The sequence below is a fragment of the Bufo gargarizans genome, chromosome 7, assembly GCF_014858855.1.
Source record: "Bufo gargarizans isolate SCDJY-AF-19 chromosome 7, ASM1485885v1, whole genome shotgun sequence".
NCBI lineage: Eukaryota > Metazoa > Chordata > Amphibia > Anura > Bufonidae > Bufo > Bufo gargarizans.
The window spans coordinates 14,527,522-14,671,700 of NC_058086.1; the positions used below are offsets into that span (position 1 = coordinate 14,527,522).

Genomic DNA, 144,179 nt, shown 5'->3' on the forward strand with positions numbered 1-144,179 from the left:
TTTTGGCGAATCCGGTTCTTCAGATGTATTGCCTGATACTATTTTTTAGGACTTATGTTTCTATTGTGCTTCCTGTGCTGCAACTTCCTTGATATTTACGTCACAACCTTAAGACCATTTTTTTCCATTTCAACACCATGATGGCACACATGAGAGATTGACCCCCTGACCTCTGTAGGGGCAGGAACAGAGAGAGGTTAAATTGACCCCTCTCACCACCATACACCAGTGTGTTCCTGCCCCTACAGTGGCCAGGATGAAGAAAGTCCTCTCTGCTAGTCAGGGAGGTGAAACATATTGTGTACCCCTTATTTTTTATTTTCAGTGTACCTGGGAGCTACATCGGGAGCTCGGAGCTTCCCTTGCGGTCATCTTGTTCCGGGTCCGTCCCCTGCTCTCCGGAGGCGCATGCTGAAGCTGACGGGGAGACGGCAGGGTCACGCTCCCTGTTAATGAGGAGCCTGCCCTGCGGCTGCCACGGGCCTCCTATCTCCTAGTGAGATCAGCTGGCCAAGACGTCACTTCTGGGTCAAGGAGTATACCTGGAAGTGACTTTCTCAGGCGGGGGATTTAAAATAAGCTCTGTTCCTTGCCACCACAGCCGCATCATGTCGGACCAGCAGCTCAAAGAGCATGACGCTCCAACGCTACAAACTGTGAGTGTACACTTTTGTGTAGTGGCAGCAGACCCACCAAGGGAAAAGGTCTATAGTGGGGATTATAGGAGGTGGTTTAGTTAACTCCTATGGAATGCCTCCCCTTGGGCTGGTACCCCACATTTCAACGTATACCACACTTTCTGTTTATGTACTATACATTGAATCCTGCATTAATACAGCTGCTCTCTCATAGGTCTCTAAACAAACATTGAAGAAACCCAGGAAGACTATGAGATGCATCCAATGCTGTGCTAAATTTTCCCCGTCGCCTCCACAACGGCATTCACAGGAGGGTGTCCCCGCCTCCAGGACAGGAAACAACGAGGAAGCACAGGATTTAAGGAGCCTCCTCCCCTTACCTTACCAGTCGTTGTTTCCTGTCCTCGGACGTGCGTGGAAGCCGCTCCTCGGGTTATCCAGGAAATTGGATACCGCACCGGCCTGGTCCTTTCCCTGTCGTTCAGGAGGGTCGGTGCAGGGATTGGGGGACTCCGGGGACGCATTGCCTCCCTTCCTCGATCCTGCGGAGTAAGCCCTGTCTTCAGGCATCCCCGGGCTTGCGAGTCCGTCGGAACTCGCGCGGAATCTGGCGTGGTGACGTCAGCGGAGCGAGATCTCCTTGGGCAAGAGGTTCTCGCGGGACGCTCCTGCGCGCGGCGGGAGATTTAAAAAGGAAGCATTACATCCACCTACGCCGGTGATCTGCAGAGATGCCTTCCAGCGACAGAGAGTCGTCCAAGCGCTCCGGTGATCCCGCTGTCTCAGCCCGGTAAGCCTTCTCCCGGGGGGGGGGGGGGAGTAATCCCTATTCCTTATGTCTTTCCTCATAGGTATATACAGGTTATGGGATCCCGTACCTCCCCCCCCCCCCCCCCCCCCCTACACGCTGGGTGTCCGTAATTTTACTATACTGACCCCTCACCACCCTTACTCCGGGTCCCTCTTTGGCCTATACAAAGTTTGTTTTATTCCCTTTAGGACAGTGAGTCCAGGAAGCCTAAAGCCAAAGGGGATTCGGGGCGCAGGAAGTGTGGTGGTTGCCGTAAGGGCCTGGTGTCGGACCCAAAAAAGTCCCTCTGCCCTAGATGTATTGAAAGGGTTATCGCTGAAGAATCCCCTTCCTTTGTGGAGTCCATGCGAACCCTCATTAGAGAGGAGATTAAGGCTGCAGCTGACTCTAGACAACTGGCGCCTTCCCCGGGGCCCTTCCGTTTCCTAAATCTGGAAATATCAGAACAAGTGGATCTGGATGAAGGGGAGTTGCAGGATGATCAGGTCTCCTTATCCTCTGAGGAGGCCGCAGGGAGGCCTATGTGCTTTCCCGAGGAAACACAGTCCCTACTGAAGGATATTAAATCTACCCTGGGATTGGAAGATGTTAAAGAGACTCAGTCCCTTCACGATCAAATCTTTCAGGGCTTGGGGGAGAAAAAGAAGAGATCCTTCCCCATCCACAATAACATCAAAGCCCTTATTTCCAGGGAATGGAGGGATCCTGATAAAAGGTGGACTGTATCGGCCGCCTTTAAGCACAAGTACCCCTTTTCGGAAACTGACTCTGATTTGTGGGACAAAACTCCCAGAATAGATGCGCCAGTGGCCCGTATTTCAAAAAAATCCTCGCTGCCCTTTGAGGATATGGGTCTCCTGAAAGACCCAATGGACAAAAAATGTGAAAACCTATTAAAGAAATCCTGGGAGACAAATACAGCGATGTTGCTCCCCAGCATAGCGTCCACTTGTACGGCCAGAACCCTCTCGGTATGGCTAGACCAGCTTGAGAGCAATCTGTCGGGGGGTACGTCCAGAGAATAGATCTTAAACTCCCTTCCCTCCCTGAAAAGAGCATCCAATTTTCTAGCAGACGCCTCGGCCGACTTGGTTAGACTCTCTGCAAGAAGCAGTGCTCTAGCCAATGCGACCCGTATGGCTCCGTTCATGGACGGGGGACGCAGGTTCTAAAAACCGCCTGTGCTCCATCCCATGTGAGGGGGATAGATTGTTTGGCTCCGCTCTTGACGACATTCTGGAGAAGGCCTCCGATAGGAAAAAAGGTTTCCCCTCTGATAACCGTTATTACCAACAGAGACGCTCCTTTTAAAGTCAAAAAAGGGCAAGATCAGATCAAAGTAAAAGGGGCGGCTCAAAAAGATGGCAACCTTCTAGGGGTAGAGGAAGAGGATACCTTTCTAAGCCAGAAGCCTCTACCCGCCCTACCCAGTGACATGCTAACCCAGGTAGGAGGCAGACTAAAGCAATTCTCCTCCGCCTGGCAAGAAATTCACGCCTCCCCTTGGTTCACTCGTACCATAAAAGAAGGCCTAAAGTTAGAGTTTGTTTCCCCACCCCCAAGTCTTTTTTGTATCAACCAAAGGCAACAGCCCGACAAACAGGCATCCCTAGAGTCAGAAATAACTACATTAATCCTCAAAGGAGTGCTCATCCCTGTTCCGGAAGAACAACACGGCAAAGGCTTTTATTCCCCTATATTTTTGATAAAAAAAACAACGGCTCCTTTCGCCTAATAATAAATTTGAAGTCCTTAAACAAGTCCATCGTTTACAAAAGATTCAAAATGGAGACCATAAAATCTACCACTCAGATCCGTCCGCAGGACTGCTTTATGGCTACCGTCAACCTTCAGGACGCCTACTACCACGTCCCAATATACCACAGGCACCAGTGTTTTCTGAGGATCGCAATTTATTATCAAGGAAGATTGTCCCATTTTCAGTTCACAGCCCTTCCTTTCGGCCTATCCTCTGCCCCCAGAGTTTTTTCAAAAATAATGTCAGATGTCATGAAGTTTCTTCACCTTCAGGGGGTACAGATCGTCCCATACCTGGATGACTTTCTGGTGTTTGCGGAGTCGCGCCAACTTCTACATTCACGCCTCAAGCAAATCCAGGACTGTCTTACAACTCTAGGGTGGATAATAAATCCTGAAAAATCAGACCTTATCCCCAGTCAGGAAAAAGTGTTTTTAGGGGTGCTGTTGGACTCAAGGCGTCTAATGTCTTTTCTTCCTCAAGACAAACAGTCTCACTTAATCCAGACAGTGTCTCTTTTTTCCAGCAAAGATCAGGTCCTCGATAAGAGACATCATGGCGGTGCTGGGACTGCTAACAGCCGCAATCCCGTCAGTAAGGTGGGCCCAGAGTCACACAAGAGTCCTTCAGGCCTTTCTCCTATCTTCATGGGACGGAAAGAACTCATCTCTAGACAGAAAGGTTCACGTTCCCAGACAGGTAAAACAGTCACTAACTTGGTGGAGAGTAAAAGGGAACCTGAGCGTAGGGGTTCACTGGCGCCCAAGAGATGTCATGGTCATTACAACAGACGCCAGCAACTCAGGGTGGGGAGGTCATTCTTCAGGAGCGGTAGTTCAGGGATCCTGGGGAAAAAACATGCAGGACGCCTCCTCAAATTTGAAAGAGCTGTCAGCTGTCCACAGAGTTCTCCTTTCCCTTTACAAAGTTCCCTCTCCAAGACACGTAAAAATATTAACAGACAACACTACAGTCATGGCGTAGCATAAACAAACAAGGGGGAACCAGAAGTCGCTCACTGGCGGAAGTATCAAAAGGCATTTTTTGTTGGGCAGAAAGAAGCCTTCTGTCCCTTTCGGCGGTACATATCAAGGGGGAAAAAAATGTGGTGGCCGATTATCTCAGTCGACACCTCTTAAGGGAGGCCGAATGGTCCTTAAATCACCACGTCTTCAGCCAGATCTGCCAAATGTGGGGGACCCCAGTGTTAGATCTGTTCGCCACCAAAAGCAACAGGCAGGTCAGAAAGTTCTGTTCCCTCTCGCAAATGGATCATCCGGTATGGCTAGACGCCCTCTCCAGGCCGTGGCCAAAACAGCTCCTTTATGCCTTCCCTCCATTCAGCCTCATTTCAAGAGTCCTGGTAAAGGCTCAGGAAGAAGGGGTCCATGTAATTATGGTGGCCCCCTTCTGGCCAAGAAGGGCTTGGTTTCCACTCCTACTCAGACTGTCAGCCGGTGTTTATTGGACACTGCCATCAATCCCCGACCTACTCCACCAGGGACCAATAAATCACCCCAGTGTAAATCAACTCAGTTTGACGGCCTGGAATCTGAACGTCTCCTGCTAAAACGGAAGGGCCTGTCGGATGCAGTTATCTCCACGATGCTCAAAAGCCGGAAACCCGTAACTTCCCGGATCTACCTGAGAACCTGGAATGCTTTTTTGTCCTTCTTGGGAAGTGTAGATTTTCCTGATGTTCCTCAGGTCCTCCAGTTCCTGCAAGCGGGGCTAGAAAAAGGCCTCCGCCCATCAACTCTAAAGGTTCAGATCTCCGCGCTCAGCGCCTTCCTGGACGTAAAACTAGCAGATTCCCCTCTGATCAAACGTTTTTTGAGGGGAGCAGGAAGAACTTCGATCCTCCCTCGTCCGGTGATTCCTCCCTGGGATTTGGGCCTGGTTCTTTCTGCTCTCACTACTCCTCCGTTTGAGCCAATTGATGATATCCCTCTAAGGCTCCTCACCATGAAGACTGTTTTTTTTAGTTGCCATAACCTCTGCCAGAAGAAGGGGGAAATTCAAGCATTCTCTTGCAAGCCTCCCTATCTTACTATCTTACAATTCTGGATGATCGTATAATCCTCAGGCACTGTCCGGCCTTTCTCCCAAAGGTGGTATCCAGATTTCATCGTGAGCAGGAAGTCTCCCTACCTTCGTTTTTCCAGTCTCCTTCTAATGATTCGGAGGGAACTCTCCATAATCTGGACGTCAGGAGATCAGTCCTTTCTTACCTTCAAGCCACTAAACCGCTTAGAAAATCGGACCACCTCTTTTTGCAATTTCAGGGCCCTAATAAGGGGCAAGCGGCTAGCAAGTCAACCTATAGCTAGGTGGATTAGGAACATAATATCCTCTGCCTATGTTACCAAGAACTGTCAGCCACCAGAGGTACTAAGGGCTCATTCTACAAGGGCAGTAGCCTCATCCTGGGCAGAAACGAAAGCAGTCCCTCTGGAACAGATCTGCAAAGCCGCCACATGGGCCAACCCTATGACTTTTTTTCGGCACTATAAGCTAGATGTAGTAAGGGATCAGGACTTGTCCTTTGGTCGTGAGGTCCTATCTATTGTGGCCCCCCCCTAATATTGATTACTCTGTTAATCCTCCTGTGAATGCCGTTGTGGAGGCACCGGGGAAAAGGGTAAATTACTCTTACCGGTAATTGGATTTTCCAATAGCCTCCACAACGGCATTGGGTTCCCTCCCAAGCTTTAAATGTAGACGAATGATGTAAATTGTTTACTATAATATATAATTTGTTATGCATCACTTCTGTGTCCTCTCTTATTGACTGGTAAGGTAAGGGGAGGAGGCTCCTTAAATCCTGTGCTTCCTCGTTGTTTCCTGTCCTGGAGGCGGGGACACCCTCCTGTGAATGCCGTTGTGGAGGCTATTGGAAAATCCAATTACCGGTAAGAGTAATTTACCCTTTCCTGATAAATATACTAAAAAGCTCTGTAAGGAGTGCATTACAAAAATTGTGAGAGATGAACAGCCGTCTATCATGCAGGAATTCAAGTCTATGATCCTTTTGCGAAGAAGCCCTTGCAGCGCCTCCGCCAAAAATGTATAGATATATCCTCCTCAGACTCTGACGGGTTGAAGGACGAGGCTTCCTCATCTAAAAGAGATAAAGATGAGCATCCCTTATCGGAAGGGGAAATAACAGATGAATCAAAAAAATTCTCCATAGCGGAGATGAATGACCTTTTTAAAAGCGGTTAGAGACACTATTGGGAGTAGAGGATGTCCAAAAACCTCACTCAGTTCAGGAGGAGATGTTTGGGGGATTAAAAACTAAACGTGATAAACTATTATGGACGAGTGGTCATCCCCTGAGGAAAAGATTTGTCATTTCTAAAGAATTCAAAAATGGGTTATTATTTGATCCCACTGAATGTAAGGTGTTTGACGAAATACCTAGAATTGACATCCAGGTAGCAAAGGTAAATTAAAAAAAACCTTGCTACCTTTTTGAAGAGTCTTCCCAATTAAAAGATACCATGGAAAGAAAAGCGGATAGCATCCTGAGGAAGTTTTGGGAAGCGGCAATGTATTGCCTCAAAACGAATATCACCGCAACCTCAGTGGCTAGGTCGATGTATCTCTGGTTGAATGAACTAGAGAGACATCTAATTAATAAAACATCACGAGAACAGATATTAGATTCAATACCATTATTGAAATCGGCGACAGGCTTCCTAGATGGTGCTTCAGCAGAAACGATTCGTTTTTCAGCTAAAGACACGGCTTTATCCAATGCTGCCAAAAGAGCTCTTTGGATGAAATCCGGGGGGGGGGGGGGTAGGTAGAGAGATATAGCATCCAAAATGACGTTATGCTCGATACCTTTTTCTGGGGAGTGGCAGAAAACACCAGCTATAATTATCCAGACCGACGCAAGCGGCACGGGATGGGGAGCGAAAGTCAACACAGACCTCTATCAGGGAATCTGGTCTACGGAGATAGTTTGAGGGTCGCACTGGGAGCAGTATGGGAGACCGTGAAGGTGGCCTCGGCAGAAATGGTAAACAACCACATAAAAATCTTCTCAGACAATGTGACAACAGTATCCTACCTAAAACATCAGGGGGGTACAAGATCAGTAAAACTACAGAATTTATCCACAAAAAAATTCTCCTGGGCAGAGGGAAAAGTAAAATACACTACGTGCAGAATTATTAGGCAAATTAGTATTTTGACCACATCATCCTCTTTATGCATGTTGTCTTACTCCAAGCTGTATAGGCTCGAAAGCCTACTACCAATTAAGCATATTAGGTGATGTGCATCTCTGTAATGAGAAGGGGTGTGGTCTAATGACCTCAACACCCTATATCAGGTGTGCATAATTATTAGGCAACTTCCTTTCCTTTGGCAAAATGGGTCAAAATAAGGACTTGACAGGCTCAGAAAAAGTCAAAAATAGTGAGATATCTTGCAGAGGGATGCAGCACTCTTAAAATTGCAAAGCTTCTGAAGCGTGATCATCGAACAATCAAGCGTTTCATTCAAAATAGTCAACAGGGTCGCAAGAAGCATGTGGAAAAACCAAGGCGCAAAATAACTGCCCATGAACTGAGAAAAGTCAAGCGTGCAGCTGCCAAGATGCCACTTGCCACCAGTTTGGCCATATTTCAAGAGCTGCAACATCACTGGAGTGCCCAAAAGCACAAGGTGTGCAATACTCAGAGACATGGCCAAGGTAAGAAAGGCTGAAAGACGACCACCACTGAACAAGACACACAAGCTGAAACGTCAAGACTGGGCCAAGAAATATCTCAAGACTGATTTTTCTAAGGTTTTATGGACTGATGAAATGAGAGTGAGTCTTGATGGGCCAGATGGCTGGATTGGTAAAGGGCAGAGAGCTCCAGTCCGACTCAGACGCCAGCAAGGTGGAGGTGGAGTACTGGTTTGGGCTGGTATCATCAAAGATGAGCTTGTGGGGCCTTTTTGGGTTGAGGATGGAGTCAAGCTCAACTCCCAGTCCTACTGCCAGTTTCTGGAAGACACCTTCTTCAAGCAGTGGTACAGGAGGAAGTCTGCATCCTTCAAGAAAAACATGATTTTCATGCAGGACAATGCTCCATCACACGCGTCCAAGTACTCCACAGCGTGGCTGGCAAGAAAGGGTATAAAAGAAGAAAATCTAATGACATGGCCTCCTTGTTCACCTGATCTGAACCCCATTGAGAACCTGTGGTCCATCATCAAATGTGAGATTTACAAGGAGGGAAAACAGTACACCTCTCTGAACAGTGTCTGGGAGGCTGTGGTTGCTGCTGCACGCAATGTTGATGGTGAACAGATCAAAACACTGACAGAATCCATGGATGGCAGGCTTTTGAGTGTCCTTGCAAAGAAATGTGGCTATATTGGTCACTGATTTGTTTTTGTTTTGTTTTTGAATGTCAGAAATGTATATTTGTGAATGTTGAGATGTTATATTGGTCTCACTGGTAAAAATAAATAATTGAAATGGGTATATATTTGTTTTTTGTTAAGTTGCCTAATAATTATGCACAGTAATAGTCACCTGCACACACAGATATCCCCCTAAAATAGCTAAAACTAAAAACAAACTAAAAACTACTTCCAAAAATATTCAGCTTTGATATTAATGAGTTTTTTGGGTTCATTTGAGAACATGGTTGTTGTTCAATAATAAAATTAATCCTCAAAAATACAACTTGCCTAATAATTCTGCACTCCCTGTATATCTCAGCTATTCACCTAAAAGGAGAACAAAACTTAATAGCAGATTTTCTGAGCAGGACCACCATAGATCAGGGAGAATGGTCCTTAAACAGCAAAATATTCGACCTGGTGGTAGAAAAGTGGGGTATGGGATACATGGAAACTGAATTACCGGTAAGTCTAATTCCGGTTTTCTGAAGTTCTTGAGAATTTTGTCAACCTCCTGAATTACATCACATAGCCCTTAAGTTAGGGGGCATTCACACGTCTGTAACTGTTTTGCAGACCTCAAAAAAATCCGCAAAGAACTGACACTGGCCATGTGCGTTCCGCATTTTGGACTATGTTGCACTGTAAAGCCATCTCTGAGACCCAAATATATTTACAAAATGGGGATCTTCAGGTCTCTGCATGGCTCCAGTAAGAATTAAATCCTCCCATTGAGTGTGAATCAAATACTGACCTGGTCGTTCAGTTGCACCGATAGTGTCTCTACCAAGGGTGTGGACCCTCTCATGGGTTCCATCCCCTCCCATTTTATTGTTCACCTCACAAGGGCTGGCAACCCATCCAAGTGAGGACCAGACGACACTGGCAGCACCGACCTCCCACTATCACCGACGTACACTAGTGTTGTGCCTACGATAGCACAACCACACAAGGTGAGCCTGAATTTCTCCAAAACGACCCTCTCAATCACGTACATACCACCCTATGAGCGCCTTTCCCCCTCTTCTTGCTTTTTTTTCTTGGCTGTATTTCATCACCATAAGGCCTCCTGCACACGACCGTTGTGTGCACCCGTGGCCGTTGTGCCGTTTTCCGTTTTTTTTGCGGACCCATTGACTTTCAATGGGTCCGTGGAAAAATCGGAAACTGCACCGTTTGGCAGCCGCATCCGTGAGCCGTGTTTCCTGGCCGTGAAAAAAATATGACCTGTCCTATTTTTTTCACGGCCAACGGTTCACGGGCCCATTCAAGTCAATGGGTCCGTGAAAATCACGGATGCACACAAGATTGTCATCCGTGTCCGTGATCCGTGTCCGTGATCCGTGTCCGTTTTTTCCTATCATTTCAATGGCAAACTTGACTTAGATTTTTTTTTCATTTTTCATGTCCGTGGATCCTCCAAAAATCACGGAAGACCCACGGAAGAAAAAACGGGCACGGATCACGGACCTACGGACCCCGTTTTTGCGGACCGTGTAAAAAAACGTTCGTGTGCAGGAGGCCTAATTGTGTCACAAGAAGACATTGACCCCTGACTTCTGTAGGTGCAGAAACAAAACAAAAAACACCCCATCCCTCAACCATACACCAGTGTTTCCCGTCCCTACAGAGGCCAGGGCAGAGAAAGGTCTCCCTGTACGTCAGGGAGATGAAGGTTGAAGATGTTATTGTTTTACATTGTGCTTAAGTGCTCCCTGCGGGGAGGTGTCATGTTGTGGGGACACTTATCTTTCATGGCTAGCTCCCCTGCGCGCCGGTGGTCTGGTACCAATGCTGAGCAGGGGAGAGACGGAAGGGCTCGCTCTGGTAGATCCAGGGTCTGTTCCCGGGGTAGCGTCCTCCTTGCCCCATGTGGTTTAAAGCTGGAGTGAGCGCTCAGGATTATCGTCCCTTCCAGCGCGTCCAGGAAGTGACTCAGGATGAGGTGTCCAGCATTCAGAATGCCGGCTGGATAAAGCGGAGGAGCCACGAGTCGGGACTGATTTGAGGTCTGGTGATCAAGATGTCAGGTCCTGAGCCGCATTCGCCGAGCGAGCTTGATGCTCCTTCTCTACCTCCTGTATGTTCCCTGCGGGGATTGCCTTTACCAAATAGCTATTTATTAGGCACTGGGAGAAGTGTTTTTTTTGGGTGGTTTCTTTCCCTCTGACTGATGGAGCATGGTGGTGATTTGCACCAGGTCGCAAGGTCTATATATCGTTGGAGTACCACCCACTTCTGATTCCGAATTTTTAGGGTGACGATACCTCTTCCTCTAGACAATGGGAAGAGGCAGACCCCCTTTTCGGAAGGATACATTTCGGAAGGAAGTAAAAAGTTCTACTTTGCGGCAGATAAAATTTTTGACCTTTTTTAAAACCAGTAAGAACCTTCATGGGGTTGGAAGAGGTTCAAAAAGCGCATTCCAACCAGGAGGAGATGTTTGGGGGGTTAAGAGTTAAACGAGCCGGAGTTTCCCATTAACGAAAATATCCATGACACAAATATTTTACGAAATTCCCAAAATAGACTTTCAGGTAGCCAAGGTGAACAAAAAAACTTCATTACTCTTTGAGGACGTGTCTCAGCTGAGAGTCCCCATGGAAAGGAAACGGTTTTACGTAAATCCTGGGAGACTGCTATGTTTAGCAGTCTCCCAGGATTGCGGCAACCTTGGTCGCAAGGTCTATGTACAGTGGATATAAAAAGTCTACACACCCCTGTTAAAATGTCAGGTTTCTGTGATGTAAAAAAATGAGACAAAGATAAATAATTTCAGAACTTTTTCCACCTTTTAATGTGACCGATAAACTGTACCACTCAATTAAAAAACAAACTGAAATCTTTTAGGTAGAGGGAAGAAAAACTATAAAAATAAAATAATAAGGTTGCATAAGTGTACACACCCTTAAACTAATACTTTGTTAAAGCATCTTTTGATTTTATTACAGCACTCAGTCTTTTTGGGTATGAGTCTATCAGCATGGCACATTATGACTTGGCAAGATTTGCCCACTCTTTGCAGAAACACTCCAAATCTGTCAGATTGCAAGGGCATCTCCTGTGCACATCCCTCTTCAGATCACCCCACAGATTTTCAATCGGATTCAGGTCTGGGCTCTGGCTGGCTCATTCCAAAACCTTAATCTTCTTCTGGTGAAGCCATTCCTTTGTTGATTTGGATGTATGCTTTGGGTCGTTGTCATACTGAAAGATGACGAAGTTCCTCTTCATGTTCAGCTTTCTAGCAGAAGCCTGAAGGTTTTTGATTGGTATTTGGAACTGTTCATAAGTCCCTCTAGCTTAACTAAGGCCCCAGTTCCAGCTGAAGAAAAACAGACCCAAAGCATGATGCTGCCACCACCATGCTTCATTGTGGGTATGGTGTTCTTTTGGTGATGTGCAGTGTTTTTTGGGCCAAACATATCTTTTGGAATTATGGCCAGAAAGTTTAACCTTGGTTTCATCAGACCATAACACCTTTTCCCACATACTGTAAGGAGACTTCTGATACTTGCCAGATATTCCTACAGCTCCTTTAATGTTGCTGCAGGCCTCTTGGTAGCCTCCCAGACCATTTTTCTTCTCGTCTTTTCATCAATTTTGGAGGGACGTCCAGTTCTTGGTAATGTGACAGCTGTGCCATATTTTCTCCACTTGATGTGTTCCATGGTATATCTAATGCCTTGGAAATTCTTTTGTACCGTTCTCCTGACCTTTTAACAATGAGATCCCTCTGATGCTTTGGAAGCTCTCTGTGGACCATGGCTTTTGCTGTGGGATGTGACTTGGAACATTTCAGGAAAGACCAACTAGAGCAGCAGAACTTTATTTGTGGTTAATCAGAGGCACTTTAAATGATGGCAGGTGTATGCTGACTCCTATTTAACATGATTTATGAATGTGATTGCTTAATTGTGAACACAGCTACATCCCCAGTTATGAGGGTGTGCACACTTATGCACCCACATTATATAATATATATATATATTTTTTTTTTTTTCTTCCCTCTACCTAAAAGATTTCAGTTTGTTTTTCAATTGAGTGGTACAGTTTATAGGTCACATTAAAGGTGTAAAAAATTCTTCATAAAATGTGGACCACGGACCCATTGAAGTCACACATTCGTATTTTGCAAATCCACAATTTGCGGACTTCAGAACGGATGTGGTTGTGTGTGTGTGGCCTAAACGTGGTTTACAGCATGCCAAAATGTAAGGTCTGGGCAGTGCTCACATGACCATCTGCAGGCTCTTCGACTGATTTTTTGACTGTATCTGCTTTTGTGTCCTCCTATTCAGCTGCATGATGTACATGCAGCTGAACACAAAGATGCAGGAGCAGGTCCAGTTTAGTCAAAGGCCTGGAGAACACCTTTAAAAGTAAAGTTTACACATGGACGAATTTTGTCAGTGAGTTTTGAATGCAAAGGGTGAAATCGCGTTCAAATTGTTACAAAAACACTTCACATAGCGCACATTGTGCAGATGTAAAAGTCCACATGTCCTAAAATTTGTTCAGGTTTTTATGCACAGAGTGTGAATGAGGCATCATACTTTTATAAAGAAAAAAAAATTCTCTTTTTTTACATATGGAACTCTGTACCTAGAACAACTGCATTGTGTAAGCTTAGCACCAATGCCCTTAATTTTTTTATTTTTTAATGTCTGTATGTAACCTAGAAATGTAGTACAGTCTGCAATACTGGACAAACCTATAAAAGGAAACATTTAACATCCAGGAAAAACCTAAGGAATTTGCCATAAAACCTGCAGATAAAGGTGGCGCTATAGTCCTTTTGAACACTTTGGACCATGTAGAAGAAGCACACTGACAACTCAGACACACAATACTTTATCCAAATGGAGGGAGACCCAATTTAGAAATGTCTCTACCTGAAGCTTGCTGTACTAAGTAGGCTGCTGAACAAGTCGAGTTAAAGAACCGTAGTGCTGAGTGTGATTTCGTGGGGGTGATTTGAAGGTGGCTGAGAGTGGCTTGTGCTTCCAGGTGCTATTAATAACACCACTGAACTCTCCAGAGCTTGCTCTACCTGAAGCTTGCTGTACTAAGTGGGCTTCTGACTAAGTGGAGTTGAAGAACTGGAGTTTAAGACAAGGAGCAATAAACTAAGGTTTGATAGATTTTTCTTGTGTGTTGTTGGCTTGATTCTAGCTAGCCCTCCAACTGCAGCAGACAGGGTCTAAATCTTAACTCCTATTTACTGTTTCCCTTCTTTACTGTTCATCCCCATTTAAACATGTGCTCCATGAACAATGCTACTAAGTGTGTGTCCTGTGCATTGTATGGGTGCCTTGAATAGCCTTTCGAGGGTGAGTACATTTGCACATGAATTCTACTTCCGGCGGCTGCTTCATGAATTATTATCACAGGGATTGCAGGTCAGTGAATGTGACGGAGCATTAGATTGCATAGAAAGGGGAAATATAAATGTAATTTTAACTCCTAAGACTCCTGTGCCCAGCCTTCTGTCTCCCAGGGAAGCACAGCGTCTGCATAGCCCGTCTCCCCTTTTCTAATAGGAGACGCATGGCCCTTGGCAACGCTCATTTGAAGAGTGCTGCTAAGGGCCATTTCAGCCCCAGTTTTCTACCAAAAATAAACGTTTTGGCTAAATAAAGTCTATTGCAAAATTGTTGCCTATCACTTTCCCTACACTTTAGCAAAAAAATAAAAAATATGACAGTTATCCTTTAACCACTTCAACCCCGCTAGCTGAAACCCCCTTAATGACCAGGCCACTTTTTACACTTCTGCACTACACTACTTTCACCGTTTATTGCTCGGTCATGCAACTTACCACCCAAATGAATTTTACCTCCTTTTATTCTCACTAATAGAGATTTCATTTGGTGGTATTTCATTCCTGCTGACATTTTACTTTTTTTGTTATTAATCGAAATTTAACTTTTTTTGCAAAAAAATGACATTTTTCACTTTCAGCTGTAAAATTTTGCAAAAAAAAAACGACATCCATATATACATTTTTCGCTAAATTTATTGTTCTACATGTCTTTGATAAAAAAAAAAATGTTTGGGCAAAAAATAAATAGTTTGGGTAAAAGTTATAGTGTTTACAAACTATGGTACAAAAATGTGAATTTCCGCTTTTTGAAGCAGCTCTGACTTTCTGAGCACCTGTCATGTTTCCTGAGGTTCTACAATGCCCAGACAGTAGAAAACCCCCACAAATGACCCCATTTCGGAAAGTAGACACCCTAAGGTATACTCTGATGGGCATAGTGAGTTCATAGAACTTTTTATTTTGTCACAAGTTAGTAGAAAATGATGATTTTTTTTATTTTATTTTTCTTACAAAGTCTCATATTCCACTAACTTGCGACAAAAATAAAAAATTCTAGGAACTTGCCATGCCCCTCACGGAATACCTTGGGGTGTATTCTTTCCAAAATGGGGTCACTTGTGGCGTAGTTATACTGCCCTGGAAATTTAGGGGCCCATATGTGTGAGAAGTAGTTTGCAATCAAAATCTGTAAAAAATGACCGGTGAAATCCGAAAGGTGCACTTTGGAATGTGGGTCCCTTTGCCCACCTAGGCTGCAAAAAAGTGTCACACATCTGGTATCGCCGTACTCAGGAGAAGTTGGGGAATGTGTTTTGGGGAATGTGTTCTGGGTGAGAGAAATATCTTGGCAAAAGTCAACTTTTCCAATTTTTTTATACAAAGTTGGCATTTGACCAAGATATTTATCTTACCCAGCATGGGTATATGTAAAATGACACCCCAAAACACATTCCCCAACTTCTCCTGAGTTCGGCGATACCAGATGTGTGACACTTTTTTGCAGCCAAGGTGGGCAAAGGGGCACATATTCCAAAGTGCACCTTTCGGATTTCGCAGGCCATTTTTTACACATTTTGATTGCAAAGTACTTCTCACACATTTGGGCCCCTAAATTGCCAGGGCAGTATAACTACGCCACAAGTGACCCCATTTTGGAAAGAAGACACCCCAAGGTATTCCGTGAGGGGAATGGGGAGTTCCTAGAATTTTTTTTTTGTCACAAGTTAGTGGAATATGAGACTTTGTAAGAAAAAAATAAAAATAAAATAAATCATCATTTTCCGCTAACTTGTGACAGAAAATAAAAAATTCTAGGAACTCGCCATGCCCCTCACGGAATACCTTGGGGTGTCTTCTTTCCAAAATGGGGTCACTTGTGGGGTAGTTATACTGCCCTGGCATTCTAGGGGCCCTAATGTGTGGTAAGTAGTTTGAAATCAAAATGTGTAAAAAATGCCCTGTGGAATCCGAAAGGTGCTCTTTGGAATGTGTGCCCCTTTGCCCATCTAGGCAGCAAAAAGACAACTTTTCCCATTTTTTTTTTTTTTTATACAAAGTTGGCATTTGACCAAGATATTTATCTTACCCAGCATGGGTATATGTAAAATGACACCCCAAAACACATTGCCCAACTTCTCCTGAGTACGGCGATACCAGATGTGTGACACTTTTTTGCAGCCTAGATGCGCAAAGCGGCCCAAATTCCTTTTAGGAGGGCATTTTTAGACATTTGGATCCCAGACTTCTTCTCACGCTTTCGGGCCCCTAAAAAGCCAGGGCAGTATAAATACCCCACAGTGTGACCCCATTTTGGAAAGAAGACACCCCAAGGTATTCAATGAGGGGCATGGCGAGTTCATAGAATTTTTTTATTTTTTTTTGGCACAAGTTAGCGGAAATTTATTTTTTTTGGGGTATTTTCTCACAAAGTCTCCCTTTCCGCTAACTTGGGACAAAAATTTCAATCTTTCATGGACTCAATATGCCCCTCACGGAATACCTTGGGGTGTCTTCTTTCCGAAATGGGGTCACATGTGGGTATTTATACTGCCCTGGCATTTTAGGGGCCCTAAAGCGTGAGAAGAAGTCTGGAATATAAATGTCTAAAAAATGTTACGCATTTGGATTCCGTGAGGGGTATGGTGAGTTCATGTGAGATTTTATTTTTTGAGACAAGTTAGTGGAATATGAGACTTGGTAAGAAAAAACAAAAACAAAAAATTTCCGCTAACTTGGGCCAAAAAAAATGTCTGAATGGAATGGATCAATGACAGGGGGGTGATCAGGGAGTCTATATGGGGTCGGATCCGCAAAACGCATACGGACGTCTGAATGGAGCCTTACAGGGGGGTGATCAATGACAGGGGGTGATCAGGGAGTGTATATGAGGTGATCACCCCCCTGTCATTGATCACCCCCCTGTAAGGCTGCATTCAGACGTCCGTATGCGTTTTGCGGATCCGATCCATGTATCCGTAAAAATCATACGGACGTCTGAATGGAGCCTTACAGGGGGGTGATCAATGACAGGGGGGTGATCAATGACAGGGGGGTGATCAATGACAGGGAAGTGATCAGGAAGTCTATATGCGTGATCACCCCCTTGTCATTGATCACCCCCCTTGTAAGGCTGCATTCAGACGTCCGTATGTGTTTTGCGGATCCGATCCATGTATCCGTGGATCTGTAAAAATCATACGGACATCTGAATGGAGCCTGACAGGGGGGTGATTAATGACAGGGGGGTGATCAGGGAATCTATATGGGTGATCACCCCCCTGTAAGGCTCCATTCAGACGTCCGTATGTGTTTTGCGGATCCAATCCATGTATCCGTGGATCCGTAAAAATCATACGGACGTCTGAACGGAGCCTGACAGGGGGGTGATCAATGACAGGGGGGTGATCAGGGAGTCTATATGGGGTGATCATGGGTGATCAGGGGTTCATAAGGGGTTAATAAGTTACAGGGGGGGGGTGTAGTGTAGTGTTTTGTGGTACTTTACACAGCTACCTGTGTCCTCTGGTGGTCGATCCAAACAAAAGGGACCACCAGAGGACCAGGTAGCAGGTATATTAGACGCTGTTATCAAAACAGTGTCTAATATACCTGTTAGGGGTTAAAAAAATCACATCTCCAGCCTGCCAGCGAGCGATCGCCGCTGGCAGGCTGGAGATCCACTCGCTTACCTTCAGTTTCTGTGAACGCGCGCGCATTCACAGGAAATCTCGGCCCTCGCGAGATGACGCGTATATGCGTCACTCTGCGCAGGGCTGCCGCCTCCGGACCGCACATCTGCGTTAGGCGGTCCGGAGGCGGTTAAATTACAGCATACAATGTCAAGCAGCTGCTTCTAAGGCCACCAGGATATTGTCATGCATTGAACGAGGCATGGACTCGTGGGGCAGGGATGTTACTACTACCACTTTACAAAGCGTTGGTGCGGCCTCATCTGGAATATACCGTTCAGTTCTGGGCACCAGTCCTTCGAAAGGACGCACTACAGCTGGAAAAAGTACAGAGGAGAGCATGAAGGGCCTTAGTTATGAAGAAAGATTAAAATAATTGAATGTAGTTAGTCGTGAAGAGACATCTAAGGGGGGGCATGATTAACCTATCCAAATATATAAATGAGCCATACAAAAAATACAGTGAAAAACTGCTCCATGTAAAATGCGCTCAAAAGACAAGGGGGCGCTGCCTCCGATTGGAGAGGAAAAAGTTCAGTCTCCAGAAGTGTCAAAGCTTCTTTACTGTAAGAACTGTGAAGCTGTGGACTTCCTTAGGACGTGGTCATAGCAGGAACAGTGGACAGTTTTAAAAAGGGTTTAGATGAATTCTTAAAAGTAAACAACATTAAAGGGATTCTGTCACCTCCCCTAACCCAAAAAACGATTTTAAAGCAGCCATGAAGCACAGCTTACCTCGATTAGGCTGTGCTCTTTTATCTTGTAATCCGTCCAGCAGTTTCTGCAAAAAACGACTTTTATTGATATGCAAATGAGTCCTGAATGTGCCCAGAGGGGCGTTTTGTTCCTCTTAGAGAGCCCAGTACCGCCCCTCTTACAGTGCCCAGCCCGCCTTCCTTGCACTGTCTAACCGCCCCCAGCCTCTCCTCCCCCTCCCTCACGCCAAACGAACTCTCGCACAGGCGCAGTACCCACTGAGTGCTGCGCCTGTGCGATCAGCAGGAGACTGAGGGCAGGAGCTTCATCCTCGTCACTGGGCCTGCTGACTGAGGGCAGGAGCTTCATCCTCATCACTGGGCATGCGCCGAGCCCAGTGACGTCCGATGCTCGCTCTTCCCTCAGTCAGCAGGCCCAGTGACGAGGATGAAGCTCCTGCCCTCAGTCTCCTGCTGATCGCACAGGCGCAGCCCTCAGTGGGTACTGCGCCTGTGCGAGAGTTCGTTCGGCGTGAGGGAGAGGGAGGAGAGGTTTGTGGCAGGCTGGGGGCGGTTAGACAGTGCAAGGAAGGCGGGCTGGGCACTGTAAGAGGGGCGGTACTGGGCTCTCTAAGAGGAACAAAACGCCCCTCTGGGCACATTCAGGACTCATTTGCATATCAATAAAAGTCGTTTTTTGCAGAAACTGCTGGACGGATTACAAGATAAAAGAGCACAGCCTAATCGAGGTAAGCTGTGCTTCATGGCTGCTTTAAAATCGTTTTTTGGGTTAGGGGAGGTGACAGAATCCCTTTAATGCTTATGAAAACGTGTAGAAATTTGAGTCTCAATTCCTTCTGGGATTCGCATCCCCACCTATCCCTTGGTTGAACTTGATGGACTTGTGTCTTTTTTCAAAGGTATTAACTATGTATGTAACTATACATTTGAGAGAGTTAAAAAAGGTAATCCGGAGTCTTCCTGCAGGATTCATGTAACTTTTAGACTTGGAACCTGAGAACGGAGTATTCTACATGCTTCCCAAAGTACACAAAGCAGGGAATCCAGGGCGGCCGATCATTTCAGGTGTGGGAACCCTCACTGGGAAAAAAAAAATCTCAGGTTGGATAGAGGGCATCCTCAAACCATTAGTGATGAACACAACAAGTTATCTACAGGACACCACTGACTTACTGAGCAAACTGTCAACCATAGGTCCCCTCCCTAAATGCACAATCTTGGCCACCATGGATGTGGAATCCTCGTATTCAAATATCCCACGCTATGATCAATTAACTGCTTGCTGAGTATACCTGGAGGCAAATTGGATTGTCTTAGAGTCTGTACTACAACTGTCCAAATTCATACTCGCCCATAACTATTTCTTCTGACAAGGAGGAATATTTACAGTGCATTGGGACTGCCATGGGCAGTAAAATGGCACAGCAATATGCAAATCTCTTTATGGCAAAACTGGGAAAATGACTTTTTGGTACCCTGCTTCAAAAAACCCTTGGCCTACTTCCGTTTCATTGATGACATCCTAATAATCTGGACCAACTCTGAACATGAACTAATAAAATTTAATGAACAATTCAACAAATTCCATCCCACGATACACCTGACCCTCAACTATTCACACACAGAAGTCAGCTTTCTAGACACCACCCTAAAACTTAAAGACTGCTCAATACAGACATCTCTGTATTAAAAACCTACTGATCAGCCTATATACCTCAAATGGTACAGCTTCCACCCCAAACAAAAAGTCCATCTATAGTCAAGCCATCAGATATAACTGAATCTGTTCCAGCCCATCAGACAGGGATCAGCATTTACAATATCTGAAAAGGACATTTTTACACCAGGGCTATCATCCTGCTTCAATTGAAGATCAGATCACAACAGCCACCAAGATCCCCAGAAGTCAACTTCTCCAATACAATGAAAAGAAACAGAACGCGTTCTTCTGCTTGTGACCTACATCTAGAGGTTCTGTGGAAAACTGCCATGTCCTATGTAAGGATGATCGACTAAAAATAATCTTCCCAAATCCCGCCCTTACTAGCTTACCGACAACCTCCAAATCTAAAGAATATTCTGATCAGATCAAGTTCAAGGCTCTGTACCACAGAAAAAGGAATCCATCCTTGTAATATAAGAAGCTGCAAAACCTGTTCCCATATAATGACAACAGATAAGATCCGGATCCCCAACACACAGCAGGACTATAAGATCCCTGGGACATTCACATGTTCTACATCTAATGTTGTTTATCTGATTCTCTGCACTAAATGTCCTGTTGCAGGCCTCTACGTTGGAGAAACAGGACAGAAACTCAATGCAAGGATGAGGTCCCACCGCCACACAATTAAAGAGAAGAAACTGCACTTTCCTGTGGCTAAGCATTTCTGTAGCCCAGGACACAATGAAGAACACATGAAAGTTCTCATATTAAAAGGTAACTTCAAATCCCAAAGAGCTAGAAGAATGTGGGAATACAAATTAATAATACTGCTTGACACTTTGAATACTGGACTGAATTTGGGATTTATGACACACTAAAATAGGCATCCTCAAACTGCGGCCCTCCAGGTGTTGCAAAACTACAACTCCCAGAAAGCCTGAACTAGCCTACAACAGGGCATTGTGGGAGTTGTAGTTTTACAACAGCTGGAGGGCCGCAGTTTGAGGATGCCTGCACTAAAAGATCTTGAGTCTTCTATAGACAGACATAGTCGGGTCACCAGGTCTCTGAGATAACATCAATTTAGAGACCACAAAACTTTCACACCCCTTATCTGTAAGATAATTAAGGACTCATTCTCAAGATCTTTGATATGTTGTTCTGTTATTTTTCAAATGTCCATTATTCCCTATATCTCTGTTCTTATTGTATATATTGTAAGGAATCGCTTTCTCTCAGGGGGTCGCAATCACAGACTTCTCTGACAACAGGGTTCAAGTCCAAAAGGTGCTTTATTTTGGCACTTCAGCACCATCACACACAAACGTTGTGCTTTTTCATAAGTTTAAACAGTTATATCTACTTATTTTAGTTATAATGGGTATTCATTGCCTTTAAGAGCAATGTTGATTTATATTCACTGTTTTGTATGAAGTTTCATGTAGGCCAAAGTAAGTCCATGAGAAGAATACTGTGCTGTTCAAAAGCTAGTGTTATATTAACAATATATTATACATTTAGAAAGTTAGAAGATACACCGCACCTGCAGATTCTGAGGCTTCATTGTTTTTCCTATCTGAACATGAATTCCACAGTGTGAGAATTGTCTAGATGTTCCTCAAAGTATATATTCATGTATCAAAGTTTGTCCCTTGGCCCTGAGACAAGGCCTCCAGATGTCAGAGGTGTGAAGTATTGAAAATATCAGGCATGTATGAGTTAACCCTTAATGGTATGATGCTTATTGCTTATACAACAGTGCCACCTAGATATGAGCAGTTAATACTACATCAGTAGCAAAATTGCATTCTGGGTAGTAGTATGACGTCATGTTCCTTATCAATGCACATACCCAGAGGAAAAAAATGGAGAAAGAGAAAAAAAAACATTTGGATTATAGGTCTTTGGAGAATCATTTGGATTATCGGGATCATTTGGATTATCGGGAAAAACTCTTGAGAGCTGGCTGCCCCAAGACTCTGCGCATCACTTGACCCTTGGGTAATGTATATTTTTGTTTTATGTAGTATTGATCTAAATTAATTGGCTTGATACTTAGCCAAATACCCGCTCATTTGCGGACGTGTAACGTTGGTTGCTACATCAGTATTTTCTCTGATTTTCAGTTTTGATGCATATAACTGAATAAAGGGGACCATATTGGAGAAACTCTCTGTTGGGAATCGTTTTATTCCCTAGTTTGATATAAACACGATAATTTATAAGTTTTGTTGCAATACTACCATTATCTGAGAGAGTGGTCATTTTTGGGAGGAGCAAGGGCTCGTATCTGTCATCTTCTTGATGTTTTCCGCATAATCCATTGATTGTATATCTCTCACAAATTTAAAGCTAATATTCTTCTGTTGGTTGAGTAGTGTTTTGTTGGTATCATATAGTGGTGAATTCTGGGTACTGCATATCATTGTATATTATTGAAATTTATGTTGAATAATTTTTGATTTGTATTTTAAACTATTGTATAATAAACCATTTATATTTTTGCATAGACGCTTGTACCCTGTTTTACTGATTGCACAAAATAATCAGGTTCTCGATTGAACTTTTTTTTAGATGTTTATGTCCATCTCACGGGTCAATATAGTTTGCATAATTTTTCTTTTGACCCGATAACGTTGAGAATAAACACCTGTCCGTCTGGGCTCCACTTAAAGGATAACTGTCGTATTTTTTTTTTGGGGGGGGGGGGGGAGTATTGTATTGTGGTGATTAATATCGCCTTGGTGGCCCTATTTCAACTTTTCACTGTGTATTCAATTACCCCTTAATTCCACATTGTTGTTCCCTGTACTGCCTACTTTTACCTGTACTTAAAATAGGGTTGCTAGGCATGGTCTCTCTATCTGTTGAAGGACAGAACACTCAGAAGCAGGCTGCGTGCAAGTTCACATTACTGACAGCCAGGGACTGTAAGTAAATGATTAAAGCCAGGTCCTCCTCAGCAGCTGATAACAGTGCCTGAGCTGTGTGCACTTCTCCCTGTCCCTGCGCTTGGCAGACGCTCCCTCACTCAGCAGAGCTGGAGAATGCAGAGTTGGTGCAGCACAAACCAGGGAAGGGAGATCTGCCGTCTGCTCAGTGTATAAATGAAAGCAACATGTGGTAAGGGGACCCTTTTGTGCTGCAGGAGATTAACCCTTTAGGGGGAGGGCTCTGGTTACTGACACTTTTGGGGGGCTTTTGTTACTGGCTAGTGAGGGCAGGCAGGATTAGCCTCAGGATGAGGTCAGTGGCGGCCATCTTAACTGAATAGTAAAATTGCAGTTTTATGCAGACTCAAACTAAGGGCTGAATCTTATTAAATATGGGGTAAGTCGGTCTAATAGTAACTGATTCTGGAATATCATGTTATTAGTAACTACATACATGAAAATTGAAATTAGGGTCTAAATGTGACAGTTATTAATATACGTGTTGTCTCTACCTCACCTATAGAGCACCGTTCACACACGGGATTAGATCCAGCTTCCTTAGCCATATACGGTCCAGCAGCCTCCAGGCTATGACCACACCAGCACCCTTGGGGGGAGATGGTCCAGAAGTCTTCCTGACCCTGACCGTGTGACCCTCTTTCCGTAGGCATCGCTAGACCCCCCAAACGTCAGGCTTCTTCAAAGCCTTGTGGCTCTTCAGCCCATCTGGCTGAGACCACACAGAGCCTCTCAGGGTTCCTCAGCCTTTCTCCCTCCCAAGTCATACACAGGGGTTGTTTTTATCCCTCCTTGATTATAGCAGCAGGCCTCACCTGCGATCACCTCCAGCAAAAGAGGGGGGGGGGTTGGCAGTACGCATGAACTACTATGTGCTCAGGTGTGGTGTTTGGGAGGGGAACATGAATGGTGATGCCTTCCATACCCGCCAGGTTTTCTCGTATTTCACCGTGTTGCAGTTGTTATTCAAGGTTGCAGAGGCCATTATTTGCTCAAAGAGGCAAGTTTTGTTAACCCTTTGGATTACATCCTCTATCTTAGGAGGGAGTTCAGATTTCCATCTAGAGGTGATAGCTAATTTGGCAGAGAGGAAGATATGGCAGGCCAAGCCTCTATATGCAATGGGCACCTCTGTGATACCAATCAATAGTAATGCTAAGGAGGGGGAGGGGGGGTCCAAAGAATACCTCGGGTCAGTGATGTTGGAGATTAGAGAGAAAACCTCTTTCCAAAATGACTGAATCACTGGACAGGTCCACAATATGTGATATAACGTACCCTTACTACCACAACTCCGCCAGCACAGGGGAGAGACAGATGGATATATCAGATGTAGCCTTTCAGGGGTAAAGTACCATCTCAAGGAGGTCTTTACAAAAGACTCGTATTGGGTCACACAAGTGATATTGCTTGAAACGTATTTAAAAGCTAATTGCCATTGTGCAGGCGTGAACTTAGTCTCTAAATCCCGTTCCCAGGAAATGAGAAGTGCAGTCATAGTAAAGCTGACTTTACCACTAAGCTGAGAGTATAAAGGGCGAAGAATTTTTTGTTTCGGATTAGGTAGAGACCATAGCTCCAGAACCCGCGTATTGGCCATTGACAGAGAAGGGTTATCTGCTAGAAAATGTCTGATTCTGAGAAATTTGTAGAACTCTACATTGGGAACCTGGAAGGTATTATGAAGACTTTCAAAGGAAGAAAGTCCAACTGTCTGGAACAACTGCAGGGTCTCAGTTATGCCATATTTATACCAGGCATTCACCCCTAGATCTGGGATAAGGTAATCTAATACCCCTAGTGGAAGAGGGCTTGAGACAGGACGGGACCCTTTGGATGTGAGGATGTGGTAGCGGATCCAGCTGTCTACCGCATTGGAAGCGAGAAAGGACAGATCGGGTTTTTTGAAGGAGTCGTTCAAAGAAGCTATCAACAAAGCTTTCAGGTCTCCTCTGGGGGCTTCCGTGGAGTCAATATGAACCCACTGTTTGGACAAATCTGATTTCCACCAGCTCTCAAGTTGGGCAATTTGTGTCGCTAAATAGTAGTCATGTATATTAGGAAGACTAATACCGCCCAGTTGTTTCCTAATCTGTAGGATTTTAGATACTATTCTGGGTTTTCTGTCATGCCAGAGGAACTTATTTAGCAGCTTATTACATTGGGAAAAATAGGATAAAGGAAGTTTTATGGGGAGGACCCGAAATAAATAGAGAAATTTAGGTAAGGCAAACATTTGAAAGGTAGCTAACCTACCTAGCCAGGAGATTTCTAATTTATCATAGTGTTCAAGGTCTTTCTTGAGATTAGCTAAGAGGGGAGGGTAGTTGGCTGAATATAAACTCTGAGTTGAGGAGGTGAGGTGGATGCCTAAATATTGAATTTGGGTTGGTTGCCAATCCAGGTCATATTTCTCTTTCAGGGATGCCACTGTTCGGGGGTCTAAGTTAAGGGGTAGGGCCTGGGATTTAGTGGTGTTTAGTTTATAATAGGAGAGTTGACCGAAATATGAGATTATATCTAAGGCTGAGGATAAAGAAGAGGCAGGGTCGATAAGCGTGAGTATCACATCATCTGCATAAAGACTCAATGTATGATTGCGATCAGCGATCTTGACGCCCGACACTCCCTTTTCCAATCGTAAGGCCTGGGCAAGGGGTTCTATAGATAATATGAACATGAGAGGGGAAAAGGGGCACCCTTGCCTGGTTCCATTGGAGATAGTGAAAGGACTGGAGAGGGACCCATTTACCCACACTCTAGCTGAGGGATCTTTGTACAAGGCTCGGATCGAGGTGAGTATAGGACCAGCTATGCCCATTTTGTCCAATACTGCAAAAGAGAAGGACCAGCAAATGCGGTCAAACGCTTTTTCAGCGTCCAGCGTTACGAACAGAGCAGGAGTCTTTTTCCTATGTAAATGAGCGAGGATATTTAGGACTCTCCTGGAGTTCTCCTGAATTTGACGGCCTTTGACGAATCCGACCTGATCAGAATGGACGAGTAGAGGGATAAGAGGGGCAAATCTAGACGACAGGATTCTGGCAAATATTTTAATATCAGTGTTTAGGAGGGATATGGGGCGAAAGTTTTTAGGGTCATCAGTTGGTTTGTTGGGTTTGGGAATGGTCACTATTAATGCTTCAAGCATTTCTTTAGGGAAGGAACCTGTGTCTCTGGCTGATTGAAAGGATTGTAGCATATATTTAGAGAGTTGGTTGAAGAACACCTTATAATAGGAGTTAGATAAGCCGTCTGGGCCTGGGACTTTATGAGAAGGCAGTTTCTTAACAATGGCTTGAAGTTCTTCAACAGTCAAGGGGACATTGAGGGTATCTAACTGGGCAGGGGTCAGTTTTGTAAGGCCCAATTTATCAAGAAACTTCTCTATAAGTTCCACTCGTGGAGGCGTGACCAGACTACGGGGAGATAAGTTATAAAGGGAGGCGTAAAAATCTCCAAAAGCGTCAGCTATTCCCGTCGGGGATACAATTTTTTTCCCTGAGGAGGGATCTAAGAGATAAGGGATCTTGGACTTAGCAGCTCTATGTTTTAGCCGGTTAGCCAATAGGCGTCCTGCTTTATTATCCTGGGAATAGAAGGTAGCCTGGGTCCTTTTTAAGCGTAGCTCATGTCTGTAAAGAAGACAAGCAGATAGCTGAGTTCTAAGTGATTTTAGAGTTTCTGAGTGAGTAGAAGAGATAGAGGATTTGTTGAGTGCTTCTACGGATTTAATCTCCTTTAATAACTTATCTATCTTCTCCCTGCGTTCTCTCTGCAGCCTGCTACCAATCTTAATAAAAACGCCTCTAATGAATGCCTTATGGGCACACCACAAGGTGGAAGGGTTAGAAACAGAGCCGTCGTTCAAGTTAAAGAACTCAGACAGCGCAGAGTCAAGCTCTTTGGAGAAAACAGGGTGGTTGATTACATAGGTGTAACAGTCCTACAGGCTCACCTGAGTCAGAGGACAGCTGGCTGGAGGTAGGAGTGGAGCCCAGTGGCAAGGACCGCAGGCAGGTAGTAGGTGCAGGAAGTCTGGCAGAGGCGTAGTCGGTAGGCAGGCGGTGGGTCAGGGCAGGCGGCAGTAAGCGTGGTCAGACAATCCGGATGGCAACGGTGGTAGCAGTTCAGTAGGTAGGGACAAAGCAGAAGAGTAGTCGGTAGGCAGGCGGTGGGTCAGGGCAGGCGGCAGTAAGCGTGGTCAGACAATCCGGATGGCAACGGTGGTAGCAGTTCAGTAGGTAGTAGCAAGAGCAGCAGATGAGGAGAAGCTTGATCAAGGCTCAGGAGCTCAATAATCAGCAAGCTAGAGTGCAAGGGGCTGGACTTATATAGGGAAGTACCAGGTGTGGGGAATCAAGGGTGATGAGCAAGGCTTGGCAAGACTGAGGTTACATAATAGGTTTCAGGGAGGAATGTCCAGAGAGGATGGTAGCCTAGTAAGCAGGGCTACTGCCTGGGATGTGGCTGGTCACGGGTTCGAATCCCGACAGTACTCCCCCCCCTTCCAAGGTGACCTCCGGGCACCGCAGGGGCAGGCTTACCGGGGTGCCGTTGGTGGAACTCTTTTACCAGTCTGGGGGCGTGGACATTTTCTTCTCGCTCCCAGGAGTTATCCTCGGGAGGGTAACCCTCCCACCCAATTAGGTATTGTAGTCTTCCCCGGTGGATCCTGGAGTCGAGGAATCTTTGCGACAACGTATTCTTCTTCACCCTGTACCCTCACAGGTGGTGGAGGGGGCGAGTGGCGGCCTGTGAAGGTGTTCTCCACGTATGGCTTGAGGAGTGAGCAATGGAAGACAGGGTGCACCCTAATGGAGTCCGGAAGGTCGAGCCGGAACGTGACCTCGTTGATTTGTGCGGTGATCCGGAACGGACCCATGTATCTTTGGGCCAACTTTTTGGAGGGGACCTTCAATCTGAGGTTCCTGGTGGACAGCCATACCTTGTCTCCCACATGGAAGCCCGGGGTGGGTTTGCGACGTCTGTCTGCTCCCTGTTTAAAGCGCCTCTGGGCAAGCTGGAGGTTGTCTATAATGTTCTTTTGTGCCTCCTGTAGGGTTGTTAGGCGTTCGGCCACTGCTGGGAGGGTGGAGGCGACGGGTAGGTGGGGAATGAACACCGGGTGCGAGCCTGTGTTAGCAAAGAAGGGGCTGTGCTTGGTTGAGCTGTGCTCAGCATTGTTGTAGGCGAACTCGGCCGTGGGGAGATGATCAAGCCAGTCATCCTGCAGGTGGGAGCTGAAACAGCGTAGGTACTGCTCTAGGGTCTGATTAGTTCTCTCCGTCTGCCCGTTTGACTGAGGGTGGAAAGCAGAGGACAGGTTCACTTTAACCCCGAGCGCCAGGCAGAAGTTCTTCCAGAACTTTGAGGCAAATTGTACGCCTCGGTCGGAGACCACGTCGTCCGGGATCCCATGCAGCCTGAAGACCTCTCTGAGAATAAGATCGGCCGTCTGTTTGGCGGTGGGTAGGCCTTTGTAGGGGATGAAATGGGCCATCTTGGTGAGACGGTCGACCACGACCAGGATGGTGTTCATCCCTTTTGAAGGAGGAAGGTCTACCACAAAGTCCATGGAGATCGAGCCCCAGGGGCGGGAGGGAATCGGGAGGGGTTGTAACAGACCCACGGGAGAGGAACGAGGAGTCTTATTGCGGGCACAGACCGTGCACGAGGAGATGTACCTCTTGATGTCCTCCTTGTATGTTGGCCACCAGAAGGAGCGGGAGAGAAGCTCCTGGGTCTTTCTTGTGCCAAAATGGCCGGCCACCTTGGAGTCATGGTTGAGTTTGAGCACTTCGAGCCGTGCGATTTCTGGTACATATAGTTGTAGGTCCTGATGAAACCAATGACCGTTCTTAAACGTAAGGCTGACATTCCCTGTGGGGTGGGCGAGGAAGGGGTCATTTTCATATCCTTCTTTGATTGTGCCCAGGAGTTCTTTAGAGTAGGTGGCCCCTACGACCCTTCTCTCGGGTAGGATGTTATTTTGGCCCTTGTTACACTGTGAGGGCTCGGAAAACATTCTGGAGAGGGCGTCAGCCTTGCCGTTTTTTGATCCGGGGCGATAGGTGATGAGAAAGTTGAAGCGGGAAAAGAATAGGCTCCATCTGGCCTGTCTGGCTGAGAGTCTCTTAGCGCTGCGGATGAACTCGAGGTTCTTGTGGTCAGTTAGTACGATTATGGGGTTGGTGGCTCCCTCCAGCAGGTGTCTCCACTCAGAGAAGGCATCCTTGATCGCCAGTAGTTCTTTGTTCCCGATGTCATAGTTCTTCTCAGAGGGGGACATCTGGCGGGAGAAATATGCGCACGGGTGTAATAGCATCCTCTCCCCTGTCCGTTGTGACAAAACTGCCCCCACCGCGGAGTCTGATGCATCCACTTCGACTGTAAATGGGAGCTCGGGGTTCGGGTGGATTAGGATTGGGGCAGAAGTGAAGAGGAGTTTCAACTTGGTGAAGGCCTCCTGGGCCTCGGGTGTCCAGGAGAAGGGGACTGCCTTCTTGGTGAGTTGGGTGATTGGTGCTATGACCTTGGAGAAGTTCCGGATAAACTTCCGATAGAAGTTGGCGAAGCCAATGAATCTTTGTATCTCCTTCTCGTTTTTCGGAACGGGCCAGTTCATCACAGCTTGGACCTTCCCCGGGTCCATACTTAGGCCCTCTGGGGAGATGATGTATCCGAGGAACTGAGTGGTGGTTCGCTCAAACTCGCATTTCTCTAGCTTGATATAGAGAGAGTTCTGTCGGAGTCTCTGCAGTACCCTGCGGACGTGTTCGCGGTGCTGCTCGAGGTCTTCAGAGAAGATCAAGATGTCGTCCAGGTAAACGACTACAAACAGATCCAGCATGTCCCTGAGGACGTCGTTAATGAAGTGCTGGAAGGTGGCGGGAGCATTGCAGAGTCCGAAAGGCATGACCAGGTACTCGAAATGACCATAACGTGTCCGGAAGGCGGTCTTCCATTCGTCCCCAGGGCGGATTCGGACGAGGTTGTAGGCCCCTCGAAGGTCGAGTTTAGTGAAGATCTTCGCTGCCCGGAGTCTCTCAAGGAGTTCTGAAATCAGTGGGAGCGGGTACCGGTTTTTTACGGTTATGTCGTTAAGCTTTCTGTAGTCTATGCAGGGACGCAGGGAGGAGTCTTTTTTCTCTACGAAGAAAAAGGGGGCTCCCGCGGGGGAGGTGGAGGGCCGGATGAACCCCTTCCTCAGGTCCTCGTCCAGGTACTCTTTCAGAGCCTTGAGTTCAGGCTCTGAGAGGGAGTAGATACTGCCAAAGGGTATTTCGGCCCCGGGCAACAGTTCTATAGGGCAGTCGTAGGGTCGGTGTGGTGGCAGCTTGTCTGCGTTTTTCTTGTCGCAGACATCCTGGAACTCGCGGTATTGAGAGGGTAGCAGATCCTTGACGGATAGTTTTGAGATGGTGGTGTCTTCGGGTGGAAGGACGGGTTTGTGGGAGCAATTTAGCGAGCAGAACTCGGACGGGAATCGTATGCAGCGGGTTTCCCAGTCCACCGAGGGGTTGTGGGTGGCCAACCATGGGATGCCCAAGATCACTGGGAACTTCGGGGAGGCGATCAGAGAGAAGTGGATCTTTTCACGGTGATCTGGTTCTATGAGGAGTTGTAGTTCGGTGGTCTCGTGAGTGGCCGGCCCCGAGGAGAGTGGGGATCCGTCGACGGTTTCCAGGTCAACGGGGGCTGCCTTGATTGTCAGTGGAATATTCTTTTCGCGGGCGAAGGTTAGGTCCATGAAGTTGCCTCCCGCCCCGGAGTCTAACATCGCTGAACAGGGGAGTTGTCGCCCCTCAATCTCGATGAGGATGGGGACGATGAAGTGGGATCCATGAGCCGCCGTGTTGTTATTTTCAGGGGCTGCTGGTGGGGTTGGAGTCTGTGGTTGCTCCTTTAGTTCCGTGACGGCAATAGTCTTTCGGATCTTATGAGGACATTTGATGGCAAAATGACCCGGCTCCCCACAGTAGAGGCAGAGGTTTTCGGCCAGCCGTCTCTCCTTCTCAGCTGTGGATAGAGACCTACGTAGAGCGTCGACCTGCATAGGTTCAGTTGCTGACTGGGGGTCGCGCTGGGCGGTGGAAGAGAAGGAATAAGTGGGTCTGTGGTCCAAGGACCAGAGTCTTTCTTTCTTCCTCTCGGAGAGTCTTTGATCTATCCGGATGCATAACTGAATGAAGTCATCCAGATCGTCCGGGGCCTCAACTCTGGCGAGTTCGTCCTTTATTAATTCGGACAGGCCTCGCCGGAATTGGCTCCTCTGTGCCGCTGGGTTCCAGGTGGTGTCCGTGACCCAACGGCGAAACTCAGCGGTGTATTCGGCGACGGAGCGTCTCCCTTGCCGCAGACTATGTAGTCGCGCCTCGGCTGTCGCACAGCGGTTGGGGTCGTCGAAGACTTGGCTCATTGCGGTGATGAAGTTGTTTAGGTTGTTCAGGAGCTGACTGTTAGTCTCCACGTATGGTGATGCCCATGCTAATGCTTCATCCGTCAGGAGATTGACCATGAATAGCACCTTCTTTTTCTCGGTGGTGAAGGGGGCCGGGTACATCTGAAAATAGATGCGGCATTGGTTTAGAAACCCCCGATACTGGCGTCTGTCACCGCCGAATCTTGATGGGAGTGGCATGCGGGTGTCTGCAGCCGTGCCGCGGACGTCCAGGAGTTGCCTCTGTAGTTCAATAATCTCGCTCTGTTGGCTTTGGACTACGACTTGGAGCTGGGCAAATTTCTCCTGATATGTAGTACCAAATTCTTGAAGTTCAGAGACCTGCTAACGCAGAGTGGCCATTGCGGACTCCATAGTGTGGCTGATTATTCTGTAACAGTCCTACTGGCTCACCTGAGTCAGAGGACAGCTGGCTGGAGGTAGGAGTGGAGCCCAGTGGCAAGGACCGCAGGCAGGTAGTAGGTGCAGGAAGTCTGGCAGAGGCGTAGTCGGTAGGCAGGAGGTGGGTCAGGGCAGGTGGCAGGAAGCGTGGTCAGACAATCCGGATGGCAACGGTGGTAGCAGTTCAGTAGGTAGGGACAAAGCAGAAGAGTACTCGGTAGGCAGGCGGTGGGTCAGGGCAGGCGGCAGTAAGCGTGGTCAGACAATCCGGATGGCAACGGTGGTAGCAGTTCAGTAGGTAGTAGCAAGAGCAGCAGATGAGGAGAAGCTTGATCAAGGCTCAGGAGCTCAATAATCAGCAAGCTAGAGTGCAAGGGGCTGGACTTATATAGGGAAGTACCAGGTGTGGGGAATCAAGGGTGATGAGCAAGGCTTGGCAAGACTGAGGTTACATAATAGGTTTTAGGGAGGAATGTCCAGAGAGGATGGTAGCCTAGTAAGCAGGGCTACTGCCTGGGATGTGGCTGGTCACGGGTTCGAATCCCGACAATAGGTATTATTTCGCCAGGGGGAGTAGGGTTTGGATAAGTGGGATTCTTTGAGCGTTATAGTAACCGGGGCGTGGTCTGACCATGTGATCGAGCGGATGGATGATGAGATCACATTGGCGATCACTGATCTTCCTGTCAGAAACAAATCTATTCTAGAATATGACTGGCCGGCTGCTGAGAAAAAGGAGTAATCCCTTTCGGATCCATGCTGGAGTCTCCAGACATCATACAGATCCTCTTGTAGAAAGAGGGACCTTATAGCTCTAGGGGTATCTCTGGAGATAGTCGTGGAGTCAACTTCTGGGTCTAAAACAGAGTTAAAGTCTCCTCCCCAGATCACATGGCCAGACCTCAACCGTCGGACCTTAGAAGCTAGGCGGCGGAGGAAGGAAACTTGATGTCTATTAGGTGCATATACAAAAACTAATGTGTAATCCACATTATTGATGGAGCATAACAGGATAATAAATCTACCGTTAGGGTCCAGAACTGAGGACTTCAAGGAGAAGGCCACAGAATTACTTATGACCACCATAACCCCTCTCTGTTTTTTAATATAATGTGACTGATAAATATGCGTGAATTTAGGATGATGAATCCTATGGCCATCTGATTTCAGCAGGTGGGTTTCAGTGGCACAGAAAATGTCACTTCAGTTCTCTTATTTCCCTCCACAACATAGATCTTTTGAAAGGGCTGTTTAATCTTTTAACATTCAAAGCAGCAATCTTGAGAACCATGATGAGGGAGGGAAAGAGAGATTATCCCAGATGAACTTACATGTGAGTAGGACAAATAGGACTGATCCCAATATACAGGAGCTCAGTTTTGGACCCGACAGCATTCCGACCACTGGCACTTGAGGAGGGTACAAAGAGAAAACATTAAAATAACAATGACTTGGTGTAGGGAAAGAAAACATCAAAAGGAATAAGACAAAAGTTCTGAACAAACACCTGATAATCATCAGGCACTATGGTGAGGGCTTGAGGGCGGTTTTTAACCGGATCAGCCGCACCGAGCCCAAACACTGAGAAAACAGCTCTATCTGGAGTTGGAAGGTCACTATTCAGCGATGTGGCCTGCGCCTGGAAGATGCGGTCTGCCAGTGGTTGGTATTGGTCTAAGACCTCTTGATTGGAGATCGGGAGGTTCTGGCATGGGAATGTTCCAATCCGCTAAGATTTTCCGTCCCAGGTCCAGAGAGTGTACCGCATGCAGAGTGCCTTGATGTTGGATCAAAACCTTGGTAGGAAAGCCCCAACGGTAAGGTATGTTATGGTCCCGTAAGGCAGCAGTGAAGGGGGCCAGGGCTCTTCTTTGCTGAAGAGTAGGTGCTGATAAATCGGCAAAGATTTGAACTCCTTCATACGGGGCTGGTAGAGATCCTTTTTTCCTCGCGGCGTTCATGATGAGCTCTTTAACCTGGAAGAAGTGGACCCGAGCCAGGGTATCCCTAGGAACAGAGTCTGGCAGGTGTTTCGGTCGGGCCACTCTGTGGGCTCTGTCTATAGTAAGGTCTTTGTCTCCCATGTTAGGCAGCAGAAATTTCATTAGGCCTAATATGTAGGTCTCCAGCTCCTTTGGCGGTATGTCTTCTGGAATACCTCTCAATTTAATATTATTGCGGTGGGACCTATCCTCTAGGTCTACCACCTTATTTTTAAGTCTCTCAACTTCAGCGGAGAGTTCTTCATGCGCATCTACCAGATGATTATGTGAAGCCGCGAAATCTCCCATCTTGGATTCCACATGTGTGAGGCGCTTATCCGCTTCTGCTATGGAGGCCTGCAGGGGCTTCAACAGGGCCGCAAGCTCGCAGTGCATGGAGCGGCTAAAGACAACTAGCATGTCCTTAATCATGCTGCCGGTGGCTACATCGTCAGTCGTAGGATAGTCTATTAGGGACGGGGTATCCCGTTCACTCACCCCCGCTGGTGGTACCGCTTCCCCTTGTAGCCGCGGCTTCTGCTTCGGTGGGCTCTGGCAGGGGGATCCGTCCCCCTCTCGGGGACTGGAGATGCTGTGCCGGGCAGAGGAGCTAGTTTCTGGCGGAGTCAGGGAGGACTCAGTCCTAGGAGGTAGATGCATCGGAGAGGGTTTAGTCGGACTCCTTTGCTGGGGTGGAGTGACCGCCGGTGAAGCAGGGTCCGCTGAGCCTTAGGGTCGCGTGGTGGCCAGGGAGCCCGCGCCATCTTGATCCCTCGTCATCATGGGAGCCAGGAGGGAGGTTAATGCTATATGGTCAGCGATAAAATGCAAGTGCCAACTCGTTGTAGCTATGCAGTCGGTAGCTAGGGCTCGGGAGCTCACAGCTCAGGCAGCCATTCCTCTCGGCCGGCAAACCACTCCCCCGCGTGACACTTTTTAGCTGTGCATGCTTGTTGCCTGTTGCAACGTGCAGTTTTTAGCATGTTTACACACTACCCCTTTAAGGTTGTCCCTTCCCATTCTGGTGGGTATGGGGTTAAAGTGTGAGCAAGGCGGAGCTGGGTGTGGGCTCTTGTAGTACTTGGGCTTGGAGCCTGAGATGAGTGGGACTTCAGCTTCTTTTGGAACTGGAGTTATGCTGCCATCCTGGACTTTACCATCTGTCCAGTTTGAGGGCCACCTTGTTAAACATAGATTGTCATCCCTTACAGTATGTGTCCTCCATGTTCCCTACCTTACTTGTGTTTATGTTTGGGGTGGGTGAGTTTATGTTCAGGGTGTGGTGTACGTCTTGTAGTTTCATGTATGGTGTTTTGGTGTTGTTCATCCAGCATGTATGCAAGGCATTTCCCTGTGTGTTGTGCCTCTGGTGAGGGGGCTCCTGGGTTCCACGGAGGGAGAACCGCATTGACCACCTGCCCGCGGAAGTGGGCTCCAGGGTTTCCCGGACGGGGAACCACTAGTCAGTAGCAGTTGTTGTTTCTTCCAGTTGTGGCAGGTAAGTGCTGCTGTTCCAGTGTGTGCTTGTGCTGGGTGCTTAACTGCCAGTCTGATTTATGCTACTGTCTGCTCCTTTCTTGTTGCTAGGCCTGCTAGAGACTCTGGTTCATCCATGTCATGGATGAACAGGTTGTCTCCTAGCCCTGACATTATTACCATGGATCTCTAGAGTTAGTAGGGCCCGAGGTTACAGGTATGAGCCGCCCACCATGAGGGTTAGCTCATACAGTTAGGAAGTCAGGGCTAGGATTTAGGGATGTGTTAGAAGGTGACCTGCTCCCTTTTTTCCTGTTTCCAGTCCACGTGGCATATTCCACCAACCTACATAGTACGGTGTGGAGTTTCCCCCACTCCCCACCGTGACAACCCGTTCCCATAATTCCGGAACGGATCTGGACCCATTCAACGGACGTCTGACTGGACCCTAAGATTGAAATTTCTGCAGAATCATGCTCTGTGCACACAATACAGATATCAAGACTTATTCGGGGGCGGATTTCCACATTTCCTATGCCACAGTTTTAATCCAAATTACGCTAGAATAAATGCACAGGCCTCATAATAAATGTTACATCTTTGTCTGTCCCTGTGCCAGGGAGTGGCAATAGTAGCATAAAGCTCCAAAAAGTCAGAAAATATTTGTGCGATATATATTTTTAACAAACCAACCTTATATGCTGCACTTATCTCATAGTATTATATATTCCGACAGTGAATTTTTCAAACAAGAACAGGGTGACCAATGGTAGCTGGGTTGATTTTAGATATTGCCAATCTCCAGGTCTCCCTATGGGCAGTTTAAGGAGCTGACAGGTCTGCTTTGCATGCAGCAATTTATTTTTTTTCCCCAATCCTGACGAAATGTGCACAAAACGGACAAGAATTGGACATGTTGTAATTTATTTTTTTGCGGGGCCATGGGATGGACATTTGTGGATGCGGACCCATTCACTCAAATGGGTTCCGTGATCGATAACATATGTTCCGCACCATAAAAAATAGAACAATTATTTTGTCGTGCAGGAGCGTAAACCAAAATCCAGTGGAAGCGCTTAATAGAGCTTCGGATCTGTACCTATGCTCTGTATCTTGCTGATTGCGGACCCATTCAAGTAAGTGGGTCCACATCCACGATACAGAGTGCACATAACTGGTGCCCTATATTGTGGACCCGCTGTTTGCAGGTGTCTGGCAAGGCAGGTATTTTCCTCCCAGCATGTGCGGCTGAGCTGGTTTCCAGTGAGGTAAGGTCAAATAACGGACCAGAGTGTAAGTGCCGATTCGAGTTTTGGCAGCACCTGGCTGTCCTTAAATAGATAGCTGGGCTCAGCAGAGATGTCTCTGTTTTGGGGGATCTGAGGCTTTGTGCCATGCTGGAGGGATAAGAGCCGCACGCTGGGGAAACAGGCCCCCTAAAGCCTGCTGTAGACTACTGGAGGCAGAACTGCCAGCAAGGCAAATTGTGTTATATGAACTTTCTATTGTGTGTGTTTTGTGCAATTTTTGTGCTGTTTTGTGCAATTGCCTCAAATGTGAATAAACACTGACGTTTTGAGTTAAGAACTTTTTATATTGGTGTACTGCGCCCGCTTACCCTATCTACTGTAGCGAAACCCAGTGGTGTATCTTGGTTTTGTGCTGCCCTAGGCGAGACTAAACTCGGGCACCCCCCTAACGCGCGGACGCAAAAGGCAGGGGAGGTCGGGAGGAAGTCAGGAGGAGGAGGAAGTAAGTCTTTCAACACCTTCACTATGTGGCGCCGGCGATGCCGCTCGCATAGTGAAGAATCGGATCGGACAAGGGGCAGAAAAAAAATATTTAGCATATTGTGTAACTATCACTAAGCAAACAAGGCATTTTGCCGCCCCATTGGCAAGTGCCGCCCTAGGCAAATGCCTTGTTTGCCTTGTGATAGATACACCCCTGGCGAAACCCCACAATTCATGGAGAATGCGCGCAAGAGCAGTGAGGCTGGCGTGAACACCAATATTTTTGGTTTCAGCATTTTTTAGACACGGTTGTATGTTGTACGTTGTACATTAAACCAGCTGTATTACAACCAGTGCCCCATGACAACATGGAGAATGTTGTGAAGGCCCTCATGGAGGCTAATCTGCAGCAGCGAGAGACCAACCTGCAGCAATGCGAGGTTAATAAGCATCAGCAGGGGACTGACCAGTTAGTGCTACAACACGTGATGGCTTTGCAGACAGCAGGAGCAACCCCGAGCGTCCACGATGCCCGGAAAGCAGTCTGTGCCGCGATTCCTAAGATGACCGCCACAGACGACATTGAAACCTAGCGATGTATGAGAAAGTGGCCATCGAGGAAAAGCTACCTCGTGACCAATTGGCTCTATTCCTGGCATCCAATTCCCAGCGGATGTATTTTGACTTGCCGGACAATCAAGCAGCCGACTACCAACAAGTAAATGGTTAAATTTTGGCAAGACTGGGGCTGAATGTGTTGGTGCGGGCCCAGCGGTTAAATCAGTGGGAGTTTAAGCCGTGAGCCTGCGATGACCCAGTATTATGACTTGCTCCACCTCTTGCAAAAGTGGCTACAGCCTGATGTGCTGAGTCCCATGGCTATGCTGGATAGACTATTGGCTGATATGTTCTGGAGGGCTCTGCCACCCCCTCTCCAGCACTGGATCGGCCAGGGTTCTCCTTGCAACGCCCTAGAAATGGTGGAGCTCTACGAGGCTACCAAGACTGTTACAGGGGGTTATTTTGGGAGGGGGCAGTCAAACCCCGTAAATCTCCATCCCAGACCCGGCTGATTGTACCAACAAAACCCACCCGGGGTGTACCCTCTACAGACCTGGCTTCGATAGTCTGCTGGTGGTGGCAGGAGGCAGGCCATGTAAGAGCTGACTGTCCCCATCAGGTGGAACCCATGGATACTACCTATGGCTACCGTCAGTCGCTATATGCCAGGAAGCTGTGTACAGCAGTTACCCCAATAACTCTAAACCACCTGTGCCAGGTGGAGGTAGGAGACACTCCAGCGCAGTCTGGTGTACCTAGTAAGGGCTCCCCTGGTATGGTCAGCGGAGTATAGAAGCAGGAAAGTCTGGATCATGTGCATCCATGGAGAAGTAAGACTATCCCACCGCCCTGGTGTCTCTAACCACAGGGGCTGGCAGATGGACTCGCGCAGTGCAGTTGCCACAAATCTACACTGCGAATTTATAATAGGGAGAGACTTCCCAGCACTGTGGCCTGCTATGAGAGTGATTGATACCCATGAGACAGGGGTAACCCTAACAGAGTGGCCCGGCTTAGGGGGAGACCAAAACCCTCTGAACCTGAGACCGAAGGGCCAGCGGTAGGGGTGACCACCACTTCAGTGGAAGAGGGGGAGACAACCCCGCTAAGTGTGATGGCGGGAGACATAGAGGACTTGCCGCCGGGTCCTGAATTGGCAGACCTCAATGTCTCCAGGGATAATTTTGGTACTGCCCAACGTCGGGATCCAACCCTATCCCATGCCTGGGAAAATGTGTTAATAGTAGATGGTGAACCACAACAACCTGGGGCAGAGTCAGTGTTTCCCCGTTTTGTGGTTCATCAGGATATGTTGTATTGGGTAAACCAACTACGGGGTGAGCCTATTGAATAGTTGGTGGTCCCCAAGACTTATCCCAAGCTTGTGTTAGATCTAGCCCACCAACACGTTCTCGGGAGTCACCTCGGGCTGCAGAAAACTCAGGATCGTATTCTACAGTGGTTTTACTGGCCCAGCATATTCAAAGAAGTGGAAGAGTTTTGTAAGTCTTGCCCGACTTGCAAGATAACTAGCCCCCACCCACATTTCCGTAGCCCCCTAGTACATCTCCCGATTATCGAAGTACTGTTTGACCGAATAGCTATGGCCCTCATAGCCTCAGTACTGAAGTACGCCAGAGGGCATCAACATATCTTAGTCATTCTAGACTATGCCACCTGGTACCAGGAGGCGATGCCACTGTGACAAACCTCGGCCAAACTCATAGCTAAGGAGTTAATGGAGATGTTTTCCCAAGTGGGACTACCTAAAGAGGTTCTGACCGAACAAGGGACCCCTTTTATGTCCAAGGTGATGAGGGAACGCTGTAAGTTGCTGCACATAAAACAACTACGGATGTCCATTTACTATCCGCAAATGGACAGTCTGGTAGAACGGTTTAACCAAACATTAAAAAATATGTTGAAAAAGGTAGTGTCTAAACATGGGAAGGACTGGGACCTCCTTTTGCCCTATCTCATGTTCACAGCGTGAGAGGTAGCCCAGGCCTGTACTGGGTTATCCCTCCCGCATGGCACAAAGCCTCAGATCCCCAAAAACAGAGACATCTCTGCTGAGCCCAGCTATCTATTTAAGGACAGCCAGGTGCTTCCAAAATTCGAATCGGCACTTACACTCTGGTCCGTTATTTGACCTCACCTGGCTGGAAACCAGCTCAGCCGCACATGCTGGGAGGAAAATACCTGCCTTGCCAGACACAACCCCTTAGTTCTTGCCCTTCCAACTGCTATATGGCAGACACCCTTGCGGTCTCCTGGACGTGGCCAAAGAGGCGTGGGAACAACAACCCACTTCACATAAAAGTGTAATTGAGTACGTTACCCAGATGCAAGATCCGATAGAGATAAATGTTGCCTCTTGTTAGGGAGCATATGGAGGCAGCTCAGCGAGCCCAAAGTCTGGTCTATAATCTGCAGACTTGGGTCTGGATCTTTAACCCGGGTGATCGCGTTTTGGTTCTGTACTGACCATGGACAGTAAGTTCCTTGTTAGGTGGCAGGGCCCCTACAAGGTACTCAAGAAAATTGGAGATGTAAACTACAAGGTATACCAGCCAGGGTGGGGAAAGCCAGGGCAAGTTTACCATGTGAATTTTTCTCAAATTGTGGAAAGATAGGGAACCCTGTACAGAAGACAGAAGGATTTTCTAGGAGAAGAGGTATCCGCCCCTCTGTCTGATGGAAAAGAGGCGGCTGCCTAAGTAAAAATTGCTGACAGCCTCTCCTCTAAACAGACTCAGGAGGCTAGGGAGTTTGTTAGTCGGAACACGGATGTGTTCTTGGACCTCCCTGGACGCGCTTTCATAATCCTGTATGACATTGTCACTGAGCCTCAGGCAAAAGTCTGATTAAAACCATACCGGGTACCCGAGGCTCGGCAACAAGCCATAGCGGAGGAGGTGCAGCTAATGTTGCAGCTAGACGTCATTGAGGAGTCAAAAAGTGAGTGGGCCAGTCCTATAGTATTGATACCCAAGCTGGACAGGACATCACGGTTTTGTAACTACTTTTGAAAACTTAACGAGGTTTTCAAATTCGATGCGTATCCTATGCCCCGGGTGGATTAGCTCATCGAGAGGTTAGGACAAGCCCGGTATTATTTTGTTTTGGACCTCAAGAAAGTGTACTGGCAGGTGCCATTAACTGAGGCTGCCAAAGAGAAAACTGCCTTTATCATGCCTGAGGGGCTGTATCAATATAAGGTCTTACCCTTTGGTCTGCATGGCCCCCCCCACCACTTTTCAGCGACTAATGGACATTGTGCTTCATCCACATGGTCGGTACGCTTTGGCTTACCTGGACGATATTGTCATCCACAGTACCGAATGGGAAAGTGACCTACCCAAAGTGCAGGCTCTAGTGGACTCTTTTTGGAAAGCTGACCTACCCGCTAACCCCCAAAAAATATGCGATAGGGTTAGAAGAGTGTCACAATGGTGAGTGGGGTAAACTTCCCACCGTACAATGTAAAGGGATAAGGGATAGCTGCTAGGCCAAGAAGCCAGGAAAAGGGAAGCAGGTCACCTCCTATAGCGTCCCTAATCCTCTCCCTAACTCCTCACCGTATGAGCAGACCCCGATGGTAGGACGGCTCATACCCTGGATACCTGAAGCCCTGAGTCACCCTAAGAATCCCTCACAAAGGACACAGAAGAATAGGAGTCTCAAACGGCCTAGTAGCAGGGAAAAGGAAAGACCATACACAGCAAGATCGGCAGGCAAGAACACAAGACAATACACTAACCTGCCGAAGACTCCATGACTGGAACCCGTGCGTACATACAGCAGCCCTAACACCAAACAGGATGCCGTACCAGCAACTAACACTGGTATCCAGCACACAAGACTCTGCCAGTACCCCCATGCCGCAAAGTGCATGGCAGCCCTGCATAGGTTTGTGGTTCACCCCTCTGGGAAACCAACCCCCTTCCGGAGGACACAACACACAGGGAAAATGTCTTACATACATGCAGGGAGAAACGCCAACAACAGCCCAAATATGTAACAACAATCAAGACGTACGACACACTCTGAACGTAAACCCACACCTAACATACAACAAGTGAGGTCGGGTATAAGGAGCATACAAAATGAAGACAATATATGTCCAACAAGGTGGCCCTCAATGTCAGGGCAGAATAACCCAGGAAAGGAGCAGAGCTCCATCACCAAACAAGGCTGGCGTACAACTGCCCCCAGCCAGGAATCCACAGATAAAGTCAAGCTAGTGGCCACACCTAAATCCCTACTAACTAGAGGATTAAACCCTCACAAACCAAACCTTAAAGGGGAAATGCACGTGTAAACCGACAACAACGCGTTACCAACGACAACCAGTCTGCGCGGCAACCGCGTCACTGTCAAACAACAATATGACTGTGACAAAGGGACTAAGTACCTGGGTTATGTCATTGGGCACTGAGTCATCAAACCCCAAGTGAACAAAATAGATGCGATACGGAATTGGCCCCGACCTGTCACCACTAGTGAAAGTCATTCCTGGGAATGGTGGGCTATTACATGAGGTTTGTTCCCCACTTTGCTACTCTAGCCACACCCTTGACAGGGCTCTTAAAGGGATGAAAATCAGTGATGGTTCGCTGGGATGATCGGGCGGAAGAGGCTTTTGCTGCTTTGAAGTCGGCCCTGTGTGCGTCACCGGTTTTGGTGACACCCGTCTTCAAGAGGGAGTTCGTGGTTCAAACGGATACCTCTAAAGTAGGCCTCTGTGCTGTACTGTCTCAGGAAGTCACCGGGGAGGAGCATCCCATTGTCTTCCTAAGCTGCAAGCTCACCCCAGCCGAAACCTGGCTATCAAGTGGGCAGTCGAGTCTCTCCGCTACTATTTTTTGGGGAGAAAGTTCCGCCTGGTGATAAGCCAGGCCAAAGACAGGAATGCCCGGGTCACCAGATGGTTTTTGTCTCTGCAGAACTTTAAGTTCTCGGTAGAACACAGAGCAGGCTGGTTGCAGGTAAACGTGGATGCCCTGTCCCGGGTGCATTGTCTGGCGTGTGTCCACACCCTCAGGGTTGAACAAAGGGGTAGGGGGGTATGTAACACAGTGAAGGGTTGTGTCTAGCAAGGCAGGTATTTTCCTCCCAGCATGTGCGGCTGGGCTGGTTTCCAGCCAGTGAGGTCAAATAACGGGCTGGAGTGTAACTGCCCATCCAGGTTTTGGCAGCACCTGGCTGTCCTTAAATAGACAGCTGGGCTCAGCAGAGATGTCTCTGTTTTTGGAGATCTGAGGCTTTGTGCCATGCTGGAGGGCTGAGAGCCGCACGCTAGGGAAACGGGCCCCCTAAAGACTGCTGTGGACTACTGGAGGCAGAACTGCCAGCAAGGTGAATTGAGTTGTGTTATATTAACTTTTCATTGTGTGTAAATTAACACCAAGACTGCAAAGTTACGTGCTGTTTTGTGCAATTGCCTCAAGTGTGAATAAACACTGATGTTTTGAGTTAAGAACTTATATTTTGCCTCTGTACTGTGCCCGCTTACCCTATCTACCAGAGCAAAACCCCACAGTGGGCACGGAGCACACACACACTAATCTTTAGGCTCAGAAACCTGCAATACTGGGACATCAGAGATTCTACAGATTAGCTATACCTGACATCTTTGTTGTTTTGAACCATCAGTATTTAGTATTAATCCTTTTGGGTTCAATTTTAACTCCCAGCGCCGTACATGTATTTGCCGGCATTGGTGAAATCAATGATGCCGATGCGTTAACCCCTGCACGGCCGCGGTCAGCACCCAACGCGGCATGTGCTATGTCCGTGCATGGAGGAAGCAGCCAACGGGTCCCCCCCGCGCTGCTGTGACGTGGACCCGATGGCAGGGAAGGCATCCCTCCGGAAGCAGGCTGTATTACACTCTGTAATACACTTACAGCCAATGCATCACAATACAGAAGTATTGTGATGCAGTGTAAAGGGGATAAGACCCCCAAAATTTGAAGTCCCAGAGTGGGACAAAAAAATTAAGTTGTCAATTTATTTTTTCAAGTAAAAATAAAAAATAAAAAAGCGTCTTTTCCCCCAAAATAAAGTAAAACTTTTTTTTTTTAAATAGGGAAAAAAAGAAAAGTAGACATATTAGGTATCACTGCGTCCGTATAAACTGGCTTTTTAAAAAATAACATGACCTAACCCATCAGGTGAACACCGCCAACCAAATTAAACAAAAACTGTGCTAAAAAAAAACTTTTTTAAAAGTGCAACACAAAGCGATCAAAAAGGCATATGCCCCCAAAATAGTACCAATCTAACCGTCACCTCATCCCGCAAAAAATGAGCCCCTACTCCAAAAAAAGAAATAAAAAATTTAGTGTTAAATGTAAAAAAAAGTAGACATTAGGTATCGCCGCGTTTGTAACAACCTGCTCTATAAAAATACCACATGACCTAACCCCTCGGGTGAACACCGTAAAAAAAAAAAAAAAAGCTACAGGAAGTTCAAACTCAGAATTTGGTGAGTAATAGACACCTGCCACAGTTTGGCTTGTGCTTTTGGCTGTCTGCAAATATCGCAAGATGCCACGTTGGAATGTGGACAAGTTAATTACATTGGTGCAGGAGCGTCCCGAGCTGTGGGACAGTCACAACAATATCTACCACGATTTGGTCAGGAAGGATGCATCGTGGGAGTAAGGTGCCCGTCGCATGAGGCCTTCGGAATGGGAAAAAGCAGATAGCAGAGGTCAGGATGATTTAGGTAAGTGCAAGCTATGTCGTTGTTGTGTCCTGCCCCTGTGTTGTCCCTAATTATTTTCCAACTACTATATTCAGGTCATAATCATGTCCCTTTTGTGGCCAGCGTTAATTATGTACTGGCCTGTGCCTATTTTGATCCTTCCAACTTATTCAAACACCACCATGTTTTGAATGGATGTCCTGACTTTAGCTACAGCACACATTAGTATTGTCTACCCAGCAGGAGCACTTTATAGTTTTGGTCACATATGGCCCTATTGTAATTGTTATTCCAACATCTGTCTTCTTTCCATATAAAGTATTATTTGTAAAAGGTCTACAACAAATAATCTCCTTTCATGCAATTATTGTACGTTGGAGCCGCTGCTTCACATGAGTACCACAAAGTACTGTGCGACATTGCAGATACCCACACCTGGCCCCAGGGCCGGCCTTAGGCCTTTAGACGCCCTGTGCGAGAAAGCTTTACAGCGCCCCTCAGTGACCACGCCCCTGTGCCAATGCCATGGTGACTGGGGGAGCGGGGGCAGAGATGTGCTGATGCTGCCCATATAAAGGAGAAATGGGCCAATGCCATGGTGACTGGGGGGGGGGGGAACAACAGAGACTCTGTCCCCCCCCCCCCCCAGTCACCATGGCATTGGCACACTTCTCCTGTCCCCTCCACTTGGGCAGCATCAGCACATTCCCCTGGCACGCATTTGCATCTAGCCGCCCCTTCCATTTCATGGGGGCTCTTTAAGGCATGGGCGTTCCAGCTGTAGCACCCCCCTGTTCTGAGTTATCCCTTACCCTGCAGATGGAGATCATTTTGTTATAACTGGTATATTCTTTTAAGCATTGCATTCTGTGCAGGGCATGGCAATTTCCAGAATGCAACAAAAACTCTCTTAACATTCCCGTCCCCCCATCCCCCATGGCACTGTTGGCACATTCACATAAATCATAATCATTTCTTCAAATAAATACCTACTTGTTCGTTCTCTAGCTGTAGACTAGTGCTGCCGCGTGGGCCTTGCTGACTCTGCTAGCTGGGCGCGCTCTGTCTCCTCTCTGGGGGCGGAGCTCAGTGGCTACGCTCCAGCAGCCACTGGTCTGCTCTCTTAAAGAGACAGGCAGGCCAGCCAGGCAGCAGAGCGGAGCTCAGAGCGGCTGCGAGCCCCGCCCCCTCCTCACTCCTTCAGTCCGGACTGGAGCGCAGAAGAATAAAGATTTGCGTCACTGCAGGCTGCCGCCCGGCGCCCTGTGTGACTGTGTTGTAAGTCCGCCGCCCGCCCGCAAGCACACTGCCCCCTGCAGAATAAATATTCGCGTCACTGCGGGCTGTCGGCCGCCGGGCGCCCCTGTGGCTATGGCGCCCTGTGCAGCCGCACAGCCCGCACACCCCAAAGGCCGGCCCTGCCTGGCCCACTGTACCATGTGCTGTGCATTCTCACCTTTTAGCACTGTTTTTATTATGTTTTTGGCTTGGTTGTCCTATTTTTATTTTTTTTTTTTGTTTTTTGTTGTAATTGATGAAATGATTAATTTTTATGTCATGTTTAATGTTTTCACAGTCAAGAAGACAAAGACCCGGTGGAACAGCTGCCGGGACCAGTGTAGGCGGGAGCTCACAGAAAAGGGCCGCAGTAGGGCTGGTGGTCTCCAGAAAAGGCCTTATATGTACATCGAGCAATTGCAGTTTCTCCGCCCTGTCATGGACTTGAGGCCGTAAGTTATTTGTAAACATAAAATACTGATTGTAACGGTATATGTAATTAGCCAGTACCACAATATAGCAGACCTTTCTTCCGGGTTTGGTGTGCAATATATGATGGCGGTGGCAAATTACAAATGTTTTATTTGAGTCACCAGATGCCTAGTTCTCACCTTTTGTAGGCGCTTTTTCATAATCAGGGTGACCGATTGTTGTCACTCCAGAAGGTTTACTAGCACAGACTCGAGTTGACACATTTTTGTTAGTTATTTTCCAAAGGTGTGGCTGTTAAGACAGTTGAAGGGGACATTCGCCTGATGTGTGTCCAAGTTGGCGTAAACACATGCTATTTTAAATGTGTTTTTGTGTGTTTACCTCCTTTTCCTATTTTTAATATTGTACTCTATAACCCGCATAAGCATAAACACCGAAAATGTTGATATGCTAACTGTCAAGCAATGCGAATCTACCTCTCCGTTTATATAGACCAGGGATGCTCACCCTGCAGCCCTCCAGCTGTTTGAAAAGTACAACTCTCACTAGGACCTTCTATAGGCTTATAGATGTAGGCTGTCTGAGAATGATGGGAGTTGGAGTTTAGCAATAGCTGGAGGGCCGCAGGTTGAGCAGAGCAGATATAGAAGGTCAGCACTTGGTTAGCTCCGGAATGTGTGTAAATGTTTTGGTGCTGAACAGCTCAAAACAACCAGCTATTTGTAAATTTGTTTTGGCCTATAACAAAGCAAGAGTCCTTCAAAGGTTGGATTATGTAATGTGTCCTTAAATGTTTATGGAAAACCTGAAGATTTTTGAAACTTATGTGATCCATCTCGGCTCACCTTATTGTAGACATACAGCACTATGTTTCCCATAATGCTTTTGGTGTTTTGTAATGTTATTTTGCCATAATGTAATATATGTTTTCATGTCATTTATCTATACAGTACTGTGGACAGTCTGGATGTCCCCCGAGGATTCTGACTTGGGAGGGGAGGAAACGCCAGCAGTCTTTTCAGCAGCCTCATCTCCTGCACCAACACTGGCTGAGGAGCAACTACCACAGCAAAGAGAACCAGCTGCCATTTCCAAAGGGAGCCCACAAGCAACACAACAGCCTCAGGCCAGGCAAAGAAGGAGGAATGTCTGTCAGTCTTCCTCTGGGCAAGATACTCGGGAAATGATAGTCTCCCGAGTAATCGAGCTCTTTGCCTAGAGGAGGAGTGACGGACAAGAGGAATCTGTTTTGAGGGGTCTGGGGCCACTACTCTGCCGGGTCCCTATGGAGAGGCATGATATGTGTGTAGCCTCATTAGTTGTTGTGATTGAGATATATGCCTCCCACTACCAGGGAGACATACGCTCACACATTACTGATTTACGGCATAAATTAATGAGGCAAGCCTATCATCAGCCCACCATGTACTTGCCTCAACAACCACCCCAAGGGCCACCTTTCCACGACCAACAACCCTGCAGGTTCCCAGAACCCAACCCACCCCTTGGCCAGCAGAGTAATCAGGGCAGTTATGGTACATGGGCACCACATCCTGCCCAGGTTCGGCTGGGATACGCCACATGGGCCCCAGATCCTGCCCAGGTGCGCCCTGCATCCTCATGTAGGCTAGATCCTGCCCAGGTGCGACCTGCATCCTCATATGGGCTAGATCCTGCCCAGGTGGGCCCTGCATCCTCATATGGCTCAGATCCCGCCCAGGTGGGCCAGATCCCGCCCAGGTGGGCCCTGCCTACTCATATGGCCCAGATCCTGCCCAGGTGCACCCTGCATCCTCATATGGCCCTGATCTTGGCCAGGTCCGCCCAGGTTCTTCATATGGCCAAGGTTCCTTCACAAGAGACCTTTTTGGCTTATAATTTTTGAAAATGTTATTATTTATTTAATGTTATTTGTATTTATTTTGTCTAGACAGGGATTGTATTTTGTTTGGGGGGCAAGGGTTTCAGTAAATAATTGATTGCAAAAATCACTTGGCTTCAGTAATGTATTGTGAGACAAATTACATTAAACAGGTAAACACATTTCAACATAACATAGACACACACAATACTCCTAGTACTATCACTTTAATGATCCACATACTTATATTCAACGTCAATATTTTTATGGCCCAAAACCTCAGCCCGCAAGCCCACGTCAAGGGTCCTCATTCTCTTGCGAGTACCTACACTCAACTACAACATAAATTCCATAATCTATCTGAAAAATAAAAAACAACTAACGAGAACAGAAGAAATCAAACACTGCCACGAATAGCGTCCATCTGCCATGGCAAGGACCCCTCTGGGCTGAAAAAGTAGTCTGCATAGAGTTCCCGAACTGCAATACCTGCAGTCCAAGGTCGTCTATGCAGGGTCCTATCCAAACCCAAAACTGCTGACTTAGGAAATTCTTCCATGTCAACAGAAGAGGATGCCTCGTGAGTCCCTAGTGAAGTTGTCTAGAACAACACAAGCTTGAATCACCAGGGTAGCATTCTCCGGATCTATTTGTATGGATCACAAAAACACCCTCCACTTGCTAAAGAGTATTACGAAAGCGCACTCCACATATCGACGGGCACGAGTCAATCGGTAGTTGAAAATACGCCTCCTGACATCCAAACCACGCTTTGGGAAGGGACACATAACATAGTGAGTCAATGCAAACCCTTCATCCGCCACAAACACAAATGGAGCCGGGGGACCTGCATATCCGGGTAGTCTTCTGGACTCGGGGAGGGCAAGCTGGTTGGCACGAAGCTGCTCACCCATTCTAGGAGCCCTAAAGACGCGAGCATCTGCAGTGCTTCCATAGGCCCCGATATCAACCATTATAAAACGGTAAGAATAAGGTTCGGGTCCCTGAGTGAGGAGGCTTCTTCACACGAATGTGCTCGTCATCCATTGCCCCGATGCAGTTTTAAAACTGCGCAGCAAGATTGAAGCCCTCAGCGATTCGAACCCAATCGTCCGCCTTAGGCCTCATGCACACGACCGTATTTTGTGTCCGTTCCGTTTTTTTTGCGGATAGGATACGGACCGCATCAGTATGTCCGTTCCGTTGCTCCGCAAAAAAAATAGTGCATGTCCTATTTTTTTCTAGTTTGCGGATGGGGATAGGCATTATTAAAATGGATCCGCAAAAAAAAAAAAACGGATGCCATACGGAACGTCATCCGTTTTTTCGCAGATCCGCAATTTGCGGACCGCAAAACACATACGGTCGTGTACATGTGGCCTTAGGCTGTGGCATCACCGTCTCTCGGAGTTGATGCCAGATGACCTAGCAAGTGGCACGCACAATCCGAGAAATCGCTGAGGTTCCCAAAAGAAACTCAAAATGCAAATGAGTTGCCAGAAATCTGTAGACAAAAACAAAAGGGTGACATCATTAATTTGGCAAAAATTTGTCGCATCATGAACGTGGTTCATATAATGGTTGTTAGTAGACATATGTTACACATTCTATCTCCATTTTGTATACTATTACTTTAGCCACAAAATTGGTTAACATCAGCAAAAATACTTTCAACAATGGGGGTGTGGGCCCAACTCCTACAAGCTATGTTACGCCTACTGTGGTCACACGATTTCCGAATAAGGGACAAAGACTGGTAACTTGAGCCAACATTAACACATGTCTAATACCAGCCAGTTTAAGAACCATGTTACTCACGAGAGAAGCAGTACACATTACTGTTAAACAATAAATCACTACATATTGCATACCTCAATGTGACAATGAGCCTTTCCTCAGGAGTAATGCTGCGCCTCATATTGGTGTCCATGAAGGTAAGGACAGTACGTAGAGACGACAGCAAGCAATCAAAGGTACCCACTGACATCCGACAGAAGGAAAAAAAATGTCTCTGGATGCTGGCGAAGATCTGCGTAGAGGGTATGGAAGTGTCCTTTCCTGTACCGTTGGGAAACAATGGGATGGACCCAAAATCTCCTCCTACTCTGTTCATCATCCAAAAGAATGGAATGCTGTCCCCATCGCCGATAAATAAGCCAGTGCAGTACGACCTCATCCTCTGAGTCATCTGCCATGGTGAAACCAAGACGCACAACGTTAGAATCAAAGATCAGCAAAGCCAAGGAATGAAACGAAACTCTGTATCCTGGAAACACTGCAAAAAAAATGGCCACCAAACACTCAGATGACCAGCATATATACCTGTATCCTGGGTGTGGATAGTAAAATCACACAATTTCCTGCTTCCGTTTTTATTGCAGTCCGCAAAAAAATGGCAGACACATGGAAACAAAAAAACTGAACAATGGATCTGCAATTTGCGAACCGCAAAAAAAACAGGAGACACACGGAAACACAACGGAAAATAAAAACTGAATAATGGATCCGCAATTTGCGGACTGCAAAACACATACGGTCGTGTGCATGAGGCCTTATCCTGTAGTTTCCAAAATTGAGTCGTTTTTTGGGAGTTTTTATTCTATTGGTGCACCTCTAGGGGTCTTCAAATGTGACATGGCAGCTTAAAATTATCCCAGTGAAATCTGCCTTCCAAAAACCATATGGCGTTCCTTTACTTCTGCGCCCTGCCCTGTGCCTGTACAGCAGTTTACAACTACATATGGGGTGTCTCTGTAAACTACAGAATCAGGGCAATAAATATTGAGTTTTGTTTGGCTGAAAAAAATTGATTAAAATGGAAAATCCGCCCAAAAATTTAAATTCTGAAATGTTATCTCCATTTTCCATTAATTATAGTGGAACACCTAAAGGCTTAACAAAGTTTGTAAAATCAGTTTTGAATACCTTGAAGGGTGTAGTTTCCAAAATGGGGTCATTTTTGGGTGGTTTCTATTATGTAAGCCCCACAAAGTGACTTCAGACCTGAACTAGTCCTTAAAAAGTGGGTTTTGGAGATTTTCTGAAAAATTTCAAGATTTGCGTCTAAACTTCTAAGCCTTGTAACGTCCCCCAAAAATAAAATGGCATTCACAAAATTATCCAAACATGAAGTAAACATATGGGGAATGTAAAGTAGTAACTCTTTTTGGAGTTATTACTATCTATTATAAAAGTACAGAAATTTAAATTTGCTAATTTTTCCAAATTTTTGGTAAATTTGGTATTTTTTTATAAATAAAAATGAAAGCTTTTTTCACTCAATTTTACCACTGTCATGAAATACAATATGTGACGAAAAAAAACAATCTCAGAATGGCCTGTATAAGTAAAAGCGTTTTAAAGTTATTACCATATAAAGTGACACATGTCAGATTTTCTAAAAATGGCCTGGGCAGAAAGGTGAAAAATTGCATGATTTTCCTATTATATGACGTAAAGTCATGATTTTATTAAAGACACGGAGGCGAGTATTGCATCACACTTTCTTTACTTCATACCCAGCAGCAAAGAGTTAACATGAAAAATTAAGGGCAAACCCCCCAAACGACCCCTCCCATAATCAGTCCATAAATAGGTCCTCCTTCCACACATCTTCCTCTTTCTTTGATGTGACCAGCCAACGAACACGAAACCGAAAACACCTCTAAACGAACTCCAACTGGGATCCGCGGAATTAGAAACTGAACCTCAGAACTGAACCGGAACAGCGGGCAAGCCGGACGACGAACTTCTCGGAACCAAGACAGAACGAAGACCAGGAATCAGCCTGAGAAAAACAACAGAAATAAAAGACGGTAATACATGGAATCTGAAATCATATCCAATCATGTGGCGAGAGGAATCAAATACAAAACACCAAGGAATAAAGCACCAAACAAAATATAATAGACAGTAAATAAATAATATAATACATTCAACAAAGAATACGAGAATATGAACTTCCGAATCCAACCATAAAAGAGGGGGGGAAGAAAAAATAGGGTGGGCAATACTCGCCTCCGTGTCTTTAATAAAATCATGACTTTACGTCATATAATAGGAAAATCATGCAATTTTATAACAAGACACGGAGGCTTCGTATTGCAAGTTTAAAGCGACGACATCACAGAAGAAAAAGCATGAGGAGGCGGCCTGAAATAGAACTCCCTAAATGTCGAAGCCCTAGACCAATCCGCCAACCGAAGTACATCCTCTAAGCGGGCGCCGGCGACCGTCATGGAGGTAGCCGCGGCTCCCCGAACCGAATGCGCTGTGAAAATCGACGTATCCACACCGGCCAGAGATAAAATCCACTTGACCCAACGGGATAAGGTGACAGCGGTGACCGGAAGGAAAGGTCTGCGGAAAGAAACGAAAAGTTGTGGGGAAAGCGGATTACGTAAGGAAGCCGTGCGTCTCAAATATTCCTGCAAACAGTGCACCGGACAAAGGGGCATGTTATCCGGAAAGGCCGGATAGGAAACCGACCGTATACTCGTTTTGGTGCGGCGAGAGATGTTGAAGGACACCCCACCCGGAGTAAAAGACAAGGCATCGAAATCCAAGGCTCGCACGTCCGAGACCCTTTTGCAGGAAATCAAGCAAAGAAGGGTGACCAGTTTGGCCGAAAGCTGACGAAGGGACAAATCCGAGTTAGGAGGCCAAGCCGAGAAAAAACGAAGTACCAGCATAACATCCCAGGAAGTAGTGAAACGGGGCCTGGGCGGACGAGATAGCCGAGAACCTTTAAGAAGACGACAGACCAAGGGATGTCGACCCGCCGGACAGCCCGCAAAACCTTGGTGGCGAGAAGATATGGCGGAACGGAAGAGGTTAATGGACCTATAGGCTTTACCTTCATCAAAAAGGGACGACAAGAACTCGAGCATGTCCGTCACAGGCGCTGTAAAGGGATCCAGACTCCGGCCCATGCACCAATCAGACCATCGCCTCCAGGCTGACTGATAAGCCCGTCGGGTGCCGGGGGCCCATGCGTTCTCCAAGAGGATATGAGCCGTTCTCGATAGGCCCGAGACATTCCACTGATCCCCGAAACTCTGCACGCGAGGAGAGTGAGGGAACCGTCTGACATCAGCGGGTGACGTTGGTCCAGGGGTCCGCGAAGGAGATCCGGAAACGATGGAAGAAGCCGGGGGTCCTCCACAAGAAGTTCCAGGAGTTGAGGAAACCACGATTGGGCCTGCCAAAAGGGTACCACCAGCACCACCTCCGCCCGTTGACGTCGAACCTGAGACAGCACTCGCGGGATGAGAGCAAATGGAGGGAACGCGTAAGCCTGCTGATCCGACCAATCCTGTAGGAGGGCGTCTACCGCTTCCGAAAGGGGGTCCGGTCTCCAACTGTAGAAACGTGGAAGCTGCGCGTTCCATCGAGAGGCAAAAAGATCTATAGACAGGGGTCCCCAAATCGACAAGATGGAGGAGAATACCGCTTGGATCTAACCTCCAGTCGCTGAAATCCGACGAGTGGCGTGAGCTCCAGTCCGCGAAGGTATTGTGAAGTCCTGGAATATGTTCTGCGACCACCGTGAAGCCTTTGTCGAGGCAAAAGGCCCAAAACTCCTTCGCCAGATGGGTCAGTATCGAAGAATGGGTGCCCCCCATGGCATTCACATAACGCACCGCAGACACATTGTCCATCCTGAGCCTGATGCACGCCGATATCCTGTCGTTGGTGAAGCTGCGTATGGCGAAAGATCCTGCCAACAGTTCCAGAGCATTTATATGGAGGTGAGTTTCGGTGCCTGACCAGGGACCTCCGGTGGAGACCCCATTGCAGTACGCACCCCAGCCGAGAAGGCTGGCATCCGACTCCACAATCATATCGGGTTGGGGTCCCACGATGGCCTTGCCGTTCCACGCGTCGAGGTTGGATATCCACCACGCCAGTTCGTCCCTCGTCTCGAGATCCAGAGACACCGAGATCCGCATAAGAAGCCCCCGCTTGCAAGTGTGCAATCTTCAGCCGTTGCAACGCCCTGTAGTGAAGAGGAGCCGGGAAAATCGCTTGGATGGAAGAGGAGAGGAGCCCGATAATGCGAGCTAAGTGCCGAAGGGACAACTGAGGGAGTCTCAGAGCGTGACGAAGCTCCTTCCGTATGGATTTGACCTTGGCTCGAGGCAGGAAGAGGGACAGTTCGGTGGAGTCCACAACAAAACCCAGAAACTCTATTGACCTGGAAGGCTGCAGACAGGACTTCTCGGTGTTGATGACAAAACCAAGACCTGTAATGAGAGACATTGCAGAGTGTAGGTGAGAGCGGAGTTCGGACGGGGATTGAGCCATGAAGAGGATGTCGTCCAGATAAATCACCAGACGAACACCCTGACTGCGGAGCCAAGCTACAACGGGTCTCATCAACTTGGTAAAACACCAAGGGGCGGATGAGAGGCCAAACGGTAGGCACGTGAACTGCCAGAGGAGGCTGTGCCAGCGGAACTGCAGGAGAAGTCTGGACTGGGGGGAGATCGGTACCGTCAGGTAGGCATCCTTCAGGTCCAACTTCGCCAACCAGTCCCCAGGGAGAAGAAGGTCCCTGAGCAGATGAATCCCTTCCATCTTGAAATGGCGGTAACATATAAATCTGTTCAGACTCCGTAAATTTATTACCGGACGGAATTGGCCTCCCTTCTTTTCCACTAAAAAGATAGTGCTGATCACCCCGACTGAATGGGAGGAGCCCTCTCTATCGCTCCTTTGACTACAAGGGAATGGAGTTCTAGGTCCAAGAGAGACCGGGCCGAGTCCGCCAAGACCAGCGGACTGAGGCTCTGGAAGCGATAACTGCGGGACCACCAACTCTATCTGGAAACCTTGAACCGTGGCCAGCACCCACGGATCGGATGTGACACGGCGCCAGGCGGGCAAAAAATGTCGGAGTCTGCCCCCGATACAATGGCTGGAAGAAAACCATAGATTTTGAGGACTTACCGAGTGGACGTCTGGAACCAACAGCGCCTCTGAATCCCCTTGGACGGTAAGATTGGCCTCTAGAAGGGAAGAAGGAGGACTGCTGCCTCTGGTCCTGGAACGATGAACGTTGTTGATAGGGGCCTCGAGCGCTTCCGCGCGACTGGAAATGGGCACGGCCGGACAGACGGCCCCTGAAGCTGCCGGCCCTGCTAGAGACACGCCCCTGGAAAACCCGGCGCATGGAGCTTTGCGCCTTGTCAAGAGCGGTAAACGCTCCCACAAACTTCCCTAAATCCTTGATGAAATTATCTCCAAAGAGGAGCCCCTGAGCTTCCTTGCCCGCCTCAGTTAGCGCCATATTGGATAATTTGGGCTCAATCTTCATAAGAAGAGCTTTCCTCCGTTCGATGGAGAGGGAGGAATTGACATTCCCTATTAAACAAATGGCGCGTTGCGCCCAGCCACTTAGTTCTTCTGGGTCTATGGCCGTACCCTCAGATCTGGCAGTTTCCGCCATTTCAAAATTTTTGTCAGGGGTCCCAGGCTGTCCAGGAGCTTGTCCTGACAAGCCCTGAGGGCCGAATCAAGGCCTTTGCGTGGATTAAAGCCCGACTTTGAGAGAAATTGGATCATTTTGGGATCCACGTTTGGCGTTTCGCACACCTTATTAGGTATTAGGGGTCGGGGGCATTCTGCCTTCAACTTATTCCGGGTCTCTTTGGAGAGCGGTTTCCTCACTCTATTCTCTAAATACTGAGCAACGTGAGGTATGGGCAACCATTCAGCCGACCTGGGATGGTGCAGGCTGTCGGGGTCAAACAGGGGTTCACCCTGGGGATCAACAAGGGAGTCGGGCCCTGAGGTACCAGCTTCTGGACCTGTGCCAGAGGGGCGGGGAGGGGGGGGAGAAACCCGTAAACTCGTCAGCCACCTGGATCCCTTCTAGATCCATATCAGAGGCATAAAGATCCTCATTCAAATCCTCCTCATTTGACTCAATATCAGAGTCAGAGCTAGGCTCGGGACGAGACCGAGCGGACTTCCAGTGACGCGCTTTTTCCGCCTGGCGCGGGCAGGCTCTTTTACGTGACCTTAGCACGTCGTCTCTTGATGGAGCTAAGCCATCTGTATCAACAGTTCTGGAGGTAGTAGGAGTCCGGGGCAGCGGCGGGAGTGGCGACTGGGTTCTGCGCTCTAAGCGCCTGAGAAACTGACTGAGAAATAATAGTAGACATATTACCCATGGCGTTGGCAATAGCTGAGGAAATGGATTGCTGCAAATCCAGAACCTGAGGCTCAGCTTGCCTGGGGTAGAATCAATAGGAGGCGTAATGGGAATGGGGTAGGATTTTCTAGGGGCAGGGGGATGTCACTGGTGAGAGACATGATAAGGAGTTAGTCACTCCTGTGGGAAGACAGACCAGCAAGAAAGAAAAGGGGCAGAGATCAAGCTCAATCAGCCTCCGGCAACGATGTGGCGTGCAGGGACGGAGGACCGGAACAGGAAGAGGGAGGGGAGGGGGGGGAACACGCCCCCCTCCTCAACAGGGTGTAAAAAGATGGCGGCCGCCAAACGCCTGCGCCGCAGCAACAGAAGGAGGCAGACGGGAGGAGTAAGATGGCGCCCGAGATCTCGGGCCCGGCGCGACCTGCCCCTCCAGTGAACACCGCCGAAATCCCGCGGATCGCGAGATTTCGAACGGCAAGTGGCGCGACCGCTATAGGGAAACAGAGGAGCAATGGCGCCGGCCAGACCAGGTACAGGGAGTGAAGAAAAAGGGGGGGGGGGTAGCGAAGCGAAGGAAAAACCGTGCTAACAAGCGACACACAAGAGCTTGAACTGGCAAGTGGAGACAAAACGCGAAAAAACAGACTAAAACAGAAGGACAGAAGTCTGCCCCTGTACTGGGTAAATAGAACAAGCACGATATTAAAGATAAAACATCAAAATCATAGGTTAACAAAATCTCTAGCGTTCAATAAAATCAACATAAGAATAAGGGGTACTCATCTGCTGGGGAGCAGCAAAGAAAGAGGAAGATGTGTGGAAGGAGGACCTATTTATGGACTGATTATGGGAGGGGTCGTTTGGGGGGTTTGCCCTTAATTTTTCATGTTAACTCTTTGCTGCTGGGTATGAAGTAAAGAAAGTGTGATGCAATACGAAGCCTCCGTGTCTTGTTATAAAATTGGCAGTTGTGAGTTTAGAAATTATATGGACCTCCTGTTTATTTTCTCCAGTGATGGCTGCTCTTTATTTAAGTGGATCCATGTGTATGGAAGTGTTTGGAATAGAAAGTAAAAGTAATTGTAGCAACCTATTCACTAGGTCAGGGATGGGCAAACTGCGGCTCTCCAGCTGTTGTAAAACTACAAATCCCATCATGCCCTGCTGTAGGCTGATAGCTGTAGGCAGTCTGGGCATACTGGGAGTTGTAGTTTTACAACAGCTGGAGAGCCGTAGTTTGCTCATCCTTGCACTAGGTGGAGCTTATTCCATATGACGCCTGTGGCTGTCTGTCTGCCTGCATTACCTATAGGGAAGCTAGAAAGGAGCTAGCCCCAGGTAAAAGACATCTATCCTCCCATACCACTTTGTCCCCTTGTAACTAAAAGTTATGAGTGAGCATTCACTGCTTTGAGTTATTCCATCATCCCATATGAAGAATGCTGCTGCTTGGAGAATAAACTAGAAAATATGGAGCCAGAGAGAGTAATCCAGAAGATCTAATGGCAATATGAACAAGTCATTGGAAAGGTCCAAACCGAACACAAGCACCGCGCACTCCGTGGTTGGTTCCGTGCCTCCGTTCTGCACCGCACCTTCTGGATTGGTTACACACGATGCAGTGTACAAACGACCGGGGCCCGTATATTGTGGACCCGCTGTTTACGGGCAGAAACACGGGCAGGGCTGGGGAACAGCCGTCTGCATGAGCCCTAAGGCTACTCTCACAGTGAAAAAAAATGTCAGTTTTTCATGGCCATTTTGAATCCATGTGTACATCCATTTTCTGGATGTTTTTCCTTTTTTAATGGACAAAAGCCTATGAAATGTATCAGTGTTGGATGCAAAACGCATTTTAAGTTGCAACCCCTGCAGGGCCCTTAGTATACATAATGGCCCCCAGAGTGCCCCCAGTATATATAAGGACCCTCTTAGTGTCACCCAGTATATATAAGGCCCTTCCTAGTGTACCCCAGTATTTTTTATTTTAATACTCTTCTTAGATTATTACCACCCACTGCCCAGTATAGTGCCAAGAAAAAAAAATCACTTAAAGGGGTTTTCTCATCTCAGACAATGGGGGCATATTGCTAGGATATGCCCCCATTGTCTTATAGGTGCGGGTACCACCCCTGGGACCAGCACCTATATCGAAAACGGAGCCCTGAAGCGGAGGAGAGCACACTGCGCATGCGCAGCCGCCCACCATTTATTTCTATGGGGCCGCCAAAAAGAGCCGAGCGCTGGCTCGGCTATTGTTGTCTGCCCCATAGAAATGAATGGAAGCATGGGCCGCATATGTGCAGCACGCTCCCATTCAATTCTATGGGAGAGGCGGGGATTAGTGCTTGGTGGTGGACGGACATCGGGAAATCTGGGGTCTTCCAGCCACTGCGCTCCCCGCTCCGTTCTCTATATAGGTGCGGGTCCCAGAGGTGGTACCCGCACCTATCAGACAATGGGGGCATATCCTAGCAATATGCCCCCATTGTCTAAGCCTATGGGGACACTCACTCCTCACTGGATGCTGAAGAACCTGCATGATCATGTGACGTCATCATGCTAGGAGCGCAGGTCCTGCTGAATCCAGTAAGGAGAAATTGCCCTAGGCTTTCAAGTGGACGATGGCCATGTCAACATCTAGTTTGATGTTGAGTCATGTGACCACTGCACCCAATGACTAGCCTCTACGGTTATGTGTCAGGGCATCGGGTGACATGATGCATGAGTCAAACGTCACTGCTGCGGCCAGTCATTGGCTGCAGCAGTCAATTGATCGACATCAAAATGGATGATGAAGTGGGAACACCCAGGTCCAGCAGAGCCAGCAGGGAAGCAATGAAGCTAACAACCCAGCAGCGGGGATCAGGTAAGTATGATTACCACTGCAGGTCTATAGATAAGGTCCATAAATTAGGTGCATCTCTGCCCTAGGCAGCCTGTGCGGTTTTAAAAAAAAAAATGCATTGCCGCAAGTTTTTTTTTTTTTTTTTTTAGTACGGCGGCGGGCCCTCCCCCGCACTGGGCGGCTGCCGCACTGCCCGGGCTGGTGCGTCTATCATTGTGCAGGAAGAAGAGAGGGACCGACAGGAGGGAAGCGCCTCTAGTGTAGCATGGCCGAGCTCTGTTCGGTCCGCGGTACAGGAGCATTTGTTTCCTCACTTAGTGTGCACTTCCTTTCAGTCCGGCGGGTACAGGAAACAAATGCTCCTGTACCGCGGACCGAACAGAGCTCGGCCACGCTACACTAGAGGTGGGGGGGAATGAGACTGACAAGGGAGTGTGGGGGGGGGGGGATGAGAGTGACAAGGGAGGGGGGGGGGGGAATGAGAGTGACAAGGGAGTGTGGGGGGAGAATGAGAGTGACAAGGGAGGGGGGGGAGTAAATGAGAGTGACAAGGGAGGGGGGGAGTAAATGAGAGTGACAAGGGAGGGGGGGAGTAAATGAGAGTGACAAGGGAGGGGGGGGAGTAAATAAGAGTGACAAGGGAGGGGGGGGGAGTAAATGAGAGTGACAAGGGAGGGGGGGGGAGTAAATGAGAGTGACAAGGGAGGGGGGGGAGTAAATGAGAGTGACAATGGAGGGGGGGGGGGAGAAGAGAGTGACAAGGGAGTCCCCAGAGCCAGACTGCAGCCAGAGACCAGATCATCTTATTGTCCTGGTGGTAAGTAGACAATGCAATATGTTTATTATTTAATTGTTTAGTTATTAATACTACATTGGAAACTAGTGACAAGGGAGGGAGGGGGGAGAAGAGAGTGACAAGGGAGGGAGGGGGGAGAAGAGAGTGACAAGGGAGGGAGGGGGGAGAAGAGAGTGACAAGGGAGGGAGGGGGGAGAAGAGAGCGACAAGGGAGGGAGGGGGGAGAAGAGAGCGACAAGGGAGGGAGGGGGGAGAAGAGAGCGACAAGGGAGGGAGGGGGAGGGAGAGAGAAGAGAGCGACAAGGGAGGGAGGGGGGAGAAGAGAGCGACAAGGGAGGGAGGGGGGAGAAGAGAGCGGGGAGGGAGGGGGGAGAAGAGAGCGGGGAGGGAGGGGGGGGAGAAGAGAGCGACAAGGGAGGGAGGGGGGGGAGAAGAGAGCGACAAGGGAGGGAGGGGGGGGGAGAAGAGAGCGACAAGGGAGGGAGGGGGGGGAGAAGAGAGCGACAAGGGAGGGAGGGGGGGGGAGAAGAGAGCGACAAGGGAGGGAGGGGGGGGGAGAAGAGAGCGACAAGGGAGGGAGGGGGGGGGAGAAGAGAGCGACAAGGGAGGGAGGGGGGAGAAGAGAGCGACAAGGGAGGGAGGGGGAGAAGAGAGCGACAAGGGAGGGGGGGGGGAGAGTGACAAGGGAGGGGGGGGGGAGAGTGACAAGGGAGGGGGGGGAGAGAGTGACAAGGGAGGGGGGGGGGAGAAGAGAGTGACAAGGGAGGGGGGGGGGGGAGAAGAGAGTGACAAGGGAGGGGGGGGGGGGGGGAGAGTGACAAGGGAGTCCCCAGAGCCAGACTGCAGCCAGAGACCAGATCATCTTATTGTCCTGGTGGTAAGTAGAGAATGCAATGTGTTTATTATGTAATTGTTTAGTTATTAATACTACATTGGAAACTAATTTACCTCACATTAAGGCTCCATTCACACGTCCGCAACGTGTTTTGCGGATACACAGAGCCGCAGATCCGTAAAACACAGAAAGCGGCAATGTGCGTTCCGCATTTTGCGGATCGCACATTGCCGGCACTAATAGAATATGCCTATTCTTGTCCGCAATTGCGGACAAGAATAGGACATGTTCTATTTTTTTGCGGAACGGAAGTGCGGACCCGGAAGTGCGGACCCGGAAGTGCACCTACCAGTCTATCCGTCCATGCACCTACCAGTCTATCCGTCCATGCACCTACCAGTCTATCCGTCCATGCACCTACCAGTCTATCCGTCTATGCACCTACCAGCCTATCCGTCCATGCACCTACCAGTCTATCCTTCCATGCACCTACCCGTCCATGCACCTACCAGTCTATCCGTCCATGCACCTACCAGTCTATCCGTCCATGCACCTACCAGTCTATCCGTCCGTGCACCTACCAGTCTATCCGTCCTTGCACCTACCAGTCTATCCGTCCATGCACCTACCAGTCTATCCGTCCATGCACCTACCAGTCTATCCGTCCATGCACCTACCAGCCTATCCGTCCATGCACCTACCAGTCTATCCTTCCATGCACCTACCCGTCCATGCACCTACCAGCCTATCCGTCCGTGCACCTACCAGCCTATCCGTCCGTGCACCTACCAGCCTATCCGTCCGTGCACCTACCAGCCTATCCGTCCGTGCACCTACCAGCCTATCCGTCCGTGCACCTACCAGCCTATCCGTCCGTGCACCTACCAGCCTATCCGTCCGTGCACCTACCAGCCTATCCGTCCGTGCACCTACCAGCCTATCCGTCCGTGCACCTACCAGTCTATCCGTCCATGCACCTACCAGTCTATCTTCTTTTCCATCTCTATCTAATCTCTGTCCTAATCCATTTGTCTGTACAGGTTGTATGGCTGTATTGACGGACTAGAAGCGGCGCGGGCGCAGTACGCGCAGATCGCCATCGGGTGTTGGTGCACATGCGCAGTGGTGACGCAGCTGAATGGAGCTGTAGAGAGCTCAGCTCCGTGACTGAGACCTCAGGTAAGAAGCGGCGACCGAGAGACAGCAAGAGACAGCGGCTGTACTAATGACCTAGGGTGAGACAGATAGCGCAGCGCCTGCAGCAGGACGACAGGTGACCTGGGCATCATCCTGTGTGCAGACCGAACTGATACCGTGAGAGCGTGATCCAGCCCTGGCATGGAGGGGGCAGTTGAGGATGATGAGGGTGGTAGTCTATAGAGCAGAGCCTGTTATATCTGTATAGTTGTCATCAGCTGCCATTTTACGGGAACTTGCAGTGCGGTCAGATATAAGGAGAATGGGAGGAATGTCCTAATGATTGTCTTCTCATCATCTGGGCATCACAGTGGTGGCATCTGCCCTGTGCCCATGTGTGTGTGTAAAGTGCCCTGTACTGATAGTTTGTATATATATCTATATGTATGTATCTAAATGTATATATACATATCTATATATACATACTGCCCTGCTCTGTGTGTGTGTGTATATATATCTATATGTCTATATGTGTGCGCATATATATATATCTGTGTGTGTGTGTGTGTGTGTATATATATATATATATATATATATATATATATATACTGCCCAGGATCCTGCAGAGTCCTCAGGATTCACATGGGAAGCAGAAGGAACCCTGATTCCATGTAGGAGGAGGCTTGGTGGCAGTGGAAGGGTTAACGGGGACCACAGTGTGACGGAGTATCTGGCTGACGTGCGCCGGTGACTCACAGCTTAATCACATTGTCCCTGGTCTCCTTGCTGTGTATTACAGTGGGCAGAGTGGCCATCTGCTGCAGAGTCCGCGTCACCCGCTGGGTGTCATTGATCTGTATATTGCTGGCTCTAAAGTAGAGGAAACTGTCCGGGTAAGGCCTCATGCACACGACCGTCTGCAAAACACGGATGGCGTCCGTGCGCGTTCCGCAATTTGCACGGCAAGGACAGCCTTCAATATAAATGCCTATTCTTGTCCGCAAAGCGCGGACAAGAATAGGACATGTTATATTTTTTTACCGGGGCCACGGAACGGAGCAACAGATGCAGACAGCCCGGTGCTGCCTCCGGTCAGACTGCAAAACACGGCGCGGTCGCGTGAATGCACCCTAATTCTTCCTTTTTTATTTTGATTTTTTTTCACACGTGGAAAAATGCATCAAAAACTGATCTCCATGGACATAGCAGGGAGGAGGAGGGGAGGGACGGGACTGTGGCCACTGCGCCACCAAGGAATATAGTTTATGCTTGAATACAAACGCAAACTGCGGGTGCCAGCCATATCCTACATCCAGCACCCAGCCTCTGACTGTGCGCTGCAATTAACCCCTCAGGTGCTCATTGGTAGTAATGGCAGCTTCTGATCGGAGCCCCAGCAGTGTAATCCTGGGGCTCCGATCGGTTACCATGGCAGCCAGGATGCTACTGAAGTCCTGGCTGCCATGGTAATCTCCCTGCTGCTGTGTGTACTATGCACATGGCGGCAGGGAGACTGTGAAGTCCTATTCACCCTGATAGAGATCTATTAGGCTGAGTTCACACGGGCGAGATTTCCGCGCGGGTGCAATGCAGTAGGTGAACGTATTGCACCCGCACTGAATCCTGACCCATTCATTTCAATGGGGCTGTGCACATGAGCATTTTTTTTCATGCATCACTTCTGCAATGCTTTAAAATCGCAGCATGTGCAGCCCTGGCCCCATAGAAGTGAATGGGGCTGCGTTAATAACGCATTGCATCTGCAAGCAAGTGCGGATGCAATGCGTTTTTCACTGATGGTTGCTAAGAGATGTTGTTTGTAAACCTTCAGTTTTTTATCACGTGCCTGAAAAACGCATCAAAACGCATTGCACCCGCGCGGAAAAAACTGAACAACTAAACGCAATTGCAGCCAAAACTGACTGGACTTGCTTGCAAAATGGTGCGAGTTTAACTGAACGCACCCTGAACGCATCCGGACCAAATCTGTCACGCTCGTGTGAACTCAGCCTTAGTGTGAATAGGACAAGGGATAAAAAGATCCCAGGTTCTAGCCCCTAAGGGGGCTAATAGTTAGTAAATAAAAAGTAAAAAAACAAAACACCAAAATAAAAAGAAATTCAATCGCCCCCTTTCCCAATTTTACATATAAAATATATAAACAATAAAAAAACAAACATATTCCATATCGCCACGTCCGAAAAAGTGCAAACTTATATTTAAAAATATCTCCTATGCGGTGAACGCCGTAACAGAAAAAAAAAAAAAAACTTGCAATTTACAATTTTTTCGTCACCTTGTCCCGACAAAAATTAGGATCGGACTGTTCTATTATGGTCCAGACGTCCCATAAAATGCGGAATGCACGCAGCTTTTTTGGTGTTTTTTTTTTTTCCGCGTGGTAATAAGTATCACAATACTTTTTTATGGTATCGAAATCAAATCACAATTTTGGTATCGTTACAACGCATTTTGGAGCGTTCTGTTCAGTTACATTTTGTCCCCATTGACAATGAATGGGGACAGAATGGAAGCGTTTTTTTTTTTCGGTATTGAGATGGATCTCAATACCGGAAAATATTAATGCTAGTGTGAAAGTAGCCTTACAAAACCACCAGTTTTAGGGCTCATGCACACAAACGTATTTTTTGTCCGCATTTGATTTGGATTTTTGCGGGTTGGATGGGGACCCATTCACTTCAATCGGCCCACAAAAGATAAGAACAGCACACCGTGTGCTGACCTCATTAGTTTGTCCATTCCATTGTATCCGCAAAAATATAGAACATGTCCTAGTCTTGTCCGCAGTACAGATAAGGATAGGATTGTTCTATAATGAGTCGGACGTTCCGTTTGGCACAATGTGGAATGCACACTTACCGGAATACCCTTTTAAGGCTGTGGCTACACTGCGACTTTTTGTAGCGCGACTGATTGATTTTACCTATTAAACTACAGCTGCAGTCCAAATATATGCAATCTTGTAGATTGCAGCTGTCATCCAATAGTTAAAATCTAAAAGTCACAGTTTAGCCCAGACCTAAGGCCAGTATGTCAGTATATCTGTGGCCGACTGACGTATCCAGCAGATCTGCCCGGGGCTAGTATCTGCTCCCGTCTGGCAGGTGTCCTATAAGGGACTCGCTATTTAATTTCCTTTCTCTGTTTACCTTTGAGGTCATGAAAAAAATCCCAAAGTATTTTCCAGCACCTGTCACGCTGTCTCCTATGATGAGGTGTAACCAGTATGATTACAGAGTGGGTGACAAGTGGTGGTGCCCTAAATATATCCCAGGGCTCATGTTCCAGTCTGCCTCTGCAGATATGACGCTCGGAGTGCACTCCATATACAGATGGGTTGGGGAGGGGGGGGTGGCGGCGTGTCGGGGGCCGTGCCAGCACTGGCACATTTACTACATTTTCGCCTAGCTGGCATCGTTTTTTAGACAGGCGCACAGACTGCCATGTATACAGCGCAGGGGGGACAACTAAGACCAGCGTAAAAAGCCGTTTAGTGAATCCCTCCCCCCCCATGTTCCCATAGGTCTTGCTGGGGGCAAGTTTTACCTACAGGGGGCGCTTTGGCACACTTTTGTCTGGTTTGTGTCTTGTTTTCATCACCTTAATAATCCATATATCCTTTACTCTTCCTATCCTCTTTTTGCATAACATCCCCCCCCCCCCCCCAAAAAAAAGTAAAAATAAGAAAACGAATAATGAAATAGAAAAACAAAATTTGAGCAATGGGAGGAGTTTGCCGGGGTTTGTAGGTAATGTAAAGAGATGCCGCTGCCCACAGTGGGTTTCATATGACGCATTTGCGGACCAGCACTGGTGTTCGCAGGTACGCACTGAAGATAGTGACGTCACATGAATACTGGGCAGGCATAAGGCTTATACACATGACCTTTTTTTTATTTCTGTGGCCTGTATGCGGAAGCATGCACTTCAGTGGTGCTGCAAAAAAAAAAAGGAAATGACTCAGTGTCATGACGCATGGCCGTTCTGCAAAAAAATAGAACATATCCAGTTATTGTCCACATTACGGACAAGCATAGGACTGTTCTATTAGGGGCCGGACGTTCCCTTCCGCAAAATGCGGAATGCACACGGCCGGTATCTGTGTTTTGCAGATCAGCAATTTGTGGACCACGAAACATCCAGCGGTCGTGTGGATGAGCCCTAACTGCAATAGAGGGGAGGAGTGTTTGCAGAGTATCCCGGGGGGCCTGGGCTCTTGGAGGGCACTTGCAAAGTTCATTTACATATGGCCTAAACTTTATTTGGGAAACATCTGTGTGTGTGACCACCATCTGGTAGAGCAGTTTGCCAGGACTGAAGTTGCTGACAGACTCCCTTTAAAGGGGAGGAGTTTGCTGGAGTGTGTAGATAACTTAAAGGGGTTCAGCCCCTGTCCATGCGCCTTATCAGGAGATGTGGCTGTCATTGAGAGAGCCCTTCTGGAGCTGGACCTGCGACTGATCGCAGCACTGGTTGTCAGAGAGACAGCGATTTGCAGCTCGTAGACTGCAGATTGTTGGGGACCTGATGACTGACAGGAAGTACGCCATCCAATTCTACACCATTACATGACCACTTAAAAGGATTGTCCATGATCTTTATTTTTATAGATTTTTTTTTAAAAGCAGGGAATTATTATTATTATTATTATTATTTATTTTTTTGGGGGGGGGGGAACTAATAAATACTTTGTAAATCCCCCACCGCTTGCACCATTATTCTGTTGACCTGCAGTGATGACGTGCTGAACATATGCCAGTGACTGCTGCAGCCAATCAGTGGTATTGTGCCGTACCTGACTGAGGCCAATGATTGTCTGCAGTGGTCACATGCGCATTATACAGCACGTCATCGCTAGAGGGAAGTAGACAAAGACCTCTAGCGAGTATTTATATATTTTTTTATATGTATACTTTTTTTTCCTCGACAACCCCTTTAACCACAGCCCATTCAAAAGAAAATGAAAGGATGTAAGGAACCACACGCCAGGTCCATCCCCTTTAATTAAAACCTGGATAATGGTGTAATTACAGCGCGGACTGGAGTGAATCCGGTCACACGCAGCATCGATACTAAGTTGCCAAACAGGCTTGTGCAGAGCGAGGGGGAGGGTGGAGATCAGGAGAGTAAATATCAGGAGCACTGGAGCAGGATGTGCAGCTCGGGGAATTCTTTCCTGTGTTAATGCTCCAAGCTCCAAGAAGGAAGAGGAGGGAAGCAAGAAGCATCTATGGTAGACGTGAAGCCCCCTCCACCGGAGAAGCGTGGGCATCCGAGGAGCCTCTGTATGTAGTGCCACCCCTGTACTGCGGGTATAGCTCCCAGCTGTTCCTTCCCACGCACCTGTTGCGTCTCTCTGTGTGCATTGTAACCCTAGCTGGGTTTCCTGATAACTGTTTGCTGTAGGGACATTAGATGAGGTCTGGCGGTGTACAGGACTGCGCACCAGTCCTCCAGAGCCGCACCTGTATACACGCCGCAGGTGTAGTGACACGTCAGTGAGTGGCCGCTCTGGTGCCACTCGATTACTGGATATTGGTATGTTACTGGTTGCCTACAGCTCGTCTCTCCAGCTTTACTGGTCTAGTGAGTCCCTCTCCATACAGGAATTATGTGAAGCAATCCCGATGGCGACGGGTTTATAAGGGTGGAGGTAGGTGTGGGTCCTTCTGCTTGATCCCCAGGGAGACTGTAAGTAATTGTACGCCTGGTGTTTATGTAGGACGCTCCTTTACAAACCTCATTTTCTGCCTGTTTCCACTTTTTTGAGGTTCTGTTGAGCTTTACAAGTTTCTTCATCAGGTCACAACTCGCTAACCCTAAATATCTTCTCGCTGTCAGAGTCCCTGCACACATGGGTTTGGCACTGTTTTTTTTTTTTGCCACAAAAAAAAAATAGCTAACTGCCTGCATTTTTTTTATTTTATGTTTTTGGCATTTTTTGCAAACCTACCTACACTAGAAGACTGGTGTAAAAAGTTGTCTGTGGGCTTGCAACTTTTAAGGCTACTTTCACACCTGCGTTAGGTGCGGATCCGTCTGGTATCTGCACAGACGGATCCGCACCTATAATGCAAACGCTTGTATCCGTTCAGAACGGATCCGTTTTCAATTGCACCATATTGTGTCGGTGAAAACGGATCCGTCCCCATTGACCTACATTGTAGGTCAGGGCGGATCCCTTTAGCTCTGCATCGCCAGGCGGATACCAAAACGCTGCAAGCAGCGTTTTGGTGTCCGCATCCAGAGCGGAATGGAGGTGGAACGGAGCCAAACTGATGCATTCTGAGCAGATCCTTATCCGTTCAGAATGCATTGGGGCTGAACTGATCCGTTTTGAACCATTTGTGAGATCCCTGAAACGGATCTCACAAACGGAATTCAAAACGCCAGTGTGAAAGTAGCCTTAAACGTAATTTTCACAAATTTTGCACATTTATAATACAATACCATCTTTGCAACTTTCAGAAAAGGGGCGTGTTTTGGGCGGGGTCACTGACAGATTATTATTATTTTTTAATCATTTATGCCTATTGACTGGCATAAATGAGGACTAAAATAAACTGGCGTAGATTTTATTCTAGGCACACAGGAGGACATATCTCAAAACTGGTGTAAAGGAACTGGCTTAGGCTACTTTCACACTGGTGTTTTGGTTTCCGTTTTTGAGATCCGTTCAGGGCTCTCACAAGCGGTCCAAAACGGATCAGTTTTAGGCTACTTTCACACTAGCGTTCGAGCGGATCCGTCTGCATTATATTGGCATATAAAAGCTAAGTGTGAAAATAGCCTCGGACGGATCCGTCCAGACTTTCAATGTAAAGTCAATGGGGGACGGATCTGCTTGAAGATTGAGCCATATTGTGGCATCTTCAAACGGATCCGTCCCCATTGACTTACATTGTAAGTCTGGACGGATCCGCACGCCTCCGCACGGCCAGGCGGACACCCGAACACTGCAAGCAGCGTTCAGCTGTCCGCCTGTCCGTGCGGAGGCGAGCGGAGCGGAGGCTGAACGCCGCCAGACTGATGCAGTCTGAGCGGATCCGCATCCATTCAGACTGCATCAGGGCTGGACGGAAGCGTTCGGGTCCGCTCGTGAGCCCCTTCAAACGGAGCTCACGAGCGGACAGCCGAACGCTAGTGTGAAAGTAGCCTTACCCTAATGCATTCTGAATGGAAAAGGATTCGCTCAGAAAGCATCAGTTTGTTTCCGTTCCATCTCCGTTCCGCTTTGAAGGCGGACACCAAAACGCTGCTGACGAAACTGAGCGTAACGGATCCGTTCTGACACACAGTGTAAGTCAATGGGGACGGAACTGTTTTCACTGACACAATCGGGCACAATAGAAAGCGGATCCATCTTGGCTATGTTAAAGGGGTTCTGCACTTTGTTTTAACTTATGATCTATCCTTTGGATGGACCCCTGCCGATCAGAAGCTGATGATCTGACACCCGGGACCCCCGCCGATCAGCTATTTGAGAAGTCAGCGGCGCTCCAGCAGCACTGTGGCCTTCTCACTGTTTACCGCTGACCGACTGATGTCACGACTAGTATCAACTAGCGTGGGCGGGGCTAAGCTCTGTTCACTTGAATGGAGTTTAGCCCTGCCCACGCTAGTTGATATTAGGCGTGACATCACTGGGCCAGCGGTAAACAGTCAGAAGGCTGCAGCGCTGCTGGAGCGCCGCTGCCTTCTCAAACAGCTGATCGGTGGGGGTCCCGGGTGTCGGACCCCCGCCGATCAGTTAAAACAAAGTGCAAAACCCTTTAAAGATAATATAAACGGATCCGTTCTGAACGAATGCAGACGTTTGTATTATCTCAACGGATCCGTCTGTGCAGATCCATGACGGATCCGCACCAAACGCGAGTGTGAAAGTAGCCTTAGTTGCCCATAGCAACCAATCATTCTACCTTTCATTTTCCAAAGGATCTCTGAAAGATGGGATCTGGTTGGTTGCTGTGGGTAACTAAGCTAGTTCTCCCCCTCGGACTGAAGAAGGAGGCACACCTCATCATAAATGAAAGGGTTTGTCCCATCTTGCCATTTCCAACTGCCCGTCCCCGGTGGCCAGGCTTACAGAAAAAGCCGAGTGAGCAGTCGCCCTGCTGCTTGCGTTACTCCCATTGTAGTGAATGGGAGTTTCACAAGAAGTGTAGCATAACCGCCCTGGCTGCACTGTCTGCCTATCCCCCATTCACTACAATGGGAGTTATTGAAGCAGCGGGGCGCCTGCCCGCTCCGCTGTTTCCATAACCCCGCCCAGCGTACTTGAAATGAAAGCTGAGCTGTGATTGGCTGCTGTGGGCAGCAAGGCTTTTTCTGTTAGTTTTGATAAATGCGCCCCTGTGTTTGAACCCATTTTTAAGCCCTATTGACAAATATGCATGTAAGGTTGTCACCCGTCAGTCTGCACGTGACACATGGATTTGTTGTCACGTGTGCATGTGGCCTAAGTTGGACGGCCATATACCATGCCAGTTTACCGTCTGAATGAGCAGTGTGTGTGGGGGGGGGTTACCCTGTAAGCAAATGTAGACAAATCCGGGGACACGCTCCCCAACCACTGGGCTGACAACTTATCAGCCGGTCTCCTTGGCAACCAACCAGAGAGTAGCTTTATTATTTTTTTACTGCAGTTGAAGTATATAAGCCTCACTGTGATTGGCTGCTGTGGGCAGCAGGGTCAGTTTTCCTGTTAGACAATTGTTATAAATGAGGTGAATTTAATTATTTGAGCAGATTTATGAAAATTGCCCATGTTGTCCATTGCAGCCAATCACAGCGCAGCTTTCATGTTTCAGAAGCTATAGAAGAATTGAAAGCTGTGCTGTGATTGGATGCTATGGGCAACAAAGGCTGTTTTTCTTTTAGACTGTTTCCTTCATGTCCCCAAACATTTACGTGTATAGGAAATTTGCAGTTTGCACTCTTTTGTTCTTTTTATGTCTGTGTCTGGTCCCTCTCCACTTAAGGGATAATACACCCCCTCTCCCACTTTATGGATATCTTGCAGACGATAGGTACATTTTAAAGGCTCATGCACACAAACGTTTGTGGCCCGTGCAATGCATCCGCGAGCACCATCCGTGTGCACGCCGTTTGGGGATGCGGACCCATTCAAGTGCACACTGACAGTCCGCACTGCAAAAAAATAGGACGTTTTTGTGGTACGGAGGCACTGACCAAAATCCCACGGAAGCACTTCCTCTGCTCCGTATCTTGCGCATTGCGGACCCAATGGGATACTGGATTCACATGGCCGGTGCCCGTATATTGTGGACCCGCTGTTTTTGGGCTGTAGGACAGGCGCAAGGCACACACGGTCGTGTGAATGATATATGAGGATATGTGTCACTATCTGGTTTTAACTGGCAGAAAAAAAAGTATAGGTGACATGTTCCCTTTAAGATTAGTATTTCTGAGTTGTCTGGTGGGAATACCTCCTAAGTAAATCGGAAAGCCTTGATATAGTTGAGCTCACAATGGAAGGCCCTGGCTGATCTCCATGAAGATAGCGATGTCAGTAGATGCCAGCCCGACCTGTCCTCTACGACGTCCTCAGTACACGGCGGCCGGTGGATTTTTTTAGGCATTGGGAGATAAATGAGGAATGATTATCTCCTGCGTTATATCTCCCACACCTCCCTCTCTGTACATTTACTGATAGGTTTCCAGGGAGATGGCAGGCCGGCAAGAAAAACCAGTCTGACCCCTTCCCAGACGCCATATTGTCTTTTATAGCTGAAGAATTCTTAACTCTTTAACTTTCAGACAACAGAAATGTTCGGTATTGAAGGCCGACGTGTGGCTGTCTGTTCTCTGCTTTCTATTCCTACAGAATCGTGCATATAAGTAACATAGTAAGAAGGCCGAAAAAAGACATTTGTCCATCCAGTTCGGCCTGTCATTCTGCAGGTTGATCCAGAGGAAGGCAAAAAAAAACCCTGTGAGGTAGAAGCCAATTTCCCCCACTTTAGGGGAATAAAAAATTCCTTCCCGACTCCAATAAGGCAATCAGAATAACTCCCTGGATCAACGACCCCTCTCTAGTAGCTATAGCCTGTAATATTATTACGTTCCAGAAATACATCCGGGCCCCTCTTGAATTCCTTTATTGTACTCACCATCACCCCCTCCTCAGGCAGAGAGTTCCATAGTCTCACTGCTCTTACCGTAAAGAATCCTCTTCTATGTTTGTGTACAAACCTTCTTTCCTCCAGACGCAGAGGATGTCCCCTCGTCACAGTCACAGTCCTGGGGATAAATAGCTGATGGGAGAGATCTCTGTACTGACCCCTGATATATTTATACATATTAATTAGATCTCCCCTCAGTCATCTTTTTTCTAAAGTGAATAGCCCTAATTTTGATAATCTTTCCGGGTACTGTAGTTGCCCCATTCCAGTTATTACTTTAGTTGCCCTCCTCTGGACCCTCTCCAGCTCTGCTATGTCTGCCCTGTTTACAGGAGTCTAGAACTGTACACAGTACTCCATGTGTGGTCTGACTAGTGGTTTGTAAAGTGGTAGGACTATGTTCTTATCACGGGCATCTATGCCCCTTCTGATGCAACCCATTATCTTATTGGCCTTGGCAGCAGCTGCCTAGCACTGGTTTTTGCAGCTTAGTTTGCTGTTTACCGAGTGTTTTACCATTTAGTATGTACGGGTGACTTGCATTATTCCTTCCCATGTGCATAACTTTACATTTGTCAGTGTTAAACCTCATCTGCCACTTATCTGCCCAAGCCTCAAATCTATCCAGATCCCTCTGTAGTAGTATACTGTCCTCATCAGTGTAAATTACTTTACACAGTTTAGTGTCATCTGCATTTTACTATGCAAGCCTTCTACAAGATCATTAATAAATATGTTGAAGAGAATAGGGCCCAATACTGACCCCTGATGTACTCCACTAGTGACAGTGACCCAATCTGAGTGTGTACCATTAATAACCACCCTCTGTTTTCTATCATTGAGCCAGTTACTTACCCACTTACAGACGTTTTCTCCCAGTCCAAGCATTCTCATTTTATATACTAACCTTTTATGTGGTACATTGTCAAATGCTTTGGAGAAGTCCAGATATACGACATCCATTGATTCGCTGCAGTCAAGTCTAGAACTTACCTCCTCATAGAAACTGATTAAATTAGTTTGGCATTACCGATCCCTCATAAAGCCATGCTGATAATCCTGTGGGACATTCCCTGTCAGTATAGAGTTCGCAAATATCAGAAATAAGGGTCTGGCTATGACATTACTTAATTCCCTTAGGATACGGGGGTGTATGCCATCCGGTCCTGGCGATTTGTCTATTTTAATCTTTTTAATTTGCTGATGTACTTCTTCCTGGGTCAGACACGACACTTTTAATGGGGAATTAATTTTTACATTCAGCATTTCATCTGACAGTTTATTTTCCTCAGTGAATACAGTGGAGAAAAAAATATTTAACAGCTTTGCTTTCTCCTTGTTGCTCTCTGCAACTCCCCCCTCATTACTCTTTAAAGGGCCAGGGACTCACCATAAATGTGAGGTGGAGCTGAGGTTGGCTCCTCCTCTTTTTGGCCTCCCTCCTTTCCCCCTCTACAGATGCCTTGAAAACCATTTTTTGTGTAAAATCTAAGAAAAAAAAAAAATGATTCAATATAGTAATTCGATAAAACATTTCTTAAAGGTGTTGTGTCACTTCAGCAAATGGCATTCATCATGTAGACAACGTTAATACAAGGCACTTACTAATGTATTCTGATTGTCCATATTGCCTCCTTCGCTGGCTGGATTAATTTTTCCATCACATTATTCACTGCTCATTTCCAGGGGTTACAACCACCCTGCAATCCAGCAGCGGTGCTCATGCTTGCACACTATAGGAAAAAGTGCCGGCCTCTCTGGTGTGCATAGACACGCATGCGCAGCAGCTCCTGTCCCAGCCACCTTGTATCTGCACTGCAGCAGTGGTCATAACACCTGGAAATGAGCCGTGTTCTAATGTGATGGAAGCATAAATCAAGCCAGCAAAAGAGGCAATATGGATATATATAATATATTAGTAAGTGCTTTATATTAACTCTCTACATGATATATGCCAGGCATGGCCAACCTGCGGCTCTCCAGCTGTTGTAAAACTACAACTCCCACCATGCCCTGCTGTAGGTTGCTGGCTGTAGGCAGTCTGGGCATGCTGGGAGTTGTAGTTTTGCAACAGCTGGAGAGCCTCAGGTTGGCCACCCCTATATGCCATTTGCTGAAGAAAGACAACCCCTTAAATTGTTGTTTGTTGTGTGAAATTACTTATATTTGACTAGGGGTACAGTGACAATGATTTATCTCTTCTTTAATTTTTTTAAGCATCTGACCCTGCTGCCAACTATTTTGATTTAGCTGGAACACCCCTTTAAAGGGAACCTGTCACCGGGATTTTGTGTATAGAGCTGAGGACATGGGTTGCTAGATGGCAGCTAGCACATCCGCAATACCCAGTCCCCACAGCTCTGTGTGCTTTTACTGTGTAAAAAAAACCAGATTTGATACATATGCAAATTAACCTAAGATGAGTCCTGTACGTGAGATGAGTCAGGGACAGGACTCATCTCAGGTTAATTTGCATATGTATCAAATCAGTTTTTTTTTTTACACAATAAAAGCACACAGAGCTATGGGGACTGGGTATTGCGGATGTGCTAGTGGCCATCTAGCAACCCATGTCCTCAGCTCTATACACAAAATCCCGGTGACAGGTTCCCTTTAAGTATTACTACAATCTGTAATATACAAGGCGATTGCCTAAACTATAGTTGATTCAGACATACTGGTGGTAGTTTTGTAAGGATAGGGGACACCTAACTAGCCGTCCCTTTTTAGTATTTGGTGCAGTGAGTGAAGGACGCGCTCCTTCTGCCGGCTTCATTTCTTCGGCGTAGGCGTAGTGAGGAAGCTGGCAGCAGGATCGCGTCCTTCACTCACTGCGCCTGCGCCGAATACCAAAAGTGATGACGCAGGCGCAGCATTTACAGGAAACGTTATTTCTCAGGACAGATACCCTTTAACCACTTCAGCCCCGCTAGCTGAAACCCCCTTCATGACCAGAGCACTTTTTACACTTCGGCACTACACTCCTTTCACCGTTTATCGCTCGGTCATGCAACTTACCACCCAAATGAATTTTACCTCCTTTTCTTCTCACTAATGGAGCTTTCATTTGGTGGTATTTTATTGCTGCTGGCATTTTTACTTTTTTTGTTATTAATCGAAATGTAACGATTTTCTTTGCAAAAAAATGACATTTTTCACTTTCAGCTGTAATATTTTGCAAAAAAAACGACATCCATATATAAATTTTTCGCTAAATTTATTGTTCTACATGTCTTTGATAAAAAAAAAAAATGTTTGGGCAAAAAAAAAATGGTTTGGGTAAAAGTTATAGCGTTTACAAACTATGGTACAAAAATGTGAATTTCCTCTTTTTGAAGCAGCTCTGACTTTCTGAGCACCTGTCATGATTCCTGAGGTTCTACAATGCCCAAACAGTAGAAAAACCCCACAAATGACCCTATTTCGGAAAGTAGACACCCTAAGGTATTCGCTGATGGGCATAGTGAGTTCATAGAACTTTTTATTTTTTGTCACAAGTTAGCGGAAAATGATGATGATTTTTTATTTTTATTTTTTTCTTACAAAGTCTCATATTCCACTAACTTGCGACAAAAAATAAAACATTCTAGGAACTCGCAGTGCCCCTCACGGAATACCTTGTGGTGTCTTCTTTCCAAAATGGGGTCACTTGTGGGGTAGTTATACTGCCCTGGCAATTTAGGGGCCCAAATGTGTGAGAAGTACCTTGCAATCGAAATGTGTAAAAAATGACCGGTGAAATCCGAAAGGTGCACTTTGGAATATGTGCCCCTTTGCCCACCTTGGCTGCAAAAAAGTGTCACACATCTGGTATCGCCGTACTCAGGAGAAGTTGGGGAATGTATTTTGGCGTGCCATTTTACATATACCCATGCTGGGTGAGAGAAATATCTTGGCAAAAGACAACTTTTCCTATTTTTTTATACAAAGTTGGCATTTGACCAAGATATTTTTCTCACCCAGCATGGGTATATGTAAAATGACAACCCAAAACACATTGCCCAACTTCTCCTGAGTACGGCGATACCATATGTGTGACACTTTTTTGCAGCCAAGGTGGGCAAAGAGGCCCAAATTCCAAAGTGCACCTTTCGGATTTCGCAGGCCATTTTTTACACATTTTGATTGCAAGGTACTTCTTACACATTTGGGCCCCTAAATTGCCAGGGCAGTATAACTACGCCACAAGTGACCCCATTTTGGAAAGAAGACACCTCACTTTCCGCTAACTTAGGACAAAAATTTCAGTCTTTCATGGACTCAATATGCCCCTCAGCGAATACCTTGGGGTGTCTTCTTTCCGAAATGGGGTCACATGTGGGGTATTTATACTGCCCTGGCTTTTTAGGGGCCCTAAAGCGTGAGAAGAAGTCTGTAATATAAATGTCTAAAAATGTTTACGCATTTGGATTCCGTGAGGGGTATGGTGAGTTCATGGGAGATTTTATTTTTTGACACAAGTTAGTAGAATATGAGACTTAGTAAGAAAAAACTAAAACAAACAAAAAATTTCCGCTAACTTGTGCCAAAAAAAATGTCTGAATGGAGCCTTACCAGGGGGGGGTGATCAATGACAGGGGGGTGATCAATGACAGGGGGGTGATCACCCATATAGACTCCCTGATCACCCCCCTGTCATTGATCACCCCCCTGGTAAGGCTCCATTCAGACGTCCGTATAATTTTTACGGATCCATGGATCAGATCCGCAAAACACATGCGGACGTCTGAATGGAGCCTTACAGGGGGGTTATCAATGACAGGGGGTGATCAGGGTGATCACCCCCCTGTCGCTGATCACCCCCCCTGTAAGGCTCCATTCAGACATCCGCATGATTTTTTACGGATCCATGGATCGGATCCACAAAACACATGCGGACGTCTGAATGGAGCCTTACAGGGGGGTTATCAATGACAGGGGGTGATCAGGGTGATCACCCCCCTGTCGCTGATCACCCCCCCTGTAAGGCTCCATTCAGACATCCGCATGATTTTTACGGATCCATGGATACATGGATCGGATCCACAAAACACATGCGGACGTCTGAATGGAGCCTTACAGGGGGGTTATCAATGACAGGGGGTGATCACCCCCCTGTCACTGATCACCCCCCCTGTAAGGCTCCATTCAGACATCCGCATGATTTTTACGGATCCATGGATACATGGATCGGATCCACAAAACACATGCGGACGTCTGAATGGAGCCTTACAGGGGGGTTATCAATGACAGGGGGTGATCAGGGTGATCACCCCCCTGTCACTGATCACCCCCCCTGTAAGGCTCCATTCAGACATCCGCATGATTTTTTACGGATCCCTGGATACATGGATCGGATCCACAAAACACATGCGGACGTCTGAATGGAGCCTTACAGGGGGGTTATCAATGACAGGGGGTGATCAGGGTGATCACCCCCCTGTCACTGATCACCCCCCCTGTAAGGCTCCATTCAGACATCCGCATGATTTTTACGGATCCATGGATACATGGATCGGATCCACAAAACACATGCGGACGTCTGAATGGAGCCTTACAGGGGGGTGATCAATGACAGGGGGGTGATCAGGGAGTGTATATGGGTGATCACCCCCTGTAAGGCTCCATTCAGACGTCCGCATGTGTTTTGCGGATCCGATCCATGTATCCGTAAAAATCATGCGGACGTCTGAATGGAGCCTTACAGGGGGGTGATCAATGACAGGGGGGTGATCAATGACAGGGGGTGATCAGGGAGTGTATATGGGTGATCACCCGCCTGTCATTGATCACCCCCTGTAAGGCTCCATTCAGACGTCCGCACGTGTTTTGCGGATCCGATCCATGTATCCATGGATCCGTAAAAATCATGCGGACGTCTGAATGGAGCCTTACAGGGGGGTGATCAATGACAGGGGGTGATCAGGGAGTGTATATGGGTGATCACCCGCCTGTCATTGATCACCCCCCTGTAAGGCTCCATTTAGACGTCCGTATGCGTTTTGCGGATCCGATCCATGGATCCGTAAAAATCATACGGACGTCTGAACGGAGCCTGACAGGGGGGGTGATCAATGACAGGGCGGTGATCAATGACAGGGGGGTGATCAGGGAGTTTATATGGGGTGATCATGGGTTTATAAGGGGTTAATAAGTGACGGGGGGGGGGGGGGGTGTAGTGTAGTGTGGTGTTTGGTGCGACTGTACTGACCTACCTGAGTCCTCTGGTGGTCGATCCTAACAAAAGGGACCACCAGAGGACCAGGTAGGAGGTATATTAGACGCTGTTATGAAAACAGCGTCTAATATACCTGTTAGGGGTTAAAAAATTCGGATCTCCAGCCTGCCAGCGAGCGATCGCCGCTGGCAGGCTGGAGATCCACTCGCTTACCTTCCGTTCCTGTGAGCGCGCACGCCTGTGTGCGCGCGTTCACAGGAAATCCCGGCCCTCGCGAGATGACGCATATATGCGTGACTCTGCGCAGGGCCGCCACCTCCGGACCGCACATCTGCGTTAGGCGGTCCGGAGGTGGTTAAAGAGGACCTTTCACTCGTATACAAACTAAAAACTAACTCTATCTGTGGGCAGAGCGGCGCCCAGGGGTCCCCCTGCACTTACTAGTATGCTTGGGCGCCGCTCGCCCGGTATAGGCTCCGGTGTCTCAGCTCCGTCTGTTGTACTGGACTGATTTTTTTGTAGGAGGCGTGTCCCTTGCTGCAGCACTGGCCAATCGCAGCGCACAGCTCATAGCCAGTCTATGAGCTGTGTGCTGCGATTGGCCAGCACTGCAGCAAGGGACACGCCTCCTACAAAAAAATCAGTCCAATACAACAGACGGAGCTGAGACACCGGAGCCTATACCGGGCGAACGGAGCGGCGCCCAGGCATACTAGTAAGTGCAGGGGGACCCCTGGGCGCCGCTCTGCCCACAGATAGAGTTAATTTTTAGTTTGTATACGAGTGAAAGGTCCTCTTTAAGGGAGCAGTGGAAAAGGACAGAGGACATTAATGAAAGCTGTTATTATAAGGTAATTACAGATCCTTTGACAATCATTGACAGACTAACTCAGGTATACATGCCTAACTCTAATAAACTAGCAAATTGAAAAAAATATGACAGTTACCCTTTAAGGGTACATCCACCCAGGATATAAAAAGCAGAGGAAACATCTGCCATGGAGTCTGTGGCTAATCTGCATCAGATTTCGCCTTATGTATTGCATACAATAAACAGCCCCGCTGGTCCACTGGTTGTGTCTTCTGGTTCTCAGACCTCGCAGTTTAACACTTTGTGGGTAGTGTATCCATAATCTTGTGAGGTCCCATCCCCAGACGTCAGCACTGTAATATTCAGGAGAGTTGTATGTATTATGTATGAACTGTTTGTACAGTGGCTGAATCATCACAAGGCTTGTATGCACTAGGCTAGCCCTTAGGGCGCATGGAAGGAGAACAGAACCACAACCCTCCGGCTTGGCAGGAACACGGACCTGTAAAAACCTTCACTTACCATGCTTTTGTTTTCTACAGAGAACATATTCTGCCAGAATCCCACTTCCTATGAACTACCGATGCCACATCCGCACCTTGTGATCTCGAGCAGTTCCTTTCCTATGCCCAGCACGGTATTCTGAGGACTACATCTTTTGTACATTTCCTGAGGCAACAGTACACACTGTGCCCGCAGAGTTTACTCTGGAACCATGTCAGGTAAGGGAGACTCAGGTATAAGATCTGTTATAATGAAGAACACAGATTGCTTTTGTGTGCAGTAGATACCGATTGATACCTACACCATAAACATGTAGATAGTGGTTTGAGATAGCTTAAGTAGATGTTGTGGACCATCTGAAGTGTACAGGGCCTACCAACTCTCCCCTGACTGATGATGTCAGGGGAGTTAAGGATCAGACATATTGGGTTTCAACTGCCTGTCCTTCTGTCCCTCCTTTCCTTTCTGAAAACACATGCATGCTCAGCTGAGTAGAGCGTACATGTGTATGGGAGATCAGGAGTGATAGGCTATCTTAAAGGGTTCGCTGGGATTTTTGCAATGATGGCCTAACCTCAGGATAGACCATCAGTAGCAGATTGGGATCGGTCCGACACCCTGCTGATCAGCTGGTTGGGAGTAGCTCCAGAGCTATAGAGTTCCATCCACCATGTAGTGGCCAGAGCTGGTTAGTGCAGCATTGCTTTCATTCACTTCAATGGTAAGCAGCTCTATCCACTACTCAATAGACAGAACTGTGTAGTTCTAGCATCAGAGCTACTCCCGACCATCTGATTGACAGCGGCACAGGGTGTGTGATCCTGCCAATTATCAGATATTGATGGCCTATATTGAGTGTAGTCAATCAATGTAAAAATCCAGGAGAACCCCTTTAAGTGTTTGGCCAGCCTTCTCTCTGGAGAACATTAGGATTGGGCAGAACTATTCAATTTGCCTGACCCTTTGAGATGACATCAGGTAAGAATCAGAAGCTCTCCATACACATTAGATTGTCGGTCAGTCCTGACAAAAACGGCAGGTTCGACTGACAATACACTAGTGCGTATGGGGGCCTTTGGCCTGAACAGAGCAAGATGATGGACATAAGGCCATGTGATTAGTATTATGTTCAACCCCTATTCAGGAGGCTGCTGTTGTGGGCATAGAATAAATGTGAGCAGAATTGGGAATTGGTGCCTAGCAGGAATTGTACAAATGTCCTGGTTGAACCTTCACGATAATGGCGCAATGTAATATCTGACTACAGGACATGAGATGTAGTCTGGAGTTGTAAAACTGGTATTAGTAATAAAATCTCTATTTTCTGCTAATGTTCTCTTACATTCAAACCAATTTGTAGGGAGTTACACCCCGTCTCCAGGAGGTCCTTTCTCAGCCCTCACGCCAAGCATGTGGCCACAAGACATACTTGCCAGATATACTCAAGTAAGTACAAAGTATAAAGTAAAACTCCACTTATTAGAAAGTTCCAAAATCTGCATAAAAAGCTGAGTTACAGGATACATGATGTTTTATTCCCTGTTCATACATTAACCAAAATAAATAAAAAATCTATTCCTGCTATTAGAGAGCAGAGTAATTTTTCTGAACCCCCGCATGGTAATTCTGTTGGAAAAATGCCAAGAATGAAACCTGCAATAAAATCTTAATGTCATACAAATTCAAATTTGCAGCAAAATCCACCATAGAAAATCTCTGCTGTATGTGAACTCCTCATTAGAAAAGTCTGAATATGAAGATATGAAACATTGTCTGGTCCAAAAGCAATCATCAGTATTCTTAACCTTTTTTTGAGAGCAGCTAAATACCAAGACACACTTTTTTAGCAATCTTACTAAAAAGTCCCTGCATCTTACAGTTCAAAGTCAGGGTACCCAGCAGCTACCAAGGGCTCTATCTCAGGCTGTATAGCAGCTGCAGATCACATTGGGTTCTAAAGCCTCTATTTCCAGCTATACCACAGGTAGCATGGAGATTGTGGTTTTGTTTTCTCACCCATATTCATTGGGGGACACAGGAACCGTGGGTATAGCTATGTCCTCTAGGAGGCGTTGACACTGGTAAAAGCTGTTAGCTCCTCCCCTGGTAGCTATACCCCCTCCAGCCTGGGGAGAGAGCTTCAGTTTTTTCTAGTGTCAATAGAAGGCAAGACCTCCAGAAGATGTTTTATTTTAGTTAATTTTTTTTCTCTTCTTTTATGTGGGAAACAGTGGTCACCTCGCCTCCCTGTTCTCTCGGGGGGAGGAGAACAGGTGGACCAGGGCAGCCTCGCTCCCTGCATCCCGCCAGCCAAGAGGTCACCTGTCCAAGTCCCTCTTCCAGCTTCCTGCCACTACAGTGCCAGTAGCTTAAGGGGTGACGGCACTCTGGCGCAAATTCTTCCTGCACTGTTACCCCCTCCCCCAGACACCTGCTGAGCTCTGCCCTCCGGTCCTCTAGAAAGTATGGACCCCCTTTCCTTAACCCTTCCTGGCCAGCTTCCTTTTTAGACAAGCACCTGATTACTGGGGTTCTACCTCTTGTACAGTGTGCCATAATGTGGAGGAATTTAACCCCTTCCTGCCTCTTGTCATGGAGGCCGGCTTGCTAGTTTAAAAAAATAAAATAAAAATGTGCATTCATACGGGTTCCACTCCACAGCCCTCATCACCGCAGGACCACCCTGTGTGGTCCCAGCCTGGGCCGTGTCCTATCTCGGATAAGTTTGGGGACATAGTTCCCAATCCTCCCTCCGGGGCCGTTTGGTTGATAATTCTCGACCTTCGCAAATCCATTTGGGGACATAGTTCCAAATCCGCCCTCCGGGGCCGTTTGGTTGATAATTCTCAACCTTCGCAAATCCCGTGGAGGACAGTTGAAGCATTCCCAATCCACCCTCCGGGTCGTTTGGTTGGTAATTCTCCACCTGCGCAATCCAGTGAAGGACCTCTGCAGGATTCCAATCTGTCCTCCGGGGCCGTTTAGTTGATAATTCTCCACCTGCGCCATACAGTGGAGAACCTCTAGACTTCCTAGTCCACCCTCCTGGGTCATTGGTTGATAATTCTCTACCTGCGCAATTCAATAGAGGACCTCTGACATTCCCAATCCACCCTCCTGGGTCGTTGGTTGATAATTCTCCACCTGCGCAATTCCGTTAAGGACCTCTGACATCCCAATCCACCCTCCCGGGTCCTTTGGTTGATAATTCTCTATCTGCGCAATCCAGTGGGGGACCGCTGGAACCTCCCAATCCACCCTCCGGGGTCATTTGGTTGATAATTCTCCACCTGCGCAATCAAGTGGGGGGACTGCTGCCACTACTCAATCCACCCTCCTGGGTCGTTTGATTGATATTTCTCCACCTGCGCAATCCAGTGGGGTCCGCTGGAACCTCCCATCCACCCTCCGCGGTTGTTTGGTTGATAATGCACAGCCTTCGCAATCCGGTGGAGAGACCTCTGGAAGTTCCATTCCACCCTCGGGTAGTTTGGTTGATAAGTCCCCACCTGCGCACTCCACAACTGCCAGGAGCGAGATTCTGAAGGGTACCCCTACGCGCAAGCGAACCGCAGCAGGACATCTTCTCCTCTAATATCTCTGCACCCCCACCCTTCCTCCCTGGGTCACGCTCAGACACACCCTCCCTCACTGGGGAGGGTCCGTCCAGGGAGCTCTGATCTCTGATTCAGACCCTGACATGAATCCAAAGTAATCTCCTCGAGATTGCGTCTAGGTGGGCAGCAGTTCTTGTCGTATGCATTGACCCTTCCCTAGGCAGAGTGCCTGCACTATTTCGGGATACAGTAACTGCCTTTCACATTGTCCCCTGCCATAGGTAGACTAAGTACGATAACATGGGGTTCGGGACCTGTCATATGCATAACTGTCAGTGGCACGATGACATTATCACTGGTTACATTGTGTGCTGTATGCATTACCCCCTTACTTAGGTGCAATATTTGCACTCCACAGGGTACAGGACTCGCCATATCCACTAGTTCTCGTCGTGGGCATTCGCCCCCCTTCATAGGTGGGGTATTCTCCCTACCACTGACCAGTACTTGCCGTATGTTCACCTTCCTTAGGTAGCTAATTGCACTACCATTGAATACGGTTCCGACTGTCGCGCTAGCCTTCCATAGACGGAGTGTTGCACATCACTGTTTTCTGTCGCTTTACCCCCTTCCACAAGTGATCCACTAGCGGGGAATAACTAAACATCTTCAGATGCTGCAATTCTGAGGCACCACGGCTCTAGGTGCCTTTCGCTTATTTTCAAGGGAGCGTGGCAAGTCGGTACTTGCAGATGCCCAACACTCTTACTCTAGTGCTATATGGGTGCCACCAGTGGACACGGTGGCTATTCCTCATGGTACCCTTCCTTTCCTTTAGTGCTGGTTTTGCGCATGATTATAACATCCTCTGTCTTCTCAGGGGGTTTCCTAGCATCACTTACGTGTGCCAGAGGACCCCCATCTCCATGGGCCTCCCTTGTTCCAGTCGGTCCTGATATTGTCCGCATTAATACGTAATGCGTATTCCTTTGCACATATACGGTGAGTACGTTCCAGCAAGTCGAGTGTTTTTACTGACTCCGTATTCTCTATCTACCACTTCCCCTTCTCTGGGAAAGTGGTTATGCTGGCACTCTGGTTTAGCTCCTACAGCTTGTTCTCCTCCACAGGTGCAGCTTTTCACTAATGCTCGAGTTCGTGGTCGCTCCAGTGGGACATCCCCCTCAGGTAGGGGTCCTACCCTGGAGCTAGCTTGGCAGTTGCGCCTGTTCAGCTACTTTTGTATAGCGCCGGTCTCAGACGGGGAATGGGCTTAAACCTAGCCTATTCTTCTCCTGTCTTTTCTCCTCTGGCTCATGGTTCATAGCCACCCCGCATGCCTTGGTAGTTCCTACATTGCTACCTTCCCTCATCGACATTTTCACGAGGTATTTGTTTGGTGGCCTTCCATTCCAGGCACGATCTGGGCCCGACTTGTGGGCTGTGGCTCCCCTCTTCCATTGGTCCGGGTGTGCTAACGGTATCTACACGAAAGCTTCCCACCTTCTCTCCAGAGCCAGAGTTCCGGAAGCTCCTTCCCAGAGTTCTACGGGAGATCAGAATGGAGGACATTCAGACAAATCCTAGTCGCTCCGAATTGACCCCGTCGCGCGTGGTATGCCGACCTCCTTCTCCTTCCTGGAGACGTCCTTTGGTCACTGCCACTCAGGCGACCTTCTTTCACGTGGTCTGGTCTTACATCAGCATTCTATAATGGCGTGGCTATTGAGACCGCCATTCTGACGTGGAGAGGGTTTTCGGCGGATGTCTTCCGCACTATGATTCAGGCCAGGAAGCCTGCATCGCCCAGGATCTATAATGGGACTTAGAAACATAGAAACATAGAATGTGTCGGCAGATAAGAACCATTTGGCCCATCTAGTCTGCCCAATATATCTGAATCCTATGAATAGCCCCTGGCCCTATCTTATATGAAGGATAGGAGGTCCCAAGGACTTGGAGGTCCTTCCTGGGCTTCTGTGAAAGTCGGGACATCCCCTCACAGTTTTTTCTCTCCCCACGGTCCTATCCTTTCTACATTCAAGATTGGACCTTGGTTTAGCCCTTAGTTCCCGATGGGTCAGGTGTTGGCGCTTCTGTCCTGGGGCAGCTTTCCAGCATCCTCTGGTGCTCATGGAAACCTTCCTTCAGGGAGTGGGACATACGGTTCCTCTGTACCATCCTTACAGTCTTGGGATCTGAATATAGTTCTCTCAGCCCTCCAGTCTTCTCTATTTGAGCTATTGCGGGAGATCTCACTCAGACCTATGTCCTGGAAGGTAGTTTGACTATCACATCAATCAGACGGGTGTCCGAGTTGGGGGTGCTTTCTTGCAGAGAACACTTCCTGGGCCTTCACAAGGATAAGGTGGTTCTCCGGCCCATTCCTTTTTTTCTCCCGAAGGTGGTCTCTGACTTCCACATCAATGAATAAATTGTCTTTCCTTCACTGTCCCTCTCCCAGGGAAGGGTGTTACGTCAGGGCTCTGATCATTATCGGCAGCCTTCAGTCCCTTCCGGTGTACGGAACCCTTTTTTTGTTATCCTGAGGGTCCTCGCAAGGGATTAGCGGCCTCCAAAGTGGCAATTGCACGATAGATTCGGTCTGCAAGTGCTGAACCATACCGCACCCGAGGCGGGGTTCCGCCCTTAGGTGTCACGGCTCGCTCCACTGGAGCGGTGGGCGCTTCTTCGGCTTGGAGGAATCACACTTCGGCTGTACAGTTGTGTAACGCGGCTACTGGTCCTCCTTACACACATTCACAAAATCTTACCAGGTGCATACTTATGCATCGGCGGACGCTTCCTTGGGCCGCATGGTCTTGCAGGCGGCAGTTTCTTAGATGCCAGCAGGGACGCTTGCTTCCATGGGTCTGTGGTTTTTCCCTACCTCGTGAACTGCTTTTGGACGTCCCACGGTTCATGTGTCCCCCAATGTATATGGGCGAGAAAAGGAGATTTTTGTATAACTTACCAGTAAAATCTCTTTCTCACTCTTCATTGGGGGACACAGTACCCACCAGTAGTGTTGTTCGGCCACAGTCGTGGCAGTTGCTGGTTTGAACCCCGTTGGGTCTTTTGGCATTGTTGGTGTTCCATGTTTTTTCTTAGTTGGCTTGCTTCTCCTACTGCTTGTACACAAACTGAAGCTCTCTCTCCAGGCTGGAGGGGGTATAGCTGCCAGGGGAGGAGCTAACAGCTTTTACTAGTGTCAACGCCTCCTAGAGGACATGGCTATACCCACGGTTCCTGTGTCCCCCAATTAAGAGCGAGAAAGAGATTTTTCTGGTAAGTTATACAAAATCTCCTTTTACAGCCTGAGCTAGACCAAGTTTAATTAGCCCACCCCACCTCAGCCGGCTCTCCTGTCTCCCATTATAGAGGAGAGGCATAGATCCTCCACTCCTTGTGTGACTGTACATGACCATACGGGGGTGGATTACATGGACTTCTGTATATGTCATCCAGGCCCCTAAATCAATCTGACTGCATAATTGGTGTTTCATTGTCACATAAAGGAGGTTATTTTTTTCAGAAAAGATAAACACTTGTTCATCTAACCACCCTACTGCACCCTAGGTAGGTTGCATATCTGTGACCACCTACAGTATAGACAGTCTTCTTAGGTAGCTGAATAGTGCACCCCTAGTTATTCATATATTGGACCTTTTTATCCTATGGACATGCAATAACTTTATCCTATGGACATGCAAAGTGCTCAATCTTTCTTAATCTGGAGCTGATAGGACCTGGACTATAAAATATTCTGGATTACTGGACAGCTGTAGAAAATATTCGTAGCTTACTTCTGTGTATAGAGAGCCACAAAGAAGACAGCATCAAAGTAAAATACTAATACAAAACACAGTACAGCATGTCTCTATCAGTTTTAAATAGAAGTTAACAGCTGGCCTTGTGAAATTCACGATTGCCATGGAGAGATGTGAATTTGCAGCTTATTCTTCCATTTTAAGTGTTGTCTGTACAAGCATGTATCCATATGGCAGTGATTTCAGTGAATGTTTTATCTATTCTTTTTCAGAAGGAGCAGACTGTAGATCAGCCCGAGTTTCGTTACGATGAGTTTGGATTCCGAGTAGATAAAGAAGGTGAGAACATCCATGGCTATAAAGCCATGCCCTAAAACCTTGTATGCAGTGTGAGAATATGACTTTCTATGTATCCCCTGTCAGGTCATTTATGGGGTATTAAACCAATAACGCCGAAGGGGAATGAACGGTGCATGTATTCCGTGGGCCTCACAATGTACTGTACATGCACCACCGCCACGAATATATTTCATTACTGCACATGTGTCGCAGCCAGATTTCAATGCTGAGGTCAGCCAAAACCAAGGGGATGGCATTTGGCCGAGTATGCTGACAAGAGTCTGAGCACTTGCTGGGCTCGTGAGCAACCTGATTACATAATGGAATATTTTTTAAGCCTCTTACCCTCTTTAATACCAATAAATGACCAGACCAGTATGAGTTACACATTATCCACTTCATGTGTTGCAGATGGTGCAGAACCAAATTCAAGTAAGTTGTTGGGAATTCCACTTACAGAAGATCCCCAGCAGAGGTTAAAGTGGCAGGCCCATCTAGAATTCACCCACAACCATGATGTAGGAGACCTAACGTGGGACAAGATTGATGTGACCCTCCCCCATTCTGACAAGTTACGATCCCTTGTGCTAGCTGGAATCCCCCACAGCATGAGACCACAGGTAATCAATACTGAAGGCATCAGAGGGGCACTGAGGTTTTATAGAGACATTTTGAAAGTTTTGATTGGTGGGGTCTGACTGCTGAGTCCCCCACCGATTTCTAGACCAAGAATAGAGAAGTGTGTGCATTGTCTCTGACAAATTAAAACTCAGTGACCCTTTAATCTTTTTTAAACAATTAATGTTACCTGACAGCCCCCCTAAACAGAGCATGGCTCTATATATAGTGACTGTTATAGAGTGCCCCCTCCCTTAGGTGTCTACCAAAATGCTACCATCTGCAGAAGACAGCGGCTGACCTACCGAGATCTCTTCAGTCGCAGTGTATCAGTATAAGTCTACATTCATACGACTGTATGTGTTTTCCGGGCCGCAAATTGCAGATCTGCAAAACGCGGATACCGGCCGTGTACTTTCCGCAGTTTGCCCTATGAGAGAAATGCCTTTTCTTGTCTGCAATTGTGGACAAGAATAGGACATGCTCTATCTTTTCTGCGAGGCTGCGGAATGGAACTACGGATGCGGACAGCACACAGTGTGCTGTCCGCATCTTTTGCGGCCACATTGAAATGAATGGGTCCGCATCCGTTCCGCAAAAGTACAGAATTGATGCGGACCCAAAAATATGGTCGTCTGAATGCACCCTTACTGAGAGTTGGCCGTACTTCCATCCATTAAATTACCTGCACCCCAATAAATGTCTGTCACAATTCAGTTGTTTCCAGTGGTTATATAACGCATTGAAGTTGTTCTGTTATTGCCCAGCTCTGGATGCGGCTGTCAGGTGCCTTACAGAAGAAGAGGAATTCAGAAATGACATACCGAGATATTGTACGGAACAGCTCCAATGATGAGACATTAGCTGCTAAACAGGTATGGGAGACAGTCAGTACATTGTTCACATAGCTTACATTTCTCATTGGAATTGATTACTTTACTTAGAGCTTGTTGACCTTGTCACGGTTAGAATTTTTTCTTTGTCTGTCCCACAATGGCCTAATGTTACCTGATGTTAATTTTTGAAAACTGCCACCTAGTTGTTGGTCTTTGCATATTATACTATGGATTAGGGGTGGGCGATATGCGATATAAATTTGTGCCACGATATGGATTTTGTGCATATCGCCGGACCGCGATATGACCACGGAGCGGTAGTAAAGATCGGTTACCATGACAGCCAGGAGTCACGCTACTGAAGTCCTGGCTGCCATGGTATGTTAGTGAGCAGCATTATACTCACGTGCGCCGTGGCCGCCGGTTGCTCCTTCTTCTGTCTGTGCGGCGCATTGCTAATGCGGCACACGTGAGGATAATGCTGCTCACTAACATACCATGGCAGCCAGGACTTCAGTAGTGTTCTGGCTGCCATGGTAACCGATCGGAGCCCCAGCATTACACTGCTGGGACTCTGATCGGAACTGCCCACCTGCCACTAATGATTATGGGGGGGGGGGACCCTGTGGCCACTGCCACCAATGATTATACTGGGAGGGAGGGGGGGTGTGGGTTTTGAGTTACAAGAGGGGGCTGATCAGAGGGAGAGCTGGGAGGGCTGAATCAGAGGGAGAGGGAGAGGCTGAGGGGGCTGATCAGAGGGAGAGGCTGAGGGGGCTGATCAGAGGGAGAGGCTGAGGGGGCTGATCAGAGGGAGAGGCTGAGGGGGCTGATCAGAGGGAGAGGCTGAGGGGGGCTGATCAGAGGGAGAGGCTGGGAGGGCTGATCAGAGGGAGAAGCTGGGGGGGCTGATCAGAGGGAGGGGGCTGGGGGGGCTGATCAGAGGGAGGGGCTGGGGGGGCTGATCAGGGGCTGGGGGGGGCTGATCAGGGGCTGGGGGGGCTGATCAGGGGCCGGATCAGGGGCTGGGGGGCCGGATCAGGGGCTGGGGGGGGCTGATCAGGGGCTGGGGGGGCTGATCAGGGGCCGGATCAGGGGCTGGGGGGCCGGATCAGGGGCTGGGGGGCCGGATCAGGGGCTGGGGGGCCGGATCAGGGGCTGGGGGGCCGGATCAGGGGCTGGCTGCCATGGTCAGCTCCCTGCTGTTGTGTGCACAAAGCACAGGGCAGCAGGGAGAGTGTAAAGTCCTATTCACCCTAATAGAGCTCTATTAGGGTAACTATGACAAGGGTTCTAGCCCTTAAGGAGGCTAATAGTGATTAAATAAAAAAATTAAAAAAACCTAAGTTTAAACACCCCCCCCAAATATAGAAAGCAATATATCGCATATCGCACATGCTTAAAATTATATTGCAATAGAGATTTTAGGCCATATCGCCCACCCCTATGGATTCACTACTTCTGAAATTCTCGTCCGCTTTGCTGGCACTGTACAACGCTGCGACTGCAAATCGACACCTAAGAATACCTGAACACGATGCTGATTTCCACAAGAAATCTGCACCAAAAACGCACAGAAATCTATTACGTTTTGGGTACTGATTTGATGTGGGGGGTTTTCGCAGATCTCGCCCTTTCATTGATAATGGTAAAATCCGTACAAAAGAATAGAAACAATAATTGACATACTGCAGATTTCAAAATCCGCACAACAGGTCAATTTCTGCACCTAAGAAAAAAAAGCAAGGCGTACATTTGTTGAATCTCATACACAGCATATTCCACAAGCAGCACATACAGATCTTGGTACGGAAACGCCAAGAAGACCGCACGAAAATCCACATAAACTGAACTGCTGTGTGCAAATGCCCATAAAGTGTTGAAACCCACAGTGAAAATCTGCATCGGTTGGAAAAGAATTGACAAGCTGCATGTTCTGCACTGCAGATTAACTGTATATGCGCATGGCAGAGTAGTGTCTGCAGACTTTCCGCTACAGGTTTCGCTGCATTTCTGCCCTAAATCTTAAAGTATTACTTGCAGATTTTGACACGGATTTGCATCAGATCTTTGCCTTTTGTTCTCGTGTTGGTTTTTTGCTGTCTGCGTGTCATCTGTGTTTCACGGACACTGTAATTTTCAAAGCATCTCTTCCTAATGATCCGTGGATAGCATACGTGGTTTTCACAGACCCATAGACTATAATGGGCGTGATGGATCCTTGGACACGGACAAAATAGAGCATGCTTCAGTGGTAAAACGTATGAAATGGGTATGTGTACTGTCCGTGGAGAACACGTAAGTGGACATGTGAATGAGGCTTTAAACTGCAGATGTTTTACAGAAGAAAGAGCTCCTATTACGCACTATGTCCATATACCTTAATTGCTGCAAGCCTGCAGTATGTTGATTAGATTTTTAAAATCTCTACTGACCTGGCTCTGTAATCTGCTTCAGATTTTTACCTGAGGCAATCTGCAGGTGAAACTCGCATCATTTCTGTCTCGTCTGAGCTTAGCCCAATACTGTTGTAGTCTTTCCCCGAGCAGTGTTCATGTATGTCCTCGGTGTTCTTGGAGAAGTGCAGTCGTACTTCCTGCCCACAGACTTATTCTGTACTATTATTTCAGCCAAATACAACATTTCCGTCATATGCACACGGTTCTATTGCATGCAAAAAAATCTGTAGCATAATACAGTACCAGCTAAGTAGATGAGAACGAGTAGGTGCCACTATACAAATGTACGGTCGGGCATCCTGACTTCAACTGGTTTGACCCATCTGGTCCATACATACTAATACATGTTCCTGCCCTCTTTCCAGATTGAAAAGGATTTGCTTCGCACTGTGCCCAGCAATGCGTGTTTCTCCAATCTGCAAAGTGTGGGTGTGCCTCGCCTCAGAAGAGTGCTGCGCGGCCTGGCATGGTTGTACCCAGATATTGGGTATTGCCAAGGCACAGGCATGGTGAGTTTTACATTACAGGGTTATGCTTATAGTATTCCTCGGGTAGTTAAGGTTTGCTTGCTGACTGCCTCCATGTTTTCAGGTGGCTGCATGCTTACTCCTCTTTCTGGAGGAAGAAGATGCTTTCTGGATGATGAGTGCCATTGTAGAAGACTTGGTGCCAGCTTCTTATTTCAGCACCACCTTGATTGGTGTTCAAACAGATCAGCGGGTACTAAGACACCTCATAGTTCAATACCTCCCACGACTGGACAAGCTGCTACAGGAACATGATATTGGTGAGAATCATTATGTAAGATTATCTGAAACTTTTAAATACATAAAGGGAATCAACAAGGTAAAAGAGGAGAGAATATTAAAAAGAAGAAAAACTGCTACAAGAGGACGTTGTTTTAAATTAGGGGGCAAAGGTTTAAAAGTAATATCAGCAAGTATTACTTTACTGAGAGAGTAGTGGATGCATGGAATAGCCTTCCTGCAGAAGTGGTAGCTGCAAATACGGTTAAGGAGGTTACGCATGCATGGGATAGGCATAAGGCCATCCTTCATGTAAGATGGGGCCAAGGGCTATTCATAGTATTCAGTATATTGGTGAGACTAGATGGGCCAAATGCTTCTTATCTGCCAACACATTCTATGTTTCTATTATGTAATGTCTGTGGCAGAGATTCAGGCAAGAGTCCTCTTTGCTGATTCTGGAATAGAAAAAAAAAAAGGCCAATTCCGGAATCCATACTGGAATCCTGGCAGACCTCATTGTAGTCAACAACGGTGTCTGGCGTATGCCAGGTCCGACTTGCATTTTTCTGTTCCTATGCTAGAAGAGAAAAAACGAGATTTTTGTGAACTCACCTGTAAAATCTCTTTCTCGCGTAGTTCATTGGGGGACACAGACCGTGGGTATAGCTGCTTGCTGCCACTAGGAGGCGACACTAGGCTAAGAAGTGATAACTCCTCCCCTGCAGGCTATACCCCCTCCAGCCTGGAGAGAGCATATCAGTTTGTGCCCAAGCAATAGGAGTAGGAGAAAAAAATCAATAAGGAAAATACAGTAAACAACCAGTAAGTGACAACATCAGTCGGATGAACCAGAACTGAGGACCATACTGGCCCACCAACCGCCAATATGTGCGGCAAACAGAACACTGGGTGGGAGCTGTGTCCCCCAATGAACTACGCGAGAAAGAGATTTTACAGGTGAGTTCACAAAAATCTCGTTTTCTCGCTAGTATCATTGGGGGACACAGACCGTGGGACGTCCTAAAGCAGTCCACGGGGAGGGAAACAAATCACACGCCCCTGGGGAAAAAACGCCCTCAAGGATGCGTCATCCGCTGCAGTCTGCAAGATCTTGCTGCCTGGAGCAGCAACAGTTGATGTCTAGAAAAGCCCCCCGAAAACTCGGCGAACTTGCCGGAAGACCAAGACGCTGCCCTCTAGAAGCGATGTCTGGAGTAGATGAACCCTAGAAATGACGACCGCTGGTCGGCCAGGCCATCACTCCGCTACGAAGCAACCGACCGCCAGACATCCCAGGAAAAAAAGCATCCCGTTGGAAGACGCCAGCTATGACAAGGACCTCCAAGAAAAACAGGCAGAAAACCCATACAGCGGAACGCGCCAGATATGGACCAGCAAATCTCCGAGGCCAAAATGGATGGCAGATGGAGAGTCCGCCCTCAAGATACGAGGGAGAAAGAAGAGAAAACCATGTCCGAGATGACCCGGAAAGCGGCGACCTTCCGCCAGAAGAAAATTCTGGCAGAGCACTGCCTGATGCAAATGCCAAAGGACAAATGGACGTACAATAAGAAGAAGTCCCAGAGGGGGGGCTTGTTTGTTCCTGAAACGCCTCCAGCGATCTACCGATCGTCGGGGCGAAGCCGGTTGTTGACCACAACTGTGGAAGCGGAACCAAAATCCAGGTTCGCAGGATCCTCCTCTGGTTAAAGGGAACCGGTAATGGAAAAACCCCATAATTGACATATATGGACTTCCGGGCAGGGACCAAGATAAGAGAATACTCTCCATGGAAAAAAAATAATAAAAAAAAAAAAATAGGTCCCAGATTCCATTAGCTATACAACCCATTGCCACCGGTCGAGGAGACCGAAGGGAAAGGTGGTCGGCAATCCAGCTAGAGGAAGGACAGGAAAGAAAAATAGGGGTGTTCCGTTCAAGGAACGAAATCCCTACCAGAGGTGACAAGGTGTGACGGTCACCCGCTCAGCCTGGCTTGGGGGGACCGTAGTCCGCCCCCGGAAGGAGCAGAGAAAGGAATGACCACCATCGCTTGATGTGACACAGAAGTAATCCTAACTGAAGGCAGGAATCACTGTAGTGGTAGACGAGTGCCACAGGGACTAATTAAACATATCTGAAGGAAGGTATCCCCGTAGTGGTAGACGAGTGCCACAGGGACTAAGCTATCCAGTCGAGCGCGCCCAAGTAAGGTGCTGACAGCCATGGCATTGACGCCAGTGCCAAACCCAAGTTGACGACACAAGAACAATAGTTGTCAGAGCAACGGACAGTTAACAGTAACGAAGACCATGAAGAGGTCAGGGCGAAGCCCATTGCCATCAGGGACTGGCACTGTACAGATCTCTTGGTAATGAAATACACCCCTGAGGAGGAGCCCATACAAAGGAAGCCTGCCAGAGTAACGCAAAGGCCACACTCCAGCTGAGGAGGAGGCTACCCCGTACAGGATACCAATCCCAAAGTCAGAAGAAACCGCCGTCTGACGAAGGAACCGTGCAATAGGAATTTCAGTAGGAACCCTAGCATGTAGTGGAGATGTAAATACCCCTTGTACAGTTAATAGCTACAGCCTGCCCCTCCCAGCGTAAAACTGAGGAAGAGGCCTAAGGACACCCAAAAGTAGCATGGAACCAAGGTATCTCAGTCAACCAGAGCCATCATGAGGCACTCCATCTAAAAAGGGGGCAAAACCAGAGCAACCGCCGAAGCAGTGTCAGGGTAGAACCCCTATCTGAGGGGGCTGACCCACTGCCATGTGTTCGATCTCCGGCCCTTGTGAAAACTACCCTTGCTGTTTTGTCCGAAGTGGGATCTGAACCCACGCCTCCATTTGGAGACCCGAACACCCCACACACGGAAGATATTAACTCTGGAGTCCGGCACATTAGACCACTCGGCCATCCTGACTTAGAGAACACGCTGTAGTAGTCCATGCAGAACGCCAGCAAAACACCCTCACCTAATGAGGAATAGTGGTGGCCCAGAATACAGAGTCAGTGCAACCTTGGCCTCGCTGGGTCGTAATCCCAACATTTGTACAATGGCGTGCACCCGCACGCTGTAGAGGACCAATTTCTGACCGACCTGAACGGTGGAGGCCCATAGGGATGGGAATCTAGGGCACCTGAAGAGTTGCTGAGCGACTCCCCTAAGAGAACAAAGAACGACCTATCTGCGCCAACAACCAGCACCAGAAGAGACGGAAGGATACAGTATGGGAGCAGTCCCAGTATCCATATACCTCTAGACGAAGAGTACCAGGCACCAATGGCAACGACTGTTGCCGCGGCCCACCCGTGAAGGAATCCAAGGCATCTAGTGCGCAGGCTTAGTTGAATTAACGCATGCACAGATGCTCAGTGATTTCCTGTTAGATGTAGAAGGGGGTAATGCCACGACTGTTGAATAGTATTCAGTGGTAGCGCGATCCTCCGTCAAGGAAGGGAGGTAGGGAGATGATCAGAACCGCATCCAACGGTAGTGTAATAACCCCCTCCATGGAGGGGGTAACACGTACTGTAAGCACTACACTCAATGGAAGTGCCACCACTCCACCTATGAAGGGGAGAAAAATATATAGGGAGTACTGTATCCTGAGTTAGCGCAAGTACCTAATCTATGGCAGGGGGTAACGCACCCAGTAGGAAATGACCCCAATGGCAGAGAATTACACCCCTATGGAAGAGGATAATGCATATGAATAGTCCCGTACCCGGTGGGTAGAGAATTCCTCCACCTAAGCAAGGTGGTAATACTTACAGCAAACATTGCCACCCGCGATAAAGCCATAACGCCTCCTATGAGAGAGGCTAATGCGTAACGCCAGTACTGTACCAGTGGAACAGCAATCCGATAACAACCGAAAGGGGAGACGCGAATGGCTGGCACTGACCCGTGCAAGTGCCGTCAGTCCACCTGTGGAAGAAGGGAATACGAAGGGTAAGGACTGTATCCAGTAGCAATGCAAATGCCGCCTAAGGAAGGGGCAATGCAGACAATCAGTACTGCCGGTAGCATGGATGCAGTCTAGAAGATTCATATCAGAGTCCGCAGAACTGTTCCCTGTTCGCTCAGAACCAACCCCTGTCAGAAGGGAGGGTTCTGAATATCCCCCTAAAGAGGAAGGGTGGAGGTGCGGAGGAGACCGAGGAGGAAATGTCCTGCTCGTGCGCAGCTCTACCCCTGATCATCCAGCCACGGCAGTTGTAGGCTGTGACGGCAGTGATATAACCATCAAAACACCCAGGAGGTGGAATCAGCATCCCTATCTGACCGCTCACAGGATTGTGTGGGCGGCAATCAACCAACCCACCCACAATCCAGGAGGGTGGATTGGGAACTGCCCGAGGTCCTCCATTGGATTGCGCATGTGGGTTAACAACCAAATGACCCAAGAGGGGTGGATTGGGAATCCAGCAGCTGTGCTCCCCTGGCTTTGTGCAGGTGGAGCATCATCAACCAAACGGCCCCATAGGGTGGATTGGGAATCCTGCAAATGTGCTCCCCCGGATCCGTGCAGGTGGAGCATTATCAACCAAACAGCCCCGTAGGGCGGATTGGGAATCCTTCAGATGTGCTCCCCCGGATCCGTGCAGGTGGAGTATTATCAACCAAACTGCCTCAGCGGGCGGATTGGGAATCCTCAGATGTGCTCCCCTGGATTTGTACAGGTGGAGTATTATCAACCAAACGGCCCAGCGGGCGGATTGGGAATCCTTCAGATGTGCTCCCCTGTAGTTGTGTAGGTGGAGTATCATCAACCAAACGGCCCAGCGGGCGGATTGGGAATCCTGCAGATGTGCTCCCCTGTATTTGTGCAGGTGGAGTCTTATCAATCAAACGGCCCAGCGGGCGGATTGGGAATCCTTCAGATGTGCTCCCCTGTATTTGTGCAGGTGGAGCATTATAAACCAAAACGGCCTCAGCGGGCAGATTGGGAATCCTTCAGGTGTGCTCCCCTGTAGTTGTGCAGGTGGAGTATCATCAACCAACGGCCCAGCGGGCGGATTGGGAATCCTTCAGATGTGCTCCCCTGTATTTGTGCAGGTGGAGCATTATAAACCAAACGGCCCGTATGGCGGATTGGGAAGATGTGTTCCCCTGGGTTTCACATGTGGTGGCCTATACACCAGACGACCCAGAAGGGTGGTCTGAGAATTCTTCCTGTGTGCATTCTCAACCAAACAGCCCCGGAGGGCGGATTAGGAAACTGTGAGCAATCCTCCCCTGTCCATAGGACATGGGCCCAGCCCCATACCCTACCACCAGGGTGGACATGCCGGCAGGCAGGGGTTAGGGTTAACTTCCTAATCTAAGGTAATTGGCCTGCAGAAGGGGACACCGAATAATGCAGAGCCAGCTGCAAACAAACGACTTGCCACAAAGGGTTAACCCAGCTCAGAGGACCGGGAGCGGAGCTCAGCGGGCACCTGGGGGAGGAGCGACAGCTAGTCGGGGAGAATCCGCGCCTAAAGGACGAACCCGCCCCCTCCATAACTGGAATGAAAGTTGCGGCCTAGTAGGCCGCAAGGCCGGGACATAAAGTTTGGCGCACAGCCGACCGGGCGGTACTGCCGGCCGGTTACCACAGCGGGCCTGAAGAGCAGCGCCGATGTCTGCCCACTGATCTGGAGGGGGTGAGTCCCCTCTCGCTGCGGGAACCCATCCCGTGCCGCTAAAAGCTGCACGGGCTGAGTCCCGGTAGGCCCGAAGAGGAGCCGGGGCCTAAATTTTTAGCGCCGGCCGAACGAATAGCCGGCCGGGAAGTGGAGTGACCGGAGCGGCGCACTGCAAGCGCCCTGGCCGAACACCGGCCGCGGGAGCTCACCCCGCAGGCCGTACAACTGGACCAGTGCCGGCTGCTGGACGGAATCTGAGGAGAACCCAGGCCCCCCGTCTGGACAGAAGCCCAAACTTACATTGGGGCCTGAGGTAATGTGGGGCCCTCACCAGGAATGGCTCACCTGAGGAAAAAAGGTCCTCCATCTTATGCTGAGGTGACCGGGGGGAAGGGGAAGGGCCGAGGTACTTACCCAATGCGGACTACTCACCCCATCTTCATCCCCTTCTCTTCACCCTTTCTCAGAGTACCAGCAGGGCCACCTCTTCAGCCGCTGGCACACGAAGTGGCAGGAGACTGGGATGGCGGAGGGTCTCGCCGGATTCAGGTGACCCCTTGGCTGGCGGGAAGCAGGGGAGCTGGGCTGCCCTGGTCCACTTTCGTTTCTTGGGGAGGGCGAGCGGTGAGGGATTCCGACACCGGCCTTGCTCCCGGGGTAGACAGAGTGGCTAGGCGACTCTGTTTCCCCAAACCTAAAAAAGGAAAAAGATAAAATAATAAAAGTAAGCCGCCCTGCAAAAGCAGGGAGGTCTGCCTCCTACGACACTAAGCTAAAAACTGATATGCTCTCTCCAGGCTGGAGGGGGTATAGCCTGCAGGGGAGGAGTTATCACTTCTTAGCCTAGTGTCGCCTCCTAGTGGCAGCAAGCAGCTATACCCACGGTCTGTGTCCCCCAATGATACTAGCGAGAAACCTGAATTTTGACGCAGCTGTACAGCCTAAGCTATACCTTGGAGACAGTTAGTTATTGTTTGTGCATTATTCAGATTTTAATACAGAGCAGGATTGACTATATTGCTTTATTCTGATTGCTCTTGTGCATGAATAACCTCTTCCATTGTCTCTTTTTCCCCTTGGCTGTCTGCAGAGCTGTCTCTCATCACTTTGCACTGGTTCCTCACGGCATTTGCCAGCGTAGTGCACATCAAACTGCTGTTGCGGATCTGGGATGTATTTTTCTACCAAGGTTCCCTTGTCCTCTTCCAGGCCACCCTAGGCATGCTAAAACTTAAGGTAAAGTCAGATTGTGAAACGCAACTGAAAAAAGGTGGCTTTTAAAAATACCTTTATTATTATATCAAAAAGGGGTATTGGTGTATATATATATATATATATATATATATATATACCACTGTAGTGCAAAGAGACATGTGAATACTTGAATTTCCTAAAGGGGAGTATTTGCCCCCAGCAAGAAATCCACAGTAACAGGATAGGAAGAAGAGGAAAACGGGAGAGAGGAGCAGATTCTTATGGACCGGGCAAGGGCGGAATTGTCTCACCCTAGTTTGCCCCCTAGACCCTGATGGTGGAGGTTCCCTGTCCCCGAACCTATTACTATCCAGTCCCTGTTAATCCCTAATCAAGGGGAAGATAACTAAGTGGAGGGTATCAGCAGTTGTCCCAGAAGAGGTGGGTACCGCCGAGGCCCTTCCGATCCGCAAAAAGGAGTGTCAGTGGTTATCCCAAGGATTGGGTGCCACTGAGACTCTACAGATATAGAACAAACGAGACCCCTCGTTTGTTCTGGGGTCTCGTTTGTTCTATATCTGTAGAGTCTTAGTGGCACCCAATCCTTGGGTTAACCACTGACACTTCTTTATGTGGATCGGAGGGCCTCGGCGGTACACACCTCTTCTGGGACAACCGCTGATACCCTCCACGTAGTTATCTTCCCCTTGTTAGGGTTCTCTTGATTATGGATTAACAGGGACTGGATAGTAATAGGTTCAGGGACAGGGAACCTCCCATCAGGGGGTCGTCCTGGGCTTAGCAGCCCAGGGGGCAAACTAGGGTGAGACAATTCCGCCCTTGCCCGGTCCATAAGACTCTGCTCCTCTCCCCTGTTTTCCTCTTCTTCCTATCCTGTTACTGTGGATTCCTTGCTGGGGGCAAATACTCCCCTTTAGGAAATTCAAGTATTCACATGTCTCTTTGCACTACAGTGGTATATATATACCAATACCCCTTTTTGATAAAATAATAAAGGTATTTTTAAAAGTCACCTTTTTTCAGTTGCGTTTCTCTTTTGATACTCTGGTGACAGTAACATCCTAGTACTAATCTGAATGATTGTTAATAAAGTCAGATTGTGAATGATATTCTGGTAACCCTTCAACATCTGTAACTTCTGTCCATTTGCAGTCTAGTGGGAAGGTAAATGTGGCTAAACTGTGCTGGTGGTAGAGCATGTGCAGGTAGACGGGAATTTAATGCGGTTTATATTGTGTTATTGGTTGTGTGATAGAAGTGGAGCCAAATAAAGCAGCATTAAGATATACCGTAGTAGTAAGATATACCGTACAGTGTAAGTAAATAGGGCAGAATTGTTATAATCTGTTTTCCCGGATGTTTTTCCTACCTACAGGAGGAAGAGCTCATCCAGTCTGAAAACTCTGCCGCTATCTTTAACACTCTGTCAGATATTCCTACCCATATTGAGGATGCAGATGTCCTACTGCGGGAAGCTATGATGATTGCAGGAACCCTCACGGAAGTTATGATTGAAGCTCAGCGACGCAAACATCTGGCCTACCTAATCGCAGACCAGGGCCAACTGCTTAATTCAACGGCTGCCGTCACTAGCCTTTCTAAGGTGAAGAGCATGCATAGAGGTGTATCCCAAGAAAGAGAACCAGTGCCACCTATTGAAAGTGGTTCTCCATGATCAGTACAGAGTAGGATTCTGACTAGCTCAGTGCGATACCTTAAATGTGGCTTAGGCAAGGTGCGGAATCTCCTTAAATAGACCAGTCCTGTATGGAGACTTACTGGAAGTGCTCCATGGAGCATTGCCAATAAGTCTCCATAAGATAGAGTACTTCCAGTAAATTCCCTCTAAGGAGATTCAGCACCCTGCCTAAGCTAAGATGCCAGGCATGTGATGTTGTGGGTATTGTGCGGTTTGCTGAAGTTGCTGTGTAAACTGTAGGTGATGGTTTTGTGAAATGGAAATTTCCAGAAGGAAATACTTCTACAAATGCTTTGCTTCCTGAGCAAACTGTTTATGGAAGAAAAGACGGCATTTTGGACTTGGCCCCTCTGTCTACATTAAGGGACACAGTTTGAGACAAAGCCCATATTAAAGGGTTGTGCCACAAGGGACATTTATCTCCTATCCCCAGCATCGGTGATAAATGTGTGATTGTTCAAGGCTCAACTGAATACTAGAACAGGGTTCCCAAGTCACACTTTCTTCCTCACTGCATGACCATAGTGAGGAGGAGACTGAATGGTGGTCACATATGTGCTCTGCCACTCCCTTCAGGGCCTATAGGCTCATAGACTTTAAAGGGAACCTGTCACTGGGATTTTGTGTATAGATCTGAGAACATGGGTTGCTAGATGGCCGCTACCACATCCGCAACACCCAGTCCCCATAGCTCTGTGTGCTTTTATTGTGTAAAAAAATAATGATTTGATACATATGCAAATTAACCTGAGATGAGTCCTGTCCCTGACTCATCTCGGGTTAATTTGCATATGTATCAAATAGTTGTTTTTTTTACACAATAAAAGCACACAGAGTTATGGGGACTGGGTATTGCGGATGTGGTAGCGGCCATCTAGCAACCCATGTCCTCAGCTCTATACACAAAATCCCGGTGACAGGTTCCCTTTAAGTGGAGTGTCAGCACTGCGTGACCACCACTCCTTTTAAACTCCTCCTAACTGTGGTTGTGCAATAATGAAGGAAGGGGAACTCCGGATGAATGTCTCTTGTGGCACAACCCCCTTGAAAGAGTAGTTTGACTGGACAAAGTCTATCCATATACCCTGGGTACTATTTAAAACTACATTTTCCCAGCACCTGGACATATGGCTGGGAAGACTTGCTCTTGTAAGGGCTGTTTCACACGAGCGGATGCCGTGCGTGACATCCGCTCCGTGAATGACAGCCAAGACCCGCTGCGGACAGCAGAAGCACGGAGCAGTAACATGACTGATAATGCTCCGTGCCTCTCTGTTTACTACAAAATCGGGATGACAACTTTATCTCACTGTGATTTCGTAATAAAGAGATCACAGAGAGGCACGGAGCATTATCAGTCGTGTTAATGCTCCGTGCCTCTGCAGTCTGCATCGGGTCTTGGCTGTCATTCACGGAGCGGATGTCACGCACGGCATCCGCTCGTGTGAAACAGCCCTAAAGGGAGTTGTCCTGCTACTTTCTAGCTACTGTTGACCAATGCCATCTTACCAAGACGTGGATGTCATGCTTGGGCATTTACTTGTAGTATATGTTAATTGCTTACGGCATGCAGTACAGCATTTTGAGAACATCTTGTGATTTTTAACCACAGCTTTTTTGTTTTTTTACTGACTGGTTACCACTAGTTTGTAGCTTTATTTATATCCTTGTAAGAAAATCCCCAATGAACAGTTCCTTGTAATGTATTATTTGTTGTCCCCTGCATGTTCCTAGCTGCCTGAGGGTTGTCTGAAACCACGTATAACCAGTGATAACCTGATGTCATTTGTGTTGAGTTGGGGCTGAGATTTACCGTAGTTGTTCTGCTGATTACATGTAGAGTACTATTGTCTACCTGGGCCATATATAACAGGAGGCCAAATGTGAAAATAAGTTGGTATGGTCCATTAGAGCGCTCAGAAAATAATCACTTCTTTCTGTTTGTCTTCAGATTATGAGACGGCAGAGTCAGCGCCGAAAGTCTGGGATTACCACCCTTTTATTTGGTAAGTACTAGTTTACATATGATTGAATAGACAGATGCTTCTTTTCTTACCTTTCTTGTTGGCTTAAGATATTCTGCGAGGAGCGGCGAGTATCCAGTTTTTTGGGAAAACTTTTTTCCGTAGTTGGCCATTTCACGCCACTCCTCTCTAGATATCTGTTTTCACGCTCTTTGAGTACTACATATTAACAATAAACATAGAAAATACACAAAAATAGAAAGAAAAAAAACGTATCCCAGCATTCCCTCTCTTTTTGATCATATTTTGTTTCATATTTCAGTTAAAACTAAACAGTATATAAAGAAACCTCTATCTGTCCCAGGAGCTCAGCCATACCCTCCTTCGACTTTGTGCTCACTGTCCTATGTCTGTCCTCCCCTCTCTGCCTTGTCTGCGGTCAGATGAGAAAGACAAAACGTACAACCGCATGGCACAGTCATGTCACTGACCACTAATTAACCTAATGAAGACTGCACTGTTCAGTGGGTCTGTATTGTTAATGGCCGCACCACCTTCAATACCGTATGGTCATTAACAATACGGTGTGGTCTTCATTCTTTTAATTAGAGCCCACTGCTGCCCTTTTGGCTACGCGATACTCGAACACAGCATTGCCGTGACATGATGGCGCCATCTGGTCATACTCTTAAGTTCCATCGTCTGACAGCCCCCCCAATCTTTCCAAAGCGAAAAATGGAACAGATTATTGGGAGATTAACCCATGTTCTCAGCAGAATTTCTACAAGACTGTTTGTGGCAGGATCTTTCAGGATATCCTGCAGACTGACAAACAGCAGGGGCAGGATTACCCATATACGTTTGATTAATTCAAGGATCAGTGTTCCTTTAAAAAGAAACTGGCACATTGTTCCTTGGCTGTTGGAATTTCACCAGGGACGTGCATGTAGTGGGTGACAACCTCAGATCTCCTTCCTCCTGTGTGACCTTCAGTTGTCAAAGATGAGTCTCTCTCCAAAGAGGGGGCTTTTCACCAAAGCAGTCTGATTATATAATATTGTATAGAGAAATTGTCCGTTTTTGGCATTGACAGTGTCTATAACTTCTGATTGATATGTGTCGAACATATGCCCACTTTTATTTTTTCAGTGGAAATATTTTTTTATTTTTTTCCAGAGACCATGCCATTCCTGCTCATGTGCTGTGGCTTACACTGCAGCTCTACCCCATACAAGCCATGAATCAGGCAGAACTGCAATGCCAGCCACAGCCTTGAGACTAGAGTGGCGCTGTCTCTGGACAATAATTAGGCTTTATTTTCAGTCTCATTTAACCCCTTCAAATCTGCACTAATGGATTGCACTGTGCGGACTGTATACTGCTATGATCCACCGCTCATAAAAAAAAGTATGATCACCCAATGTAAAAGTACGTCCTATTCTTTTTCACAGGTGATGATGACTTTGAGGCCCTAAAAGCCAAGAATATCAAGCAGACAGCGCTGGTGGCAGATCTGAGAGAGGCCATCCTGCAAGTCGCCCGTCATTTTCAGTGCTCTGACCCTAAAAACTGCAACCTAGTGAGTTGCGTTTTATGCCTTCCTGCTAATGAAATTCATACAATCGTCCAAAATTTACCTCTCATTACTATCAAGTCAATCTAAACCAGTGTCCAAAATTTAGGGCTTTAGTAGCTTAAAGGAAATGTTCATATTTCGACCTCATTTAAAGTGTATGCTCTGATTTAAATCTGTGTCAAATGTTGAGTGAGGGTGGGTTCACACTAGCGTTATGGAGTCCGTTATGGCTTTCCGTTATAACAGGATTATAACGGAATCCATAAGACGGAAGGACGGAGCCGTTTTGCTGCCCATAGACTTGCATTATGACGGAATGCAAAACGGACTCCTTTTAAAAGGCATTCTGTTTGCTCTCTGCCCTAATAGAAGTCTATGGGAATCAAAACGGATCCGTCTGGACTCCCATTATGCAAGACGGAAAACAAAGTCCTGTCGGCAGGACTTTGTTTTCCGTCTTGCATAACGGGACCCAGACGGATCCGTTATGTTTTCCTATAGACGTCTATTAGGACGGAGCAAAACGGAATGCCTTTTAAAGGCTTCCGTTTTGCATTCCATCCAATGGATTCCGTTATGTTCCGTTAATCTGTTCCACTTATGTTCCGTTAAGTGTTCCACTTAATGTGTTACTGTCATTTCAGGACCTGACACCTGACTACAGTATGGAGAGCCACCAGAGAGACCATGAGAATTACGTGTCATGTTCCCGAAGCAGGCGCCGTAGAGCAAAGGCTCTTCTAGACTTTGAGCGTCATGATGATGATGAGCTTGGCTTCCGCAAGAATGACATCATAACGGTATAACCCTGGGCTAGATGAGGGATCACATGTATAGCGTTATATAACTTTCAGGAAAAAGTCAGTGATCGCATTGTTTTTTTGTTTTTTTCATTTTAGATTATTTCTCAGAAGGATGAACACTGTTGGGTAGGAGAATTAAATGGACTCCGGGGTAAGCATATAGAATACCTTTTTGTAATCTACAGTTTCTCTGTTTTTAACTTGCTGTATTGCATGTCGTACCGTAAAGAGCTCTTGGAGATTGGATTTTCTGCCATAGATTTCTATTTGGGCGCATGGACTGCCGGAGGACGCACCTTATTTATGCATGCATCTCCGGCAGCGCAGGGGAGCTCATAGACCGCCATAAAACACCAGTATGTGTATATTGTGCTTATATTACCATATAGAAGCTGGTACGTCTCCGCTCAGGATATGGGGAGGATAAACCTGCTGGTCAGACTTGCAAAATGTAATTCAATTGTGTTTTTTTTGTTTTTTATTTATTTAGATATTGCCTTTTATACCTTGTTTTATGATTATTATTGCTGTATTTTATATATTTTTTTTATATTTTATTATTTTTCATGTTTTTTTTTAATTAAATCTTTTAGGCTGGTTTCCCGCAAAGTTTGTGGAAATTCTTGATGAAAGGAGTAAAGAGGTGAGTGCCCTGCATGCAATAAACAGTTTTTAAAATGTAACCTCTGCTTGGGCTCCAAATGCAAGCAAAGATGAATGTATGTGTAAAAAAATCATATAGATGGACTTTGAAGGCTACAATGCAGACATATTTTACGGTTTGCATACATAGGGATTTGTTTATTAAAACTGGCACTTTAGACACCGATCTTAAAGGAGTTGTCCAAGTTATATTTATTGATGACCTAGGTGTAATTACAGCTGCTCACCACTGCAGATGCAACAGCTAGAAGGTAAACAGTGAAGAGGAGGCAGCGCTGACACCTTGCGAGTCTCCTCTTCAAACAGCTAATCGGAGGGGGTGCCAGGTGTCAGACCCCCTCCGATCTGATATTGATGACCTGTCCTGGGGATAGGTCATCAATAAATATAACTTGAACAATTTAATTAGGCCCTGCGCTGGCGGTGGATCCGCCGGAGCTATGAAGAGGAGCCGTCCTCTACATAACTTTGGCGGGTCCACCACCGCTTCTAAATGTATGACAGCTGCCTTGCTGTCTTGCATTTAGACCAGAGATGGCCAACCTGCGGCTCTCCAGCCGTTGTAAAACTACGATTCCCACCACCCCCTTCTGTAGGCTGATAGCTATAGGCAGTCCGGGCATGCTGGAAGTTGTACTTTTGCCACAGCTGGAGAGTCGCAGGTTGGCCATCCCTGATTTAGACCATTTTCTATGCCGGCGTAGAAAATGGTAAATAAGATGGGCCTTTTTTTAGACCTGGCGTAAGCGGGGAGAAGTGTCAGAAGGACCTTGGCTCCACAATCTGCACCAGAAGTGCGCCTAATTTAGGTGTATTTCTGTTTAATAAATGACCCCCATAATACTAGGCACTACACCTGTGAGATACACGTGTTAACATTCTATATGCATGTCCATCCCAACATCTTTTCTCTGTGGAAGAGCTTCCTTTGCAGGGCTGGACTGTAGCATAAGCAAACGAGTCACTTATATTTAGGAACTATAGAGGGTTAATATTTAAAGGGGTCTTCTCAGGAAGACAACTACTGTCCATATTCCCCATTAAGGAATATGGACATAATAGAAGGCGCTCCTCCGCTCGGGATCCCCCTATGTGAACTGGAAGGGAGAGTCCTTCTTTTGGTGCTACTCCCATTCTTGCGGACCGATCCATCCTTGTATTGCATAGACTGCCATTCAGTGCTTGGCTGCCTGCTTCTTTGCCAAGCAAAATCAGCTGTTTGCCAATCGGCATTCTTGTGATGCTTTCATTGAAGTGACAGATGCTGAAATATCTGTAATGGTGAATAATAATTAGTTACTGTAGTTAAAAGGATTGTGAGAAAGTTAATACAAGGCACTTACTAATGTATTGTGATTGTCCATATTGCTTCCTTTGCTGGCTGGATTAATTTTTCCATCACATTATACACTGCTCGTTTCCAGAGGTTACGACCACCCTGCAGTCCAGCAGCGGTGGCCATGCTTGCACACTGTAGGAAAAGCGTTGGCCTCTCTGGTGGCCGGGACCATAGGAGCACGCATAGGCATGCATGTGCAGCAGTTCTCGTCCTGGCCACCTCTTATCTGCGCTGCAGCGGTGGTTATAACCCCTGGAAACCAGCAGTGCATAATGATGAAAAATGAATCGAGCCAACAAAGGAGGCAATATTGACAATCACAACACATTAGTAAGTGCCCTGTATTCACTTTGTCTACATGATAAATGCCACTTTCTGAAGTGACAAAACCCTTTAAGTTAAGTGAAGTCCTATATTGCTCATTAATATCCATCTACAGTAAGACTACTGTCCTAGTAGAAGAATGGCACGGAGTCACTTACGGTATATTTGATGTATGTGAAGAAATGCTTTGTAGTCCTAGAACACAACTGAGGCTTTCATAGTTTTTTTGTTCCACAGTATTCAGTTGCTGGGGATGACTCTGTCACAGAGGGGGTTACAGACTTGGTTCGAGGAACCTTATGTCCAAGTATTAAGGCAATATTTGAGCATGGACTGAAGAAACCATCTCTGTTAGGAGGTCCCTGTCATCCCTGGCTCTTCATTGAGGAGGTAAGAGGTCCACACAGATGCAGTAGAGTACATCAGTCAGATATTGGTAACAAGAAGCCCTTGCAGCCTAGGATTATGAGGGGGCAATGCCAGGGCACCCATCAAGTTTTTAGTATGCAAAACTTGGCTGGCACATTATTGCTTTTTCTTTTAGTTTGTCACAATGTTACATGAATGTGGACAGTGTTGTCAGTAGCCCATCAGGACACCGGCAGTCATCAGGTTGTCGGCTGCCAGGAAATGTATGGGTTTTAGGGGTGCACTTACTGTTTCCAATGTGTAACCCCTAATATTTTAAAAGGTGTTCCTTTTTTTAGAATTTCCAACTTAAAAGCAGATTTTCAGGTCTTTCCAGTTCTGGTGATTTTATTAAGAGGTGTACATATGTAACTTTTGGCTTACATGCCTTATATTTACTTGAACTATGTGTAGGTGTGATACATATAACTTTCTGCTTGGGTTACACTTAACTACTAATATCAACTTTTATGCAACTTTTATGAAAAATTCCACTTTAACACAAAATTGCATGAGGGTGCCTGTATGTATAAAGTGGGGAGTGACATTCTGACAACGTGGCAGGTGTATACTTTCTGAAAATATAAAGGTATGGGGGGTTAGTATAAGTGAGTGTTTTGTGCTAAGTTTTGATTGTAAATGTCAGGAGGAGAAAACTGTTCTGATGCTCAGAGGTGCAAAATGTCCAAAAGCCCCTGACAGCTAAATTAAGGTTTATTCCTTAAAATTTAAAGCCACAAGCTGCACTAAGAAAATTGCATTTTGAACATATTTCCTCCAGCTGGCATCTATTTTGCTGAAAGAGATGCCATATCTCTGTGATGGCTAACCTCCGGCTCTCCAACTGCGGTAAAGCTGCAACTCCCAAGATGTACGCTTGCTTGACTGTTCTCAGGACACCATAAAAATGAATGGAGCACGCGGGGAGTCGTAGGTTAACCATAGCTGAAGAGCCGGAGGTTAACTCACTGCCATATCTCTGGACTATTTAAAGGGATTCTGTCATCAGAAATGAGTCCTATAACCTAAACATATGGCGATGTCCCTAGTAATACACTGAATCCTAAAGTGGATGGTGAAAGGTGCCCGGCTGCAGCCATCTCGTTTAGGTGCCCAGCGCCGCCCTCTGAAGTGAAATCACCGCCCTCCCTTTCATTATATCTGCCTACCTCAGTTCATCGCCGCCTCTCTAACGTCCGCTCGCTCCAGCGTTAGAGAGGTAGATGAACTGAGGTAGGCGGATCTAATGAAAGGGAGGGTGGCGATTTCACTTCAGAAGGCGGCGCTGGGCACCTAAACGAGATGGCTGCAGCCAGGCACCTTTCACCATGAGATGCCCCCTTGGACACATTTTGAAGTGAGTGACAGGTGATATAAACCTCTTTTTTATGATTATAGAGCCACAGGAGCATTTGATAAAGTCACTTTAGTATTCAGTGTATTACTAGGGACATCGCCACGCCATATGTTTAGGTTATAGGACTCATTTCTGATGACAGAATGTCTTTAAATTTTAGATGTGCTTTAATAGTGTGGTCAGTGCCAGATGTTCTTAATAATGTCATATATATATATATATATATATATATATACACACACTGCCTGTCCCCCCCAAAAAAGTCGTCGTCCCCCAAAAAAGGTCACACACTCTAATATTTTGTTGGACCGCCTTTAGCTTTGATTACGGCACGCATTCGCTGTGGCATTGTTTCGATAAGCTTTTGCAATGTCACAAGATTTATTTCCATCCAGTGTTGCATTCATTTTTTACCAAGATCTTGCATTGATGATGGTAGAGTCTGACTGCTGCGCAAAGCCTTCTCCAGCACATCCCAAAGATTCTCAATGGGGTTAAGGTCTGGACTCTGTGGTGGCCAATCCATGTGTGAAAGATAGGTTCAGGGAGCATGAGACATATCTTTCACAATTTGAGGCCGATGAATCCTGGCATTGTCATCTTGGAATATGCCCGTGCCATCAGGGAAGAACAAATCCATTGATGGAATAACCTGGTCAGTCAGTATGTTCAGGTTGTCAGCTGACCTCATTCTTGGAGCACATACTGTTGCTGAACCTAGACCTGACCAACTGCAGCAACCCGGATCATAGCAGTGCCCCCACAGGCTTGTACAGTAGGCACTGGGCATGATGGGTGCATCACTTCATCTGCCTCTCTTCTTACCCTGATGCGCCGCCGCCTATCGCTCTGGAACAGGGTAAATCTGGACTCATCAGACCACATGACCTTCTTCCATTGCTCCCGAGTCCAATCTTTATGCTCCCTAGCAAATTGAAGCCTTTTTTTTCTGGTTTCCCTCACTGATTAGTGGTTTTCTTACGGCTACACAGCTGTTCCGTCCTAATCCTTTGAGTTCCCTTCGCACTGTTCGTGTGGAAATGCTCTTACTTTCACTATTAAACATAGCCCCGCGTTCTACTGTTGTTTTTCTTCGATTTGATTTCACCAAACGTTTAAGTGATCGCCGATCACGATCATTCAGGATTTTTTCCCACCACATTTCTTCCTCGAATACAATGGGTCCCCGCTATCCTTCCAGTTTTTAATACGTTGGACAGTCCTTAACCCAATTTTAGTAGTTTCCGCCATCTCCTTAGATGTTTTCTCTGCTTGATGCATGCCAATGATTTGACCCTTCTCAAACAGACTAACTTCTTTTCCACGACCATGAAATGTGTCTTTCGACATGATTAAGAAATGAGAAGCCACTCATTGCACCAGTTGGGGTTAAATAACTTGTTGCCAGCTGAAAGATACTTGCCCATGCAGTAATTATCCAATAGGAGGCTCATAACCATTTGCTTAGTTAAATCCAGGTGGAGACTTTTTTTTGGGGACCGGCAGTGTATATATGGTCTGCACGTTTTATGTCACATAAACTAAAACCTCTTTTAAAAAAGAAAAAAATAGTTGAATATGATCATAGGATAGGATCATAATTTATGTGTTAATTCTTTCCTGAAGGCTGCCAGTCGGGAAGTGGAGAGAGACTTCGATTCAGTATATTCACGCCTTGTTCTCTGCAAGACCTACAGGTAATTTCTGAGAACAGCTGCTCTTCAGGCTACGGTCAGATTCCCTTTTATTCAACATTTAGTTTATGGGGTTACCCGGTTTTAGACAAAGTGTGGCCCTGGGCAAAATTTTAAGTGGGGCCCCAAAAGAAAAATTGCACAGACAACACATTCACACATAGCCTGCCTGCACTGATTGCGGATTACACATGTTTTTTTCCACTCAGATTCTCGTGCAAGGAAACTGTAGTGTAATACAGTACCAGCAAGGTGTATAAGATTATCTTTAGGATAGGTCCTCAATATCAGATCTGCTGGCGTCCTTCTCCCGGGACACCTGCCGATCAACTGTTGGGAGGCCAGTGATGTCACTGTATATCCATCACATGGCCTAGTTTCAGTTCAGTACCATTCAAGTGAAAGGAGATGAGCTGCAATACCAAGCATCGCTGCTGTCTAATGTACGCGCTGTGCTTGGTAAACTATAAAGAGACCGCAGTGCTCACCTGAGCTCTTGTGAGCGCTGTGGACTCTTCAAACAGCTGATCAGCAGGGGTCACTGAACTGATACTGATGACCTGTCCTGAGGATAGACTATCCATATCAAATTCCCAGGTAAACCTTTTAACTTAAAAAAAACAAGAAGCAGGTTGGAAAGACAAACAAATATAGCCTTTAAAGTGTAACTCTCCTTTAAAAACACTTTCTACATGTCATAGTGACCACATACCTCTTACATCCAGGGACATCCCCTGTCATGTAGACCTTCTCTTTCCTCTTCTCCTCCGTTTGACCCAGCCCGCCATGACAAATTATTTCAGTCTCTACAGAGTTTGTAACACAGACACGTTAGATTTCTCAATTTTTCCATCAACCTCCCCATCCTGGTGTCCCCACAGTGTCATCCTGCTGCCACTCCCAATACTGTGCACGTTGTGCCCCCCAATGCCCCAGGTACTATACTGCTGAAAAAAATTGTGAGCCTAATAGACATAATTGGGGTCATTTATCAAACTGATGTAAAGTAGAACTGGATTTCCGAAAGAGCTGTTAAAAATGAAAGGTGAGATTTGATTGTCTGCTATCGGCAACTAAGCCAGTTCTACTTTACACCAGTTTGATAAATTACCCCAAATGTCCCTATACTGTCCACAGCAGCTATACTATCCCCTAGAGTGCTCCAGTAATAATAATAACACCCTATATTGTCCTCAAAAATAATAGAATTGTCCCTATAGTGCCTCCCCAATAGCAAGGCCCCCCACACTGCCCCTATATAGTAATCCCCCACATAATAATTTGCCCCCCCACACAGTAATTTCCCACACACAGTAATTTCCACCACACTGTCCCCATGTAGTAGTTTGCCCCCACACAGTAGTTTCCCCCACCCTGCCCCAAATTATCATATTTATGTATATGATTAAAGGGATTCTGTCACCACCTATAAGCCCTGTGAGCTAAACATATGCTCATGTCCAGGGTAGCATTCTGATTTCTAAGGTGGCCTTATAAAAGCTATTTGTGGCTTTATTCTGTGGAAAAACAGGTTTTACTAACATGTCAATCATTGAATAAGGTGCCCAAGCAGGAGAGGTCTGTGGATCGCCGTTCGCGCTCAGCGCCACCTTCTACTCCTCAGTGCCGCCTCTCCCTCCCTCCCCCTCCTCCCGCTTTGAGATCCCGCGCGTGCACACAGGCTTCTTTTTGCACTGTGCGCACACACTGAGAAGGGGACACTGCTACAGGTTGCCGGAAAAGTTTACTGCGAGTAAACCTTTCCGGGATATATTGTTTCACATGCGGGCGTCGGGGAGCCGCTATCTAATAGCGGGAGACTCCCTGAACGTCCGGGAGACTTGAGATCCCTGATACCGTTACAAGCGAGACGTATGCGCTGACCAATTTATAATGCGTCTATCAGGTCTTATTGATGCTGTATTAAAGGAAATGTACTTACTGTATACAGATGCGGCAGGATGTGGCATACTGTACATACTGGGCTGCTGACCGCTTCCATACAGACGTGTGTATATTGTTTTGTATTACAGGTTAGATGAGGACGGCAAGGTGTTAACTCCAGAGGAACTATTGTACAGGGTAAGCGTATTTTATTCCGCTTGATCTCACTAGTTCTTTACGTAATATAGAACGTTTTAGAGATATAAAGGCAAGTATGCAGGTGGGCAGCAGGATGGCTCAGTGGTTGGCACTCGTGCCTTGCAGCTCTGGGGTCCTAGGTTAAAATCCGACAGAAGACCACATCTACATGGAGTTTGTATGTTCCCCATGTTTGCATGGGTTTCCTCCGGGTACTCAAGATATACTGATAGGGAACTTAGTTTGTGAGCCCCATTGGGGACAGTATGATACTAATGTCTGTAAAGTGCTGCGGAATATGTCAGCGCTGTATGAGTGCGTAATAATAAACTATAATTAGTGGAATTCTCTAATAAATTTGCTATACAGTCACCACAACACTTTTTTTTTTTTAACATGACATCCAAATGTATGACATGAGTTTGAATAAACTCTTGAGTTGTTTTTACTCGTTTTAAGCTTTTCTAGACAAAAGTGTTAGGTTTAGGCAAAAGTAACTTCAAATATTCCCCTCATGATATAATCCCCACCTCCATTTTTTGGAAATGTATTTTACCTTTTTTTTTATTTTTATTTTAGTAGCATGGGAAATAAAAATGTTCCTTTTTTTTTTTTTCCTCCCCAAGGGTGTACAGTCTGTGAACGTAAGCCATGATGCTGCTCATGCACAGATGGATGTCAAGCTCCGTTCACTTATATGTATTGGTCTCAAGTAAGTCATAAAACAAAAGCATCTTTGCTTATAAGGCTTAACCCCTTAAGGACTAACCTATTTTGGGCCTCAAAATAAAAGAGCTGTAATTTCTTCTTCCTCCGTCAAAACAGCCATGTGAGGGCTTGTTTTTTGTGAAAGGTTGTTTTAATTGGTACCATTTTCATGTACATATTTATTGGATAACCTTTTATGATTTTTATTGGGTTGGTAATAGAATAAAACTGTAATATGGCATTGTTTTTTTTGTTTTTTTCTCCCTTTTTTTGTGGTACAGTGTGTTTATCTTTAGGCTGAATTACCTGCAATATCAACATTTTTTGTGTTAGTAGTTTTGGTGGATAAAACCATGTTTTACTGAAAAATCATGTTTGTGTCACCACATTTCAAAGACAGATATACTGTATATTTCAGAGAGTGCTGAGGAGTTGATATTAGCATTTCCATTTGAGTGTTGGGTTAATAGGACAATTCTTATGGTATTCATAATGTCATAATGATTATCTTTGTTTAATTACAGTGAACAGGTCATCCACTTGTGGCTGGAAGTACTTTGCTCCAGTTTACAGACAGTGGAGAAATGGTACCAGCCGTGGTCTTTCCTGAGGAGCCCAGGTTGGGTACAGATAAAGTGTGAATTAAGGTGAGCACATAGCGTTTACGCTAAACATATATAGTTTAAAGGGGCGATTGACAATCTATTTTTGTGAAAAGGCTCCCCGACTACAGACTTATTTATTGGACCCAGTGATCAGCTGTGATCTATAGGAAAACCCATAATAAGCTTCTACATATACTTCACTGGTTCCCTGTCATATCTCCAGTTCGTATCTGCATGATGTATTGTATTGTCTATTGGATCAGAATAGCAAGCCAGCCTCTGCCTGGTCAAGTAACGATCATCATGCAGGCATGTAAAGTGAAATTTTAAAGGTCAACATATGATTTTAACATCTTGTTCAATATTTTAGTCCCTGGAATACTACTTTAGAATTCCCTAATGGAGTGTCGAAAAATTACTTTAGACAGAATACAGTATACGATAAATAACATTTGCATTACTATGCTGTGCTAACACGAGTTAAAAAATGACTGGCTTCCTTTTGAATCCTATTTAGATTTTTTTTTTATCAAAATATATATAAAATGTTGGCTGGCTTGTTCCAAATCCCATGTACCCATGCTCCAGTCCCATATAGCTTCTTATGATACCTAGGAGGAACTTACTGCTTTATACAGCTTCCACTGAATTACATAATGATTGATAGCATTCTCTGTGTGAGTGTGTATATACAGAGATAGTGGTCAGTGTGACGCTTCGCGATCTCGGCAATACGAAGAAATCGCAATTGCATCATGTACTAAAATCACAGAATCACCAGAGCCCTCTCCTGCACACAAAGAGTTAAAACTTTCCGTTACAGCTCACAGAGCAGAGGTTAATTATCAAACCGTGGCCAAAGATTCCTACTGACCCCCTGTCAGGTTATACATCCATCAATCTGATATCATCATGACAAAACCTCATAAATGGGCCTTCTCTCTAATCTGAGCGGCCCCAACACAGCATGAGTTTTCACACTCCTTAAGCCTGGTCAGACCTTCAAGAAGAGAAGGACAGATCCTTATCACACAGCTGATTGGTAAAAGAAGGAAGATGACCTTAAAGAGGACCTTTCACCGATCCTGACATTGTGAACTAAGTATACAGACATAGAGAGCGGCACCCGGGGATCTCACTGCACTTGCTATTATTCCTGGGCCACGCTCCGTTCTCCCGCTATGCCCTCCGGTATCTTCGGTCACTAAGTTATAGTAGGCGGAGTCTGCCCTTGTTCTGCTGTAGCGCTGGCCAATCACAGAGCTCACAGCCTGGGAGAAAATAGGTTGCAAATAACAGTTTCGTCTTTTTAGGATTAGCTAGCCGAGGTTTCTTCGCCCCGATTCAATACGAAGAGTGGTGGCAGCAAATTAATTTGTTTTCCAGCGCGAAATCGAGAATTTTATTTTACTGATTGTACATACTATCGCAATTGTATCATGTATGGGCACACCAACCAATCTTAAACGTCTACTGTGCTCATAGTGGATTCGCCTCCAGAAGTCTCTAGTGGACGAGACCTGTATGTGACAACTACCCGCCAATCCAGTCATACTATGCCACAGTTGCCAGTCAGTCACTGATAGCTGTACATGGGGGAGGTGTTATAAGTGATTAATAGCATTCTCTGTGTGAGTGTGTATACAGAGATAACGGTCAGTCACTGATGACTGTACTGTCACGGTCCCTTCTGTGACAGATGTCAGGAGATCAAGGAGACCTGGAGGAATCGAACAGCCTCTTTGATTACTCTTTATTCAATGTTTGTTTGTGACTTCATCCCCTGTTTCAGGTGTAGCTTAGTACTCATTACTGTACCCTATTTAGTTTTGCCCCCACCCTTCTGACTGTGCGGTAGATAGCTTCATTTGGGTTTGGCAGAGCTGGTGTGAGGTCGTCTTTGGTGTTCCTATTCTTCAATCACTACAGAAGTTAAGTGTCGCCTTTGTTTTGTGTTTTGTTTTCCCTTCCATGCTTTTTGTTACTAGGCCTCAGGGAGACGCCTGTTCCTTCATCAGGGAAGGAACGGGTTGCCTCAGCCCTGGCAATATTCTTGGGGCTCTCTAGGGTCTCCAGGGTCCCAGGTTACACAGTATGGGAATGTCTACCTTCAAGGGGTTTCTCATATAGTTAGGGCCAGGAGTAAGGTTACTAAGAGGTGACCTTTTCCTTTCCCTAGCGTTGAGGTCTAGTGGCTTTCCCTTTCCCTCCTCGTTGTTAGTTTGGTGTTTCCTCCTATACCTCATCCGTGACCTGTACATGGGGGAGGTGTTATCAGTGATTGATAGCATTCTCTGTGTAAGTATGTATACATAGATAGCGGTCAGTTACTGATAGTTGTACAGGGGGGAGATGTTATTAGTGATATCATTCTGTGTAAGTGTGTATACAGAGATAGCTGTCAGTCACTGATAGCTGTATACAGGGAGGTGCTATCAGTGATTAATGGCATTCTCTGTGTAAATGTGTATACAGAGATAGCTACCAGTCACTGATAAGATGGCCCAGTGTACAACTGAGCTCCGAAAGAGCAAATTCCTAAATGTATAAATTACAAGTTTGGTTGATTCTTTTATTTGCTAATATTCTGCTTGGCTTCTCCTGTTATATAACATACTGCCTGCAGGCTGCACTGCATTTCGTGGTGACAGGTTATCTTTAAAGGGGTTGTCCGGGTCCAGAGCTGAACCCGGACATACCCATATGTCATGCTCCCATGCTCTCTCTTGCCCTACACACGATCACGCAGGGCAAGGGCTCTTTTATTTACTACAACACACTGCCGGCCGGAGGCTTCCACCCAGCAGTGTGTTCAGCAACGTCACCGGCTCTGATGGGTGGCCTTTAGCGCTGCCCTATGTTTATCAGTGCAGGTGACGTCACCGGGCTCACTGCTGGGCGGAAGTCTCCGCCTGGCAGCCCTAAGGAGAGCCCGGTTTGTCACCGGAACTCTACAAAATGCCTTTGTCCTGTGTGATTCAGCGCAGGGCAAAGGAGAGAGCGCATCGGAGCATGAACTGCTCTGATGCTCTTGTCAGGGGGGATGCCTAGGTGAAAATGGGGATATGTCCGGATTCAGCTCCGAACCTAGACAACCCCTTTAAGGAAAGGAAAGCAGGGATTTTTTACAACGGCTACGGTGAGATTTCCTGCAGCAATTAGTCATTTTCTAGTATGGGCAGAATCTTTGTTCTCCATTTGCTGTTTTTCCTTTTACAGCTAGAGGAACATCTATGACCTAGATGGCAGTAGTTGCCATGAGGCATCTGTCACTGCTGTAGTCCCAGTATTTGCTTTTGATGCTATTTTGACAGATATGACATAGTTACTCAGCAGAACATTCTGATGATATATCTGAAATGGTTTTATGTTTCTACTATCCAGGGTTCTGTCAAAGTTTGCCTTCAGTTTGTCACCAGATTGGGAATTGCCTGTGAAAAGAGAGGTAAGTCAGTATGACTTGAGAAGGTGCTTTTACAGGAGCATGCTCAAGCACTTCTTGATTCAGGGACCCCCATTCTCGTGATTGGTGGGAATCCCAGTGGTCAGAACATCGGCCAATAAATAATTATTCCATTTCCACTTTCTTTGGACAGCCCATTGAAGTGAAGCACCATTTTTTTGAAGGATGGTACCCAAGACAACCCTGATAAAATCCACTCCTACTGTACTCACCATAGTTTCAGCCACCGTTTTCCCAATGAAAGGACCTTCCAGGAGTGTTAGTCACACACTGAGTCCCCATTCATATTCTCCTCACAGTGCCCTAATAGCAATGCTATGCTACAGTGCACCTTAAATCTTCCATGCCAAGGTGTCCATGAACCATGCCAGGATCAAAAGAACATGCCGTTTTTGTCCCAAAAACATTGCCATACCTGAATGTAGTATTGCAGCCGAGCCATTTACTGGAAAATGGACATGTGTGGCGCTGAGCCATGTTTCTCTAATTCTTCGCCACCACTTTAATCTATGGTTCTCCCCTAAATAGTACCAGTTACAGTGCCCCTACTTGAACTGTACCATGTAGCTCCCATCAGTGCCAGCCACTGCAATCACTTACCTATTCCCACACTGCCTACAGCCCCTGGCATGCAGGCCATTACATGTGAACAGCCAGAGGGCTTTTCTAGTCATACATGGATTTCTAAGATCAGTACTGGAAAGCTAGAATGTGGTTTCCATCGCTTATGCTGCAGTAGTGTGATGTGCCCTTAGGCAGGGGCGCATCTGCCTCTTGTCTTGGTCCTACTGAAGAAAAGAAAAAAATAATCATTTGTAGAAGGTTTTTTAAGGAAAAAGTATGGTTTGCATGCTATGTATGGCATGTGTGTGTATCTATAAAATGTCATTTCAGTAAAATGTATCATTCAATTTCGCCTCCATATTTACAATCTTACAGGACAAGGAGAAGAGGCCATTGAAGGAAGGGGTACAAGACATGTTGGTTAAACATCACCTCTTCAGCTGGGATATTGACGGCTGATGGTGTTCTTCTCGTGCTGAATAAATGTCTGACTCTATGGAGTCTTACAGAACTTCACTCCAGCAATGCACTTTTCTGTTACTACTCTACTGCCAAGAACTCTCTGCAAAAATCTCTTCTTCATATAATAAATCTGTGGATGTGACCTCCAGCTGAAATCTACCATTAAGGCAATGGAGGAACTTGTCCACAGCCAGAAAACAGGGACGAGATTCTGCTACATTTCAGAACTACCCTACACTGGACCAGTCCCATTATCTCATCCCATGACAAGTCAGATTGTATCCAGTTTAATGAAGCGGGCGGTCCAAGCTCCTGAAAATCTATAGCTGTGTATATATAAAGTACAGAGAAATATATAAGTGTATATTTTGAAGCAGATATGTTGATTTTTCTTTTTGTCAGCACATTTCCTACCTCCTTTCATTTTCCTTCCACTACTGAACCATGACACTTTTCAGAAAAATTAAGTTTTAAAGGGGTTATCCAACCCCTACAATGACCCTCATATAGATTATACTTACCCCACTCCCCGACACCCATGCCACTTTCTGATCCCCGCACGGCCACCGCTGCATCTAGCCGTCGCCCTGATCAAAACATACAGGGGGAGCCAATAACATGCTGCAACTGGGACAAGCCTCCCTAGCCTCACCCATGAGGCTAGGGAGGCTTGTCCCAGTTGAAGCATGATATTGGCTAACTTCCCTCTCTCCCCCATGTTTTGATCCGAGCGATGGAGAGATGCAGCAGCGGCAATGCTGGGATCAGATGCGAGGCGATTGCCGGGTAGGTATAACCTATATGAGAGCCCAGGCATTAGTGGGGGGGAGGGGTCATTATAGGAGTTGAATAACCCCTTTAAGAGTAACATGAGACAATGGCTCTCAATGAAATGTATTGCTGTATACCAAGACGTCGAAGGCAACTTTTTACCTTCCATGACTTTGGATAGTGTATTAAAGGACCAGTTGGCTGTGACTAGACTTCCCTTTGTAGATTAATAGGACAAAGCTTTGAATGTTGCAGTATTTTGTCGTTCTATTTTTTTACATGTTTTGAATACGTTTGAAATACGAGTAGATCCAAATTCTGAAATATAAAATTTCCAATTTTGTGCAAGGAGAGCTCTCTACAATGTCTGTTACCTGAAAGCCAGGCTGTGTTTCAATAGTATCACATCACTTATATCTCTAGTGCTGTGATATTCTTGAAATGTAAATGTATATGTTTGAATGTTCATTTGCAAGCACAATACCATATAGAGATTGGCTTTATGTGCCTTCATGTTGAGTACACGTGGAAACCCTACTCTTATAAAGTAGAACTAAATAACGGGAATGCACTGGGTCTCATTAATGAAAATGAATGCAGGGAAGAAAGTGTTGACCTTATCATAGTGTCCCAGAATGAAGAGGAAAGAAAATCAAGGGATAATTGCGTATATGAAAATGAAGCATGTATGTCACGTTTCTCATTCTTATGTTTGACTTTACCTACACTTCCAAAATCTCACCTGGTTTATAACATACAGTGCCTAAATAAAAATGCCATACAGTGTCTATATACTTAGATTTTTTTCCATCCAAGCATCGTTCCCATTTGAATTCCAACACTATCTACCTATAGTGCCATACTGTACCAAAAATGTATAGTGCCCAGATCAACACTCCAGATTAGAGATGAGCAATCCAGACAAGATTCAGTTTGTTTTAAGTTCGACTAATTTCTTTATCACTAGGCAGACCAAAAAAATTGCTCTCGAGAATTTTTAAAGAGTAGTTAGGCAAATGTCTTATGAGACATTCTGGTTCTCATCCTTCTGGAAAGAGAGCTAGCTTGCATGTTTCAGTGAGACAGGTGTAAGCTTTGTGGGATGTTGTAGTAATTCTCATGTCTCACTTTCCAGTTGAATGTCACTATGGAGGTCTCTCCTTCAGTTCATCTGAAGTTGATCCAAAATGATGAAATAAAATTGCTAAAGATGTTGTCTGTTTCTGCGGTACTTTTGATGTATTCTCAGGTGCATATGAAGGAACTGCCCAATTAAAGTAAGACACCAGGTGCCATAATTATAGGTAGACCATAAGGAGAACACAGCATCCATATGAGCACTGCATTATTTTCACACAGCTGATTGGCAGACATGTCTTCCTGCCTTTTAAACATGATTATGTAGCAAAGCTAGGAAAATAGCTAAGCCAGCCTCGCATCTGCAACTAGCTCTTTGATGACAAAAGCCTATTATCAAAGTAAGGGCTCATGCATACGAACGTATTTTTTTTCCATGTCCATACGATTGTTTTTCGTTAATGGCATGGGGAAACACAGCACCATGGGTATACGCCCAGCTACCACTAGGAGGCGACACTAGATATGAAAAAGGTTGGCTCCGCCCAGGTGGGCTATACCCTCTCCACAGCCACTAGGCTAATCAGTTTGTCTAGTGTCTGTAGGAGGCAGACATGACCTACTCTGTTTTTATTTATTTCATTATTTTCTCTTTTCTTATGCAGGCCTCTGCCTGCTGCAGGATGAGTCTTCATTGTGGATATCCACTTTAGCAGCACCCCCTGCGGGCATGTACTCTGATTCCTCGCCGGTTACCCAGTCCCCCATTACTGCATCCGCAGTGGCATGCCAGCAATCCCATGTAAGTGTGAGTTTGCTGAAGGGGTGACCCTGCGGCTCCTGAAGAAGCCGGATGGTGAGTATTCTCCCCCTGGTGTCCCTACCCTTCCCGATTGGAGCCCCTGGGTTAGGCCCCTTCCCCACCCCCCTCTTTTCCTATCTATCCTGAGGGTTCTTGTATTCCATGTTCCCCTGTACCTTCCCCCCACCCCATCCATCTCAGTGGGGGGTCATTTCCTTCTGAGCTCCCCGCCCCTTGCCTGGCCACCAACACCTCTTCCCGGCCTCTCCTTCTAATTTAGTTATTTGCTTTTGCCGGGAACTAGACCGCAGTTTCCCCTAGCCTTTCTCCCCTCCCCGTGAGTCGTTTTCCCCCAGGAGGCTACCCACCTGGTTTTCCTTCTCCGGAGGTCCCCGGTTTTCCTGCGGCCCTTACCTGCCGACAGTGACTATTCTCCGGCCACAGCAAAACTCCCGACTAGGCCGCATCTAGTCCAGACTTTTAGTTTTCATTTGAGGGTATCCACATTAAAATTGGATGAAGGGTTTAGGAGTTTCAGTTCCTTTACATGTGACACCCTGTTTTTAAAAAGGCCAAAAGTAATTGGACAATTGACTCCAAGGCTGTTTCATGGGCAGGTGTGGGCAATTCCTTTATTATTTCATTCTCAATTAAGCACATAAAAGGCCTGGAGTTGATTTGAGGTGTGGTGCTTGCAGTTTTGAAGATTTTGCTGAGACGTAAACATGCGGTCAAAGGAGCTCTCCATGCAGGTGAAACAAGCCATCCTTCATCTGCGAACCAAACAAGTGAACAACACTCTCCAGGATATAGGCGTATCAATAGCCAAATCTACCATAAAGAGAAGACTGCATGAAAGTAAATACAGAGGGTTCACTGCACGGTGCAAGCCACTCATAAGCCTCAAGAATAAGAAGGCTAGATTGGATTTTTGCTAAAAAACAAAATCTTAAAAACCAGCACACTTCTGGAAGAACATTCTTTGGACAGATGAAACCAAGATCGACCTCTACCAGAATGATGGAAAGAAAAAAGTATGATGAAGGCATGCTATAGCTCATGATCAAAAGCAAACCACATCATCTGTAATGCACGGCGGAGGCAGTGTGATGGCTTGGGCATGCATGGCTGCCAGTGGCACTGGGTCCCTAGTGTTTATTGATGATGTGACACAGGACAGAAGCAGCTGGGTGAATTCTGCGGTTTTCAGAGACATTCTGTGTGCTTAAATGCAGCAAAACTGATTGGTCGGCTTTTTATAATACAGATAGACAATGACCCAAAAAATAAAGCCAAAGTAACCCAGGAGTTTATTAAAGCAAAGAAGTTGAATATTGTTGAATGGCAAGTCAGTCACCTGATCTGAACCCAATAGAGCATGCATTTCACTTGGTAAAGACTAAACTTCAGACAGAAAGGCCCACAAACAAACAGCAACAGAAAACCGCTGCAGTAGATGCCTGGCAGAGCATTAAAAAGGAGGAAAAACAGAGTCTGGTGATGTCCATGAGTTCAAGACTTAAGGATTTTCAACCAAGTATTAGAAATTCACATTTTATTTACAATTCTTTAATTTGTCCGATTACTTTTGAGCCCCTGAAATGAAGGGATTGAGTTTGAAAAATGCTTTAGTTCCTCACATTTTTATGCAATCATTTTCTTCAACCCACTGAATTAAAGCTGAAAGTCTGAACTTCAACTGCATCTGAATTGTTTTGTTCAAAACCCATTGCGGTAATGTACAGAACAAAAATTAGAAAAATGTTGTCTCTGTCCAAATATATATGGACATAACTGTATGCTAGACACTCTCTGGCCTTACATTTTCTGGGGCTTGATTCTCTCCCCATTTTTCTGAAAAGCATGCCTTTTCGTGCCCTCATCCTAGCCATTGCTAAAGACTCCCTTCTCCCCAAGGGGTTGGCTGCATTCCCGGGCAGGATGGGGTTTCCACCTTCTCTTTCACATAGGGTGTTTCTCTTTTCTCACCTGGCTTGTAGTGGAAGGAGGCTTACTCTCTCCCCATGGTGACTGTTGCTATTCCTTCTCTCAGTGCGTGCAGCCACCAGTGGCTCCTTGTTGTCTCTTTGCCCTGACATCTGCTCCTGGGCCTTCACATGGTATTTTCCACGGCAGGGCATGGCTTTTGGTCTGAGACCATTCAAAGTGGTCTTTTTTGCCAGGTCCTCTTGCTGGTTGGGTTCCTTTACTTCTAGCCTTTACAGAATTGCCTTCCTTTTAACACTGGGTGTTCCGCAGGGTCTTCTTTTTCCCAGGCATTTTTTTCCCTGTCAGGTTCTCTCGCTGGCTTCCTGGAACCATCATATTTTTCTTGTTGGATCTGTCCTCTTATACGCCTAGGGCATCCTTCTCTATGCAGTTTGGATAGGTCCTTACAAGTAGACAACTTCCAGTTGTGCTGGGCTCCTGTTTAATTAATGGGGAGCCTGAGTTCTTCCAGTTCCTTCCTCTGGCTCTCCAGTGTGCACTTGTTCACCTCTCTGTTATTGCGCAGGACATCTTGCCCTGTTCCCTTTCCTCTATTTATTTATTTATTTATTTATTCATTTATTTATTTATTTATTTTTCCCCAGCCTTGGGTGGGGCTGGGTATTTCCCTTTGCTCTTTTCTTGCTTCTGGAATTTTTTCTCAGGCACTTGTCCTTGGGATCCTGGCGGTCTCCCACAATTTTCTTTCTTGGGACTTTTCCTGGTTCTGGAGCCTCTCGCCCCATTTACTTTTCCTTTCTGCTGAAAGTATAGCAGGCTCTGTACTGTTGCCTACGTCTCAACTCCCTATTCCCCTCCTCTATATGTTAACTAGAGAAAAGTGGTGGAAGACAGAACATGGCAGCTAGCACTGGTCACCACAGAGGGGCAACTTCTGGGTAGGTATTTTATGCTGCCTGGACAGTGTATTGTGCTGCACTGTGGTATTTGGTTCTGCTAGGGTAGTATATTGTTCTTCACTGTAGTATTTATTTATTTTGTGGGGGAGGGGAGTTTATTGTGATGCCCTGTGGTATGTAGTTCTGCTGGGCCAGTATATTGTAGTGTTTGGTTCTACTAGGACAGTACATTGTGCGCTTTTGTCACCACCAGACATCTGAGAAGCTCTGACAGACGTTCTTCAGAACCTCCTGCTTGAGGTTCTTTTGTTTTGCTTTCGTTTTGTCATCTCGTTAGCCTCTGTGCTGTCATGTAGTTGCACTGATTGCATCCCTTTAAATCCCTTCCCATAATGCATCACTTTGCGGTTTATACAACTTCCTGGAGTGTGTACATGCTGGATGCTACAACTGATCCTTCTACAGATAAGTCTGTTCATTGATTTGTGTTTTCCTGTTTGCTTGATCCTAGGTGACCCGGACTCCCTCCGTATTAAGTGTAGGGAGCCGGTGGTCGTGTCCCTTCACTATTATAGGGTGTTCAGGTGTCATACAGTCGAGGCACGAGGGCATGCAATTTTCTATCATAGAGATCTTTGCATGGGCTGAGAAGACAGGGAGAGTTTCAGGGCTTAAATAGGGTTCACCCTTTTGTTCCTTAGTTTCGGATCAAGCCAGTCGGATCCTTATTTGTAACTTCTTGTTTTCTGTTACACCATCCGTGACATTATAAACCGCCAAAACCGTCTCCAGCATGGATCCGGTTTCACTTTTGACTGAACACATGCAGGGTCTTTCATTGGAGGTAGCAGATTTCCGTAAAACTGTATCTGTTTCAGGTGACCGGTTCAGCTTGCGTTCATGGAGTTTGTTTGAGCCTAAGATCTCGCACCCGGATACGTTCTCCGGGGGTAGTGAGAATTTTGTTCGTTTTAGATAGGCTTGCAAACTCCATTTTCGCCTACTTCCCCATTCCTCTAGTGATGAGGAGCAGAGGGTGGGATCATCATCTCGCTGCTCAGGGATAACGCTTAGTCTTGGGCCTTTTCGCTGCCGGTGGGGGCACGGACCCTCTGTTCAGTGGATGAATTTTTTTTAGCCCTGGGTCAGATCCGGATCGTATTGCTCTGGCTGAGTCTAGACTACGTCTTTTATGCCTGGGTAAACAGTCCGCAGAGATATACTGTTCAGAATTTCGGAGATGGGCAGCTGATACTGGTTGGAATGATGCTGCACTCCAAAGTCAATTTTGCCATGGTCTTTCAGAGGGATTGAAAGATGCATTTTGCCTTTCATGAGAGACCTACCTCCTTGGACACTGCCATGTCTCGGGCCGTTCGTATTGACAGGCGTCTTAGAGAGAGAGGAGAGATCACTCCTTCCTGTCATACTCAGTCCAAGGACAGTGCGGCAGTCTCATTCAGTGCGCAGGGGTCTCAGTCTCTCTCAATCCCCTCCGAGCAGGAGCCCATGTAGCTGGGTTTGCTTGCCTCTGACAATAGAAGATTCAGCTCTCAAAGGAGGGTTTGTTTCTGTTGTGGAGGTATAAATCATTTGGCAAATGTTTGTCCCTCTAGGAGATTCAGGCAGTTTTTTGAGAATATTAAAGAAACAAAAAGAAAAAAATCCTCTAAAAACATTCCATCTGTTACTATTGGCAAGGTTAATGTGGAAATTGAAGGTTTTCCGTTTGCTTGTAGTTCCTGTTTTGTCCTACCTGCCAGGGTGGCGCTAGAGAGCAAAAACATTTTTTTTTAGATTTTTGTAGATAGTGGAGCAGCTGTCAATCTCATTGATAATAAATTTGCTATAACACATGGTTTCCAGGTATGCACTTTGGGAAAGGATATACCTGTTTTTGCTATTGATTCCATTCTACTTTCTCAGAAATCATTAAAGGGCATAGTTCACAATATCCGTTTGATTGTGAGTGATACTCATGTTGAGGATTTCATGTTTCGTCCTAAGCGGGTTGCCTACTCCTTTAGTGTTGGGGCTACCCTGGCTCACTAAACATAACCCCACCATTGATTGGCAAGCGAGGCAAATAAATAGTTGGAGTGACTTTTGCAGATAGAATTGCCTCACGACATCTGTTTCAGAGGTTTCTACTAAGACTGTACCATCTTTTCTCTCTGAATTTTCGGATGTGTTTTCTGAGAGTGGTGTTCAGGAGTTGCCCCCTCACAGGGAGTACGATTGCCCTATTAATCTCATCCCAGGCGCCAAGCTGCCTAAATCTCGTTTATACAATCTCTCCCAACCTGAAAGGGTCGCTATGCGTGCTTATATCTCTGAGAGTCTGAGAAAGGGACACATACGACCCTCGAAGTCACCTGTTGCCGCTGTTTTTTTCTTAAGAAAAAAGATGGTTCTTTAAGACCATGTCTGGATTTCAGGGAGCTGAACAGTATCACAATTCGTGACCCTTATCCGCTTCCTCTAATCCTGGACCTGTTTAACCAGATTGTTGGGGCTAAAGTTTTTTCCAAGTTGGATCTAAGAGGGGCATACAACCTGGTTAGGGTCAGAGAAGGAGACGAATGGAAGACGGCCTTCAATACCCCTGAGGGCCATTTTGAGAATTTGGTTATGCCTTTTGGTTTGATGAATGCTCCAGCCGTCTTTCAGCATTTTGTGAACAGCATTTTTTATCATTTAATGGGGAAATTTGTATTAGTGTATCTAGATGACATTTTGATTTTTTCTCCTGATTTCAAAACTCATAAGGAACACTTACGTCAGGTCTTGCTCATCCTGCGGGAGAATAAATTGTACGCTAAACTGGAAAAATGTGTGTTTGCGGTTCCAAAAATTCAATTTCTGGGGTTTCTTCTCTCCGCTTCTGGTTTTCGCATGGACCCCGAGAAGGTCCGCGCTGTGCTTGAGTGGGAGCTTCCTGAGAATCAGAAGGCGCTGATGCGTTTTTTGGGTTTTGCCAAATATTACAGAAAGTTTTTTTTTTGAATTATTCCTCTGTTGTTAAACCACTCACTGATATGACTAGAAAGGGGGTAGATTTTTCCTCCTGGTCAGTAGAGGCGCGTAAGGCCTTTTCTAGTATCAAGGAGAGTTTTGCTTCCGCTCCCATCTTGGTACAACCTGATATCTCTCTGCCCTTCATAGTTGAGGTGGACGCTTCTGAGGTGGGTGTGGGTGCGGTCTTGTCTCAGGGTCCCTCTCCTGCCAAATGGTGACCGTGTGCCTTTTTCTCGAAGAAACTCTCCTCCGCAGAGAGAAATTACGATGTGGGAGATAGGGAGTTGTTGGCCATCAAGTTAGCTTTTGAGGAATGGCGCCATTGGCTAGAGGGAGCCAGACACCCTATTACCGTGTTTACCGAATCTGGCCTACTTGGAGTCAGCCAAGCGTCTGAACCCGAGACAGGCCAGATGGTCTTTGTTCTTTTCAAGGTTTAATTTTGTTGTCACGTTCCACCCTGGGGTTAAGAATGTGAAGGCGGATGCCCTGTCACGTTGTTTTCCGGGAGGTGGGAATTTTGAAGACCCGGGTCCCATTTTGGCTGAAGGTGTGGTGGTCTCTGCTCTTTATCCTGAATTGGAGGCAGAGGTTCAGGCAGCCCAGGCAGAGGCTCCTGATCTTTGTCCTCCTGGGAGGTTGTTTGTGCCTCTCGCTTTAAGACACAAGGTTTTTAAGGAGCACCACGATACTGTCCTTGCTGGGCACCCGGGGGGTAGAGCCACAGTGGATCTCATCGCTCGGAGATTCTGGTGGCCGGCGCTTCGGTCGGTTGAGGGTTTTGTGGCAGCCTGCGAGACCTGCGCTCGTGCCAAAGTCCCTCATTCATGGCCATCAGGTCCTCTCCTTCCGTTACCCATTCCTTCCCGTCCTTGGACACATCTGTCCATGGACTTCATTACAGACCTGCCTCGTTCCTCAGGGAAGACTGTGATTCTGGTGGTGGTGGACTGTTTTAGCAAAATGGTGCATTTCATTCCTTTTCCTGGCTTGCCCAATGCTAAGACGCTGGCGCAGGCATTTATTGATCACATTGTCAAATTGCATGGTATTCCTTCAGACATAGTCTCTGATAGGGGCACGCAGTTTGTTTCCAGATTCTGGAAGGCTTTCTGTTCTCGCTTGGGGGTTCGGTTGTCATTCTCTTCTGCTTTCCACCCGCAGTCGAATGGCCAGACGGAGCGCGTCAATCAGAATCTGGAGACATATCTGCGCTGTTTTGTGGCGGAGAATCAGGAGGATTAATGTTCTTTTTTGTCCCTTGCTAAGTTTGCTTTAAATAACCGTCGTCAGGAGTCATCTGATAAGTCACCATTTTTTGGTGCATATAGGTCCCATCCTGAGAAGGTGGGCTCTGAGTGTCCGGAGTCCACTCGTAGAAGGAGGGGTACTGTTACCACCAGACATCTGAGAAGCTCTGACAGACGTTCTTCAGAACCTCCTGCTTGAGGTTCTTTTGTTTTGCTTTCGTTTTGTCATCTCGTTAGCCTCTCTCAGCTGTCATGTAGTTGCACTGATTGCATCCCTTTAAATCCCTTCCCATACTGCATCACTTTGCGGTTTATACAACTTCCTGGAGTGTGTACATGCTGGATGCTACAACTGATCCTTCTACAGATAAGTCTGTTCATTGATTTGTGTTTTCCTGTTTGCATGATCCTAGGTGACCCTGACTTCCTCCGTATTAAGTGTAGGGAGCCGGTGGTCGTGTCCCCTCACTATTATAGGGTGTTCAGGTGTCATACAGTTGAGGCACGAGGGCATGCAATTTTATATCATAGAGATCTTTGCATGGGCTGAGAAGACAGGGAGAGTTTCAGGGCTTAAATAGGGGTCACCCTTTTGTTCCTTAGTTTCGGATCAAGCCAGTCGGTTCCTTATTTGTAACTTCTTGTTTTCTGTTACACCATCCGTGACAGCTGTACTGTGGTATTTGATTCTGCTGGAACAGTATATTGTGCTGCTCTGTGGCATTTGGTTCTGCTGGTGCTCTATTTTATGCTGCACAGTTATATTTCTGCCCCCGCTTACTTGTGTTGAGCTCACCTTCTATGAATTTGGACCTGCCTACAAAAATAGAGCCACTTTTCATTTTTTCCAGGGCCACTTCAAATTCCCAGTTGGGAACAATTATTAGTAGTTGTATAAGTGTTACTGAAGAACTCTGACTGAAGACTTTAAAGGAGTTGGTTATCCCTGGGTACCATTTTTCCAGATCCTCATTAGTGTGGCTGGACCTGTTTTGGTAATGAACTTACTTGATCCCTCTTGCTGGGTTCCGGTTTCATCACTCGCCTTAGGCACTGCAGGTCTTGGGTCTCCCTGTCTCAACATACGGTTTGAAGTGGGTCATGTGGCTGCAGTAGTGATGTGTCACCCATGCGTAATATCACTGGGTCATGTAAATGCTGTGGCCAGTCATTGGGTGCAGCAGCCATGTGACATGGGGAGACCTGAGACCTGCACCGCCTGAGGGGAATGATGGAGCCAGAACCCTGTGGATGGGACTGCGAGTCTAACCACCCTGAAAGGGGCTACAGAAGAGGCCACCAGTGGTGAAAAACCCCTTTATATACAGAACTGTTATAGCATGTCACCTTTGCCATGAGACAGTTTGTGAAATTTCTGATCTGCCACATCTGCCCCAGTCACCTGTAAGTTCTTATAAAGTGAAAGGATCTAGAAGTCCCAACAGCTCATAGCTCATAAAAATACCTTGCCACAAAGCTGCAAACTGTCTCGGGAAGTGAGATCAGCACAAGAACTGTGTCAGGAGCTTCAATGGTTTTAAAGGTTCAACAGCTGATCACAAGGTTAAGATCACCATATACAATGCCAAGTGTTGGCTGAAGTGTTCTAAACCATGCTGCCACTGGAATCTGGAGCTGTGGAAACCTGTTTCTGAATCCAGGTTTGATCGATGCCAGAAAAAAAAAATCTACCTACTAGAAAGCAAAGTGCTTGTTGTAAAATTTTAAGGAGAAGGCATAAAGGTAAGGGGCAGCACCTGTAAAACAAACATGAGCATACAAGCAGATATATTAAAGCAGAATAGAATAGCACCTACCAAAATTGGTCGCAAGGAAGGACAATCAGTGAACTCCCAACATTTAACTGATGCACATGGGAAGCCTAAGTTCACCCATATGGTCTATTCTGATGCATAATCTTACAGCATATGGGTCTGCATAGCCACTGACTGGTCAGAGTGCCCAATCATCTGCAATGAGCGCATAAGCATCAGATCTATACCACAGAGTAATGAAGGTGGCCTACTCCAATATATCATGTTTTCTTTCATACTACCCGAGCAATCAGGTGTGTTCAAGACTTACTTTGACGTGCATCACCTATATAAAGGTGTTGAGGGAAATGTCATATTTAAATATATATGTATGTATGCCTTGACATATATACATATATATTAGCCCTTGTCCATGGGCTCGTCCGGGTGGGATCTGTGGATATGCACGGAGATGTATATAGGCCCCTTTTCGGCCTGCATCTCCGTGTATATGTACAGATACGGATGGGCTTAATATTTGTGCCCTGTGTATAGCTGTATGTTCATGGATGTGCCCCAAACATCGATGAATATACACCTATGTATTATATATATATATGGATATAGATATATATGTGTATGGATGTGCCCCAAGCATCCATACACATATAGTATCAGACATAATGTGACCCCCCCCCCTCCTCCTGCATCCCTGCAGGGGATGAGGAAGGTCACCAGATGGCTGGACAATCATGTCCAGCCTCTGGTGACATCAAAAGGCATGGGATCAATAGAGATCCGATGCCTTTTGGTGTTTAACTATCCCCAGCTGCTGGGGATAGTTAACATAACAGAGAGAGGGAAACATACATCCCTCCCTCTGTTATCTGCATACCTCCGGCGCGATGATTATCGCACCGCAAGGTATGCAGAGGATTACAGGCGGAGGATCAAAGGAATCCTCCGCCTAGAAGCGCGCTCTGGAGGCGCGGGCCGGCGCGGTGACGTCATATCACCGCGCCGGCCCACGTGTTCGGGCAAGCGGCGCGCATGCGCGCCGCGGGACGGGCGGCCTCGGGAGCGAGCGCTGCTGGACTTAAATAGTCCGGCAGCGCTACGCTGGGCAGAAGGGTCCACCACCACCGGCATTAAGAGGATCATCCCTGGACAAAACGAGCCCCCCTGGACAACGAGCAGAGGATAACATAAGTATCCCCCTATACCACCAACGCTAATCCACCCTCCTATACCCTACCTACCCCCCCTATACCACCAACGCTAATCCACCCTCCTATACCCTACCTACCCCCCCTATACCACCAACGCTAATCCACCCTCCTATACCCTACCTACCCCCCCCTATACCACCAACGCTAATCCACCCTCCTATACCCTACCTACCCCCCCTATAAACTCTCCTAACCCTATAGAATCTACCCTGCCCTATATCCCTTATTTCCCCCCATGCCTTATTGCCCCCCATAATATACCCTCATCTCCTATACCCCAGGTGACCCTCATTTTCCCTTGACCCAGGTCCTGACATCCCCGGCATTAACGTCCCCTGTTCCCCGGTGTCTCTACCCCCGCGGCTGTCCTGCTTACCCCAGCAGTACAGTTTATGTAATAACCCCTGATTTTACCCCTTAGGGATAGTATATAGTCAGGCTTGGGTGGGCGACCGTTAAAGTGTATGAATGTGTATGGTCATTGATACTAGTTAGATCTTGGGGTGGATTTGGGACTGCGTTAGTGTAGTCAGTGCCGTATTAGTGTATTGTATTAGTGTGTGTGTATCTATATTATTGTGCATTGTTATAACAATATATATCTATCCATCTGGTTATAGATATATATAGTTATAAACCTATAATTCCTTTATAATTGCAAGGAAACGCTGCCGTAGAGGTAGCATATTGTTGGTACTGTATTACTTGTATACTGTTAGTAAATAAATACTGTGTCATTTGTATCTATTGTATAACGTGTGATTACTAGCGGTAGTCAGTAAGGCGCATGCAGTAAGTGTAGTTGGTGATTAGACTAAGGTAATCAGCAGTAAATTGTTGTTCATTAAGGCATAAATAGGCGGAGTCATCACCCGACGATTACGCCTATTTATGAATATTAATTATTGAGATTTGCATAAATATCAATAATTAATATCCCCTTTAACATTGGCGAGCCAGGCCCACTGCTGTGAGTTTGTATCTGTGGTTGGTTTTGGAACGGAAAAATCGCTTACGCTGTAAACTAATCAGGTGGGAAGGACGCGGTCAGTGGATTCTGAGCGTCCATAGCCTGAAGGTTCGGACAGGTAGAGCGGGTTTTTCTCGATCAGAACCGGACACAGAGCAAACTCTACAACAGAGAATCTAAAATCTTTCCTGATCTTTGTGTACTAATATTTTCTGATTCCCTTACACGCCAACTGGAGAGAAGTCATCACATACACCACTGCAGAGAGAACCATCATCATTGAAACAGAAGTCGTCTGGCTGGTCGGGAGAAGGCGTTCCGAATATTGAAGGACCTCCTCCACGCAGAAACACAGTATCAACGACACCAATGAAGATGGCCTCTCGTCAAAAAGTGAGTATGAACTTCACCACACTGCAACACCTCAGCAAACATAGCACATACAACCCCATCATCCCCACCACTTACAAATCCACTGAGCTGCTATGGTCCACTTTATTGGACCAGGCATACGCTCACGATAAACTGTGCATTAGTCGTAGTGTGTTCAAAAAAACAAAAAAACGACTCCAAATGTTAGCCAAATTGGTTCATACCTTTGAGGATATCATTTGGAAGCCAGAACATCTAGAAACACTTAACAGCACAACAAAGGCAGAGGAAGTTTCCAACATGGCAAACTTTCACTGCAATTGTTGTGTTGAGAACATTAAACAGTTGCACACATTACAAACACAACTACAAGAGAAGTCCCAGTGTACGGTCGAGAGGGGCAGGGAGATTTGCGTGTTAGAATCTAGACTCTCGGACAAGGAGAGTTTCTACTCTGACATGGACAAGGAACTGCTCAGACTGTACACTGAGATAAATCAGTTCAGGAACAATACGGTATCTATGGATAGCATGATTGTTCAACTTCGAGAGGACATGGCTGCAAAAACGCAAACCATTGCGGATTTGCAGCAGGTCATCTCGAATCTGTCACGGCCTGGTGCTAACAGCATGGTGCCCACGAAACAGGTTTGTGTTTCGGGAACGGCACATGGGGAGACAGCGGCGACAGCGCCAATATCTTCCACGGATCAAACACCCGAGGCAGTAGACACCAGGGTACATGTGGAACGGACGCTACCTTTTACCCAAACACCCAGGGAGAATAGGGGTAGCAACCGATTCCAGGAACAGGACAACGATTGGAGAGAGGAAAGTGGTTGGCCATTTACCACTTCCAATCCGCCAACGCGTCCGGAAAGACAGGAAGATTTTTACCCTAACCATTCCAGTATGGAAAGGATAAACTTCCTGTTACGGATTTGCAAAGAGATCCCAAAATATGATCCCATTGTAGATCCGTTTACTTCATGTGATATTTTCGAGGGTCACTGTAACAAGTATTCAGTGGCTCACGAATATCGCATGGAGTTATTCAAGTTATGGTTACCTACACACCTAAACCAAAGGTATGAGGTAACGGGGAGGACACAACCCATGAATGGGCAGTTTTATGACAAGGAGGAACGTCTCTCCATACTCATGAGACTGGCAACGGGCCATTGGGACGTCACTCCAGATATCCTGTCCAAGTTCAAACCCACTATACATGACGAACCTTTGTCTATGTGTAGTCGGTTTGAAGCCATGTATAGAAGGGTTACAAAGGATCACGGTGTCGGAATTCCACAGGGTATGATACGTATGTTTGTGGAAAAATTCCCATACCTTGATACCGCAATCCGGTTAAGCGCAGCCAGGGAACCATCCCTCACGGATGCTGCTATGATTATTGAACAGTGCAGACAGGATACACTGCTCAATAAGAAATTCGTCAAAGTGACGGAGCGTGCGCCTGTACCTGATATATCTCAAGATGATCGGGTACAGCACACAAAGGGTAATTCAACTATTCGCCCCACGGCCCCGCCATTGGAAAGGATAGGAAGCATTCGATGCTTCCTATGTTTACAATACGGGCACATAAAGAGGAATTGTCCACAATGGTCACGTAATAACCGGACAAATCCTGAGAGAACGGGCAATAATAACGGTTTCAAGATGAAACCTAATTATGCCAAACCAGTGGGGGAATATCTGGGACATTCACAGGTCCAGACACCAAAACGTGTGGCTGTTGTGAATGACCCTGCGCGTCTAGGAAGGAGTGTGGAATCCCTGGAATCCACACTAAGGGTCCATAACAAGAACCCACAAGTGGCAGTATGTACCTCACAGGTACCTACTGGGAGTCTGGTAGAAATTGATTGAAGATCAGGGATCCCTAAAGAACTGGCGCCAGTATGTTCTATCATACTGGATTCTTCAGGGAGACCCCACATAAAAGCCAAAATCAAAAATCAGGACGCCGAAATCATGCTGGACACTGGTGCGGAAATTTCCATTACCAATGTCAAACATGATTTACATCCCAACAGCCCTCAGTGTGTGGTGATCGGATTTGATCACCAACAAGGGGGGGTGAAGGCCCACAGAATAGAAGAAGTAATTGTCCAGATTACCACTCACACGACCCTTAGGATCCCCATGTGGTATTACCCCGGTTCTGACAACATTATTGGAACCGACGTAATGACACAAAATGGGTGGATCCTAGATCTGGCAAATAGTATTGTGTGGAAGGGTCCCAGACAATCCAAGGTGTTTGTCATCCAACGCCAGTTTCTGGGACCACCATTGCCAACAGTAGATGACTCTACTGAAGTACTTGAACACAAATGGCCTGAGATCTCGCATAATCCAGATCTTGAGCCTATTGTGTATGAGTACCCCGATCTGTGGGCCCAGGGAAAAAACGATTGTGGCAGACTGATTGGAGTTCAGGTGGACATACAAGGTCCCGACCCTCCACCTCAACGCCAATACCGCTTTCCGCCAGAAGCCACCCATTCAATTTTGGACACTGTCCAAGAATTGAAAACTAAGGGGGTGGTCATAGAGGGCAATTCCAAATGCAACAATGCCCTCTGGCCAGTAAAGAAAAAGGACACCAATGCATGGAGGCTCACCATAGATCTCCGGGTCCTCAACAAATACACCCCAATATCCGCTCCAGTGGTGGCACAGACTCCCGACATCATGGCCAGAATAAGCGGCAAAAGTCGCATATTCTCAACCATAGATGTTGCCAATGGGTTCTTCTCAATTGAACTCACTGAAAACTGTAGGTACAAATTTGCCTTTACAGTAGGGGACAAACAGTACATGTTCGGTGTACTCCCCCAGGGATTTCACAGTAGTCCCACGTATTTTCACCAGGCATTGGCGGCCGTTCTGAGTGTATTTTCACGGCCAGAATGCCTTCTGCAATACGTAGATGACCTGCTCTTACAAACAGAAACCATAGAAGAACACTTGGTTCTGTTAAAAGAGCTATTGGGACTCCTGGCCAAGTCAGGACTCAAGCTGAGTCCCCACAAGGCAAATTTGGCCAGAACGGAGGTGACTTTTCTTGGAGTCCAAATTTCTTTTGGAGCCAAAGGAATCATGGCAGCCAGAGTGGAAGCCATGGTAAAGTTACCTAGGCCGGGCACTCTACAGGATTTAAGAAAATTCCTGGGAATCGCTAATTTCATGAGGGAGTTCATAGAGGATTTTGCTGCCAAAGCAAAACCCCTCTATGAACTCCTCAGAGGAGAAGACCCTTCAATCAAAGGCTGGTCTGATACACAGGAAGAGGCCTTTTCTACTTTGAAAAGGGACCTCTCCTCTGCCCCTGTATTGGCTACCCCCCATCCTGAAGGGGAAATAGCCATACAGGCGCATGCAGGGACGGAGTCTATCTCAGCGGTCCTCCTACAGCAGATAGGGTATGACACTAGACCGCTGGGATACTTCTCCAGGTTACTTTCGCCTGTTGAACGAGGGTTCGATGAGTGTGCCAAACAACTGGCAGCCATACACTATGCCGTCAAAACCACTGAGCATATTGTAGGCTTCAGGCCCCTCACTTTGCAGACTCCACACTCTCCATTGGCCCTCCTGCTCCGTGATACACTCCCTGGAGTCTCCCAACAGAGATTCGGGAGATGGATTATGGATCTCAGTGGCCGGAGTCTGCAGGTGAACCACAAAGCCAAGTATGTTCTGTCCCAGTTACTGAACCTAACTGGCACCGAACATGACTGTGGCCAACCAGCGCATATCAACGCGCCACAAATTTTCAGGACCGATAAACATCCAGAAGACAGAGTCATCTTCGTTGATGGCTCTCGATTCTTCATGGATGGGACCTATGTCACAGGTTTTGCTGTGCTGGATGAGACCACAGGTACCCAGAATCTTGTCAAGTTACCGGGTCACATGTCGGCACAACGGGCGGAACTGGAGGCGGTCAAGGAAGCCTTATTTCTTCAACCCCCAGGGAAACGAACTATATATAGCGACAGTTCATATGTAGTTCGTTCTCTCACCCTGCACCTGGACACATGGAAAAGACGAGGATTTGTGGATAGCCAAAACAAACCTCTGGCTCATTTATCGGTCCTGAAAGAACTTTGGGAATGGGGCATGGCACACCCGGCGGAAGCAGCCATCATAAAAATCCCTGCGCATCAGAAAGGGGATGAGCCTTTGACGCTAGGTAACAACAAGGCGGATGAATTGGCCAAACTAGCGGCAGTATCTGGGATCCTTCAGGAAACAGACACTGAGCCGCTACCGGCCTACCAGATTGCAGTTCGTACCAACCTGAGTAAAGGCCCGGTGTCATTTGAGGAGGAACAAGCAAAAGACCCTCTTCTAATGACACACCTCACATCTCCACAGCATCCCTGGTCAAGACAGCAAGGGATCCTGTGTTATGATGCCGGTACACAACAGCTTCCTCTTCCCGTGGTTCCACAGCATCTGCAAGCAGAACTGACCAGATTGAACCACCAACTGTTTGGACACCTGGGCCGGGATAAACTCTTGTCTCTCCTGAGAGACAAATTATACTGGCCGGGAATGTCCAACACAGTAGAGGAAGTAACACAACAGTGCCTGGTATGTGCTCAGGTTAACCCAAGGGCGTCAGCCCTGAAGCCGGTGTTGCAGCGAGTTCCTCCTGCAGATGGTCCATGGTCCGCACTACAAATAGATTTTATAGGACCTTTACCAACAGGAAGTCGTAACTATCGTTACGCACTGGTGGTAGTGGATGTTTTCTCTAAATGGGTAGAAGCCATCCCCACGGTCAACGATTCGGCTACAACCACTGCCCGTGTTCTCTGGGAACAGGTTCTGTCACGATGGGGTATTCCCAGATTGATAGAGTCAGACAGAGGGACCCATTTCACGGGTAAGGTAATGAAAGCGCTTTGTGGTCTTTTAGACATAAAGCAAAGATTTCATGTGCCTTACCACCCTCAGTCAGCGGGCATCGTAGAGCGGATGAACCGGACCATAAAAACACGACTTTCTAAAGCACTACTGGAGAAAGGTTCCTCATGGGTAACCTCTCTGCCAGCCGTGCTCATGGGAATCCGAGCTACCGAGGCTACCAGTACCGGTATCACCCCGTTCGAACTAATGACCGGACGCAAAATGCCCTTATGCCTGCCCAATGAACCCCTGGTGTCTGAACCAGTGAAGAACGCCATCGCCAGAGACCTGTTTCTCCAACAGGTACAACTAAACCTGAAGGAGTTATTGCCACATGCGGCAATACGGCTACACAGACCGTATCTACAGGGGGAAACACCAATGCCCTCTGTAGGAGAGATGGTGATGGTCAAAATCTTCCGTCGGGCCGGCCCCTGGGATGCAAACTGGGAAGGACCCTATCAGGTCCTTGAAGTAATGGGTGACACCATGCTAAAGGTGCAAAGGCCGATGACAACCAAGAAAAAGTCACGTAGGCGACAGGGAGTTTTATGGATCCATATCGACCAGGCCAAGGCCACCCGAGCCTCCCCAACACAATAACATAACCCTCACACAGCTGGGTAAACGGGGGGGGGGGGGGTTTTGGTGGGTCGAGGGTGGATCCATGAAACTAATTACATACACATTGAATTAACAGATCACGGGAGGGAGACTCACCAAGGTTACGACTAGCCTGAAAAGATATAGAAATCCTCTGAACATGGCATATCCCCAACTTGTGGCACTGGTGGTAAGCATGATGATGGCGGGCTCAACCTCTTCGGGGGAGGGCCTGGGAGTTATGAATAAACCCGGCCTTTTAATGGTGGAATGTTTGGAGGGCAAAATCCTGAAACCATACGAGAACTTTTCCTTTACACCAGGACAGTGGTATCTGTATGGTTTCCAGAGGGAGAGTTTTGCCCAAGGTGTAATTCAACATTATACCCCTGTGGAGAATGTGTCTGCCATACAACATGATTTACATGCCCTCTGCCTCAAAGAATTCAGACATTTTCGGGACTCCGACCCTACTCCTATGAGATCCTTAAGATGGGTGTCTAGGGACCCTCACCTGCATCCTTACAAACAAGTGGAAGCCAACACTACCACAGTATTGTGTACCAAGGAGGGGGTTCTGAGTCCCGAGGATGTCACGGGTGCAGAATATAGTGGCTGGTATATCCTTAAAGCTACCTTCATAAGGAGGGATAGCCAAGATGGGCTGAGGGTAAGGACATATTTTGACAGACCCATTCCGATAAAGGGCACCCTAAAAGCTTATTGTATGTTAAGAGATTCCCAGATGATTATCACTAGGGAATCCAGTTATGTTCAGGGACACGTGTCCACAGATTACATACGAACCAGTATAATGATGCTAAAGTTAAACTGCAGTAACTCTGGCCAGGTCCTATGGAATGACCAGAGTGGTCCGGTAAAACTGGAAGGCTTTTACCGAGCCACCGTTTTAAAAGTACGGACAGATGCCAAGGATCTAAGGTATGCTCAGTTAAAGGGATCTCCATCCATACGGTCTTTTATGATCACCATCATGAGAGACAAGTGCGTTCAGGAGGTGACTGGATATTATTTCATCACCTATGCCCACTGGGAACAAGATACCCAGATGGTAACCTTGGACACTAATCCCTGGAGATGGGATTTGGTGTGCAATGGAGTGGATACCCCTACAGTGGATGTATGGATGGACGGTACCCCTATGAATGAGGAATACCGGGGGAGGTATGTGTCTTCCGATTGGAAAGACCCGAGTGGCAGGGATATTAACTTTGACATCAATATAGATGGTTCGTTTAGATGGCCTTTTTGCGAGGCAGTAGATGAAGGGTGCTGGACCTTTACACAATGGGTCTATCTGTCTAAATCCAAACCCGTAGGAAAACTAGTGCTACAGGTTGGAGAAAGTGACCAATGGTATCCGTTCAAAGGTAGAGGGCAAGTTTGTGTAACCGTGGTGAGGATCCCCTATGAAGCAACAGGTCTCCAACCTGTAAAAATGCATTTAGACTCTTGCAACGCCCCTATCCATCAATTGGCAGATCCTATAGCTCCTCAACTGTCATCCCCATGGAAGATCATCACGGGGACAAAATTCGTCCTTTTTACTTGGAGAATTTCCGTAGATGACTTCCGAGTCGACCAATGGGATCACAGATGTGGGGAGTTTGTGAGGAACCAAATTGACATGATAAGAGGTTGGATAGAGGCGGGGCAAGAGGTAAGAAAGGATGATCTCATACACAGGAATCAAAGGAGAAGAAGAGATCTGATAGCCATGGGATTAGGCGGAGGTGCATTGGGAGTGGGCGCCCTGAACACTATGGATATGGAAGTCCTGAGAGGTAAACTTGGGGATGTTGCGCGACACGCCGGAGAAGGATTCGAGACCCAGCTTGATGTAAACCACGTCTTAGAGGGTTTGCAGCATTCGCACATAGATGCCACTACCTCTCTATCTTCTGCTTTACGAGAGAAGTTTAGAAGGTTAGTTGTGGGTCTCTTGGAAGAACAGGATAGAGCTCAGCTCGCTCTGGCCTGTACGCAAGTCCAGAGTGAACTCTCAGGCAACCTTAAACATATTGTATCATCGTTGTACGGCGGCCACTTTCCATTTAACCTCCGCCAACGGGTAAGTCCTCTTATATCTCCTTTTGCAGCCAATCACACCAACTGGTGGGTAGTACAGTGGCACGGCTGTAGGAATCTCACTTGCACTGCGTCATCCTTGGCTCCGGTATCTGGTCATCTTAGACAGGGTTACAGTGCAGTTAACCTAGGGATTGTCATAAATAACCAGACGGTGCTTCATCCACAGCTCCCCTCGGGCGTTCTAACCTATGAGAAAGGCCATCCTTATCTGTTAGACACAGAGGGATGCTGGAAGAAAGAGGATGCCATCCTCTGTCAAGGTGGTCAGGATCGGGTGTTAAGACACCAGTGCTGGAGCACCGAGGGGTCCTGTGAGATGAAGGCCAGCCCAATGCCCTCCTCCCCTAAATACTTGGGGCAAGGGTATTGGTGCTGGTACCAGAGGCAAAATATGTCTTACACCATTTATGGAACTAATTGCACCGAGAGAGGAGAACTCCTCCCTGGAGCGTATTGCACCCTTAGTCCCGTCCTAGGTTTAGATGTCGCAGAACTACAAGGAAGGACACCAATCACCCCGGAGAAGAGACTCGACATCCGCCCTGACGTTCCGGTGAGACTCCAGAAGATTCCTCTGGGTTTTGGGATAGAGCTCAAACACCTCCTACTAGACTTCAGCCAAGAAAACGAAATACTTCAAAATCTTCGAGAAACTGAGAAACGGGCCACCATCCAACTGACCCACGACAAGAACAAAATAACGGCAATCACTACCGCCTTGGACAAAGACTCCAAAGTTTCCTGGTGGGAAAGCCTGTTCGGCTACAGCCCCAAGGCAACATCCTTCTTTAATCTATTGATACACCCGGTGATAGTTCTTCTGGTTCTGGTAATCATCATGTACACGGGACTGTGTCTAATCTACAGGAGGGTCAAGAGACTTGCGGACCAACTAAACCAGAACCAGACAGAGCTTCATGAAGTCAATCGTAGGAGGCTCAGGACTTAGCTCCAACAAAGTCCTGAAGCCAGAGACTGAATGGACATACTGTTTCCTATGAGGATCGGGATGAAAATCCAAAGGACATTCTGTAACCTCATAGCATTATATATATATGTGTGTTATAATATAATAGAGTTTCATACAAGGGTTCGGGATGTATCCTAGGCCACTCTGTAACCGTTATACTGTGTATAGATTCATATTGATGATAAGCCTGTGAGTTCCTTGTGTGCCCGTGGAGGCTCTGGGTGCAATTGTGCGACGGCCATACTACATTATGGTTGAACGCACACTTGCATCCTATAGTCATTTCCCAATGACACGGAAGTCTGTTAACTACCGGCATCTTTGGAGGTTTAGAAAGATAGGCCAGGTTGCTGGAGCCTCTATGGGTACACACTAAATTGAATTAGGCTGTATGGGGAGGGATGGGACCTGTTTGCGTGAGTGGGGAAGAATAGATTCCCTAGGGTCAGGCCCCTCATTACCAAAGCATTTGCCACTTTAACATCGACAATGGTGACTTTTTGTAAGGGTTGGACTGAATGGTGGTAGTGCGGGGTTCCTTCCCGCGGTTAGAATTTAGGTACTATGACATCACCCCGCACCAGAAACTCTGTCCTGCCTTATAAATATCTACGTATCTGTCCATGGGAGAACCTCTCGAACAACTAAGTCTTCAATCAAGATAATTTAAAAGGCCAACCTACAGCCGTCAGTACCCCAGAAGGAGGTGCTACATAAGGGTAAAGTCATTCCAGAATCATTGGGAGTGACTGACACCGAAGGACTGGCACTGACATTGCGGGGGACTGACGCCGGGAAAGCCACACTGGTAAAGAGAAAGAAAAGACCATACACGGTCGCTGAGTGGAGTAATCAAAAGACTGCAAGGGTGAAGCCGTTCCGGAGTTTGGGAGTGGCTGTCACCTGAAGATCATAAGATACCAAGAAAATTATCCAAGGAGACGAAGATGGTGTATTCGGTGGATGGAGACCTTTTAATGAGAGGCAGGATGGAGATGTTATACACGATGAGTGATGTCTAGGTACCTAAGAGTCAGATTACTTTAGTCCTCCCTGAACTGTCACCAAGGCTACGATTGAGGAGGCAAATGCCTCCCAACCCTTCCCCCAAAATGTTTATTGTCGTATTCCCGACAACAGGGGGATTGTTGAGGGAAATGTCATATTTAAATATATATGTATGTATGCCTTGACATATATACATATATATTAGCCCTTGTCCATGGGCTCGTCCGGGTGGGATCTGTGGATATGCACGGAGATGTATATAGGCCCCTTTTCGGCCTGCATCTCCGTGTATATGTACAGATACGGATGGGCTTAATATTTGTGCCCTGTGTATAGCTGTATGTTCATGGATGTGCCCCAAACATCGATGAATATACACCTATGTATTATATATATATGGATATAGATATATATGTGTATGGATGTGCCCCAAGCATCCATACACATATAGTATCAGACATAATGTGACCCCCCCCCCTCCTCCTGCATCCCTGCAGGGGATGAGGAAGGTCACCAGATGGCTGGACAATCATGTCCAGCCTCTGGTGACATCAAAAGGCATGGGATCAATAGAGATCCGATGCCTTTTGGTGTTTAACTATCCCCAGCTGCTGGGGATAGTTAACATAACAGAGAGAGGGAAACATACATCCCTCCCTCTGTTATCTGCATACCTCCGGCGCGATGATTATCGCACCGCAAGGTATGCAGAGGATTACAGGCGGAGGATCAAAGGAATCCTCCGCCTAGAAGCGCGCTCTGGAGGCGCGGGCCGGCGCGGTGACGTCATATCACCGCGCCGGCCCACGTGTTCGGGCAAGCGGCGCGCATGCGCGCCGCGGGACGGGCGGCCTCGGGAGCGAGCGCTGCTGGACTTAAATAGTCCGGCAGCGCTACGCTGGGCAGAAGGGTCCACCACCACCGGCATTAAGAGGATCATCCCTGGACAAAACGAGCCCCCCTGGACAACGAGCAGAGGATAACATAAGTATCCCCCTATACCACCAACGCTAATCCACCCTCCTATACCCTACCTACCCCCCCTATACCACCAACGCTAATCCACCCTCCTATACCCTACCTACCCCCCCTATACCACCAACGCTAATCCACCCTCCTATACCCTACCTACCCCCCCCTATACCACCAACGCTAATCCACCCTCCTATACCCTACCTACCCCCCCTATAAACTCTCCTAACCCTATAGAATCTACCCTGCCCTATATCCCTTATTTCCCCCCATGCCTTATTGCCCCCCATAATATACCCTCATCTCCTATACCCCAGGTGACCCTCATTTTCCCTTGACCCAGGTCCTGACATCCCCGGCATTAACGTCCCCTGTTCCCCGGTGTCTCTACCCCCGCGGCTGTCCTGCTTACCCCAGCAGTACAGTTTATGTAATAACCCCTGATTTTACCCCTTAGGGATAGTATATAGTCAGGCTTGGGTGGGCGACCGTTAAAGTGTATGAATGTGTATGGTCATTGATACTAGTTAGATCTTGGGGTGGATTTGGGACTGCGTTAGTGTAGTCAGTGCCGTATTAGTGTATTGTATTAGTGTGTGTGTATCTATATTATTGTGCATTGTTATAACAATATATATCTATCCATCTGGTTATAGATATATATAGTTATAAACCTATAATTCCTTTATAATTGCAAGGAAACGCTGCCGTAGAGGTAGCATATTGTTGGTACTGTATTACTTGTATACTGTTAGTAAATAAATACTGTGTCATTTGTATCTATTGTATAACGTGTGATTACTAGCGGTAGTCAGTAAGGCGCATGCAGTAAGTGTAGTTGGTGATTAGACTAAGGTAATCAGCAGTAAATTGTTGTTCATTAAGGCATAAATAGGCGGAGTCATCACCCGACGATTACGCCTATTTATGAATATTAATTATTGAGATTTGCATAAATATCAATAATTAATATCCCCTTTAACAAAAGGGAACCTGTCACCATGTTCTGATGTATAAAACCAAATGTACCTTAATGCTTGATTACTCTCATAGTTCCCAGCGATCGATCCATAATCTTCTCTGGACTAACCTGTCCTATTTTATCGCCCTATAAAGCTTTCCCACTATTAGATTAATTTGCCTAAATAATTCCTTCCCCTCACACCATCATAGCCTATTTCCCTACCCCTAAACTTTGATTGACAGCCAATTTCTGCCCTCACTGCTTGTAATCTTGTCCAAATCACGCACTTGCCCTTTTTTTGTTAGACCAATCAGATAGTTTAGTGTATCTCCCCTCCCCCTTATGCCACTATGTG

At 47.0% G+C, this 144,179-nt stretch overlaps 1 protein-coding gene across 7 annotated transcripts; it reads left to right on the forward strand.

The window, feature by feature from the left end:
- The first annotated feature begins 61,528 nt into the window (after positions 1-61,528).
- SGSM3 (small G protein signaling modulator 3) lies at positions 61,529-119,720 on the forward strand. Of its 7 annotated transcripts, none has more exons than XM_044300968.1 (22): positions 61,529-61,667; positions 79,302-79,481; positions 80,624-80,709; positions 86,863-86,929; positions 87,341-87,549; positions 88,315-88,422; positions 91,208-91,351; positions 91,434-91,629; positions 98,324-98,469; positions 99,824-100,051; positions 102,099-102,153; positions 103,563-103,690; positions 104,332-104,487; positions 104,587-104,641; positions 105,084-105,133; positions 107,054-107,206; positions 110,208-110,278; positions 112,309-112,357; positions 112,984-113,069; positions 113,590-113,712; positions 117,055-117,115; positions 118,073-119,720. In XM_044300968.1, exons 2-22 carry the CDS (start codon positions 79,475-79,477, stop codon positions 118,154-118,156), a joined length of 2,262 nt encoding a protein of 753 aa, XP_044156903.1. In that variant the 5' UTR covers positions 61,529-61,667; positions 79,302-79,474; the 3' UTR covers positions 118,157-119,720. The 7 variants fall into 7 exon arrangements, with proteins under 7 accessions (XP_044156903.1, XP_044156906.1, XP_044156904.1 ...); XM_044300971.1 differs by lacking the exon at positions 61,529-61,667 and adding an exon at positions 61,690-61,723; XM_044300969.1 differs by lacking the exon at positions 61,529-61,667 and adding an exon at positions 66,753-66,958.
- The last annotated feature ends 24,459 nt before the right edge of the window (positions 119,721-144,179 follow it).

Coding starts and splice junctions, on each gene's coding strand:
- SGSM3 (XM_044300968.1), top strand. Junction 86,930..87,340: donor ATTCCGAGTAGATAAAGAAG/GTGAGAACATCC, acceptor CATGTGTTGCAG/ATGGTGCAGAACCAAATTCA. Junction 88,423..91,207: donor AGACATTAGCTGCTAAACAG/GTATGGGAGACA, acceptor CCCTCTTTCCAG/ATTGAAAAGGATTTGCTTCG.